Below are 135,675 nucleotides of genomic sequence, written 5' to 3'. Positions count from 1 at the left end.
CCCAGGCCAGAATATGAAATAGCCTGGACAATTCACACTTGCAATAAGCATCAGGAAGCATTATTAATGTTCGGGAGGGACCCTGCGCCTAAAGCGGGCAGGAAGCTGGAAACGGGGCAGCCCAGAAGCAGGGGGCTGGCCGCGATGACCCGAGGGCAGGCGCACCGGAAGCAGCTGGACCCACGGGGCCTCCACGTCGGGCCGGAGGGACGCGCACGCGCAGAAGGGCGACGGGCGAGGGGAGCGGGGTCCCGCGGCCCGGTCGTCCCGCGCACACGCGCACAGGCGCCGCTCCCCGCGCCCACCCGAGGCGCGCGCGAGCCTGGCCCGGCTGCGCCCTCGCTCCCCCGGCGGCCGGCGCCCCCAGCGTCCGAGACCCCAGTGGCCGCCCCCGCTCGCCTTCCGCGGGACCCTGGACTGCGAGAGCCCGAGACCCCGTGGCCCCGCGCTTACCTGAGGAGACGGGCGCGAGCGTTGCGCTTCACCAAGTCTTAGCAACCGGCCGCCCGCCCCCCTCCGCCTGGCGCCGCGGGGCACGACGGGAGCGTAGTTCCAGGGGCGGGGTCGGCGCGCGGCGGAGCGGGGCCCGGACTACAATCCCCACAAGGCCGCGCGCGCGGCCGCCTCGTTCCGCCCCTCTCCAGAGAGCCGCTCCCGTGACCGGGAGTTGAGCCTTGAGTTAAGGGTTCGAGACCCGTCGGGGCGGCCGAGAAAAGTCGGACGCTGCGGTCCCTTTGGGAAATCAGCAGAGTAGGGAGACTGAGGCAGAGAGGCACACGACACCCGCTGCAGTCACTCCGCGAGCCCAGTTTGCTGCTGCCCTGTGGTTCCGGAAGGGCTGTTCTTGGAGACCTGGATGGAGTAGGGTTCCAATTCTGGTCTGGGGCTCAGGCTGACTCCAGGCCTCAGTTTTCCCATCTGTACTTGACTCTCCTGGGCAAAACATGCTAATTTTATGAGCTAATCCAGTTATTCATTCTAGTCAAGCAAAGTTAACCCAGTGATTCTCCACGAGCAATTTGTCCCCCCACCCCCAGGGGACACTGGGCAATGTCTGGGGACATTTGTGGTTGTTACGACTGAGGAGTGCACTTGGCATCAAATGGCATCGAAACCTGGAGGCTGGGGATGCTGCCCAACACCCGACAGTGCAGAGGACGCCCCCAAAACAGAAGCGGCCCCAAACGTCCACAGTGCAGAGGTTGGAAGATCCCGGTTTAACCCCATTGCTAAGTCAGGAAAAAAATTCAGGTCTAAAAGGGTCCTGAAGGGGAAAAAAAATGCGATTTTTCCATTTTCTCCTTGCTCCCCTCCTGCAAAAACAAGGAATTCTCCACCAAGATCCGTCAAATGTCTACCTGGGAGGGGGTGGCTGGAGAGGAGACCCCACTTCCTGGGGTCCCCACCGCCGCCCAGCTCCTCAACCCTGCAGGACCCTGAGAGTCCATCCCTGTGCGTTTCTCCTCTTAGTTTGCACAGCATCATCTGGTGCCCGATCTATTCCTGCAGCTGGTCACTTAACGTGTGCTTTAGTTTTTCTTTTTTTACACACTTCTCCATCCCTGGATGTGCTACTGAAGCTAGCCAAGAGCCCCTGCTTCGCTGATTATTACAAAAAAAAATTGGTAGCCTTTCACTGGGATGTCATTAAAAGCAATGTGTAAATTTTCTGCATGTAAAACAATGAATCTCTTCACTGTATTTTTCTGCCTATTTTTAATTTCTAAAAATACAAAAAGACACAGAGGTAGGGATGTAAAATGATGCAGTGGCTGGGGAAAACAGTTTGTTCTGCAAAAAGCAGAACATAGAATTACCCTGTAACCCAGCAACAATTCCACTTCTGGGTATAGACTCAAGAGAATTGAAAGTGGGGACTTGAACGGATACTTGTACACCGTGCTTATAACACCGTCATCCACAAGAGACAAAAGCCCCGCCAGTCAGAGCAGTTCCCTCCCCCTGGTCACAGTGATTGGTTCAGGAATGGACACGTGATGCAGTGCTACCAATGAGAGTCAGCCCTGGGACTTTGTCTGAAACATAAGCAAAAAAGTGGCTCTCATTATGATCAACTTAAGCCTGGAATTGCCAGGAGTCATTTTTGCCACCCAGCTGTGGAGCTTTGCTGAGAAGGAAGCCAAAACAGAAAAGAGCAGATCCCAGAGAGAAAGAGAAGTCCATGCCTTGAAAACATTGTTTAAGCACCTGGATCCAGCCCTATGCCTGAATCAGGAAGCCTTTGGGCTTTCCTGTGTTTTTTGGTTTTGTTTTGTTTTTTACTTAAGCTAATTTGAGTCATGATTTCAGTCCTTTATAAATCGAGGGCTTCGACTGATAGGGTCCCTTTTGTTTTGACATTGTTCACCATCCAGCACGTTTCACAAGTAACATGACCCTCAAAACTCACAGTGACAGGTTGGTGTCCAGCACCAAAAGGTTGGAAAAACTGTGAAATCGGTTTCTCAACTGTAAGCTTAATGGCAGCGGAAAGCACATTCCTTTTGGCTAGCTGGTTAGCTGCTGATGGGCCGGGTGGCCATAAACTCTTCCATGTCTGCAAGGCAGTCAATAAATGAGTTGGGAGGAGGAGAGGGGCTTCCCTACTAGCCTCCTCTATCTCCGTGGGGCTGGAGCCAAGGTCAACGTTCCTTGCGCCAAGCTGTGGCTTGTGTTTATCTGGCTCATCATCCTGTTGACTTTCCGAGGTTGCTCCGGGCAGCTATATGGGCCCCAGGTGTTTCCTGCTTTTGCAGCAACCCTCAGACAAGGCTTTTCCTGGAAATGTGTTGGGGGGACTTCCTTCAACTGCCCAGGGAAGGCAGGTTCAAGCCTGCTAGAGCCTGACAAGGAGGGGAAAGTTGCTGTCTCCTGTTTCCCAGACATTAGAGGGCACTTTACTGCCCCCAGCAGGTCTCTCAATAAATTAATCCCTGCCTACCTATCCAGACTCTAAGAGGGCTCTGTGACCCTATCTCTCTCTCTCACACACACACACACACACACACACACACACACACACACACACACAGAGTTGATCAGCCGCCAACGATCTGTCATCTATCAATTCCTTCAGGCTGGAAAACATTAGTTTCCGAAAAGCAAAGTCAAGTGTCTCCAAATTCTAAAACCCAACCTGTCTGCTCACAGCCCTTTAACCCTTAGTTTGCACACAATTATAACCCCCTAGGGTGCTCTGCTTTCCCAGGTCCCAGAGGCTGAGACAAATTATAATAATTAATAACGGGTACCATTTACTGGAACCAGACCATTCCAAATTATGTCATCTCATTGAGTCCTTACAACAACTCTACAGGCTGGGACTGCTGGTACCCCCGTGTCAAAGATGCAGTGTCCTAACTGCCCAGCTCTCCCTCACTGCCTCACCGTCTTTTTGATGATGTTACATTTATGCTTAGGTTTAAGCATGTACCTCCCCCACTAGCACCCCAAGGCAGGGTTTGCATCTGTCCAGGTGTCCACTGTGGCTCCAGCATAACCAAAAACAGGGCCTGGTCCAGCTAGCGGGGCATAAACATTTGTCCACGAGGGCTGCAACCTTGGAATGACCTCTTCATGCATCTCGGGGCAAAATGCACCCCACAGGGCACCCAGTTCCAATTCATTCCCCCTAAAACCATGGCCACGAGGGACTGGGGTGTCAGAAGGGGCCCCATCTCAAATAGTCCCTAGTGTCTCCTGGCCTCCCCTTTTATTTTGTCTTCTCAGCACTTACTATCACCTGGTGACATCTTATTTCTCTAGAATGTCCGCTTCACGAGGGCTGGAAATTTTGTTCACTGCAGTATCCGCATTGCCTGCCTCAGAGTGAGCGCCCAATATACGGGAACAGACGGTGTTATTATTATTATGAAATTGGCAAGACAAACGGGCTTGCCCACGCATCCCCCAGGAGCCCTGCAACCCCCTCCCCGACCCTCCAAGGATCAAGCAGGCACTGTCGCCACCTAGCGACCAAAGGCAGCATGACCCCGATCGCTGGCTTCAAGCAGGATAAGCAGCTGGTTTATTCGAGCGCTTCCCCAGACATGGGCACTCACAGCCCCCTGGCTCCTCACCCTAGAGAGAGGCAGCGCCTGGCTCCAGATCGCTCAGCGAGGCAGGGGCGGCGCGTCAGCAGTGGGTCTCCAAGCGGGATCCCCCCATTAGCAGCACCTGGGGCCCTTTAGAAATGCAGATTCTTGGGCCCCACCGCAGACCTGCTGATCAGAAAGTCGGGGGCCGGCCCGGCCATCTGTGCTTCAACGGCACTCCCCCAGGGGATTCCGGGGCACGCTCAAAGTTTGAGAAGCAGCCCTGAGCAGCAGTTCTCAACCATAGTGGCTCTGTCCCCCTCTGCCACCACCATATTTGCAATGCCTGGGGACATCTGTAGTTGTCACACTGGGGGTGCTCCTGGCGTCGAGTGGGTGGGGCCAGGGATGCTGCTCAATACCCTACAGTGCTCAGGACGGCCCCACAGAGAATGACCCGGCCCCTATATCAATAGTGCCAAGTGAGAGAGACCCTACATCAATTACAAGGAAAAAAGCTGATTCCGATCCCTGCTCACAATAGACACCAGAATAAATCCCCGATGATCAGATGGTACAAACCAGGGTGACCCCCAGCGTCCGTGAGTCACTTCCTCTCTCCCTCCCACTCAGTGTGTGTATTTGAATGTGGGCAGCTTCCTGGGACCTCAGTGGTCAGATGGTTATGGAATAGAGTCTCCTGAGAGTCAGTGGAGTCCCCTAACCCAGGGGGGCTCAGCCCCCCAGGGGACACTGGGCGATGTCTGGGGACAGCTGTGGTCGTCACGACTGGGGGCGCTCCTGGCATCGAGTGGGTGGGGGCCAGGGATGCTGCTCCACACTCCGCAGTGACCAGGACGGCCCCCACAACCACGAATCATTCACCTAAAATGTCAGCAGGGCAGAGGCTAAGTCCTGCCCTAGAGCCGAGGAGATACACTAATCATAGTGGGAGACCTTGGGCACGGGTCTTCGGGCTCCGAACCGCAGTTTCCCCACCTGTAAGCTGGGAACGACGACAGGACATAGGCACCTAATGTTGTTGCAAAGACCGGGACGAGCGTGGCCAAGGAAAGACCCAGTCCCCGGATCTGGGGGAATCTATGGGGCGGCAGACCCCTCCTCTTAAAACGGAGGCCCCTCCCGGACTTGGGGAGACCTACTTAGGGAAATGGGGGCCCTTCTGCAGGAGAAGGCTGTGTCCCTACGTCAGGGGCTGCAGGAGCTCCCTTGTCCTCCTGGCCCTTCCTGGTCGGTCCTCCAGGTCCCAACGCCCGGCCTGGTCTGCCCCACGAGCTGCGGAGAGTGACGCCCAACATCCCGCCCCCGCCCGGGAAGAGCGCTTTCTATTGGTCCAGGGCATGGAGGCGAGGTCCTATTGGCCGAGAGACCTGCCGTGGAGATTGATGGACGGGCCAGGGGCGGGGCCTCCGGTGCCCTGGGCGCTTTCAGCGCCAGCAGCGGACTCGCTCTGGTCCACGCCGTCCGGAGTGGAGGAGAGGTGGAGGGCGGAATCCCCCTGCCCGCAATTCTGGGTGAGACCGCAGCGGCCTCCTCCTACCCCTCTCTTCTCCTTTGTCAGATGGGGAAACTGAGTCTCAGCCTTCTGTGTTTATTCAACATGTTATTTCCTCCTGCGTGGATTTTTTTTTTTGCATTAATTTTGACTTTTAACTATATGGCAATAAAATAGTATTTACCTCCACGACTATTTTTGGCGGCCTCTTGAATTGGGGGCCCAAGGTGAGTGCCTCACTCTCCTGACCCAACTCCCAGTTCTGCAGAGAAGGACCTAGGTAAGGGAGCCCAGAGGGTCTGCAGTGGCTGCTGGGGTCAAGTCCTTACTCCAGATCTGACCTCCGGGAGACGGGTGGGGGGCCCTGGCTCCTCCTTTGGCCTGACATTTAAAAATGGATTCATTAATTAGGCACAATCATTAAATTTTGTAATATCTGTATTGAGATGTAATTCACATAGCATACAATTCACCCATTTACAGTGTACAGTTCAATGGTTTTTAGTACATTCATTGAGTTGTGCAACCATCACCACTATTTTAAAACATTCTCATCACCCTAAAAAGAAACCCCATACCCATCAGCAGTCACTCCCCACCCCCCTCCCCAGCCCCTGACAACCATGAACCCACTCTCTGTCTGTGGATGTGCCTGTTCTGGACATTTCACGTCAATGGAATCACACACCATGTATTCTTGCACGTCTGGTTCTCTCACTGAGCATCGTGTGTTCGAGGTCCAACGATGGTGTAGCGTGTGCCAGGGCTTCACTCCTTTTCATGGCTGAATAATATTTCAGGATGTGGATGGACCACGTTTGTTTATTCATTCACCCGTTGATGGACATTTGACTTTTCCACTTCTTGGCGATTATGAATAATGCTGCTGTGAACACGTGTGCACAAGTTTTTATGTGGGCGCATGTTTTCATTTCTTCTGCCTGTACGCCTGGCAGCAGAATTGCTGGACCATCTGGTAACCTTCTGAGAACCACCAGACCGTTTTCCACAGTGGCTGCACCATTTTACACTCCCACTCGCTGAGTGTGAGTGGTCTGGTTCTCCACACCCCTGCCCACACTTGTTATTATCAACCTTTTTGAATACAGCTGCCCTAGTGAGTGTGACGCGCCATCTCACTGTGGCTTTTATTTGCATTTCTCTGATGGCTCATGATGGTGTGTAGACGATAATTATTGAATGCCTACTGTCTGCTAGGCCTTCTCCTGGGCCCTGGACACAGAGCTGGACAGCAGACTTCGTCCCTGCTCCGGCAGAGCTCATGAGCAGTGGAAGGAGACTGATAATAACCCAGTAAGATAAAACAAGGCTGAGATCTTTCCAACAGAGTAAGTGTTCCATGGAGAGTCGAACTCAGGTGTTGCCATCATAGTGACCAAGTGGCTGTGGTCACTGGAGTGGTCAGGAAAGACATCTCCAGAGACATGATACTTCCCCTGAGCTGTGATCCATGAGACGTTTTCTGTGGGAAGAGCATTCCGGAAAGAGGGAACAGCCCGTGCAAAGGCCCTGCGGCAGGAGCTGGCTCTGCATGTTCAAGCCAGGAAGATCCCACGGGCTGAAGTTTGGTGAACACAGGGGCGCGTGGAGATGAGGCCATGAGAGCCGGAGAGCTCAGCCACTTTGGAAAACCATTTGGCAGTTTTGACCAAAGCTAAACTCATGCATAGTCTATGACCCAGCAAATGGATAGGTGTCTGTTAAGGGCTGGATTGTGTCCCCCAAAATTCATACATTGAAGCTGTAACTGCTAGGACCTCAGGATGTGACTGTTTTTGGAAATAGGGCCTCCAAAGAGGTAATTAAGGTAAAATGAGGTCGTGTGGATGAGCCCTACTCCAATCTGACCAGTGTCCTTATAAGAAGAGGAGAAGAGGACACAGACACGCACAGAGGGACGATCACGTGAGGACACAGGGAGAAGATGGCCGTCTACTCGCCAAGGAGAGAGGCCTCAGAAGGAACCAGCCCTGCCCACACCTTGATCTCAAACTTCCAGCCTCCAGCACTGGGAGACAATAAATGTCTCTCGTTTAAGCCCTCAGTTTGTGGTACTGTGTTATGGTGGCCTGAGCAAATTTATACAGGGCCCAATAAAATGAGTGTACATATCCAGTAAAGACTTGTATGAATGTTCATAGCAACTTTGTTCATAATAACCACAAACTGGAAACAACCCAAGAGTCCATCTGCAAGCAAATAGGTCAAGAAGCTGTGGTATGTTTATACAATGGAATACTATGCAGCAATAAAAAGGTGAATGACTGCTCCACCCAACCCCCCGCTGCACCTCTTGGACGCGATATGGAGTGGAAGTAGCCAGCACAAAGGGAACACACCACAGGAGTCTGTTTAGAGAAAGCACAAAGTCAGGCAAAAGGATAGTGATGGAAGTCAGCTAGTGGTGACCTCTGGGAGGGGAGGGACTTGGATAGGGCAGGAAGGAGCCTCTGGGGCAGAAGGTTAGAAGGAGGCGATGGTACTCAGGCTTGTGTATATATGTATGCAATTGTTTTTAAAGACTTTATTTTGGGGCCGGCCCGGTGGCGCAAGCGGTTAAGTGCGCGTGCTCCGCTGCGGCGGCCTGGGGTTCACTGGTTCGGATCCCAGGCGCGCACCGACCTACTGCTTGGCAAACCATGCTGTGGCGGCGCCCCATATAAAGTGGAGGAAGATGGGCACAGATGTTAGCCCAGGGCCGTCTTCCTCAGCAAAAAAAAGAGGAGGATTGGCGGATGTTAGCACAGGGCTGATCTCCTCACAAAAAAATAAAAATAAAGTGTAGCTTTTAAAAAAATAAATAAATAAATAAATACTTTATTTTTTTTGAGCAGTTTTAGGTTCACCCAGCAAAATTGAGCAGAAGGTACAGGAATTTCCCATTTACCTCCTGCCCCAAAGCACACACAGCCTCCCCCATTATCAACATCTCCCACCAGAGTGGGACATTTGTTGCAAGGATGACCCTACGTGGACACGTCATTATCACCCAGAGTCGACAGTTGACATCAGGGTTCACTCTTGGTGTTGTGGGTTTGGACAAATGCGAAATGTTATGTATCCACATCATAGTATGCTACAGAGTATTTTCACTGCCCTAAAAACCTCTGTGCTCCGCCCCCTGCTCCTCCCCCCAACCCTTGGGGACCACAGATCTTTTTACCGTCTCCACAGTTTAGCCCGCACGTGTGTACTTCGATTAATCTGTGCAGTTAAGACTCGTGCACATTACGGTCTGTAAGTTACGTCTTCATCTTTTAAACGTTATTCTGGTGTATCTGTGAGGGTGGTTCCAGATGAGATGAGCATCTGAGCTGGTGGTCTCCGTAAAGCAGATGGCCCTCCCCAAAGTGGGTGGGCATCATCCTATCCATTGTGCACATGAATAGAAAAAAAGGTGAAGGAAGGGAGAATTTGTCCCTTCTACCTGACTGCTAGAGCCGGGCCGTCCATCGTCTCCTGTCCTTGGGCGGGGTCTTACACCCTCTGCCCTCCTGGATCTCCAGTTTGCAGGCAGCAGATCGTGGGACTTCTCAGGCTCCATAATTGTGTGAGCCAATTGCTCATAATAAATCTCTTTCTTGGGGCCGGCCTGGTGGCGTAGTGGTTGAGTTCGCGCGGTCCGCTTCAGCAGCCCAGGTTTGCAGGTTCAAATCCTGGGCACGGACCGATGCACCACTCAGCAAGCCACACTGTGGCGGTGTCCCACATACAAAATAGAGGAAGATTGTCAACAGATGTTAGCTCAGGGCCAATCTTCCTCAGCAAAAAAAAAAAAAAAAATCTCTTTCTATCTATCTATATTTATACCCTTATACAGGCTGTAGGTTCTGTTTCTCTGAAGAATTCTGACTAATACAAGCTCCCAGGGGGTCTTCCTAGCCCCACCTCCTTTGCTTCGAAACCCGACTGATTCCTGGGGTGGGGTGGGTGGGGCACTGGGCCCTGGGTCTGGCTGTGTAGCGGAAGGAGGGGCTGGGTTCCGGGGAGGGGGTTCCTCAGGAAAGTCCCCATGTCTCCTGGCTCACTCATCTGGTCTCCCCTCCCCGCCCCCCACCCAATCAGCTGGGCGGGTGGCGCTATTTTAAGATGCCCCCCCCCCACTTCCTTCCTTGCTGTGTCAGAAGCCCACTTCCTGACTGGGTCTCACTCTCCCCCCTTGGGTGGGGCAAAGACAGGCTTGCCTGTTGGGGTGTTTCTCCACCACCCTAGGGTCTCAGACCCCGAACTTGGGCCTCCCTGTCCCTTCCTCAAACCGGGACTGGCCACATTATGTGTAGATCCCCATTCAAGATGAAAATACAGGGTGCCTTGTTCAAAAATTGTTAGGAATTTCAAGACGGTGGCCATGGAGCAGTAAGTCATGCGTGGGGCCCTTCTGAGCTGAGGCCCTGGGAGCCGGAGCAGGTCTCAGCCCGTGGAGCTCGTGCTGCCCCAACCCTGGGCACCCCCACCTCATGGTTTCATACACGTTTGTTTATTTATTTTATTGTTACTCCCAGTTCAGTGGCATGAAGCACATTCACAGTGTCATGCAACCATCCCCACCATCCGTCTCCAGAACCTTCTCATCTCCCCAGACTGAGACTCTGTCCCCATGAAACACTGACCCCCATCTCCTCCCCCAGCCCCTGGCCCCACTGTCCACTTTCTGTCTCTGTGGATGTGACTCCTCTAGGCGCCTCCTGTGAGGGGATCACACAGTGTCTGTCCTTCTGTGTCTGCCTCATGTCACTGAGCATCATGTCCTCCAGGTCCATCCACGCTGGAGCAGGTATCAGAATCTCCTTCCTTTTCATGGCTGAGTAATATTCAAGTGCGTGGATGGACCACATCGTGTTGATCTGTTCATTTGTCGATGGACACACCTTTCGACTATTGTGAATCGCGTGGCTGTGAACATTCACATACAAGTGCCTGTTTGAGCCCCGGCTTTCAATTCTTTTGGATCTATACAGAGATACAGAGAAGCATAAGCATTAATTTTTAATAGCCAGCCTTCTTTTAGCCATCTAGTTTTATTTCAGCTTCTGGCTGATCATAACAGTGAAACGTATCCTTTGCCAAGCAAAACCAACAAAACTCAGAAGACACATCAAAGCACGAAGAGGAAAAAATCACCTATAATGTCATCCCCTGTGTCACCTCCGATTCCTGTTCTGGCCTGTTTTCTCAGAGAGGGGACGAATGATTGCTTTGCTTCCCGGACACAGCTGCGTGGACCTTCCCGTTAGAATTCTCTGCTACCAGGAATCTTCCCCGCAGGTCCCTGTCTGTGAGTGCGAAATGCCCCACGTGTGTTGCTGTGGCCGGAACCAACCTACGTGTCCATCAAGAGGGGATTGAATATACACGTGGTGGGCCAGCCCTGGGGGTTGCATGAGAGGATCGTAAGGCAGGCCGAGGTACAAGTGACCATCTGTGCAGTGTTGCTGAAAGCTACTATGTTTGTTAAAAAAAAACAAAAAACAAAAAAACCAAAAAAACAAAACAACAATTAAAAAGTGGGGATGATCTTTTTCACCTGCTCACCGGTGCACACGGATGCAAAGATTTCCCAGCACTAAATCAGGAGCAGCTGGGAAGACTGGCTGTCTTGGGATGGGGTCGCCTGTTTCCTGGGAAGAGAATTGGGAGACAGACATTTCATGCACAGCCTTTTACACGCTTGGAATTTTGAACCATGCAAATATATCTCCCGCGAAAATGTAAACAAAAGTAAAACTATTAACAAAATAAAACCAATAGGCTTCTATTGGTCTCCATACCCCAGGCTGCATTTTTTTTTCACGAAGGGTTGACCATAATCTTTTTATCCATTCTCCTTTTGCTGTACTTTGAGGACGTTTTTCTGTTGTCACTGTTATAAATAAGGCAGAGATGAGCCTCCATGGACAGAACTTGCTGTCTTCATTTCACATTATTTACTTAGATCCTTAGAAGGAGAATTTTTCCCTCCTTATCCCCTTCCCTCCTTCCCTTCCTTCCATCAACATTTCTTGAGCACTTGCTGAATGCTAGGCCCTGAGCTGCGCACTGGGGACACATGGGGGACAAAGCAGACACAGATCGCTTTCCTGGTGGAGCTCACCCTCTCAACCGGTGCTGTCTAGATCTTTCCAGGTGATGGACACGTTCTGCATCTGTGTTGTCCAGTATGGGAGCCATCAGCCATGCGTGGCTCTTGAGCACTTGAAATAGGGCCGCTGCAACTGAAGACGTGAAATTTAAATGTTATTGACTTTCGGGCCGGCCTGCTGGCGCAAGTGGTTAAGCGTGCGCTCCGCTTCGCCGGCCCGGGGTTCGCAGGTTCGGATCCCGGACGCGCACCGATGCACCGCTTGTCAAGCCATGCTGTGGTGGTGTCCCATATAAAGTGGAGGAAGATGGGCACGGATGTTAGCCCAGGGCCAGTCTTCCTCGGCAAAAAGAGGAGGATTGGCATGGGATGTTAGCTCAGGGCCGAACTTCCTCACAAAAAAAATATAAATAAATAAATGTTATTGACTTTTAATCAATTCATTTAAATTTAAATAGCCACGTGCAGCTAATGGCTTCCATATTGGACAGCGAGGGGCTGGAATCCATGGCACCAGGGCGGGAGCATTTTTAAGACTGTGGATTCCTGTGGCTAAGTGATTTTCCGGACAGGCTGAGCCTCTTGGGTCGGGAGAGGAGAAACACAGTGTCCAGATGGCCTGCGGTCTTCATGGAGCCTCCCTCCACCCTACAAAGGCCAGGCCATGGATTGGGGAATCACCCTCACTCCGTGTGTTATGCATCCACAGATTAATCAGGCAGCACAGGGGCAGGCAGGAATATGGTGGACGAGAGCCTGAGTCCCTGCCCTGAGGAGCTCATGGAATATGGGGAAGACAGATGATAAACCGTGAAACCACACAATAAATTGACGGCAGGTGGTAAGTTCTGTGATGGAAAGAAAGGGGGTGATGGCACAGGGGTGTGTGTGGTAGAGACTTTGGTTGGGAGTAGTCAGGGAAGGCTCTCTGAGGAGGTGACGTCTGAGTGGATGCCTGAAGATGAGGAGGTGCCGGCCATGTGTCTTTGGGGGCAGGGTACTCCAGGGAGGAGGCACAGCTCGTGCAAAGGCCCTGAGGTAGGAACAAACTCAGCAAGGCTGGTGTGATTGGGGCAGAGAGAGCAAGGGGAAAAGGGGTGAGAGGTCACCCAGGGCCTTTGGGAGGGGAGGAGAAAGGAGTGGCTGACCTTCTGAGACACTGGGAGGTCTACAGCTGTGACTTTATCCTTCGCAATGTGACGTTTGGCTAGGAATTGAGCCTCACCTCCACCTCCTAGGCCCACTTCCCCTTCACCATGTCTGCAATGTTCCCCTCGGGGCACATAGGTTAGGTGGAGCTGGCCTTTCTGGTGCCTTTCCACCCCAGGGGGAGAGGGGCTGGAGGGCAAGACGGGGCTGGAGGAAGGAGGCTGCAGACAGGCCTCTTCCTGCTCCCAAAGAAGTCACAAGGAAATTGGCAGGAGCCTGGCCTGGCTATGACTTTTGGACTCCAGGAGAACTTGAGCTGACCCTGGGAGCCTTGAGGGGAACAGCCAAGGCAGGGGGACTCTGGGGCACCCCTCGGCAGCCCCCTGGCACACAGTTGGGGGAGGTGGTGGCTGAGCCCTGGGCAGGGGACCAGAGGAAACCGGCTGGAAACCACCCCTGGGCAGTCTCCTCTCCTGAGCTTGAGTCCTGTTCTGGCAGCTGACCCAAGGAATGGGGCCTGGGGGGAGGGCTGGCCAAGGAGCCCAGAGCGCAGGCTTGTTTCTGTAAATGAAGCTAAAATTAGAGTCCCTGGGGAGGACAGGGGGCTGGGGATGCCTGCAGGGGGTGGGAGGATTTTGAGCTGGAAAAGGCATGCAAACAGGAGGAAACTTACAAGCCTGGAAGGGCAAGGCTGGCCATCTAATTTACAATCCTGCCTCCAGGCTGGGCACTACTGGACTCTGCAGTCTTCTTGGCTGTGTCCCTGTCACCTCCTCAGAAAGGCCTGCCCTGACCACCCTCTCGAAGAGGTTCCCGGGTCCCTGCAGGCTGAGCTGAGCCTGCAGGACTAGGGTGAGGAGGGTGAGGTGCTTCCCTCAGGCACAGGAAAGGGATGCCGAAAATCTCAGCTACCGGGATTCATAATACGTAACGCAATATTTAAAAAGCCGAAACGAGTGCGAAAGAATCGACGCTGAACAGAATATCAAGATTTTAAATAAAGGCAAGATCCGACCCTGCACTTCCTTGCACGATCTTGCCTCTTGTCAGGGTCCCGGTTCCAATAAGACTTTTTTTTAATATGTATTAAAATACTTCTTATCTTGATCACTGAATTTCTTGGTGCCTCTGTAAATTTGGTTTCCGGGGCAAGTGCCTCACTCGCCTCACCCTAATCCCGGTCCTGGAATGAGCGAAAGAATAAATGAATGATCGTGAGTCTCCGCTCCTGAAAACCGATGCTGGAAATCCCGAACTCGGGCCCCGCCCACCGCGCCAGGACCCGCCCACCCACACTAGCCCCGCCCCACACCCAGCCTGGCCTCGCCCCACCAGCTGGCCAGCCACGCCCCCAACCCCGGCCCTGCCAACCACAGCTTGGCCCCGCTCCCACGCTCGGCCACGCCCCCAAACCCAGCCCCGCCCTCCGGCCGCCCCGGCCCCTACGCGCGCCTGAGCGTCACTTCCGGGGCGGTGGCGGGAGCGAGGCTCACTTCCGCCCGCGGGGGAGCGGCGGCGGCGGCGGCGCAGGAGGCCGGGCTCGGGCGCAGAGGGACGGACGGACGCACGGGCGGGCGGCCGGGAGCCATGGAGCGCGGCCCCGGGGCCGAGGGGCGCGGGCCGCGGCGGTGAGTGCTGGGCAGGGGCGGGCGCGGCGGCGCGGCGCGGCCTCGGTGCCACCCCCGGCGGTTTGAGGAGCCGGGCCGGGCCTCGAGGCCGGGGCAGCCGGGTCGGACGCCCCCGGGACCCCGCACTCCCGGTCGGAGGGCCCCGGGCGCGGGGCCGGGAGCGCGGGCCAGCGTCTCCGACTCCGGCAGAGGCCTGTCCCCGTCCATGCAGCCCTCCGACGTGGGGTGGGCGCCCATTCTCCCGGGGACGCGCCCCCGGCCCCGCGAGTGCGCCGTCCGACCGCGGACTCCATCCCCGCCCGACACCCGGGCCCGCCGCAGCCGTCCGTAGCCGAGCCCGGCTTTCTAAACGTCTCCCAGACGCCTCTGCCCCTTCGCAGCCGCCCTCCGGTCGGCTGGGACACCGGGGCAGGCTTCCCGGCCTCCGCTGCAGCCCGATCTCCAGGCTGCAGCCAGGGAACATCCCACTGCCCCTAACCCATGGTGTCCATCCCTGGCCTGAGACTCCCCGTGTCCCCCAGGATGAAGTCCAAACTCAACGGGCGCGGCCTGACCCGGCCTGGCTCCCTCTGGGATCCCTCTGCTCACTTCTTCCTCCCAGTGTCCGGTTTAGCTGGGGACCCGCAGTTCGTGGACCGCGCTGTCACCTCTGGGGTTTTGCCCATGCTCTCTCCTCTGCCGTGTTCCCTGTCCCCCGGCCACTGTCCCTGCACCTCTCAGACTGCACCGTCTTCCAGGCGGCTTCCCACCCTGACTGCCTGGGTGAGGTGCCGTCACAGTCTGTATTTAGGTCGTCTTAGAGCATTGCAGTTGCCTGGTTCCTTGTTCACTTTTGTAACACCGCCAGCCCGCACGGGGCCTGGCAGCAGAGTGCCCAGTGTGTGCTTGTGGACGGAACCGCCGGGGCTCGGGGTGCCAGTGGTGTGTCCCCAGTGAGCGAGGCATCTGGGGTGTGCACTGCCTGGCCCAAGGCCCGGCTCTAGGGGCTCACTCAGTGACACCCATAAATGACAGCGGGAGGTCCCAGGTGTATGTGGCCCGAGAAGAGACTGTCCCCCTTCCCTGTCAAACCTGGGGGGCTGTAGCTTCCGTTGTTCTTCTTTGCCACTTGTCTTTTGCCCGTGTGTTCAGCCAGTGTTTGTTGAGCAAGAACAGATAGGGTCCTGTCCTCATGGAGTTTCTCTTTGGTTGGGGGGAAGGTGTGATTAAACACGTACATACAAGCTGTGGTGAGTGCTGCGGAGATGGACCTGGAACCATGAGAGTGTGTATAGGGGAACCTGACCTGCTCTGGAAGGCCTCTCCAAGGATGCTGGAAGGGAGATCTGAAGGGTGGACAGGACACAGGGCAAGGACCACCTAGTGAGATGGGAGGTCCCCGGCAGGGGAACTGCACGGGCTCCGGCTCTGAGGCAGGAGGGCGCAGTGTGGTGGTTCGTCTGGGGAGAGCGAGGGGGCGTGGGGTACAGGATGAGTGAGGCTGGAGAGGTTGGCTCTGGGTGGGGCGGCTGTGGCGAGGGATTTGATCTCTATCCTGAAAATAGTGGGCCACCAGAAGGGAGCTGGGCGATCAGATTTGTGTTGTGACAAGATCCTTCGGCTGCTGGGGGGAGAACGTCCTGGAGTGGGGTGATGGTGGCCAAGCAGGGACCAGCAAGGAAGGAGACTGCCACATCGGTCTAGGTGAAAGGTGACAGAGGTGCGGCCCAGGTGTTGGCGGGAGGGAGAGGTAGAGCCAGCAGGCCCTCGTGATGGGCGGGTCTGAGGGTGGAGGAAGGAGTCAAGGATGACTTCCCGGTTTCTGGCTTGGTCAGTGGCGCCAGTCCACCTTGGTGTGCTTCTCATCCTCCAGGTTCCTGGGGGCCTCCTACCTGCCCGCTCTCAGCCAGGCCTTCTTCTTAAAACTACTTTCACTGTGCTGCCCGAACTCCAGACCCCCACCCCGCCTAGCGCCATGGAGTGTCACCTCTTGGGGCCAGGACCGCTTTGAGAATCTGTTGGAGCAACTTCAGTTTGGTTGGCATTTGGGGACAGATAATTCTTTCTTCGGCGTCCTCCCAGGCGTCCTCGGTGTTGTGGGGGGGTTGAGCAGCATCCCTGGCCTCTACCCTCTCGATGCCAGTAGCTCCCTTCCCCAGTTGTCACAACCAGCAGTGTCCCCAGACATCGGCAAGTGTCCAGGGGGCAAACCCACTTGCGTCTCAGAACCAGTATGATGGACTCTCCCCTCTGCACAGAAAGTGCACACCCAGCCTGGGAGCTGGGGGACTCCTGGGAGCTGGCCACGCCCCACTTGGGCTTTCACCGCTTTCTCCTGCTACCCTCTGTGTGGCCCGAATCTGGTGCCTGCGGGATGTGGCTCTCTCCAGCCCTCGGTCTCACATCACAGGTCCGGAGGGAGCAGGTGTGTTTCTGGGCCTCGGACTGCTCTGAATCCACGTGTCCCTGGCCCAGTGGCTTTCAAACACTGTGGCCCCAAAACTGAGCAAGGTGCCCTGCTACTCAGGCGGAGGTGTGTGTCTGTGTGTCTCCTGCGCTCGTTCCAGTCTGTGGGGAGAACGCACTAAGCGCACAGGTTCTTCTCAAACCTTTGAATTTCCTTCTAGACTCTCCGTTGGCAGCTCTGTAGATGATTGTAGTTGCTTTAGCAAGTTAGCTGCAGTCTATTTAACACAACATTTCATGATGTTCTGAAAAAAGAACGTTTGAGTTCCACTCTGCACCGTGCCCCCCTCCGCCCATCACTAAGCCCCTCATCTCGTTTACTCCCCCGTGAGGTGTGTGGTGTCTGCACTGGGAGATGAGGCAGCTGAGCCCTGCAGGGTAAGCCACTCGCCCAAGGTCACAGACCCCCAGGCTGGCAGAGCTGGAGAAGGAGCCGTGGCTCCCGGGACCCCCCGGGCCTGGCCCCAAGCACAGGGGCGCGCCATTGTCCACACTCAGTAGGCCTTCCGAGCCCTGAGATGTATCCTGCTTTTGTTACCCGAGCCTTTGTTTGTTGTATTTCCTCTGTCTGGCTCCTCTGTCTCCGGACATCGCAGTCCTGCCCGTCCGCGGGGCTGGCCCCTGTGAGCGCCCTCTTGGATCCCTCCCATCAGGCAGCAGCCTGTCCTTGCCTCCGCTGTTCCGTGTCACCCGCAGGTGGCAGACGAATCCTTGAAGGATAGCACGGAGATGGGCCAGCCGTGTGCACAGAGGCATGGGGGGTGACAGAGTTTTCCTGGGCCGGGAGCAGGGGCTGTCGGGGGAGAGCTGGGTGGGCTGGGGGTCTGATCGCCCCGCACAGCCTGCAGGCCGAGGCAGGGCTGACAAATGGGCTTAAATGGCAAGAGATGGTGACTGCAGGCTGAAGCAGGGTGGCGGCAGGGGGGCCTGGTCACCTTTGGGTCCCATTAAGGTCCCCCTGGAGGTGTGTGGTCCCCGCGGAGGGTGGGCTGGGCCCCCAAGTCCATGGGGCGGCGGAGGGGAGCAGTCTGGGCAGGAGAGGGTGGACTGGGCCGTTGGGAAGGCCACAAGGCTCGGGATGGACAAGGTGGGGTCCCCTGCCTCCCGGTGGTGCCCCGAGGGACCCCGTATCTGCTGTTCCCCACAGGGTTTTCCTTTGCACGACGTGGAGACGCGAGGCTGCGAGGCTCCCAAGAGCTCGGCTTGGACCGCGATGGGGCTGGGCTGCCGCCTCCTAACGGGGCTCTCGTCTGGGGCGCTGGCCGGGGGTGGCCCTCCCCCCCGCCCACGTCTCGGAGCACCCCCACCCCTCCCCTGCCGGGTGCGGCCCGCCCCGGGGCCTCGCGCCCGCCATGAACGGCCTGTCCGTGACCGAGCTCTGCTGCCTCTTCTGCTGCCCGCCTTGCCCTGGCCGCATTGCCGCCAAGCTCGCCTTCCTGCCGCCCGAGCCCACCTACTCGCTGGTGCCCGAGCCCGAGCCGGGGCCCGGCGGGGCGGGGGCGGCCCCGTCGGGGACCCTGCGGGCGTCCGCTGGCACCCCGGGGCGCTGGAAGCTCCACCTGATGGAGCGCGCTGACTTCCAGTACAGCCAGCGCGAGCTGGACACCATCGAGGTCTTCCTGACCAAGAGCAGCCGGGGCAACCGCATCTCCTGCATGTACGTGCGCTGCGTGCCCGGCGCCAGGTGAGCCTCGCAGATGCCAGCCAGAGCGGGGAGGGGCTGAGTGGGGGACGGTGGACCCGGGAGGCTCCCCACCCGGGATTCGCTCTGTCCTCAGGGCTCCCGTTTGGCCGGTGGTGGCCCCTGGAGGGGGTGGTGCAGGTGCCCTATGGATTCTTCTCGTTCATGGCTGCCGTGGAACTGCCCTGGGCCCTTGATGCTGGGCGCCTTTCCACCTGCAGCCCCGTCGTGCAGATGAGCACCCCAGGGCTCAGGGAGGTGGCTCCCAGTGGCCGCGTCGTGCCTCCTGCTCGTCCGGGAGCCGCCTGCCTCAGGGTCTCGGTGTTCCCCTGCCCAGGGACGGTCTCTGGGTTCTTGGGGCCTGGTATCTGAGGCCTGGCCAGGGCTCAGGCCGAGTCTGACTCTCTGAATGGGGCACCCTTGGGGCCTGGAGGCAGACAGCTCTTCCCTGAGCCCATGGTGGGGCCTTCCAGATGCTTCTGCCTTCGGACCAGGCAGAGTTCTGACTCCAGATCTGAGTCCAAAGGGCAAGCTGTACCTTTCTGCTGGGCGGGGCTGGAGAAAGAGACGCCGGCGGCCAGTGGCCAGGGTCCAGCCACGTCGCCTGCTCTTGGTGTGACCTGGGGCAGCTCCTGTTGCGCTGGCGGCCTTCAGGGCCGCCACAGTGCATGAGGCGAGTGCTGTGGCCGTCTTCTGTAGGGGCAGGAAGGGCCGCATCGCTGTGAACAGGGATTGGCTTTATTTGCTTGTGGAGGCGGGGGTGGGGCCCGCTGTCAAGAGTAGAGGGGACAGCCCTGCCTATGAAGAAGCCGCCGTCTCATCCTGGAAGGTTCCAGGAAGCAGGCATATGCCCCTGCCATCCTCAGGGGCTGTCAAGAGTCCCTCTAAAAGGAATGATTCCAGAAGAAAGGCAGCCGCTGCCCAGAGCGGACACGTGGTGGTCACTGCAGCTTGCCCAGGTCATGCTGTGGGTCCACCCTGTGCTGAGAATGTGACCAATGGTCCCTGTAGCCCCCTTTCACAGGGGGGAAGCCTGAGGCTCCGCTGGCCGTCCCCTGCCCAAGATCACACAGCTGGGAGGAGCTGGGCCACTGCGCACAGGCGGCCGGTGCCCCTCGTCAGTACTCCGGCCCCGTCCTGGGGGGTGTGAACCGCCCCTCCTCCCTCGCCCCCTGACCTGTGCCCCGCCCCCAGGTACACGGTCCTCTTCTCGCACGGCAACGCGGTGGACCTGGGCCAGATGAGCAGCTTCTACATCGGCCTGGGCACGCGCATCAACTGCAACGTCTTTTCCTACGACTACTCGGGCTACGGCGCCAGCTCGGGCCGGCCCTCCGAGAAGAACCTCTACGCCGACATCGACGCCGCCTGGCAGGCCCTGCGCACCAGGTGAGCGTCCTGCTGGGGGAGGGTCAGCTGGGGTGACCAGACCCTGGGAAACTGGGTGGACTGGAAAGCGCCCACCCAGGGACTCCCTGGGGCAGGAGGAAGTGCGGGCCGAGTCCTGGTGGGTGGCCCTGAAGGAGAGGGAGGCGGTCAGCGGCCACACTGGGCCAGAGGGTGAGGCCTGACCCGTGTCCCCTCCGTGTGGTGACTGGCACGCTTGGTGTGCAGGGGGCGGGGCGGGCAGCCCTCAAACCTCCCTGGGCGTGGGCCCATCCTCCCTCCTGGGAGCCCCGAGCCTGGGCAGAGGTGGGGACAGGGACTGGGGCTGTCCCCAGGGGAGTGGAGGCTCTGCCTGGAGGGAGGGTGGGCAGAGGACACGGGCCCAGGACGTGGTGTGTGAGGGCCGTGGGAAAGGACTCTGGGAGCCCTGAGGCCGAGGGAGCACTTGGGGTGCGGGGGGGGCTGGGCTGCTGCATCAGGGTTCTAGGGGCTGGCCTGGGAGGCACGTGTGGCTGTGGAGCTTGGCCTTATCCTGGGGGTGGAGGGTGGGTGTGGGGCTCCTCTGGGCAGGGAGGGTTCTGGAGGGTTCTGTAGGGCAGCTTGGTGCACAGCACGGCCCTGGTGATCAGTGGAGGTCAGCAAGCAGAGGCTAGGTCCTCCTGGGTGTGGGCCCCCAGCACACACCTGCGAGCTTGACTCAGACAGGGCCACCACGCCTCTCTCTCTGGTCCCCACCGTGGTGGCGATCCAGATCCTGGGCGGCCCCCTCCCTCAGTGCTCACTCACTGAAGCACATTCGCTCCATCTGAGCCAGCGTTTGCCAACCGTGGCCCTGTGCCCAGCACTGCTCTAGAAGGAGGCCCACCTGGTGCTGCCCGCTGCCTGCTGGGGGCTGCCCATATCAGCCCTGCCTGGCCAGCCGGCTCCACCCACTCCTGCAGGGACCAAAGTCAGCCTGCCCTGGGGAGGCGGGGCCCAGGTTGCCGGGGTGACGCACCAGGCAGTCCTGCTGTGGGTCCCGGGAGTGGGTGCCCTGGCACCGCCCTGGCTCCAGGGACCTGTCCTGGTGCAAGTATGTGCCCGCCCTCGGCTGTCTCAGCCCTTCCTGCCCGCCTGGTGGCGGGGGTGGGGGGTGGTCACTGGCAGAAGCACACCCAGCTGTGGGCTGAGGGCTCCGAGCTCTGTCCATTTGTCCATCTGTCCAGCATCGTCCTCCAGAGCCCTGGTCCCTCAGCCCAGCAGCTGGGGGAGTTGGTGGGAGTGGGGGAAGCTTGGGCCCAAGTGGTGACTGGGGGCTGGGAGCCTGGGGAAGGAGAGCAGCTCCATTCGGCACCTGTCTCGTTGGTCCAGGTGCAGACGTCCAGGTGATAGGGCTGGGCTGGCACTCAGCACAGCCGTGGCCATGGCAGCCCATGGAGCGGGGGGGTGGGGTGGGGGGGGGGGTGGGGGGGAGTGCTAGGTTGGCACAAGGCCCGGTGGCATCCCCAAGGGCCTGGGAGCTGGCAGTGGTTAACCTGGAGTGCCAGGTGTGGATGGCCCCTGGGTGGCCAGGGAGGTGGAGTCTGGCTGCCCTGGTGGGTTGCCCAGGTGAGCCGCAGACCTGCCCTGGCCCCTGTCCACCAGGAGAGGGGCATCTTCTTGGGATGGGGGTTGTAGATATGTGGGAGGAGAGCCTTGGAGGCCTCTTGCATGGGGAGGGTGGCAAGTGGGTTCCTGTGCCGTCAGGAACAGGCATGTGGGGGCCGTGGAGCTGGCTTGGGGCAGGATCAGCCATGCTGGGGGTGGGGGTGCTAGCGGAGGTGTATGCGGGATGGCAGTGTGGGAAGGGGCTGGGACTGGGGCCCAAAGGTGGGAGTTGGTGCCCAGGAGGCCCAGGACCTGGCCACTGTGTAGGGAAGGTGCCCGGGGAAGAAGTGGTGCCCACCCACCTCACCACAGCAGCCCCTCTTCCTGCTCACCTGTGTGGTACTCAGCACCTAATTGGCTGAGACATCAGGGGACACAGGTGCCACGAGTCCGCACAGCGAAGGGGGTGGGTGGGTGGGTGGGGGTGCAGCAAGGAAGACAGGCCCTCCTCCCAGTGTGACCAGAAAGGCCTTTCTAGTCTGGACACAGAGACAGGAAGGCCCCAAACAGGTTCTGGGTGTGACCCTGGTCAAGTGTGTGTAGGGCTGGGGGCGCGGGGTGAGCAGGAGAGGCTCCAGGGTCTACTCTGCCCCAAGGAGCCACAGGGCGGCCCTGAAGCCCTCAGCAGGTGCACTCCACACGAGCCAAGTGGGTACTGTTGGAGAAACTGAGCGTAGGGCCAGCTCTCCTCCCACCTGCCCGGGCCCTGCCTCCCTACTGAGCGGACTGCCTCGTTGTTGGGCGGCAGGGGAGCCCCTGGGTGCGATCCGACTGCCTGGAGGCTGTGCGCGGAGAAGGGGGTCGTGCCCCGAGCAGGGTGGGCGGTGGGCGGGGTGTGCGCGCGGGCTGCCCCGCTGAGCCCGCCCCCGCCCCCAGGTATGGCATCAGCCCGGACAGCATCGTCCTGTACGGGCAGAGCATCGGCACGGTGCCCACCGTGGACCTGGCCTCGCGCTACGAGTGCGCCGCGGTGGTGCTGCACTCCCCGCTCACCTCGGGCATGCGCGTCGCCTTCCCTGACACCAAGAAGACTTACTGCTTCGACGCGTTCCCCAAGTGAGCGTGGGCGGGCCCGGGGGCGGGGCGGGGGGCGGGGCCTCGGCGGGGGCGGGGCGCGGAGGCCTGACGCGCCCCGCCCCGCAGCATCGAGAAGGTGTCCAAGATCACGTCGCCGGTGCTTATCATCCACGGCACGGAGGACGAGGTGATCGACTTCTCGCACGGGCTGGCGCTCTACGAGCGCTGCCCCAAGGCCGTGGAGCCGCTGTGGGTGGAGGGCGCCGGGCACAACGACATCGAGCTGTACAGCCAGTACCTGGAGCGCCTTCGCCGCTTCATCTCCCAGGAGCTGCCCAGCCAGCGCGCCTAGCCGAGCGGCCGCGCCGCGCCGGACCTCAGCAATAAGGCGGCGCCCGGACCTCGCCCCGCCCCGGCCCCGGGGGCTGCATGTGAACCCCCGGGCGCCCCAGGACCCCCAGGCAGCCGGCGCGCAGGGGCTGGGACCTGCCCCGACCCCGGCCCCGGCCCAGGGGCCGTGGACAATGTACAGGCGACGGAGCTACGCTCTCCTTTCCTTTTGGAAGCAAAACGAAGGAAAAACGTGGAAACAGAAATTAAAGATTTAAAATTTTAGGATTCCTCTCCTCCCTCTCATGGCTCGTGCGTGCTCTCCTGCGGAAGAGAGGGGTTGCGGTTCGCCCCGAGGTTGCTGGTAGCTTGGGTGGTGATGGACGTGCGGGCAGCATTCGAACCCAGGACCCTGCCTGCCTTCATCGGGCGCGCCTCCCGGGAGGGTGGTGGCTCCCTGTCCAAGACAACCCTGGGGTTCTGGCCGAGCGCGTCTGGGCTCGGCCTGCCCTCGGGCGAGCCCAGGAGGCCCAGCGAGGCCCCCTTTCGCTCCACGATAGATAAGGAGGGCTGCCCTTCCCGTCCCGCTAGTCCTCGGCCTCCCTGCAGAGAGGGTCCTGACGGGCCGTGGCAGGTCCGAGGGCCCCGTGGGGTCTCCTTAGGAAAAGGGGTTAACCCTGGGGCTGGGGTCAAGGGAGCGCACCCGCAACACCCCTCGGGGCCTTTGAGTTGTGTTCTCTGCCCAGGGTGCCCTTGAAGGCGGGACTGGGATCAGGCCGCCTCTATCAGCCCCCGGCGTGCCCCCTGCGACCTCCAGGGACAGAGCTCTAGGGCAGGGAAGGTCGCGAGGTCCGGTGGCCTGTCGTGCACCTCCGGGTCAGGCGGCGGCTCGGCGTGTGTCGCGGCACCAGGCGGTGGCGGGGCGAGGGCCGGGAGCTGCCTTCGCCTTGCCCTAGTCCGAGACCTCATGGGCGTCCGCGGCCCCTTTAAGAGGGGGCGGTGCTTCGGCCTGAGGGCGGGGTCGACGCCGAGGGGGCGCGGCCGCCGGGAGCTGGCGTCACGTGCGCGGCGGCGGCCAGGGCGGAAGCGGAAGTGACGTGCAGCGCCGGGAAGCGCGGGCGGTGGAGCGTGGAGGAGGCCGCGGCTCGGCGGTAAGTGGCGGCAGCTCGCGCCCCGCCGGGCCGGCCCCTGGCCCCGCGCCGCTCCTGACGGTCCCCGCTTCCCGCGCGCCGCGGCCTCCGCGTGTGCGCAGTGGGCCGCCCGGGGTCGGGGCGCGCGCAGCTCCCCGCGCCCGCCGCAGCGTGGGTCTCGGTGTGGACGCCGGTCAGCGGGCCGCGGCAGTCCGGCCGGGCTCGGCCCCGGGGCCTGTGCCCGGAGCTTTCTGTTGTTCGCAGCTGGGAACTGGCACTCGGGTGCTCGGAGAGCTCCTGGAGGGCGGGCCACATGGCTGTGCTGCTGCTGTCGCCGTGTCACACGGGAGGTGACCACCCGGGGCCCCCCCGCCGCCGTGCACAGGCCGGCCTCTGGGCTGACCCACGCTTCTGTAACACAGGGGAGTGCCCTGGCCTGGGAGTGGGCGCTGAAGCTGCTGGTGTCTTCGTCCCTCCCCGGTTCCACGGGCCCCTCTTGCTGGGAGTCTAGGGACAGTTTTGAAAATTCAGGACGTTTCGAAGCAGAGCTGGACGTGAGTGCATACTCACTGGAGCAGAGGACGCCTGTGGTTCTAGCTCTCATCTGCCCCTCCCACCACAGGGCCTTTGCACAGGCCGGTCGTTGTGACTGACACGCCCTCATTCCATCCCGGTCTTGTGCCGACGCCCCCCCCAGCGTGGCTAACGTTCCTAAACACGTCTGAATTCCTCGCTGTCTCTTGCTACGGTGTTTCTGCCCTGAAGCCGCCCCCTTCTGACCCCGCTGCTTTGTGCTCCCACTGATCCCCTGCCCTGTGCTTCTCACAGATCAGGTTGTATTTTCACCCCATCAGAATATAAGTTCCGTGAGAACCGGGGCTCCGCAGTCCAGCAACTTCAAAGCAACTGCTCAGAACTGAACAAAAATGTTTTCAGATACACCTGTTAAGAAATTCAGAGTGTGTGGGGCCGGCCCCGTGGCTTAGCGGTTAAGTGCGCGCGCTCCGCTACTGGCGGCCCGGGTTCCCGGCTTCGCATCCCCGGCGCGCACCCACCCACGCACTGCTTCTCCGGCCATGCTGAGGCCGCGTCCCACATACAGCAACTAGAAGGATGTGCAGCTATGACACGCAACTATCTACTGGGGGTTTGGGGGGGGGGATCAGAGTGTGAAAAGGTATTGGCTGAAAACTCAGTGTCCTTCCCACCCGTGACCTCCAAGGCCTGGTTCCCCTCCCCGGGGCAGAGATAAACCAGTTTCTCACGTGTGGGCAAAGAATATCTATGTGTGTACATCTCACGTGTTTATACATGAGCCTAATTTAGCGTGGAGAGCGTTCTCCACCTTCCTAAATACAGATTGGGCTCATTCGTTTGAATGACTGCACCATATTTTATTAGTACTATAATTTATTTATCCCACTTCCCGTTCGTAGAAATTTAGGTTCTTTCCAGTCTTTTGAAACAAGCAGTGCTGGATTGACTATCCCCGTACAAATGTCTCTGTACCCAAGTAGGAAAATGTCTGTAGGCTAAATTCCTTAGTGCAGAAGTGCTGGGTCAGAGGGCTTTCTGTAGATCTCTGAATGGGTAAGTGATCTCTGAGCAGGTCGTAGCAAGCTGCCTGTCCCCTACAAAGGAGGGGACTGGTTTCCCCTGCTGCCAATCAATGCTTGATCTTGCGGACCTGGTAGGCGTTAAATTGTATTTCATTGTAACTTTATGTTTCCTAGAAGTATAATGGAACATCTCAATGCTTTTGTCAGATTTATTTTTATGTTGATCAATCTACCACTAATATAATCATTTTGAAACTGGAAAAATTTATTATAAACCTGTATATTTAAAAGCCAGTTGTATTTCGTATTTTTCGCCCATTTTTCTATTGGCTCGTCAGTGTTATTGTTTTCCTGGAGCACTTTACGTATTAAGGAAACTAGCCCATTGTTAAAGATGTTTTTTTCCAATCTGTCCTTTGTCTTTAACTTAGATTGTGGGGTTTTTTTTTTGTTTGTTTGTATTTATTCATTTTTGCCAGGCATTTAAAATCGCTGTCATTATTTTTTCATTTATGGCTTCTGTATCTTGTGTCGTGCTTGGAAATACCTTCTCGGCTCCAAGATTATAAAACATTTGATATTTTCTTCTGGAAATGTAATGGTTTCTTTTTTTTTTAAGCATATATTTAAATTTCTGGTCTAATTCTAGAAAGTACTTCTGGTAAGGAGTGAGGCAGAAACCAAAACTGCTGTTTGCCAGTCGTTTGCCCCAACTCCATCTCCCGAAAAAGCCGTTCTTTCATGACAGAAGTGCCGTCTTTATCGCGTGCTGAGCCCTCATGTGCATCTGGGTCTGTTTCTAGACTCTGCGTGGTCCCCGTTAGCCCGAACCCTGCTGTCTTCTTTACTGAGTGAGTGTCCAGAGGCCCCGTCTCCCCTCATTAAAGTCAAGAGAAAATTGTCATCTTGTAATGAGTAGTTGATGACTTGAACTAGTTCACGAGACACTCGGTGATAAATGTTCTGAAAACTGAAGTAGGTGGCCCCCCCTCGGATATTCACACTTTGAGGTGTAGACCGTGGTTGAGGCAGCGGCTTTTCTCAAGCTGACATGACTCACACCCCTGCCTTTCTCAACCCTGTGCCTGCCTGCCCATTGCACATGAGGATAAACTAAGGCAGGCCCCTGTGGACCACTGGCGCCCTGGCTCCCCTGGCCCGTGGGCTCTGCCCATCTGCAGGGACTCCCCTCTCTCCATACCCCGTGCCTCTGAGGCCCACACTCTGCCTCTGGACTGAGGGAGCCGGGCAGGGGCTGTGATGGGGAACCCAGTGGTACATTCCAGGATGCACCCCCCCCTACCCTTCTGCTTGGTACGGCCCGTGGGAGAAGGGCCAACTTTCGGTTCTCCATTTTGTGAATTTTCCAGGACACATATGTTCACACCCGGCAGCGCTCTCCTGCTGCCTAGTGGGGGCCTGAGCATGCGCCTCCTGGGCAGGGCCCCCCATGGCTTGCCAGAACCTTCCATCCTCCCCAGGACACCTGACCCGGTGCACCTCAGACGTGGCCCCGGGGTCCCAGGAGCAGATGCTGGGCTCTGTTCTGTGGCCTGGGCACGCCCTGGCACCCAGAGACCCCAGGGGACAGCCTGCCCGGGGTGTGGCTTCAGCAGGGACAGCATGGGCTGTGGGGACGCGCCTGCCTCTGCCGGGCACGGCGCCCTCCCCAGGGTCGGGTCTGGGGCTGTGCAGATGCCGCTCACCCCAGGGCTTCTCCCCTGGGACCCTGATGACCATCGAGCCCAGACTGGACTTCACGTGGGGTCCCGGGGCCCGAGAACAGTCTGTCCATCCTCCCTCCCTTCCTCTGCGACCCTGTTTCACGGATCATCCCATTAAACTGAGCTCGTACAACCCACCCTGCTGGCTCTGCCCGTCTCTGCGTGGACTGGGGGCCCCCTGAGGTTCCAGAAGAGGGTGGGGGTTCTGTCCCCTCTTCTGCCCCCCGTGGCTGTGTGAGGAGCGATTGTCCTGAGGGCCCAGATCTGAGATGGGGTCTCCAGTGGTGCCACCCCTTAGGGTCCCGAGCCCCCCGCTTTAAGGCATTCGCGACCCCCCAGGGCAGGCGCTTGTCTGTCTGGTTCATGGTCAGGGTGCAGGTCCAGCCTGTTAGCTGTGGGGTTCCATCAGACGCGGGCACCAACCCAGCATCGGGGGTCCCCGTTCCTCACATTTTGGAGCTCCCGCCATGTGCCAGGTGGATCTTCATGACAACTCTGGGCTGCTGGGGTCGCTATCCCCAGTGTCCCCACCTACAGGGGACATGGCTTAGGCCAAGCTGCCCCCAGAGAAAAAGCCTTGGGATCCAGCTGGGCTCCCGTGGTGCTCAGTTAGTCTCGGGACACAGGTGCGCCCCCGCTGGACAGCCAGACCCCAGCGCCACCTGTGTATCCATAGCACGTGCAGGTGGGCCTGGAGGGGTCAGGGTCTGGCTGCGGTCATTCACTCGGCTGGGAGGAGCTGAGCCGGGGTGCTGTCTGTGAAGCCCACCGCACCTAGCAGAGTGCCACCTCACTGTTAGGGGAGGAGACGGTCCTGAAGAGGGCTTTTCCTGTCCTTCAGCAGATCAGGTGGAGACCAGAGCAGCACGGCCTGCGAGAGGTGGCCTGGAGGCCTGGCAGATAAAACCCCACTTGCAAGTGGCCATCTCAAGCGTGCCTCCCAGGGGTCCTGGGCAGCCGAGGAGCAGAGGATGCGAAGGAGCGGGGGGAGGGAATTCCCACGTGAAAGGAGTTGAGGGAACACCCATCAGGGCCAGATCCTGCCCCTCCCGCCTCCCAGAGAAGCAGCTCTGAGCAGGGCCTCGTGCTTCCTGTGTGGCGTGTGTGCCAGCACTGGCCTCGTTGTCTGCCAAGCAGAGGAAGTCAGCCAGGTGCCCACCGTCTGGCGAGGCCTGGACTGGGGCTGGCTGCACCCCGGCCTGGCCAGTGTGCGTCGTCCCACCTCGAGCTCTGGGCTGCTCACCCTCCTGTGCATGACGGACCAGCCGGGTCGCCCGGCCACGGTAAGTACATCAGAGATAAACACAGATGCATTACAGAGGAGAACACGAAATGTGCATCAATTTTTAAAAACGCTCTGCTGGACCACAGGCTCCAGAGGGGCGGGTGTTTGTATCTTGGTTGAGAGCAGCGAGCAGGACCGTCACGGAGAGGTCAGGGGTCACACCCCTGAATGCCCGATGCCAGGCAGGTGGCAGACACGGGCGCGTGCTGCCTGGCGTGACCCTGAGGGGCCGGTCCACCTCCTCCTCACCCCCCACATCTCCTCTCGCTCCTCCTCTGTCCCCAGGTCCCCGCAGGCCCCTCCAGAGGTAAGCCCCGTGGCCAGGCTGGCCGAACTGGCTGCAAACACGGGTGACAACACAGAGGATTCACAGCCCGAATCCTGGGAGCTGGAGCTCGCTTCTCCCACTGACCCTGTAGCCTGTGTCTGGGCTCCCATGGCCACGTCCTCCTTCCTCAGTGACCGACATGTAGTGTCGGTAGAAGTGCCTTCTAGTTCCCCGTCACAAACATCGCAACAATATGCGGACTTCCTTCCTTCCTTCCGGATGTTTCCTGGGCACCTTTTTAGGAGTGGAATTGCGGGTCCCAGGGTACAGCATTACAGTTTCGATCAGCAACGTACAAAGTAAGGAGAATGTAAACTCGTGCGGTGCCCCCAACCAGAGGGAGCCGCTGCTCTCTTAACTCGGTCATTATTATTCAATGACTCCCACCTTCCCTCTTCACGTTTTAAAATTTTCATCCTGGGATAACTTGGGGTTTACAGAAAAGTTGCAAAGACAGTACAGAGTCCTGACTGCCCTTCACCCAGTGGCCCTTGTGTTAACATCTTGTCAAAACCCAGAAATGAACTTGTGTCCATTCCTATAAGCCACACTCTACGTGTCTCCCATCACGTTTTTCCAGTAACGCCCTTTTCTGTTCCAGATCCCACCCAGGGTCCCCCCCTGGCCTTCAGTCATCCTGTCTCCTTAGTCTCTTCAAATCTCCAACACTTCTGTCTTGTTTTTCGTGACCTTGACGGTTTGGGGGACGGTCGGGTATTTTGTAAAACATCCCTGGATCTGGCTTGTCTGTTTTCTTGTGATCAGACCAGGGTTGTGGGTTTGGGGAAGAACGTGCCGAGGTGAGGTGCCCTTCTTTTTTTTTTTTTTTTATGTTTGTGCTTTATTTCTTTATTTGTGAGGAAGATCAGCCCTGTACTAACATCTGCCAATCGTCCTCTTTTTGCTGAGGAAGACTGGCCCTGGGCTAACATCCGTGCCCATCTTCCTCCACTTTATATGGGATGCTGCCACAGCATGGCTTGACAAGCGGTGCGTCGGTGCGCGCCCAGGATCCGAACTGGCAAACCCCGGGCCGCCGCAGCGGAGCGCGCACACTTAACCGCTTGCGCCACCGGGCCGGCCCCCGTGAGGTGCCCTTCTGGTCACGCCCCATCAGGGGTCCCCAACATGCACACGACATCACCCCGAGGTTGACTGGCCGCCTGGCTCAGGTGGGGCCCTCTGGCTTCCCCACCGCAGGCTGCCGGCCTCCCCTTTCCCTGCTCTGCGCTTGGGAAGAGAGTCCCTGAGTCCAGCCCACGCCAAAGGGGGCGCTTTCAGAAAATGACTTTTCATACAGAAAAGTGTAAAAAAGAAAGAAGGATGCATGGCCCATATTGCACTCCTTAGATAAGCTGTTGACATTTAAAGAAAATAAAAGTAATAAATACACATAGGTTGAAAAAAAAGTTGAGGGCCGGCCCCGTGGTGCAAGCGGTTGAGTGCGCACGCTTCGCTGCCTCGGCCCGGGGTTTGCCGGTTCGGATCCCGGGCGCACACTGACGCACTGCTTGTCAGGCCATGCTGTGGCAGCATCCCATATAAAGTGGAGGAAAATGGGCATGGATGTTAGCCCAGGGCCAGTCTTCTTCAGAAAAAAAGAGAAGGATTGGCAGATGTTAGTACAGGGATGATCTCATAAAAAAAAAAAAAAAAAGTTGAATTGTCTAGAAAGTACATTAACAAAAAGTAAAGGCTTCACTGTCTTTCAAGAAGATCTGACCATTCTAGCACGTCTAAACACATAGCCACCTCCAGACACAAGTAGACACTGGGGCCTGGACTCTGACCTGACCTACGTGGGCACCTTCCCTGTGTGTGCACAGCCCGTGGGATCCACGCTATGGAGGCACCCCACTTTATGTAGCCTCCCCCAGTGCACCCGGGGAGACTGACCGTGCGCTCCCGCCCCTCTGAGCCCCCTCCCCCTCCACACCTGGCTGTGTCTGCCGTGCCCCCCCAGCTCTGCTCTTTGGGCCCTGTGGCTCAGCAAGAGCCCCTCCGAACCCCTGGTGCCGTCAGGGAAGGGGAGAGATGGAACCCTGTTTCCCAAGTTTGGACAAAGGGGGCACTGACCGCCCTGTGAGTCCTGGCCTTGACTCAGCTCAGGCCGCCTCTGTGGGTATTTTCGCCAAAACCCTGGCTGCCTCTTGGCTCTGTGCGCCGGCAGGCTGCTTCTCCGCCCTCTCCCAGCCTTGATTTCTTCATCTCTGGAATGGGAACAACTCCTGAAGGTTCGTAGTGAGGCCGGAGTGACAAAGCACGAAGCCAAGCTGACTGCGGGGTCAGAGAGGACCGAGAGGATCGTCCTTGGGCTCCGAGATTTATGTATATGCTGGGGGTCAGGATGTGAACGTGTCCCACAGATGAAGGCCACGGGTCCTGAGACCCTGATGACTGCCGGGAGGGGCGCACACTTGAGGCTCCGACAGCAGTCCTGTCCCAGGCCAGCAGCCTGGCGGCCACAGTCAGGACAGTGGTCCAGATCCCTGCTTTGCCACCGATCCCCGCTCCTGCCTGTGGGAAGAAGGCCCCTTCCTCAGCCATCGCTGGTGTCCCTGGGGCTGCCTTTTGCTGCCCCCTACCACACCAGCTGGGGGTTCCTCCACTTCAGGCCCGGCTACAGCCCCAGGTCAGGGCCGTGCCTGCCCACCTGTGCCGTTATGGGACTCCCAGCTGCCCTGCTTAGACTGTGAGCCTCTCCGGAGCAGGCCATTGTTGGGGGGCCACTCGACCCAATAAACATCAGTAGAAGCAACCAAGGGTCTTGATCTCGTTCTCATCCTGCTGGTCGTGAGCACCTAGTGTGAGCTTGATGGGAGAAGCTGCAAGGCGCTTCCTTCTTTGTCTGGATTTGGAGAGGCTGGGCCATGGGCACTGGGCAGCACCAGTGGGTGTGGGGGCTGGGGGTCCGAGGCCCCCAGGGCTGCTGAGATGAGGGGCTGGGAGCCTGCCCAGGCTGTCCACTTTTTTGATCTTCAAAGGCACAGGCTGGCAGGAATACTGGTGGCAAGCACCCACAAAGTGCCCCTCTGGATAGTGCTTGCCCAGAGGGGGCCCTCAGAGCCCACAGCCTGGGTCAGTGGGCCTATTTGTCAAAGGGAACCTGCCCTAGCCCACACTTCATCTCTGTAGCCTGCAGTTAATCCTCCATGCCCCCTTCCTTCTCGCCTGTTCAGCCACGGGCATACAGAGCATCGCTGGGGCCCCAGAGGGGGCTGGCACAAGCTGGCACCACCAAGGACGGTGGGGTCTAGGGGATTGGGGGGGACCTAGGGGACAATGCTTGGGGCAGAGCAGCCGAGCCGGGTCAGGTCAGTTAGCCGGGTGCCAGGTGAGGAGAGTGAGGATAGAGTCCCGGGATGGGGCTGGAGCCAGGGTCACGGCCGCTGCCCACAGCCAGTCCAGGGCGGGTCACCCAGCAAACATAAGTGACTGGCACTCGTAAAGGCCCAAGCAGCCCCGCCCCCTGGAGGCCGCTCTAGTCACTGCACAGCCCCCACGGCCGGTTTAGGAAGGGGCGGGGGCGTGGTCGCAACGGAGGGGGCCTCCTCGTCGCCCCACTTCCGCGCGCCCGCCGCCTTGGGCCTGTGGGTTTAGCGGACCCTGGCTATCTGTGTCCCCAACGTTCTCGCCGCTATTAAACAACTTGGCCTGAACGTCCTCGGGCGCTTGGAAAGGCCCCACTTTCTCCGTCCGAGCCCTAAGGATCCCTGCCCGGCGCCGGAGAGGAATGTCCCCGACCCTCCTCTCCCGGCACGGCCTGGATGCTCTGCCTCGCCGACGCGCCCCGAGTCCAGCCCTTTGCGAACCCACCCAGCACGGCACCTCTTCCCGACCCCGCTACCCCGGCCCTCCCCACCCCTACCGAGGCGCGCAGGAGTGGCTCCTGAATGGGGTTCAAAAAGAGGAACGAGCGCAGGCTCGCTCGACCCTGCGGGGCAGGGCGCCCCACCCTTCCCGTGCCAGCCTCGGGGCGACCGGTGTCTAGGCCGGGGAGGCCGCGCGGGGCTCCGAAAGCGGCCAGGAGGCCTCTCAGAGAAGGGGGCAAGGGGACGCAGGGGCGCGCGGTCAAGCAGAGCCCCAGGCAGAGGAAGAGGAGAGGGGGAAGGGTCACGCACGTGGCCGGGGGGCGGGGCTGGCCGCTTCCGCACCCCCACCCGGCCACGTGGGGAGCGGAGCCCTTCCCCATCGCGAACGGGGGCGCGCCCGGGGACGGGGTGGAAGCGGCCGGGGAAGGCGCGGGCTCTCGCCGGCCGCGCGCCCCGGCGTGGGGTGGGCGCGCCCGTGAGGAGGCGGGGCGCGCGCCGACAAGGGAGGGGTGCGCCAGGAGGGGGCGGAGCCGCTCCAGGGAGAGAGGGAGGGGCGTGCCGGGATGGGGCGGAGCGCGCTCTGGAGGGTGGGTCGTACCGGGGACGGGGCGGAGCTTCCTGGCTTGGGGAGGGGGCGCTCCGGGAGGCCGACAGGCGGCCGCGCCGCAGAGGGAGGGGCGCGCGAGGAGGAAGAAGGCTTCCCTGCCTGACGCCCCGCGTGGGGAAGGCGCGCTCGGGGCGGGTGGCGGGTCGCGGGGTCGCGCTCCGAGGCCGGAGTGGGCGCGCCGGGGGGGGCGGTTCCTCCGGCCCGGGCCCCGCCCCTGGCGGCAGCTCGCGGCTCACAGGGCAGTGGAAGGCGCGCCGGGCGGGGGGCGTGGCCGCGCGCCCCGAGGGGGCGTCCTCCGGGCGGGGCGGGCCGCGGCCGCCCCCGCGGGCTCCGGTGCGTCAGGGCGCGTCAGGCGGGGCGGGGCAGCTGAGCGCGGGCGGCGGCGGCGGCGGCGCGCGCCGGCCTCCTCCTCCTCCGCCTCCCGCACTCGAGCAGTCGCCGCCGGCCGGACGGGCGCCGCTCCCGCCGCCTCTGCTCCGCCCGCTCGGCCCGCGCCGCGCGCCCTTGCCCGGCATGTCGGCGGCCGTGGCGTGCGTGGATTACTTCGCCGCCGACGTGCTCATGGCCATCTCCTCGGGCGCCGTGGTGCACCGCGGGCGGCCGGGCCCCGAGGGCGCGGGCCCCACGGCTGGCCTGGATGTGCGCGCGCCGCGCCGCGAGGCCGCCCCGCCCGGGCCCTCGGGGCCGCCGCCGCCGACCCCCGGCGCCCCCAGCCCGGGCCCAGGCGCCGCCGCCGCGCCCCACCTGCTGGCCGCCAGCATCCTGGCCGACCTGCGCGGCGGGCCCGGCGCCGCCCCGGGGGGCGCCTCGCCCGCCTCCTCGTCCTCGGCCGCCTCGTCCCCGTCCTCCGGCCGCGCCCCCGGTGCCGCGCCCGCCGCCGCCAAGAGCCACCGCTGTCCCTTCCTGGGCTGCGCCAAGGCGTATTACAAGTCCTCGCACCTCAAGTCGCACCTGCGGACGCACACAGGTGAGCCCGGCCAGCGTGGGGGCGGCCTCCTGCGCCCCCTCCCCCGCTGGGACCCCGAAACTGCGTGGCGCGTGGGGGGCGGGGAGGGGGGCGCGCCCGGCCCGCCGCCGCGCCGGCCGGGAGGGCGGGGCCTCGGTGGGTGGGGCGCGCGCAGGGGGCGTGGCGGCCACGCGGTCGGGCGGCGCGCGGATGGCGGGCGCAGCGGCAAGGGCTCGCGGGGCGCGCGGCGCGGCGGGTCCGCGGGCGGGATCGGGGGGTCCCGGGCGGTCCCTCTCCCCTGCCTCGTTTCTCTTTTGTGTTGCGTTTGGATTTGGGTGGTGGGCACCGTGGTCGAAGCATCGGACTGTTAGATTTGAGTTTCTTCCCTTTCGTTGCCTCAGTTTCTTATTTATGGAGAGGGAGGAGGAGCCGCATCGCCGCCTCCGAGGTGGCCGTGAGGATTCACCACGGAGGGCGGCCGAGCGCCTGGCGCGGGGCCAGGGTGAGGGTGCCCGGCACGTTTTGTTTCTTTCTTTCCTGTGTTTTAATAAGGCGGAGGGCGGGGCTGGGCGTGCGGCTTGGGGCCTGAGTTTGGGGAGGAGGGGACCACTGATGGAGTCAGGTCCTCACCATGCTTCCCCTGGTGTTGGTTTCCTTCACCTGTTGCGGGAGCTGCTGGGGAAGATGCGTAGAGTCAGTTGGTGAGAGTTTGGTGCCACTGTCACCTCTCACAGCCTAGCGTGGCGTGGGGGGGCGGCTAGGGGAGCCGGGAGGCAGGGGGCACTGGTCACCTTTTCCTTGTGTCGCTTTCTACTTGTTTCCCTGTGAGTTTTCTCCTCCTTCTGGGTTCTCACTGTCAACTCTTGAGAATGCTCTCCAAGCTGGGAGTTTGGGCTGGGGGCAGGGGAAGGTGGGCAGCCTGGGTTTGAACGTTGGCGGTCTTCTGACCTGGGAAGGGCAGGGGAGCAGGTGGGCGCCTGGGGGCAGACTGTGAGGGTGTACGTGGATTTGGTGTCATGGCTCTGGCACTTTCTAGCACACGGTCTATTTGTTCTAGTTCTAGTGTTCTCATCTATGTAAAGGGAACACAAACCCTGCCTCTCTCTGAGGGTCATCCTGGGGTTTTCGGACAACAGGGTGTTTCAGCATGGGTCAGGTGATGTGTTCCCTTCACGGGAGCATATGGAGAGGGCGCAGGAAAGCAAAGTTGGCCCTAGTGGTGTGGCAGAGACACAGGGCGGGCGGCCCCTGGCTGATGGCAGGGCCTCGAATGCCGGACAGATGCTGGCACCCTCCCCCTGGGCAGTCATCCCTCTCCTCGCTCATTCTCGGGACGTGGAGGCTCTGCCCACTGGTGCACACAGCCAGGACAGGACTTGGCGGGGCGTCTACGTTTCCTTCCAGAAGCCACCATTCTCCCTTTAGTGATCGCTGGGTGTTATCTCGTTTTCAAGGTAGCGGGGTCCAAGTGTCTCTGTGGGAGGGACATCGGTGGGTTTGTGAAGACGGAGAGGCACTTTTACATGGGGGTCAGAGGGCAGGTGCCTCTCTGGGCGGTGGGCTGGGGTCCAGGGGAGCGGGCCCTTCTGAACAGCGCAAGGCTGACGTGGGACCTTGTCTTTGTCACTCCTCCCTGGGCTCCATCTCCAGCCTGAGGTGCTTGCTTGGGCATGGCCTCCGTGAGCCTTTCGGACCCCCTGGTGCAGTGGTTTGGTTTGGTGTCCCCAGACCCTGTCCGACTTCCCCGGTCGAGTGAAGGGGGTGGTCAGGCCACCTCCCACCATAGTTCCCAAGAGACGCCTCCCCAGGGTGTCCTGGGGTCCTTCAGAGCTTCCACAGGCCCCCAGGCAGTGGGGGAGAAAGAATTCCTCGCCAGGACCAGGATGTCAGTGTTGCCATCTCTGTTTTTTAACGAGAAACTGGGGCCTGTGAGGCTGAGTTGGGGTGCCCAGTGGTGGGTGCAGATGGTGGGGAGGGCACGGCGCCACTTCTGGTGGATCCCCCACCCCAGTGGGAACTGTGGCTCTGGATGTCCTGTCCCGAAGCCCCCTTTATAATGACGGCGTGGGGACTGGGGGGCGCAGCTCCTGGACCTCCTGGCTGCTCCCGAGAGTGGAAGTCCCCAACCCAGGCACCCTTGGTTCCCTTCCCTGAGGGTTTTGGACATCTGTGTGTTTAATGCTGCTTGTCCGGTGTCTCTGCGACCCCAGGATTCCCAAGCCCTGCCAGGGTCTGTGTAAAGGCGTTTTGGTTTTTCTGGTCACTGTGGGAGGGGGCAGCTGCTATCGTGTCTGTTTTGGGGGTGGGGAAGCCATGCTTGTCCTTGGTGTCCTAAGGCTTGCTGGGTGTTGCCCATTGCCTGGGACAGGCTTGGGGACAGATCTGATGAGGAGCAGTAATTAGACTCAGCTGTCCCTTGAGCTGTCACCCGAGGGCCCTCGTGAGAGAGTCCTGCTCCGCCCAACCCTGCTCAAGGACTGTTCTCATTTGTAAAGGAAACCCCAGTCTTGGCTTAGCCCCCTTTTACAGATGAGCAAACCGAGCGAGATCCAGAGCAGGAGCCACACAGGAGTCAGGTGTGGTACCCACATCATCCCTGCTCCATTTGGTGCAGGGGCGTGGCGCGGTGGGGAGGGACCATGGGGTCTTTTCACAGGGCCCCCCAGCCCCAAGAGCCAGCAGGGAGGGCTGTCCTGTCGTCCCCTGTGTGTGGCCTGCAGCCCCTGGCGCTCTCCTGCGTGGGGCGTGGAAGGACTTTGGAAGCTGCAGGAGATGTTGACACGGTTGCCGTGGATACGGAGAGGGAGAGAGCAGGGAGATGGGGCGGGGGCGGGAGAAGAGGCTGGCTGTCTACTCCTTGCTCTCCCAACCTCCCTCATCTCCGGACTGCTCCCCCGCCCCAGAGCCCCCAGTGCCGAGCACGCGGTCCGCCGTGTGCCTTCTGGGGGACTCGGGCTCCCTCTCTCCTAGAAAGAGCTCAGGTCTGGAAGTGAAGCTTCTAGGCCAGGGTCTGCCCCTCTGGGCATTGTGGACGCTGGGGCCAAGTCATTCTCTGGGGTGGCCGTCTGGGGCACTGTGGGGTGTTAAGCAGCATCCCCACTCACTTGATGCCAGGAACGTCCTCTAGCTGTGACAATGACAAATGTCCCCGGGCATCACGTAGTGTCCCCTGGGGGTTGCAGGATCACCCCAGTTGAAGACTTGTTTTACTTTAAATTCTTGTCTATTTAAGTGTCAGGAATATTAGCTGAGCATCCCCTAGGTGCAAGGTGCTGTGGGGACCACCCAGTTCCTGTTCCCTGCGACTGTGGAACCTTGGGGGGCCGTGACAGCAGCGGTGATGGAGGAAAGGCTTCCTGGAGGGAGAGGCCTCTCAGGGGATAGCGTGGAGTAGGTGGGGAGGGGAGGGCTGTGTCCCTGGAGAGGGGGCTGCACTCTGGCTGCAGAGGCTGTGGGGCGTGGGTACTGAGAACAAAGTGGTGGTGTGAAGCGAGGAGGGGGCAGAGCAGGTGAAGGGTTCTACTTAATCCCAAGGGCAGGGTGGGGGTGGGCAGGGAGGCAGGCCCGGCTTTGCAGAGGAAAATCCTGCCGAGGAAAATCCGTTTATGGAGAAAGGATTAGGACCGGGGAGAGGGGTTGAGGAGGGCGGCCCTACGTGGGAGGGAGAGAGGTGGACCATGGGTGAATTGGGTGGGAGAGAAAAGCCCGAGGACGTGGGGTGCAGGAGGAGGCCTGGGTGACCCCCAGGTTTCTGACCGAGCAGCCTGAGGGGTTGGGGGAATGGTGGTGATATTCTTTGCTGAAGAGGGCACCAGGAGTAGAGGCAGATGGGGAAACTGAGGCCTGCAGGGGAAGTAGCCACCCCCCCGCCCCCCAGGGCTGTATGAGTGATTGGCAGACCCCAGCCCCACCCCCAGGCAGAGCTGTGATCTCCCTTAGGGTCAGGTGGGGCTCAGGAAAGTGGTGGCTTATCTGGGGGGGGGGGTGCTGGGTGGGGTAGTGCCAGGCCTGAGAGGGTGGGGGTAGCCTGTGAGCCTCCAGCGGCTACCCAGAGTGACTGCCTCCCCATCTAGCCCCCCCACTCCAGCAGGCAGGGTGCAGAGAGCAGCTAGAACTGGCTGCAGGTGCCCATGCCCCGGCTGGGGGGGTGGGGGACGGCCCCCAACATTGCAGGGGGCGATAACCACCCCCCACCCAGGCTCCTGATAAAGGTGGCCCAGATGGCCCGGGAGTTGGTAAATGATACCAGCCCCGGGAGCCCGCCTCCTGGGGAAGGAGGGAGGGCTGGGTGGGCTGCCCTGGCCCAGTGCTGTTGCCAGAACAGCAGTCTCCAGAACACACGTGCTTGGGGGGCCCGTGGGAGCTGTGCCCCTACACCCCCAGACACCAAGAGCCCTCTTGCCGAAGATACCAATGTGGGTGGGGAAGTGAGCCAGGGTCCTTGGGGAGGGAGGAGGAACAAGGGGTTGCAGGTGGCAGGGCTTTTAAATAAAAGGGGGTAGTGACAGCTCCTACTTGGGTGAGGGAACACAACGAGATGACGAACCAGCACATTAACTGCTGCAGCAGCTGAAAGTCTGAGCTTGGCGCTCCAGGCCCGTGGGCTCTTTCCACAGATGTATTAAGCATCCACGGCATGCCAGGCCTCTGTCCTGGGCTTTACAGTTTGGTAGGTGGGCAGATATCACACCCAGGAGATGCTGAGCACAAGGATAGAAAAGCCGAGAGAGGGGACGGTGGGGGGTAAGGAGAGATCACTCCGAGGGGTGATGCTGAGTAGAGAAGGGACAGAAGTGACCGGAGAGAGGGTCCAGGCAGTGGGAAAGGGTGTGTGAGGAGCCGAGGGAGGGTGGGAAGGTCAGAGGGCGCGGGGCCACGGTAAAGCTTGGGGCTTTGACTTACTGAGGGGGCAGCCCTGGGCGGCCCAGGCACGAGCTGATGGGCTAGTGCATCAGTCCAGGCGTAACCTGGGGGCTGGAGCCAGGAGAGGCAGGGTGGAGTCTGGAGAGATTCTGAAGGGGGCGCCAACTGGATTTGCTGCCAGGTACCATGTGAGGAGGTGAGGAATTGAGATGGCCAGGGAGACACCTGCCTAAGCTTTTGGTGGCAACAGCAGAATCATTGAAAGGGGAATCCTACAAGAGTAGTGGGGCTGGGGAGGGTGGTAAGCCTGGGGTTGGGGGGCAGCCAGGGCCCAGGAGATACTTGAGACCATGAGGCATATGATCCTCCCACAGGCTGGTCTTTAGACCATTAGAACGGCCAGCCTCGGGGGGACCCACTGCCCTCCAGGCCTCACCATCGATTTTCCATCCTATTTGTTACATCTCTAAAACTGTGCTTTGGGAAGCCCCCTGCTGCTCCCCCCATCTACTGCAGCCCCAGCCTTCCCTTTCTTTCCGGGGTTGCCCCCTTGTGCCCCTCCCCCGGGCAATCCACCTAGTAGGTGACCATTTGTGCAAGGGCCAGCTGCCGGCCACACTTCCATCTCCACCCCTAGGGATGACCTCAGGAGGTCACGGTGCAGCTTAGCTGTCAGCCACACGGCCCTTGGCCCCTGGCCCTGCCCAGGGAGGTGGGGCGCTTCCCCTGAAGGCGGAGAGGCTGACCCGGGCCTGGCACACGGTACCACCTCCAGGCTCGCCTCCACTCCATTTTTCTGAGTCTGTAAGGCAGCACGGCAGCCTGCTGTCCCGAACTCACCCGGGCCCAGCCCAAGTCAGAGGGTCAAGTCCACCGCGGCCCCGCCCACAGCGTCCTCCAGCGCCCGGCCCAGCCAGGTAACCTGGAGCAGCCGGGTGGCTGCGCCGGCTTTGAGCCCCCGACTGTTACCCCCTTCCCGGCCAGTGGACTCAGGGTGGCAGAGCCTGGCATTCTGCAGGCATTCGTCCAGCGTTGTGGGGGCGGGAAGCCTCGCAGCGCGGTACCAGCCACCCACGTGTGCACGTGCGCTCCCCGGCAACGGCGCGTGGGGCGGGGCCGGCAGGCGGCCAGACCCGCCAGGCGACCCCTGCCCGGCCCCCCGGCCCCCGGCGGGAGCGGGACCACGTGAGCGGGGCCGGCTGGGGCTGCGGATGTCCCCGCCGCCGCCGCCGAGCTACGTGCGGCAGCTGTGTTCCCGGCGGCTGCCTGCGTCCTGCCCCGGCGGGCGCTGGCACCACTCTTGCAAGCTCGTTGCAAAGTGGAACTGCGGGGCGGACTGGAGGGGGGGGCCAGCCCCGCCGCCCTAAATGGGGAAGTGAGCCGACTGCGGGGCGCCACAGCAGTGGGCTGGCCCCCCCTTCCCTTCTGCTTCTCCCCGTCTGCGCCCTCCAAGATGGCGACAGGACCGCATGCCCCTCGGAGGGGCGTCGCTCCCCCAGGCCCCGGGTCTGGTCTAAAGCCGGCAGCCCCGCCCCCGTAACCGGACTCCCCTCCCCCAGACTGCGGCCCTGGGGAGCTGTCAGATCTGAGTGGTCGCAGTCGGAGTGGGGTGGTGGGTCCCATCCAGGGCTGTTTTGAGCTCCCTAATCCTTGTTGGGAGTTCTCCCTGAGCTTTTGCTGGTCCTGCCTTCTGGATTGTTCTGGGGGATGCATGGGGTGTGGAGGGGGCAGCCCCAGGGATTTGGGGTCGCCTGTGGTCTTGGGGACAGCTGCTCTCCCCTAGTTGTGGCCTGTGACCGGCCCCCCCCACCCCCCGGGGGAGGTGGCACCAGCCCACTTGGGTTCACAGCCTCCTGGGACCTGCCCTCCCCCAGCTGTGAGCATGATTGACAGGTATCTCACAAGAAAGCTTGGAGGGGCCTGCTAGGGTCTGATCCCCCTCTTCTGTCGTGCTGGGTGTGGCCGGGTGTGGCCAGGAGGAAGGGATGGGGGAGGGAAGGTTTTAGTCTAGCCCTTTCCTGGGCATCTGGTGATGGCAGGAACTCCTCCAAAGTTCACTGGTGCCCCCCCCCCCCCGTCCCCCGTCCCCAGGGCAAGCCGTGAGCTTTCAGAGCACAGAGGTCACTCACTGGGTCCCCCTGGGAAGCCAGGCCCTGCTCCCCCCACGGCTGCGAGTCTCGCCTTTGGTCCCTCTCGCTGGTTCCTGGTCACCTCTGCATCACCTCCCCGCCCCCCCGCCGGTCCGGCGTTGGGGGGCGCTTCTCCGATCCATGGCCGAGGACCCCTTTCTGTCTCCCCCTACTCCCCACTGGTGGGTGTGTTCCCTGAGTCACTGCAGCCCCCGGTGCCCGGCGAGGGCCCCCAAGCCTGTAACCCATGGGGTGACCACCCTGACCCGGCTATGGCCCCCCGGCCCGGTCCGGCCGGCTCCCTTCCTACGCGGGGCTCCATCAGTGCCACGAGGGGTGTAGCCCAGGCTCCCCGGCCCGCGTGTCCATTCTATCCACACATTCTTCGAAACTCCTGGACATCGGGCGAGACAACGCCAGAGGGTTCCAGGGTCCCAGGTACCCGGCGCAGGGCCCGGAAGGGCGCAAGCTCCGGCATGCGCGCGGCCCCTTTGCCTGGGGCGTCGTGGGGGTCCAGGGTGGGCCGAGAGTAAGGGTGGGGCTCTTGGTGCCCCGGGTTGGCCGGGGAGACGCTGACAACACAAGCTGGGGCGCTCGGCCCGGTTAGATGGGGGGGGTGGGGCGGCACCGATCTGGTGCACAGACCCAGACGGGCTGGGGGGGTGGGGCCAGGCGGGCCGGGATGGCGGCGGCCGGCGGGGGCAGGATGGGCGAGGCCGGCCTAGCGGTGGGAGGGGTCTGCGGAGGAAGTCGCAGGGTGGCGGCCCGCTCCTCCCCAGTGCCGTCCGTGCCGCGGGGGCGGGGCGAGTCCAGCAGCTCCGGCCTTCGGGCCCCGCCCCTTCCCGGCGGCAGCGCGCCCCAGCCTCCGAGCGCGCCGTGACCGGCCTGTGGGGCCGCTGCGCCTGATTCTGCGGGGCTGCAGGTGGCCGGGGGAGCTCTCCACATGTTCCTCTGCCCATTGGAGGGCCACGAGGGTCAGCAAAGCAGTCGGCCACGGGAAGCTGCCCAGACCGCGCCCCTCACTGTGCGCCCCGGGTGGTCATTCCCAAAAGGACGGGGTTAACTGGGGTCACCAACCCCTGGGAGGCTCTAGAATGCCCCACAGGAGGGGTACAAAGGAGCTCTGCGGGGGTGGGGACAGCACGGCCCGTTAACATAACGAGAAGCCCATCCAAAAAACCTAGCGTGTGCTCGGAGCATGCACGTGTGTGTGACAAATACACTAGGAGACCCTCATCACCGAGGTGGGGCCATGGGGAGGGGTTGCTGGTAGAACTCAGCGTCTGTAGGTTCTGCTAACCAACGGAAATGCTCACAGTGATTACTACAAGACCCTAGGTAATACGGGACGAGAATATTCATTAGGGGTTCGTGAAATGAGGGGGGGGGTCGCTTTCTTTGCGCATTTACACGTTTTAAATTCACACCCAGAATTCAGCCTCTAGGGCGAGGTGGGGCGTGAGACAAATGACTTTTGGGATCTGATGGGATGTCACCCTCTTTCTGTCTCCCCCCACCCCCTCCCCACTGACCGCTGTCCGTCTGTCCTCTGCCTCCTCCATCCAGGTGAGCGCCCCTTTGCCTGCGACTGGCCGGGCTGCGACAAGAAGTTCGCGCGCTCCGACGAGCTGGCCCGCCACCACCGGACGCACACTGGCGAGAAGCGCTTCCCCTGCCCGCTCTGCTCCAAGCGCTTCACCCGCAGCGACCACCTGACCAAACACGCGCGCCGCCACCCCGGCTTCCGCCCGGAACTGCTCCGGCGCCCGGGCGCCCGCAGCTCCTCGCCCAGCGACTCTCTGCCCTGCAGCCTGGCGGGCAGCCCAGCGCCCAGCCCGGCGCCCAGCCCGGCCCCCGCCGGTCTGTAGGGCCCCGGTCCAGCCCACCCTGAGCGCGCCCCCGCTGGGCCCTGGCTTGGAACACCAGCAACACGCCTCTAGGGCCCGGGGCCGGGCTGGGAGCCATGGCCAGCCCCGGCCCCTTCCAGCGTTCCCCCGAGGGCCCCGAAGATGCCCCTGTCTCCCTCCAGAAACCAAGGAGGGGCCCTGAGACTGGACTGGGGTCAGCCGGGCCTCGGAGGGGTGGCTGGAGCCCGCATCTGTAAATAGCCATGATCGATAACTCTCTTCCCATCTGTTAAACAGAGACCCCAGGCGGGTGGCTGACGGGCGCTCCCCTTCCCCCTTCCCCACCTCCCTGCTTTGGGGGGATGGGTATGGGTCTTGGGAAGGGGACACAAAAGGCGCCCCTTAACCAGCGCTCAGACCCGGCCCCCAAGCCCCTCCCCTCAGGTTGGGATGAAGTGTGCAAATAGCCATAGATGAACCGGGGCTTGTCGAGGCCCCTGCCTGGCCCCACCCCCAACCCCGCGGGGGCCCCTCACCCCACCCAAAGCCATTGGAGACGTTCAGGGAAATGGGGTGCGGCCCGGCCGCCCCCTCTCGGGTACTCAATCTCAGGTGTCCACAGGTTCTACCCCACTGCCCGCGGGAGGGGCCGCCCAGCTCCCCAGCGGGGGGGGGGGGGCGGGGGGGGGGCGGGTTTCCATAGGGGTCCACGTTTTGCTTCTGAGACTTGGGGGAGGGAGAGAGAGCAGGGTTCTTCCAAAGAGCGTTTGACTCACTTTGGGAAGTGGCGGCTGTCGCGGGATGGGAGCGGTATGCCGGCTTATTTATTTTCTGCTGTCTCTGCTGGCCTGGGGGGCCGCGCCGCCCCCCTGGGTGGGTGTGTGAGTGTGAGAGTGGGAAAGACTTCGGGGAGCTGGCGCCACGCCCGGCTCCCTGCTCCTGCCGGGGTAGGGTCCCTGCTTTTCGCTTTCCACAGCATCATGTGACAATCAGTCCCTCCGGTTGGGGACCACGACAGCCATTGGGAGAAATGCGCCCCCTCTCCGCCCTGCATGTGGGTGACCGAAGCCCCTGGACCAGCGGTTGAGGTCCGGCCCGCCGGGAGGCGAGGCGGAAGGGCTGAATCCCGGACCCTCTGGGAGAGCTCGTTTTTTTGGACCGGGTAGAATATTTTTTCAGGCGCTAATCTCTTTCTTGATCCGGACCCCCGTGGGTGGTCCGTCGTCCTCAGGGGGTGTGGGGGGGCGGGGTCTCCGTGAGTTGGTCTTGGGTGGGGAGGGGTCGACGCCACGTTCTCTCCTCGTGTCTTCCGGCTGTGGCTTCCGTTGGACTTCATTTTGGACTGAGGACCCCCCGCCCTGGAAGGGGAAGGGACCCTGTCTTGAGACCCTGAAGGGGCCTGTCCCTCATCGTTGGCTGCAGAAAGTTGGTGGCTCCTTCACCTGTTCCCAGATCCTTTCTGTCTCCCCACTGAGGACTGGGGGGCTTGGATGGCGATGGCGTGGAGCTGGACTTGGCCTGGCAGGATCCAGGGATGTCCGGGGTCCTAGGGAGGGGGGCATGGGGTGACGGGATCCCTGTGGTAGCTGGGCTGGGGAGGGTCTTCTGGCTCTGCCTCCGGGCGCGTCCTGCGGGGCTGGTCCACCTGACGGCAAATCCTCTCCAGCAGCGTTGGTCAGATGCCTTAGTCCTGGGGGGGCGCGGGGGGGGGGCCGCAGGCTGGGGCCACGCTTTCTTTGTGTCTGCCTGGATGTCTCCTTGGTTGTCCCAGCCCTGGCCGGCTCTTGTCCGCAGGCATAGGACGGTGGGTCCCCAGGGGGGCCCAGGAAGCTGAGAACTCGCCCCCCCCCCCCCCCGTGCCTCTCCAGCGTCCAGGAGCCTGGAGAGCCCGGCGCCCCGCCTCCCCCAAGGGGCCAGTGGTCACTGGCACCTGGTTTCAGCCATTTAGCTGTGGCCTCTCAAGGGTGTGTGTGTGGGGGGGAGGGGGCCCCAAGGGACTTGTGCTTTCGGGTGGCGCCCCTCCCCCTGCCCTGCCTGGCCTCATCCTTGTATTTAATTAATTAAAACAAGCCCTTTTTTAAACCTGATTCCAGTGCCCGCGTGGTTTTTTCCATCGCCGGTCCCCAGCCGGTGCGCCCTCTGAGCCCTTCTGCCCCACTTGCCAATGTGGACCCCAGGGCACCAGCCTCCTCCTGGGAAAACTCAGGCAGTGGGCTAGTGAATCTGGGGACCTCGTGGGGGTCTTGGCAAGGCCCCACTGGCCGGGACACAAAATAATACCCACGCCCCCAACCCTAAGGCAGGAGGGGGGGCCGGCCGCAGCGGCGCGCGCTGCCGCCCAGTGTCACCCACGCCTCGCGCAGCTGCGCCCCCCGCCCGCCTTCCCGCCCCGTCACCCGGCAACCAGGCGCGGTGACACCGCACCCGGGGGCGTCCGCCGCCCGCCTCCTTCCGGCGCGGGGGTGGGGCGGGGGCAGGAGGTGCCTGCGCCCCTCGGGGCCTCTCGCGGGCGCGACAGGGTTCCTCTTTGGAGGGTCCTCTGGACCCTCGGCCGTTCCCCACCCCGCTGTCCGTGTCCCGCCAGGCTCCTGTGCTCAGTGGTCCGGCCGGTCATGTATAGGACGCCTACTGTATGCCAGCTCCCGATTGGGAGGAGGCTGGTGCGGGGGAGGCGAGGGGCCCCTTGGAGCATTGAGAAGCTGGTGAGAGTTTTGAACCCCTTCCTAGGAAAAATGCACCCCAGATTCCAGCCGTCTCCAGAGCCCCGAAGGCCGGTGGGGCTGCGGTGCGGGGAGCGTAGACCCTCCCCCGGGGCTGCCCTGCCTCCCGCCCCAGGGAAGGCGGAGGCCTCGCCATCTGGTGGCCGCCCCTGGTGTTGCACCGCCCGCGCCAGCTCCCGCCGACCCGTCCCCAGGGTCCTGCGCTTGCGGCCACCAAGGTAGCCCCCAACCTGGGAAGGCGGCCCTCGCCTCTGCTCCTGGACGGCCTCCCTGTTGCATCCCCCTCGCTCCTGCTTCGCCTTTTCTACTGGATTCTGCCCCGCAAGCCCACAGATATCGCTGCCTGGACCCCTGTCCACTACAGCTCTGGCCGGCTTCACTGCCCCTTTGCCGCAGACTTTCTGGAACTTGGGGTCCACGCGCACAGCCCCTCTCCTTTCTCTTGGAAACACTCCCGCAGCTGGAAGATGTCCCGTCCTGCCTGCTGGACGCAACGCATGCGGCCTGGGGACCCCTGACCCTCCCGGATTCATCCCCCTCTCCCCAGGCTCAGGTCCCCATATCTCCGTGCTGCTGGCACACTCACCTCCTCGTGTGCCTGTGATACCCCGAGTCCATCACCAGCTGGACCTCGCCGTCAACTCCAGATCCGGGATGTTCCCACTCCTGCCCCAACCCCTCCCTGCCCTCACCTCCTCCCTCTCTCCCCCTCCCTCATTCTGCTCCAGCCTCCTCGATGTTCCTCTAACAGCACAAGTCTGGCCTGCCCCAGGGCCTTTGTATGGGCTGTGCCCTCCACCTGGAATGCTTTTCCCCTATATGCCTGCTTGGCTCCCTCTGTACCTTCCTCAGAACTGCTCGGATCCCACCTTCCCCTATGACTACATGGACCACCCCTTCTCCCAGCCCCCTACCCTGTTCTGTTCCCCGACCCCCAGCACTTTCTGCCTTGCATCGTGCTGTCTCATTTACTTATTTGCTGTGGCTTGTCTGTCTCCCCCATCTAGAGCGCCACTCCACCAGGGTGGGGATCTTGGCTTTCTTCACCTATGTTTCTAGCACTTTGGCACATATTTGGTAAATATTTGTCGAGTGAATAACCAAGGCCAGCGAGCATGGATGGAGCACTTACGATGTGCAAACTCGGAGATGACCCCACTTCGTCTTACTAGCATCCTCAGGAGCCCACCCTCCTGCTTGGTGGAGAGGCACTGAGAGACCCCTGAGCGAGGGGTCTCAGGCCCCAATGCTGACCGGGCCAGGAGGCTCGGGTAAGGAGAGAGGTGGGCTGGGAGAGGGGTCGGTGATCTGCACAGGTCCCCCCGCCCCCCCACATGGGGCTCCTTGGCACTTGCCAGCCGGGGGACCCAGGGTGGCCAACTGTTCACCGAGAGAGGTTGGGAATTGCAAACAAATCGACATTTTAAAAACTAGGACTGAAACAAAGCTGGTACTCAGATACACATACGTGCATGTTCACAGCAGCACAATTCACAGTAGACAAAAGGCGCAAACAACCCAAATGGCCGTCATCTGATGAACGATAAACGCAGTACGGTTCAGCTTAGCATGGAGGGCAGGGCCTGGTATACAGGAGGCGCTCAATATTGGGTGAACAAATAAGTGATCGAGAATAGGACGCCTCCTGTGGACCTGAGGAGTCGGCTGCTGACAAGAGTTCAGGTGGGAGAAATGAAGCACTTATTGAGAGCCAACTGTATACCAGGGCGGAGCTGAGTTTTAGAGCGTGAACCGGGTAATTGAGGCGCGTTCCTCGATACAGGTACGACGCGCCCGCGGGACTCGCCTAGTCCAGCAGAGGGCGCTCTAGGGCGACATGCTAATAAAACGCAAATTAAATGCAAATGAGCCGTAGCCGGGCCCTGAGGGGTTTTTTTTTTTGGTCAGGCGCGCCGTGGACAGCCCAGGTGCCTCAGGGGCCTGGGGCCCAAGATGTCCGGGCTGCCGCCGGGGAGGGCTGGGCGGCGGCGCCGGTGCGGCTCCCGGAGGCCGCAAGCACGGAAGCCCGCGCCCTCCACTCCTCCTCTCGCGGCCACCTGTCGCGGTCCACTGGCCCGCGACCCGCCTCGGTCCCGCGGGAGCAGGCGTTTCTGATCAGGCGCGCTGCGGGCAGCCTCTCCCGGGGTCCCTTGCGGCGGCGTCCCGGGGGCCTCCGGGGGCCTCGGAGCAAGATGGCGGCGGTGGGGTCCGTGAGGCGCGGGCGGCGGCGACCGCGGCGCCAGTGAGGGGCCCTGGGGCCCGGGCGGCTCCGGGCCGGGGCCCCGCCGCGGGACGGACCATGCTACGCTCCACCGGCTTCTTCCGGGCCATCGACTGCCCCTATTGGGCTGGGGCGCCCGGGGGACCCTGCCGGCGGCCCTACTGCCACTTCCGGCACCGCGGGGCCCGGGGCCCGGGCGCGCCCGGCGGCGGCGGCGGAGCGGCGCCCCCCGCAGCAGGTAATGCCTGCCCCCCCGCCCGGTTCTCGGCTCCCCGGCCCGGGCCTAGACTCCCCCGCCGGGGCTCCCCAACCCCCTGTTCCCGGCCTAGCGCCGCCCCGCACGCTCGCGGGCGACGTCCCTGCAGCTGGGACCGGGACCCCCCCCCCCGGGGGCCCGGTGCGAGTCGCAGGGCCTCTGTGAGCCTCCGTTTCCGCGGGCGTAGAATGTAAACAACGGGAGGACATGTCCTCCTAGAGCTGTCGCGAGGGTGGAGCGTTGAACGCAGGCCGAGCGCGCTGACACTGGCGGGCAGGCCCGGGACTCCTGTCATTTGCGCCCCAGCTCCTGGGGGCACCATTCTCGCCGCCCCCCGACCCCCAGTGCTGTCGCCGCCCCTGTTTATTTCCTCGCCGCTTCCCCCGGCCGCGCCTCTGGTCCTGGCCACGACTGTTTCCCATAGTGGAGTGAGGAGGGTCTTACTTAGGAGCCCCCACTGTGTGTCCAGGCGAGGGTCACACGCGGCTGGAGGGGGGAGTACGTCAAACCCACTTGACTGCGACGGGGGGCGGGGATAGGCTTCCCAGGAACGCCCTGCTCTAGTGGACTGCTCATCCATCATAGTGGTGACTGTCAGTGTCATGGTAGTTTCGTGAGAGCTGCGAGGCATCAGGCAGCGCTTCTTGTCTGGCGTGTGGGATTTGAGCTGAGATGTGGAGAGTCGGGGAAAAAGGGGCATCACAAGGAAAGGCTTGGAGGGAGATGTAAGTGTGGTGTCATTCCTCCCGAGGGGAATTCAGGCTCCCACTGGTGACCTCTGTCCTTCAGGGCTGGCTCTCCCTTTCTGTCAGACCCAGATTTCCTCATTTGGGCTCAGTTTCAAACGTCCTCTCTTGCTTTGCCAGTAAAACAGCGATTCTTATCTCAGAACCTTCTTACTTCACAAGAGGAGCGCTCCCGCTAGGATTAAATAACAGGTTTGTTTTCCCATTTTGCTAGAAAAAGAAATTAAGGTAGAATTTTCTCACATTTCCCCCAGAAATTTGCTTAGACCACTGGCACCTGCAGTCGACTGTTTGCAGCGGGCCAGGCGCGAGCATTCATTGTCCGGCTCCACACCTGTGCCAGGCACGGAGGGTTCAGAGCCGCGTAAGGTGCGAGCCTGGCTCTCAGGAACCCACCGTTGAGGAGGGAAAACAGAGATGCCCACGGGTGCTTAGTGTCAGGTTGGACCTTGCCCCCACCCCTGGTGGAGGCCGGGAGTTGGCAGGAAGGGCCTGTGTGTGGGAGGCTTTTCGGAGGCAGGACACCAGCTTCTGTGGTCGGTTTTCTCCTCTTAAAGCGCAGTTTCTGGACTGCATTTGCTTACTTATCGGCATCGTGTGTGGTGTTCTGCAGAGAGCTCCCTGACTTCCAGGTTCCTCACCGTTGGCACAAACAGGCCAGGACCACTCCTTTGTACCGCTGACTTTCTGACTTGTCTTCGAGTGCCAGCGTTGCCGTCTTCCTTCCCAACTCTGGAGCGCTGATTTCTCTTCTCACCTGTTCCTTTCACGCCAGGTCATTCTTTCAATTTTTTTCTACATCACAAATGGCTAGTTAGTCTCCCAAAGGATTGTTTCTGGGAGCCCATTCTGGTAGTCCTGTCTGCCGCACTTTCCTGTGGGAAGCCTGCAGCTGCCTGCCCCTTACCCCAGTACATCTGTGTTTTCATTTTGCAGGTGAGAGTTAAGTGGTCTTCTTTCTGTCTCTGGGGGGAAGGTCTCTGGGTACCTTCTGGTAGAAGGCCGCCTATCCCTGCAGAAAGCAGGGTCAGATCCAGCTCAGCCTCTTTCTTGCTCTGGGGCCTCTCTGACCCTCAGTTTCCTCCTTTGTGGTGAATGTGTGCCCAGACCTCCTCCTCCATTTCAGCCCCCCACCCCCAGATTTTGACAGCCTGGTTTCCTGTTGGGCTTGTAGAGGCTGCAGCAGTCCAGGCTTTGTCCAGGTCCACTTGTGACAGGATGTGCATGGTCTGAGCAGTGGTGCTCTGGCAAGGGTGGGCTGGGCCAGGTCTGCCTGGGCTCGTTTGTAAGCAGCTGGCAGGAGTGTTAAGGTGCTGGGTGGGAGCAGCCTGCCGGTGGGACTCGGGGGCTCCTCTGTGGCCCAGTCCCTCCAGGCGTGGGCCGATGGCCTCCTGGGCCTTCCAGCAAAGCCTGAGGCCCCTGTGGGAACCAGGCAGAGATGTTGTTCCATCCAGCCTCCTTTGAGTGCTCCAGGATGTCCACCTCCAAACTGGGTCGTGGTGGTGCCCAGTTACCGCCACACAACCTCGGGCAGGCTCTCCGTCTGTGACCCTCAAACAGTGGTAGGGATGATTGCCTCCATTTTACAGATGAGGAAACTGAGGCCCAGAGATGGGAAGTCTCTTGCCTGTGTATGCATGGCTGGTGAGTGGGGGACACGCGTGACTTGGGTGGTCAGGCCCTTACCTGGCTTACCACCTCCTGCTGACTCCTGCTGCCCAGCACCTGGGGGTCCCACACACCTGGGCGCAGGTGCCCATTGGGCTCACGCTCTGCCCTGGGGCAGCAGGTACCAGTGAGGCCCGGGAAAGACAGAGCTGCGGGACTTGAGCACTGGAACCTGAGGACAGGCCGACGGGAAGGCCTGGCTCCTGATGGAAGGCAGGAGTGGCCCCAGCTGTGTGGCAGTGGCCGTGGCAGCAGTGGCTCCCTGGGCACCCTGCCCTCCTGGGCCTCAGAGGAGGCCCTCGCTGCCCTTTGGGGTCTGGAATCCTGAGAGCAAGCCTTGCTTCTCCAGGGGAGCTCTGAGCCGGGAACGTCAGGCGGGGAAGGGAGGAAAGAGCCAGAGAAACGAGCGCTTCCCACAAAGGGAGGGTTTTCCTTTATTGCCTCTGTGAGCTGAGTTGGAGCGGGAGAGGAGCAGCCACAGTGATAGGCAGCCCCGACGTGTGGCTGCACTGAGCAGGCCTCAGCTCTTTGTCCGTGGGCTGGGTGCCAGTGGGTTTCACAGGGGGGTGAGGTCCCACTGCCCCATGATGGTTCCTTCAGAGATGGAACAGAAGCGTGCTTGCCTCGGCCGACACCTTCTCGGCAACAGTGCACTGCTGCTTGTTTCCCTTGCTTTCCAGGGCAAGAACTGGCAGTGGGAGGAAGCCCCAGCAGAGAGCACTGTTGGCTTCTGCGTCTGCAGGCCTGGCAGGGCGTGCAAGCACCCAGCAGTGTTTCTGCTAGTTGGTGGTCAGTGTGGCCTTCGGTGGGGCCAGGCGGGGCCTCCCACTTCGTCTGGGTGGGAGCTTCTGAAGGTGGATGGAGAAATAGTGGAAACTGTGGACATTGGGGCCGGCCTGGGCGCTGTGGGGGGTTGAGCAGCATCCCTGGCCCCACCCACTTGATGCCAGGAGCACCCCCAGTGAGACAACCACAGACGTCCCCAGACATGGCCCAGTGTCCCCTGGAGGCAGGACCGCCCTGGTTGAAACCCCTGGTGCTAGGCTGTTGCTTGCTGGGGCCACTCTACTGTCTTTTTTAGCATCCCCTCCCCGCCCCTCCCAGAGAGCTGTGCATCCCGGTGTGGCTCCCGCCCCCCAGGAGCCAGGGCCACCCGGCTCGGGATTGAAGCTTGAGGAGCCTTCACCACGACGGGTGGGTGGTTCTTTTGTTCTATTGTTCTCAGTGTTTCTGTGAGGCTGGGATGGGGGGAAGGTGGGGTGGATTTTCAAAGCGGTCCTCTCTTTGTAAATGTCACTGGCACTGACTTCACCTCTTACACGACCGCGCGCACGGTGTGAAAAGAGCCCAGGTTTCTGTTTGTGGTTCCGCCCGGCGCAGAAGCAGCCCTGCTCTCCGGGGGCAGCGTCACAGCTGGCGGAAGCCTGCACACGTTGCCTCTGTTCAAAACACTTTCTTCTGGGACTCAGAGTAGCGTTTATTTTAAAACGTTGGAGAATACCAAAAACTCGAAAGGAAAATGTTTTGTGAATCGCCCCGCGTCCCGCATCTGCCGGCTTGCCATGCCTCCGCCAGCCTTCACAATAAAAGGCTTTGTGTCTTTTTACTGTGGTTGTGGTCCTGCCATACCGATTAAGTTGGATTCTGTTTTCTGAGGCTCCACAGTCCCCAGTGAGGCGCCAGGCTGTCCCCAGGTCTCTGTCCCCACATCTGGCGGCCCCTCCGGATGGCCTGGACAGCTTTAAAAACCTGCCTTCTTGCCCGATTCGGGCTGGGGCCACTGAAATAGGGGTGTGTTTGCGCATAAAGCTATTTTGACATTTTAGGATTCTGTGCCTAGTGCCCATCAGTAGAGCAGTGGGTCTCCATGGGGGTGATCCTGCCCCCCAGGGGATATTGGGCGATGTCTGGGGACATCTGTGCTTGTCACACTGGGGGTGCTCCTGACATGAAGTGGCTGGGGGCCGGGGATGCTGCTCCACACCCCACAGTGCCCAGGACGGCCCCTTTCCTCTAGACACACAGATTTATGCGGCCCCGAATGTCAGTGGTCCCAGCGAGACTGAGGAACGTGGTCACTGTCCCAGCAGCTGGCCTGTGTGTGTCCTCCGGATGGGATGGGAAAGCTGGCCGAGGCCGTCAGGGAAGAGAGACAAACCCTGAATAGCACCGCCTGCTCCCAGCGCCTCGGGGCCCAGAGACAAGGGGGGGCCAGCGGGGACAGCCGTCTGGGAGGAGCTCAGGGGACCCGTGTGGGGTGCTTGAGTGGGCCTCCCACCTCCCGAGTCCTCCAGGGGCTCCCGAGAAGAGGTGCAGGCGCCACGGCTGGCTCTCAGCCCCTGCGGGTGGAGTGGAATCCCAGATGAAGGCACGTGGGCTTCGCTTTCTGTTATGCAGAGAGCCCGGCCGGGGACGGGGGCGGCCTGGCCTCCAGCCGGTCAGTGTTACCCCGCCTCGGCCTCAGTTATCGTGTCTGCAAGACAGGGTGGTCATGGGGGCCCTCAACAAACGGTGCGGCCTCCTCTGTCTCATGCGGCTGTGCTGCAGAAACGTTCTCTCTGTTCTGCCGTCCTCCCCCACCCGCCCCCTCAGAATCGCCTTCACAGCATCACCTCTAGTGATGAGCAGAGCGGTGGGTGCACAGAAGTTCGGGCTGCTGTTCCGTGAGCCGTCCGTGCGTGTGGGTAGATTGGTTGGTAGGATCTGATTCACAGCAGAGAGGGGAACACTGAAGAGATGGAAGGTGCGGGAGGAGGTGCCACTCACGGGAGCTGCTCAAGGCAGACTCGGGGGCCCGGGTGTCAGTGGGGTGTCCTGGCCACCCATCGTCCTCCTTCATGATGGCTGGGTCCTGGGACGTTGCCACAGGGTCGGCCTGAGCCCTTTGAGGAAGCAGGCACGTGTGCTGGTGGTTGTAGGGTGATGGGGCCAGCGGCTTCCTCTGGGTGCTGAGGTTTTCTGGAAGCGGCTGTGTAGGGTGCCCGTCCGCAGCAGGCTGCGTGGGTGGCCGGCAGGACTGAAAGCCCAGAGCATTTCTGGGGGATCTGCCCCCTGCTTGTTGCTTTGGTTTGGTGGAGGAGAACAGGACAGGAAGCTGATGGGGGTGTCCAGCACCTGGGTGCTCTGGGGGGTGGAATGTGGCCGTTCATAAGCCGTGGCCTCGGCCTGGACACGCAGACACCCGGGCCTCAGTGTTGTCTGTCAAGTCAGGAGCTGGCCTGGGGGCCTCCAGGCCTCTTCCGGCTCTGAATCCAGTACGTGTCTGTGGGCCACGCAGGGGGCTCTGGAAGTGAAGAAGGGCTGTCGGGCAGCATAGATAGGGGCCAGAGTCCAGAGAGAGAGCAGTTGGCACCTGTGTTTGCAGGGGAGTCAGGCGAGGGTCCCCAAGCAAGTGGTTACTGAGCTGGGCTTTGAAGGATGAGTAGGAGTTTGCCCGGTGGCTGGAAGTGGGATGGGATGGGGGGCGGCAATGCAGGATTTTGGGCAGGGAGACAGCACAGTGAAAGGCCTGGAATGTTCTCATGCTCTGTGGCTTGGAGGGGCATAAGAGGGGGAAGGAGAGGCTGCCCCCCCAGCGTTGCTGCCACCCCCCAGTGGGCCCACCAGGGGTCCTTGTTGTCACACTGACTTGTCACTGGTCTTTCCCTAGCACAGCCCTGGGAGAGCCGCCGTGCTCTGGCTGGTCCACCAAAGCCGGGAGATGGGGGACTCGGAGCCAGTTAACCTGCCCCTGTGGCTGCTGGGAGCTGTCTGCCCTGCAGGGCCTGTCTTCTGAACACCACAGAGGCCTGCGTCCGTGAGGCATCGAGGGGCCGGGGCTCTCGGTCGGTATTTCATTTATTCATTCACTCATTTGTTCCACAGACCTGTGCAGGCGTCTGTGCTGGCCAGCTCGGTCTAGGCTGGCGTGCAGAGGAGAGCCAGGGATCAGCGTGTTGAGCTGCTGGACCGCAGGGGACAGGAGGAGGCAGGGTGGAAGGTGATGGGGAGGGCGTGTCCCAGGGGCACTGGGACTGTGTTCACTCCAGGCACACTCTGGTGCTGCTTGTCCCTGTGTGTCCAAGAGGCAGCATCATCCCTGCCCAGCAGACGGTCACGCATCACAATCGCTTGTCCGGGAAGACCCGTGCCTCCTCCGCTGGCAGAGTGGCCGGAGGGCCCTCAAAGACCAGGAGTGGACACCATTTCAGGAGACGGGAGCGGAAACCCCGGGGCCCAGCCAGCTGCCCCATCCCCGTGCGCCCGTGTCCCAGCACTGTACCGCCCGAGCACTTCATTCCCCTGGTTCCGAGGGGAGGATCTGGGAGGGCTGCCTGGAGGAGTCACTGAGATGGAGGCCTCCTGGCCCCTTCTCCTGCTCTGGGTGGGAAGCTAGCACAGATGCGAATGTGGGATAGGACTGGTCCACCTGGAAAGCCAGCCCTCCGTCACCCCCTCCGCAGCACCTCTCTGCAGGGTCAAGTAATAAAAGCCACTGATGCTCACGTGTGACCCAGTGTGAGGGCTCTTTCTTAGGGGACGCAGCTGGCTCTCCGCTCGCCTCGGCCCCACGTCCGGGAATGGCTGTGAGGGGCGCAGCATTCGTCTCACTGGCTGGGCCTGCGCCCCCCCCCCTCCCCGCCCCGCCGGCTTCACTCAGAACTTCCCCAAGGTGCTGCTCCACGTGGGGAGGCCTCTGTGCTGGGGGCCTCCCAGGAAGGCTGTTTTGTGGAGGAAGGGGACCCCAGAAACGCCCGCTGGAAGACGTATTTGGGGAATTGGAAACACCCTGGGCCAGAAAGGGGGAGAGAACTCTCTTTTGAAAATGTCTTTGTTCAGACTGGGACAGCGACTCCCGCCGCCACGGACAGTCTGCGAGGCTGGCGGAGTGCGAGGAGAGAGGCCTTCTCCCCTGCACCCCCGGGTGCCTGTTGTTGCCGCCGCAGCCGGTCCCTCTGGTCCACACCCTTCGAGTGTTTGCTCTGGGCTGTGTGTTCCCGTGTTTTCCTTTGCAGTTTCGTCCTCGCTCCACGCGTCCCTGTATTTGGGAAGCATGGCGGAGCTCCCGTCGCAGTCCCGATCCTGCTGCTCAGTGTCAGGCTGTGGGTGTTTCCAGGGCAGTGTCGGCCTGGTCCTCCTGAGATTGGGCTTCGGAGGGAGGGCGCCCGGCGGCTGTGTGCCGGAGGATGCCCAAGGCGGCTACCGGGGTGTGGAGGGGGTCTGCCTGGGGCCCTCTCTCCTTTCTCTCCCGGAGCCAGCTGTGTGGTGCCCCTGTCCCGCAGCCCTGGCCTTGCGCTGGGCCCTTTAGAGCTGAGAGGAAGCTTGAGGTGGGGGTGGGGGGTTGTGAGGGGAGGCCGGGGTCTGAGCCTCCTGCCAGGGTCCCGGGTCCTCCAGCCTTGTCATCCTGTCCTGGAGATGGAGGAGGACCCACAAGGTGGGGAGGAGGCCCCCAGCCACAGCAGCGGGCACGTCTCGGACGCCCCTCCACGTGTGCCCTTGAGTACCCCTCCCGGTAGCCACCCCGGTTCTCTTTCCAGCTGTCTGGGGTGCCCCAGGCAGCAGCAGGGCTCTCCCCTCTGGTCCAGAATGAGTGTATGGCCAGGTGCCTTCACCCCTGGGCTTTGGGCTCCTGGGCTGTCCAGTGGGGTACCCAGATGTTGAGGACCAGGGCTTGAGGCCGTCCCGCCTCGGGGTTGGAGGGGAGGCCCGCAGGAGCGGAGACTCTGGGCCTGGAGGGAAGGAGTGAAGGCGGGCCCCCCGAGGGCCTTGGGTACTGCTCTGCCCTCCTCGGCAGGAGGCCTTCAGGAGCACTGCCCACCCAAGCCCATTTCCATGAAAGCCCGAAGTCGGGGGTGCTCTGACCCGGTGAGCCCAGGTGGCCTCCCGCCCTGCGTTCGGCCGAGCTGGGAGAGGCCGTTAGCCGGCGTCTGTTCCAGCACCACGCCCATGGGAATGTCGTCTCCTTCTCCACTGTCAAGGCGTCTGCCACCCAGGCGGCCCCCAGGCCCAGGGGTGGGTCTAGTCGCCCCACCGTGACTGGCCCCAGTGTCCTGCTTATCTCGTGCGGCAGGGACTGTCTGTTTCCCTCCCATGTCCCCACCGCCCCCGCGCAGGGTCGCAGGCCTTGACCGCCACCTGGGTTGGAGGAGTGAGTCTTATCAGGGGAGGGGGACCGCTGTGTAGTTGGGTGCTTATCACCTTTGGGCCTTGGGCAGCGGAGGAGGAGGAGGAGAGCTGGGAGCGATGGCCAGTCCCTCGGGAGCAGTGCTGGGGCTCCCGTGGGCGGGAGAGGACCCAGGGTTTGGGGTTGGACAGACTTTCACCGGCCGTGTGGGGCTTGGGAAGCTGCTGGACCTGGCCAAGACGCGGTCTCCTCGTCTGTGAAGGGGGCTGACACGGAAGGCCTCCGAGTGCCTCGTCCAGCTCATGTGGGGGTCCCGGGAGAGGGAGTGAGGAAGGTCACAGTGGGGTTGCGCACCTCCCCTGCCCAGTGGTCTTGTTGTCGTCGCTCGTCGTGAATTCCACGTGTAGCTGGAGCATCTGAGCGGTTCCTGAGGGTGCGAGGGGAGCGGAGAGGAGCCGGGTGCGGGTGGGGGCGTTTCTGGGCAGAGGGAAGGTTCCGAGGGATTGGAGATGGCTGCCCAGGACTCGGGAGGGACCACCGCCCTGTGTTGTTTGTCGTTCTGCCCTTCGTGGGCCCCCTACGGGTTCTCAAACTCAGCGTCCCCCAGCCCTGGACCTGGGGGTTTGGCCTCCCCTGGTGGAGGCGGGGAAGCAGGCTTGGTCTCCGCTGTGCTGAACGCCTGCTCCAGAAGCTGGTGGGCAGAGGGTGTGAGGACGGGGTCCCTGGGAGAGCCGCCCCTGTGGCCGGGGCCGGGAGAGGGAGCTGGCTCCCTCCTTCAGCCGAGCGGGTCCTGGTGGGTGTGCGGCCGCTGCCTGCACGGAACCCAGCACGGGCCGGTCAGGGGAAGGCTGGGCCCGGGTGGGCCGTGGGGACAGGGAAGGGTCTTCCTAAGGGGCATCGCTCAAGTGACCGCCAGGCAGGCCCTTCGCCTTGTGGGTGTCCCTGGAGCTGGGCAGGAGCTGGGCAGCACCCAGCCCTTCCTCGCCCTGGAAGGGGTGCAGGAAGGAGGCCCAGGGGTCTCACTTCTCCTAAAAGTGTAGCTCCCACAGCCGGGCCTCGAGGGGCTTTTACAGTCATCCCTTTTCCCAGAAACAACCCAATTAATCTTGTTTACCAAACGCATGTGTACCTGGTGCCAGCCCCCAGAGAGCACCCGTTCGCCTCCATCCACATTAACTCCCCGGGAATCGGAGGACATCTTCCAGGGCGATGGCCTTTTCCCGACCTCTTGAGGGTCACCTGCCCCACCCGCCTGCCGACGCGCCCCCACAGTTGAGCGGACAGGGCTCCCAGGGCACCGGGCAGCTTGTACACATTTTCTGGAGGATCTTCTCCAGTTTCCACAGGGCCCCAGGAACCCGGCGCTCCGAGGCAGGGTGGGGCAGGGGCTCGGTGGTGTGAACAGGGACCTTCTGCATTGGTCTCTTCCCCCCTAGAAGCCTCAGGGAACCTTGACGGGGCTCAGGGGGCCCGCCTCCCCCCCCCCCCCCCCCCCGCCGTGCGCTCACTTCTAAGCTGTGGGGCTACAGCCGAGCTCCTGGCCTCTGTGCTCATAGCTTCTAGAACAGTCCAGAGTCCTCCAGGCTGGTAACCTAGCCTTATAGTACCTTACGGTACTGTGGGGGGCTGAGGCCCCAGAGGAACAGGCTCTGGACCCTGACCTCTTCAAACCGACCACATAGGGCGGTTTCTTTTGCTTTTTGGTGTAGTGGGGTGGGGTCTGGGAGGAACTGCCGCCTGGGACTGAAAATGTCCCACGTTGACAGGCTTCTGGATGCTCAGGTCAAGGGGCTCGGTGCTCGGGCTGGGCACCCCCTTGAGGGTCCGAGTGGCTTGGCCCCCGAGTGCACCCACCCTTTCTACCTGACAAACGGGGTGGTGGGGCTCCTGGGCTGCCTGGGGGCCGGAGCGGGTGGGCAGGTGTAATGGCCCTGAGAAAACAAACAGCGGCCAGGATGGCTCCAAGTTAGGAAACGGGGCCACCTCCCTCCCACCTGGACACTTGGTCGGCCCCTCCTCCCCTCCGCCTGTGGTCCCCGAGCCTTTGCAGCCTGCTCCCTCCCTCCCTGCCTTGGGGTCTGGGCCCCAGGGCTTGGGGTGGAGGGGAGGGAAGGGGAGGGCATCGGTTTCCCTCTCTTCACTAGCGGGTGGCGGGTCAGGGTGGGTCTGCCATTGGTGCCCTTGGACCTGTCATGCGTCAGGTGGGCTGGGAGGCTGGCCTTCAATCCTGTTGCTGGGATTTCCAGCCTCACCTGGGGTGGCCATGTGTCCTGACCCCAGGTTTCCCCCCAACTGCGCCCTGGCATCCTCGGCAGTGAGATGGGGGGCCGTGAAATGACTGCTCCCCAGCACTGCTTTGGCACTGGCCTGGTGCTGTGTAAATGCCCCACAAGGAGAGCCCCCGGCACCCCGACACCCCACCTACACCCACAGCCCTGGCATGTCCTCGGTGCTCCCAGGCGCAGACATGCGCTTCCTTTCTCCTTTCTAAGTATGATCTAGAAATAGGTTCCAAGTTAAAAGCCAGACAGCATGCCTACGATGAACCCTGCCTCCATCCCTTGCCCCCGGCAACCCAGGCCGAGCACTGTCCCCTGCGCAACTCCTTGTCGCCTGAAGGCGGCAGCCTCGTGGTTTTCCGCTGTGTGGCCTCGCTGAATGATGCGGCATGCATCATTGCCTGGGGCTGCTATAGCCAGTCCCCACACACTGGGTGCCTTACGACACACGGATCTGCCCTCTGACGGTCCTGAGCTCAGAGATCCACAGTGGCCCCCCGGGCTAGACCCACGTGGTGGGCAGGGCTGGTCCTTCCCGAGGCTCCGGGGAGACTCGGGTCTTACTCTGCCGACCACAGGGTGTCCAGTCTATCGCCTGTTTCTGTAGCGGTGTCACAGAATCACGTCTGATGGATGTTCTAGTGAGGAGCTCTTTAAACTCTGGGATATTTGAATGTGGCGGATTACGCCTTGCTGGGGACGCTGGGCCTGATTTGCTTGCATTTTATTTAGAATTTCTTCACCTCTGTCCGTAAGCGAGAGTCTTCTGTGGGTTTTGGGCCGACATTGGTAGTATTGGGGTTATTGGGGTTGTGCTGGTCTCGCAGAACATGCCCTAGAACCAGGTAAATGACATGAGTGACCTGTCCCCTGCTGCCCTCGGGGGGAAACCCTTCAGATGGGTAGAGACACTAAAAGAACACACACTTTGCCCTCCACCCACTTGGTGGGGTTTTCGGGCTGTTGCACGTTCTTTGAACGTACGACGGCTTTTGTTTTCTACGCCCATGGACTGCTACCATGGTTGGGGTTCTCTCGTTTTCCCTTCCAAGTGTCTTGTGGGTGTCCTTCGTCCACCCGGTGCTCCTTAGCAGTGGGCACTTCCGTGGTTTCTGCTCTCTCGCTGGCACATGCACGACCGGGTGGACTCGCCTACGGACGAGAAAGTGGGTGGGACGGAGTCCTGAAGGCGCCTTCGCCGGCAGAGCCCTGCATGCAGCAGACCGAGCTGGGTGGGGTGTGTCGGGCCCCGCTCTCTGCTCCCCTCCCACCCCCGTGCCCCGAACTGGGGAGCTCCACGCACACCCCCATCCCCTGTCGAGTGTCTCTGTGCCCTCTGCCCTGCCTGCGTGTCAGGCCCTCTGCAGGCATCCTCCCAGCTCCCCCCGACTGGAGGAAGCAGCTTGGCGTGGCTTCTGTCTGGGCCTGGCCCAGTGGGAGGCCCACTGCCATCTCGCCCCAGCCCCCAGGATCTCAGGGTCCTGTCTGTAGTCTCCACCCCCTCTGGTTGTCATGCAAATTCCACCAGCCACCCTGGGAAGTCCCTGGAGGGCTGGCAAGTCCCCGGCTAAGTGGCCTTCTCTGGGGCCCAGGTGCTGCGCCCCTCACCCCACCTGTCAGCGTCTGCGGGGCAGGGCCTGTGTGGAGGGCCGCTCTGGAAACCTTGACATGCTGCAGAGCCCCGATGGGGGTCGGTGGAGGCCTGGCCCCTAGTAGGTTCTGGAAGGCTGGTCCTCCGCTCTTGCCCGCAGCCCCAGGGGTCGCAGCCCGGGATGAGGCTGTGGCCGTGGCCTCTGCAGGCCTGCTTACGGCTGTTTCCCCCTCTTCCTGTTGCAGGGCTTGGCTATGACCCCTACAACCCTGAGCTGCCCAAGCCCCCGGTGCAGAGGGAGAATGGCGCCCTGGGCGGAGGGGACGAGCCCCGCTCGGACATCCTGGAGCTGGAGCTGGTCAACCAAGCCATCGAGGCCGTGCGCTCCGAGGTGGAGCTGGAGCAGCGGCGGTACCAGGAGCTGCTGGAGACGGCCCGCGAGCATGGCTCCGCCGAGGCCCCTGCCCTGGCGCCCCGCGGGCCCGCCGCCTGCAGCGCCGGCCTGGACGAGGACGCCTTCCCGCTGTCCTTCGACTACAATCCTGGCGGCCGCAGCCTGTTGAGCCCCGATGCCGGCTACCAGCCCACCCCTCTGGCTGCTCCTGCTGAGCCGGGCAGCAAGTACTCGCTGGCGTCTCTGGACCGGGCTCCGGGCCACGGCGGAGGGGGCGGCGGCGCCCTGGAGTACGTCCCCAAGGCCGTGAGCCAGCCCCGGCGCTACAGCCGCCCCGTCCCCAGCGGCAAGTACGTGGTGGACGACTCCAGGCCGTCCACGGACCTGGAGTACGACCCGCTGTCCAACTTCTCTGCCCGGCTGCTCGGCCGGGCCAGCTCCCGGGACGACAGGGCCCCCAAGCGGCCCCGGGGCCCCCGGGCCCGTGAGCCCCACACTCCCGCGCTCAAGAAGCCCTGCCACCCCCTCGGCGGCTGCGAGGCCAGGTTCTCCGACTCCGACGATGACGCCACGGTGGCTCCGGGTGACGGGCCCGCCACCTGCAGCCCCCCGAGAGCCCAGGTGGGCGCCGAGAGCAAGGCCCCTGGGAAGCCGGGCTCCAGGGGGGGCCAGGAGCCCGAAGAGGGCGGCCTGCGGGAGACCAAGGAGATGGCTGTGCAGTATGACGTGGGGGACCTCGGGCAGCCTCCCAAGGGCCCGGGCGAGCCGCCCCCGGCCAAGCCCAGCTCCCCGGCCAGGGCCTCCCAGGACCGCAGCGACCCCAAGGAGGGAAGACCCAAGAAGAAGACAAGGGGGCCGCCGCCGGCCCCCGGCCACAAGGACGGTGTCCGGAAGACAAATGGGGGTAAGGAGGGAGAGCGCGCGAGGCTGGCCCAGAAGCCCTGTGCGGACAAGAGGGGCCCGCAGGCCGGCAGCCCCCGGCACAGGGCGGAGCGGCCCCAAGGGACCAAGAAGAAGCCATCTCTGGCCACCTCGGTGGCCAGCTCAGGGAAAGACCGGCCGCGGCCCAGTCCCACGCCAGGGGGCGCCCCCCAGCTGCCGGACAGGACGGGCGGGAAGAGCCCAGCGGGCAAGCTAGGGGAGCGCAAGGCTCGCTCGCTGGACGAGGGCGCCTCCCGGGACGCCCCCAAGCCGCCGAGGCGGGCCTTGAGCCACGTCGACCTCTTCGGGGACGAGAGCGAGGATGAGGAGCCGGGGCCCACGGAGCCCGGACTCCGGCCCCCCGCGCCCCCCAGCCTCAGCTCCACCTCCGACTCGGACTCCGACTCGGACTCCAGCCTGGGCCTCTCCGCTGCGGGGGGGCCGCCCAAGCGCCTCAAGGCCTCCCCACCCCCCTCGCCGGCCTTGTCCTCCTCCTCCTCGTCCTCGGGGGCGGGCTCGGACGTGGACTACGCCGCCCTGGAGAAGGAGATCGACTTCGACTCCGACCCCATGGAGGAGTGCCTGCGCATCTTCAACGAGTCCACCAGCGTGAAGACGGAGGACAAGGGCCGGCTGGCCCGGCAGGTGAGGCTCCGGGCTCTGTCCCCGGAGGGTCCCTGTGACTGGAGCTCAGCGCTGGCCGGCAATGGAGACAGCGCGCTCAGTGTCAGCCTCTTGACTCGTCCAAAATTCAGGGACCCTCGGTGGCTGCCTGCTGCCCCCCTGCACCCTGTCCAGAAAGAGGACCCTGGCTTCCGGCCCACCCGGCGGGGTTCCTGCGGCAGTGATCAGAGAGCCTTCTGGCACAGGGGTATCAGGACCCCGCTGTCCTGCCCCCCCCCCAGCTGCCCTCTGCCCCTTGTCTCCCCCTCTTCTTCTCCTCCCCGCCCCGGCTTCTCTCCCCTCCCCTCCCTCCTTCGTCCTCCCTCCCAAACCTTGGCCAGCCCCAACCTGTCTGGGTCTCTCTGTCCAGTGTCCCCACATCGGCCACCAGAGGGAGCTCGCTTTAAACAAAGGATGTGTGGAGACTGGCATGAAACCTGCAGCTTCTCTTGGGGGCAGGTCACAGGGTTGGACCGTGGGCTCCTGGGTCCCTCAGCACCCCGCCCTTCACGGCCCTGAGGTGTTGCCTCCATCCCCTCCCTCCCCACCTTTCTGAGCCCCTGCCCTGCGTGAGGGAGGGGAGCAGGAGGCAGGTGGTCCTGGCGTGGCGAGTGCAGGGCTGGGGCACATCTGCAGAACTGGCCATCAGGGAGGCCTGGGAGGTGGGCTCAGGACTCTCAGCGTTGGGGAGCCTCGGCTGGGGGGGCCGGGAGCCCCGCCCTCGAGCCACCCTACTGCCTGCCCCCCATGCCCTCTCGGGCCTGGGAGTTACACAGCTTCCCCATGCCCAGACCAGGGGGAGAGGAGCCCACAGATAGGTGTGGGATGGCGAGGTCAGGGGAGGAGCCTTGTTGAGGGACAGATGTGTGTTTCAGCCCCCCAAGGAAGAGAAGATCGAGGACAAGGGTCATTCGGGTCTGACCACTCTGTTCCCTGGGCAGAAGAGGAGAATTTCTCATCTTTCCAAGCAAGGCAAGGAGGTAAGGGTCTGCTCTGGGTCCTGGGTAGAGGCTGGCAGGAGGCAGACGGGCCCCCAAGTGCAGAAATGAGGTCCCCGTGGTCCTTCGCTGATGAATTCCTTTGGCAGATGTGTCCCCGGCACTCCCTGTGTCCTGGTAGAGAAGTGGCTGGGGCCTGAGTCAGGTCTTCGTGGTATGCTCAGTGAGGGGGGCGGGGCACGGAGCAGGGGGAGTGAGAGGAGGGGCGGCCTGAGTGACAGAGCCCTCCAGCAGGGTCACACTGCCCTGTCCCAATTCCAGCTCGACGTGCACTGTGTGATTTTGGGCAAGTGGCCCGACCTCTCTGAGTCCTGGTTTTCTCCCCTGTGGCCTGGAGACACACAGTCATCAGGTCACTGTGGGGGTGGTCAGAGAGCTAGCACAGGGGAGGCTGGGCCAGAGGACCGGGCTCCAGGCTGAGCAGCCGGGAGCTGCATTTGATCCAGTCACCGACCTCTCCCCGGAGGAGGGCTGGGATTCCGGAATCTGGAGTCCACAGGAGATGGGATCAAGCAGGATTGGATTGGTGGGCCAATCTAATCAGAGGGCCCTGGGATTCCTGCCTGCCCTGTGCCTGTATCGAGGCTGAGGGCATGGTCTGGGCGCTCAGAAGCCAGGCGCAGGCTCCCCAGGACAGCGAGGCAGCATGAGTTTGAGGACCAACACGCTGAGCTGGTTCCCACGGGGTCACCCGCGAGCTCAGAAGAAGGCACGGGGGGGTGGCCTGCCCAACCCCAACGTTGGAGGACCTGTCGTCCCGCCCATCACCCTACTGTCAGCCTGCCGCCCCGAGTGGCCTGCTCTGGGTGCCCCCGACATACAGCCAGGTCCCGAAATTTGTCATCGTCCAGGCGGAGCCTGTGAGGAGAGGCCTGGCACCCCCCGCCCGGCCCCCGACCGCCCAGGAGGTGTGCTACCGGCGGGCCCAGCAGGCGCAGAGGGAGTCGGCCAGCTGGCTCCAGGCTGCCCAGCGGCCAGCTGAGAAGGCGTCCTCCGTCCACATCTCGGCCCCTGGCGAGAAGAAGAGGATTGCCCACGTCCCCAACCCCCGCCTGGCTGCAGGTGAGTCCCAGGGCAGGCGAGGGGACCCGGCTGGGTCTCGGTGTGCTCGTCTGTAAACTGGGCGTGAGAGTCTCCCCAGTCAGCGGGAGGCTGAGGCAGGCCTGGCACGGCGCCCGGCGGCTCTGGGCCTCTCCTGGCTTTGGTGTTGGCCGGGGAGAGACTGAGGGGTGTCTTATTCTGGCCCCCGTGTGTCCCAGACCTGGAGCCTCTTCTTGGCTGGCCTCCTGCCTGCCCGAGGCCCTGACGCAGAGTCTCCCTGGGGCTGCCCCGCTCTGTCCTTGCCGCCCTGGGCTCTGTGTGCCTGCCTCCCCCGGGCTGCTGGGCTACGGGGGCCGGCAGCCTGTGGCCACTGGGCTGGAGGCGGTGGGGACGGGGCCGGGGACAGGGATGGGAGCTGGCCTTGGGAGGGGCTGGGCGCCAGGCCCCGCCCAGGTGTGCCGGGCATCTGGGCTGGGGGCTGGGTACTTCCTCCTGGTCCCGCTCCCGGGGACACTTTTCCCCACTTGCCCTTGTCTGGAAGTTGGGCACTCCGCAGCAGTGCCGTGGGCGGGACACCCAGTGGCGGTGTCTGTGCGTCGGTGCGTCTGGAGCTGAGGAGGTGTGACAGAGGCCAGGGCTGCCAGCGGCTCCGGGGGGACGTGTTCAGAAGCATGTTCGGCTTCCCTTGGGCTGGGGGGCCATCTGACCAGCTCCCGGGGCATCCTTGCTCCCGTGCTTGAGTGGTCAGTTGTTTGGGCCCCCAGGGCCCCAGAGGGCGCCCCACACGGTGGTCTTGCAAGTACAGGCATCTGCAGCTCTCCCCGGGTTTTCCCTGGCCCAGAACCTTCTTCAGGAGAAGCTCTCCGGTCCTGATCCCTCCCTCTCGGGCGCCTGAGTGAGACCCCGGCAGGAGAGGCGTGGGCTGTGGGTGTCAGCAGCGGTTCAGCCTCAGGGAGGGGGATGACCCTGAGCCACACGCACTCTCGCGAGCCTGCCCCTTTGGCACTTGAGGTGTCCAGTTCATGGCCAGTGGCTTGGGACCGCCCCTGCCATGGTCATCTCTGACCTGCTCAGGACGAGGTGGCCTGTGGGAAGTCCAGCATTCTTAGATGGGTGGCGCTCCCGAGCCGCAGGGGACTCGCCTCGAATATTAGGAGTCCTGTCCGTTCCTTCGTGCTTGCTTTCCATTCACTGTGTGTCCAAATGGGCCTAGAACCTGTCCTTCCATTCCTGCAAAGGCCGCATTCTGCCCAGTGGGTGGCTCCCTTTCTTCCTGCGTGGCCACGAGGCCGATCCTGGCATAGGACAGGCCGCAGGTGGCCTGTGGGCACCATGGTCCCCGCCCCCTGTGCTCTGTGGGGAGACTGTCTGGTTTGTGATGTCATCAAAGGGGGAGGCAGAACACAGGGGCAGCTGCGGGCAGGTGGCTGGTCACAGTGCCCAGGCCGGGCTGTCCCGTGCCCTCCGGTCCTCAGCCCGGGAGCCAGGGCCTTTCCTCCCTCAGACGTCAATGCCTCGGCGTCGGGGGCTGGAACATGCGGCAGAGGCTGCCCACGTCCCCCGTCACTCGCCGGATCCTCCCTGCGGCGGCCTTGCCTGAGCCGGCCTCTGGAGCCCCGTCTTTGTGTCCCCCCCCCTCGATGGACTTGCCCGAAAGCAGATAGAGCCTAATGTCATTCCACAGCCCGCGTCCCCGACCCCGGCCCTTCCCCCTGTGCTCCGAGATGCGCGTCCTGCTGACGCTGAATGACCGCGGCTGCCTGGTGCTCTGCAGCTCGGTGATGGGCGTGCTCTCCTCCTGCGCTCACGCCCCCGCTGCCCCGCCAGCCCCCACAGGTGCCAAGAGGACCCTCGAGGCCAGCAGCAGCCAGCCCCTCAATGGCCCCGAGCCGGGCAGCCAGCCCCTGAAGACCCGCACGTTGTCGGGCATGGCGTCCAAGACCACCACCACCGTCACCCCCAAGCGCGTGGCGCACAGCCCCTCCTTACAGGTAACTGCGCCCCCAGCCCACCCACACACCCAGCAGCACAAGCTTTCTTTTCCCTCTTCCCACTCCCACAGTTGTTTTTTTTTAATTAATAGATTTTTACTTTTTTATTTTTTTTTGCTGAGGAAGATTGGCCCTAGGCTAACACCCGTGCCCATCTTCCTCTGCTTTATATGGGAGGCTGCCACAGCATGGCTTGACGAGCAGTGCGTTTGTCTGCACCTGGGATCCAAACCTACGAACCCTGGGCTGCTGAAGCAGAGCACGAACTTAACCACTGCGCCACCAGACTGGCCCCTAGATTTTTATTTTTTAGAGCAGCTTTAGTTTACAGAAGCACTGGGCAGAGAGCAGAGTTCCATGTGCCCCTCCCCCTGCCCTCAGTTTCCTCTCTTGTCAACACCGATGTGGTCACCCGTTGGCACCAACAAGCCAGTGGCGAGCTCTCATAGTCACTAAAGCCCCGAGTTTCTGGCAGGGTCCACCCTGTGCGTGGTACGTCCCGTGGGCTCTGAGAAACACATCAGAGGACCAGGCGGGGCGTGCCACCCTCTGTGATTCTGTGTCCCCTCTAGAGTTTAAAGAAGCCCATTATCCCAAAAGAGTTCGGGGGCAAGGTCCCCACTGTCATCCGCCAGCGGTATCTCAACCTGTTTATCGAGGAGTGTCTCAAATTCTGCTCTTCGAACCAGGAAGCCATAGAGAAGGTGCGTGCCCCCGGGAGGTGGCGGCGGGGGGCGGGGGCCAGGCTGAGGGGCTGCACCGTGTCCTGGGATATCTCCCCGCTCCGCCGCCCCCGGGCTGCTGTGACAGACACGGGTGGGCTCCTGGGCCCCGGGCCACCGGCTGAGCAGCGTCTGTCCCCAGGCACTGAACGAGGAGAAGGTGGCCTACGACCGCAGCCCCAGCAAGAACATCTACCTGAGCGTGGCTGTGAACACCCTCAAGAAGCTACGGGGCCTGGGCCCCAGCGCTGCGCCTGCTCTCCACAGTGAGTCGGGCAGGGGCGGCCTGGGGGCTGCCTCTAGAAGATTCTGGCCTGGGCCTCCAGCAGAGGGCCAGAGGGTGCTCTGACACCCTTAGGCGGGGCCGCCCCCGGGCTGCAGGAGCGGGGCGGCGTGTTTGCCGTTCTGAGCCCTGAGAGCCTCAGACAAAAGGCCCCGCGCGTGCTGGCCCGGCCGTCAGCTGCCGTGGGAGACGGCGTCGGCCCCCGCCCTCGGAACAGCCTCTCCTCGCTATTAACCACCCTCCTCTGTGAGCCGGGCTCTCGAGAGCCGGGGCGCCCGCTAATGGGGCGGCCTCTTCAAAGTGTGAGGCGCGGCTGGGGCTGCTCAGCGCATTAAGCTTGGGATGCGCCGGGCGAGGACGCTTCACGACTGCTCTTGAGGGTGCATTAGGCGGCGGCGGCGGCTTTTCCCCTTCTCGCCTCGGGCACCCCCCCCCCCACCCTCCAGGCGGGCTTCTCGCAGAGCCCAAGGAGGCCGTTAGAGCTCGACTTAAATTCTTCCCCTTCCCCTACGAGGGGTGAGAACGCCTTCGGGGGGACATCCGGGGGTTCCAGGCAGCCGAAGGCCTGCTGGTCCTGAGAGTTAAGGTGGGGGCGAGTTGGCTGCGAAGGTCGCATGAGGTCAGGCTTCTAGTTGACTCTCCCCGCCCTCCCTTCCAGAAAGCGGTGGCCGGAGGGTCGTGTCCCACGAGGCGGTGCTGGGGGGCAAATTGGCTGCCAAGACCAGCTTCTCGCTCAGCCGCCCAAGCAGCCCTCGGGTGGAGGATCTGAAAGGTGAGGCTGGTTCCTCCGTGGTCTGGCCCTGCCGTCCATGCCCCCCAACCCCTGGCTCCCTCCACCCGCTGCTCCCCTAGAGGAGGAGAGGCGTCCCCACACCCAGCAGCATCGGGCCAGGCCTGCCCTCGGCCTGGCCCAGCCTCTGTGGGCTGACCGCCTCTCCCGGTGTCCCCAGGGGCTGCCCTGTACAGCCGCCTCAGGGAGTACCTGCTCACCGAGGACCAGCTGAAGGAGAACGGCTACCCCTTCCCGCACCCCGAGCGCCCGGGGGGCGCTGTCCTCTTCACGGCCGACGAGAAGAAGCCCAAGGACTGTGAGTTGCTTCCCACGAGGAAGGCCGTCTGGGCAGAGGGAACAGCACGGGTGAGCGGGTGCAGATGCAGAGAGAGGTTTGTGGCTTGGCGGCCGGCCTGACGCCTCACCCCTCCTCCTGTCCACCTGTCCCCACAGCCTCCTGCAGAATCTGCTGCCGCTGTGGCACCGAGTACCTTGTGGCCTCCTCAGGCCGCTGTGTGCGCGATGAGGAGTGTTACTACCACTGGGGGCGGCTCCGCCGGAACCGAGGTGAGGCGCGGCCACCCCCTTCCTCCTGAGTCCTGGGCGATGGACTGGGCTGGCGCTGCTCTCTCCATCTGAACCACTTAATTTTCTTTCCTTCGTGGTTCTCTATGACAAAAGGAGTACAAAGCCTTCCTGTAACAGTGTGCAAGTGCAGATAAAGGGAGGCCCCCCGGCCCCGTCGCCCCCACGCGCCTTTCCTCTGCGTCTGGGCGCTTGCAGAAAGACGTGGGCGTTTGCACAGCGGGAGCCCGGGGCTCGTCCTGGCCTGTAGCTGGTGCTGTCATTTAGTTACCGTGTTCCCACTCCCGGGAGCGCATGGGCCTCCTCGGGCTGCCCGCCGGCTGGGCAGCCTGAGGGTCTCCCCTTGGCTCAGCGCTCCTGTGGGCGGGCCTCCCTGGGGTCCACGTCTGGTGTGTCCTCACGGCCGACCCGGGGAGGGGCCTGCACAGGGTTGGGATCTGCTGCTGCCCTGCATCCTTGCCCCCTCGTGGGGCCCGGTGCCCCTCCGGGAAAGGCAAACCCGGTGTCGGTCACTTCCTGTGGGAGGCGTGGGGCCGGCCGGGCGTGGGGCAGGACTGCCGCTGACCCCCTCTCCCTTTCAGTGGCTGGTGGCTGGGAGACTCAGTACACGTGCTGCTCGGCTGCCATCGGCTCCACCGGGTGTCAGGTCGCCAAGGTAGGTCTCCTGGGCCCTGCTTGCTGCTGCCTCGTCCCGTCGGGAGCTGAGGTGTGGCTGGGCTCCCCTGAGCTGCCCTCTTCCCGTCCTTTATCTGCCTTGTCTGGTGGCCTTGGAAAGAGCAGGACCGTCTGTGAACACCTCAAGCAGCTGCCTGGCCCCTGAGCCTGGCCTTGTGGCTTTTCCTGAGGTCCCGTCCCCCCACCCCCAGACCCTGCCGAGCTTGCTGCCCTTACCTCCCTTTCCCTCCCCACCCTCAGCAACATGTGCAGGACGGCCGGAAGGAAAACCTCGAAGGGTTTGTGAAGACCTTTGATAAAGAACTTTCGGAAGATGGTCACCCGGGAATCTACGCCCTCGACTGTGAAATGGTGAGTCGGCCCGGCTCTGACTCCAGTGCTCAGTGAGTACTTGTTGCCCCTGGAGGGGTGTTGCTGCTTGCTGGGGCTGTCCCGGCTCCTCCACCAAAAGCTTTGGGCCAGTGGAGGTTTTAGGAGAAAGAGCAGATGAAGAGCCGTGAACAACAGCCAGGTCCTAGTCTCCCTTGGGGGTCAACTTATGTCTGTAGCCCTGAGGCACATTTCACAGCCTGCAGGCATCTGCTCAGAAAGAGCTTCTCTTCTCTCACCAAGTAGATGCTCGCTCTTCACCCCTTGACACACACCATGCATGCTGTACCATGTGGCCTGAACACACACCACGCACACTGTACCACGCGGCCTGAACACACACCACGCACACTGTACCACGCGGCCTGAACACACACCACGCACACTGTACCACGCGGCCTGAACACACACCACGCACGCTGTACCACGCGGCCTGAACACGCACCACGCACGCTGTACCACGCGGCCTGAACACGCACCACGCACGCTGTACCACGCGGCCTGAACACGCACCACGCACGCTGTACCACGCGGCCTGAACACGCACCACGCACGCTGTACCACGCGGCCTGAACACGCACCACGCACGCTGTACCACGCGGCCTGAACACGCACCACGCACGCTGTACCACGCGGCCTGAACACGCACCACGCACGCTGTACCACGCGGCCTGAACACGCACCACGCACGCTGTACCACGCGGCCTGAACACGCACCACGCACGCTGTACCACGCGGCCTGAACACGCACCACGCACGCTGTACCACGCGGCGTGAACACGCACCACGCACGCTGTACCATGCGGCCTGACACACACCATGCACACTGTACCACGCAGCCTGAACACACACCACGCACGCTGTACCACGCAGCCTGACACACACACTGTACCACGTGGCCTGACACGCACACTGTACCACGCAGCCTGACACCCACCACGCATGCTGTACCATGCAGCCTGACACCCACCATGCATACTGTACCACATGGCCTGACATACCACGCACGCTGTACCATGTGGCCTGACGCCATGCATGCTGTACCACGTGGCCTGACACATGCGACACACACTGTACCATGTGGCCTGACACGTTGTGCATGCTGTATCATGCGGCCTGACACTGTACCATGTGGCCTGACAGGCCGTGCATGCTGCACGACACAGCCAAGTTGACTCAGGACTTGCCTGCAAGCCAGGGCCCCCTTGGCACTTGGGGCCGTGTGGGCGTAGCAGGCGTAGTGCCAGCTTTAGGAGAGGGTGCCCTGGGTTCACACTCGCTCTGCCCCCCAGAGCATGGGGCCAGCACCTCTGCCCACAGGGACTGGGGACCAGAGTGGCCTTGTCATGAGCATTGGGCTTGCAGTGTCAGGTCTGTGGTGCGCGTGGAGGGAGAGGGAGGGCCGCCGTGTCTGAGGCGTGTCCTCCCGGCCCCACAGTCCTACACCACGTACGGCCTGGAGCTGACGCGCGTCACCGTGGTGGACACAGACATGCAGGTCGTTTACGACACTTTTGTCAAGCCAGACAACGAGATCGTTGACTATAACACCAGGTGCGGCCCGGCCCCCAGTCAGACCCCACCCCTACCGGTCCCCTGCCCAGCTCCTGGGTTGGGGACCCCTGGTGTCCTCTGCTGCCACGCTAAGGCCCCCGTTCCTCCCGCCCAGGTTTTCGGGGGTGACCGAGGCTGACCTCACTGACACGAGCATCTCGCTGCGGGATGTCCAGGCCGTCCTGCTGAGCATGTTCAGCGCCGACACCATCCTCATCGGACACAGCCTAGAGAGCGACCTGCTGGCCCTGAAGGTGCCCCACCCGCCCCACGCTCACCTTGCTAAGGGTCCTCAGAGGGCGGAGGTGGCTGTCGTGGCCCTGGTGCCCTCAGCTGGGGAGGGAGCTCTGGGGTCAGTGACTGGGCGCTCCTCATCTCCCTCCTGGGCCATGCCACTCAGGGACTCCCTGGGCACCTGTGCATCCCAGCCGCCCTAGGCCCTGGGTCCAGGGCCCTGACGGCCGTCCGCCCCCAGGTCATCCACAGCACCGTGGTGGACACGTCTGTGCTCTTCCCGCACCGCCTGGGCCTCCCCTACAAGCGCTCCCTGCGGAATCTCATGGCCGACTACCTCAGACAGATCATCCAGGACAACGGTGAGGCCCGGGGGACTGTGGGGGCAGTGGGCGTGGGACCGTGGGCTCGCCCACCCTCACACGTCGCCTGCTCCGCAGTGGACGGGCACAGCTCCAGCGAGGACGCCAGCGCCTGCATGCATCTGGTGATCTGGAAGATCCGAGAAGACGCCAAGACCAAGCGGTGACCGCCGCCCCGCCCGCCGCCCACCCACCGCCTCTCCCGCAGCCCTGCCCGTCCTTAGCCCCAGGCCTCTTCCAAAACAGTGCAATAAATCTCGAGAGCTAACCCTATCCACGGCGCCCCCCGAGAGCCGGGAGGAGAGCGCCCGACGCCGAGCCTGGAGCCCCGAGCCCCCGCCGCCCCCACGCCCTGCCCGCGCCCTGCTCCAGACCTCTGTCCCCGTAGACTGCTGCTGCCCGAGGCTGAGGCCGGCCCGTTCAAGCACCCGGCAGGGAGGCCACCTGCCCCTGCCCCTTCTCAGCGGCGGGGGCGGGGGCGGGGGCGGGCCGGGCAGGCTTGTCACGGGCGGTTTGAGACAGGGGTTGTCTTTTTTTATTTTGTATTATTATTTTTATTATTTTTAATTTAAACCTGATGACTCGCACAGTTGTCTTCCCGCACCCGGAGGAGCAGTTACCCTGGTGCTGCCTGCCCTCCTAGGGGCTGGGGTGCAGCCGGGAGCGGTCAGCCGGCGCCTTGGCAGCCACCAGGACCCAAGAGTCCAGCCCGGCTTGGGCCTGCACAGGTGGGAGGGCCGCCCCCAACCCGCCTTGGCTCTGAGACCTCTGGAAACCAAGCCAGCCCCCCCGCCAGCCCCCAGGCCGCAGGTCTTCCCGCCAGGGCCCGCCCTCGGAGGGGCTGTCTGTAAAGGCCGCAGCCCCACAGGGCCCTGAGCCCTCTCCCCCAGCCCCGGGCAGGGACAGAATAAATGTTTGTATGGATTTTAGATCTCCTGGCGTCTGGTGGTGTTCTTGGTGCCAGGTTAGGACACACTCTGTCCCTGTAACCGGGGGAGCAGGAATGGGACTTAGTTCACTGTCGGGAAAACCAGCTTCGGCGCCTGGGCTGCCCCGGGGCCCTGCCATCTGCCCTGGGGACGCAGTGTTCCCAGCAGACCCACAGCCCCGGGGGCCTCAATTTGGGTCACCCTTCCGGCCCCCTTGGGGTGCTGTGAGTGGAGCTGGCTTTGCTCACTGCCGTGCCCACCCGACGAGGGTCCGGGAGTGAGGAGCCCTGGACAGCCACTGCGCCGCGGGTCTGAGGAGCTACTGCGGAAGGGAAGGGCAGCCGCTGGCCCATTGCGCACACCCAGTGTTGTTCTGGCTCGTGGGGGCGCGACGGCCAGGGCTGTTCAGGTCCCCACTTTTAATTTATTTAAAGTAAAAAGTGAAGCCACAAAGAGGTTCGTGGAGTGGGAGATGCTGGGGGGCCCCAGGTCCAGATGCCTGAGCACAAAGGCTGGAGGAGGCCCACGCCACCCTGTCACTGGGGATTCTGCTAAAGGCTGAGAGGGCAGGGTGCCGGGCTGAGGACATGGCAGCCCCTCTCGGGGTCCTGGGGGGCCCCTGCCGTTGCGCCCCTCTAGGGGCTGTTCTTGTGACCAGTTGACTTGCCCCCGCCTCTTCTGTAAACAAGGAGTTGTTTTGTAAATAAATGGTGCAGGCAGCTTCACAGAAGCCCTGTTTCTGAGTGGTGTCTGCTCTCTGTCCCCCAGAGCACAAGAGTGCCCCAAGGAGGCTGTGGGCGGTTGGGGACAGACCTCCCCAGCTCTGGAGGTGTACACGCTCTCAGCTTGCCAACCCAATGGGCCTTTGCAAACCCATTTCTTGCTGCTCAGGAAGCTGCTCTGCCCACTGATACCATCCCAGGGAGGAAATTGGGTCCCCTGACTGCCACCTCACGACTGCACCCAGTGAGGTGTCCCCTAAAGGCTGTTGGAACAATTTGTTCCAGCCCTGCTCCCCAGGGGCTTGCTCATTAATCTCTGGGTGGGGCTGGATGAAACGTTTGTTGAGTGAATGAGTGAAAGGAGAGGTTTACCTGGTGCCCCCCAGAAGCCAAGCAAGGTGTGCAGACCCGGGCTCCAAAGAAATGTGAGTGAGAGGTTGCTGCTCTGATGGGGGGTTGGGTCAGACCTTCCGTGCCGTCCTCAGGACCCGCATCCATTCATTCTTTTATTCATTCACCCAACATTTGTTCATAGGTGAGGCTAGAGAGGGGCCCTAGCCCCAGGCGGGGAGGGGAGGCTAGGGCACAGAGTGAGACACAGGCAACGGTCTGTTGGGTCGGGGCTGGGCCAGAGGGAGGGACCCCAAGGTTAGGGGGAAGGGTGGTGACGGTGGGGAAAGCGCCCAGAGCCCACCCTACTCAGGACCCGATTTACAAGGTCCCGCCCTTAGATGACGGGCCCCTTAATGCCCTTCCCTTATTGAGGTCCCTTCATCCTGCCCTGCTGTGTAAAGACCTGACCTCCGATCCATCCCAGCCCCAGCCTCAGCCCCAGCCCCCGCTGCAAGGCTAACCGCAGATCTTGGCCCCAGGCTCTGCTTCTGCCCTGGCCCCGCCCCTACCCTGGCCTTCTCTGTAAGACCCCGCCCAGCCCCGGCCCGTCTTGACTTCTTAGTCCCGCCCCCTGAGGCCCCACCTTCGCCCTGCCGCTATCCTTGCCCTCTCCAAGGCCCCGCTCGGCCCCGCCTTCTGCCCCGGGGCCGCCCTCAGCCTCATGCCGCCCTTCGGGCCCAGCCTTCTGCCCCGGCCCCATCCTTTGGCCCGGCCCCATCCCGCCCCTCGGGCCGCCTCCCGCTATGACCCCGCCCCTAGACCCTGCCTCCTGTTCTGACCCCGCCCCTTGCCCACGCCTTCTGACTCGGCCCCGTGCCGCCCCTGGGCCCTGCCTCCTGCTCTGACCCCGCCCCTAGGCCCCGCCTTCTGACCTGGCCCCGCCCTGCCCCTAGGCCCCGCCTCCTGCTCTGACCCTGCCCCTCGGCGCTACCTCCTGCTCCGGCCCAGTCCCTTGTCCTGGACCCGCCCTCGACCCGGCCTCCCGCGCTGACCCCGCCCTTCAGCCCCGCCTCCCGCTCTGATCCCGTCCCTCGGACCCGCTTTCTGCCCTGGCCACGCCCATAGGCTCCGCCTCCTGCTCAGACCCCGCCCCTTGGCCTCACCCTCTGCCCTGGCCCCGCCTCCCGGTCTGGCCCCGCCCCTCCTGGCCCCGCCCCAGGCTCCGCCTCCGGATCTGACCCCGCCCCAGCCGGCCTTCCGCCTCGCCCCCGCGCCACCCCGCGCCCGCGCCGCCCTTTCCAGGCCCGTTGGCCCCGGGCTAACAGCTCCACCACGTCCACCGCCCTGGACGCCCGCGGACCGCCCCCGGCAGCCCGGCCCCGCCCGCCCCGGCCCGCGCAGGTGAGCGGCGGCGCTCCGAGGCTGTGCGTCCCGGGCGGCCGCACACCCTCTCTGGACCCCGCCCGGCCCGAGGGCGGGAGGTCGCCGCGGCGACGGAGGGGACGCCCCCTAGAGGATCGCGCGGGGCAGGGTCCCCAGGAGTGTCCTGTGGACGCGGATCTCCCGGTCGGGGCTGGGCCTCGAACCCCGCGCAGCCGCAGCCGCGGGAATGCTGGGGCTCCCCGGGGGTTAATGGGGCGTTCCGGTGAGCCGAGTGAGAGTGAGGAGGAGGCAGCACTGGGGGCGGGTCCCTGTCCCAGAAAAACGGGGGGTGGGTGGATTCTGGCCGTCTCAGCGTCCCCTCCAGCCCCACCTGTCCCTGCTGGGTCTCCCCGGCTCTAGGTCCCACTGGCTGAGCCTCACTTTCCCTCATCTGGAGAATGGGCACCAGCCAGCTCAGGTCCCCGGGAGTGTCAGAGCTGGCCCTGAATCAGGCCCTGCCCCACTGGGGTCACCGGTGACTCAGACGCCATCGTCCCTGCCCCGGGCGGTTCTGAATTCAGCCGGCGGCCCAGACAGGGAAAGAAGCAGGGGAGAGAGGGCGCTCAGAACCGGGATGGGGGACACCCCAGGCAGAGGAGGAGCCCAGAGGCGGCGTCCGCACAATCCTGGACGGTCTGAGAAGTATGAGCTGAGGCCAGAAGGGTGAGGAGGCCTGCAGGAAGAGTGCTCCTGGCAGAGGGAACAGCCGGGGCTTGGAGAGGAGGGAGCTGCTGAGTGCTGGGGGTGGGGGTCATGGGGAGGGCCTCATGGTAAGGCTCAAATTCCTGGCACCGAAGGACCAGGAGTGACCATGAACTAGCTGGTGGGAATGTTCCAGGCTCTGTGGAAGGTGTGTCTGCTCCGTCTCCCCCACCACGCTCAGATCTCCAGGTTGGCCTTCGAGATATAAAGTATAATCCTGGGGTTCCATTTAGTCAGTCAACAAACATTGATTGGGCACCTAACCGGGCTGGGCGTTGTGTGCCACTTGGAGATTGGGGCAGGAGGGGGCAGCAGGGAGACCCGGGAAGCAATGGGAGCCTAGATTGAGGATGGCCGGCGGGGTGGGGTGGGGTGGGGGGCAATGGACAGAGGTAGAATCCTTCATCCTAAGGGACCAGCTGTAATGGGGGGAGGTGAGGCAACCTCAGATTGCTCACTGGGGGGGACAGGGGGACATGGGGCTGTTGCGGGTTTGGGGGTCAGCCCGGGCCCCATTGGGCCTGAGGATGTTCAGGAAGGACACACAGCCAGTGGCTGAACCTTCTGAGCTCAGGGAGGGGGCAGCAGATGGACGTGGGAGGTGACGCTTTAGACAGCGCCTCCTCTCTGGCCGGGAGCTCCTGGAGGCAGAGTAATGGACAACACCCGGCGAGGGCTGGGCCACTAGTGTGACCTTGGGCCCCTCTCCCCAACAGGCCCACCGGCATGGGCAGCCTCGCCTACCGAGAAGACCTTGAGGAGGAAGAGAAGAACTCAGGTGCGTGTCCTGGGGCCGAGGGCGGGGTGCGGGGCGAGACCCCCCCAAAACCCGTTTGACTGGCCCAGCGTGGGTTCTCGTTGGGTTAGGAATAGTCCCAAACCTTGTGCCTGAAAGGTAGACTCAGGACTTGGGGGCTGCGAGCCCAGAACTGTCTGGGCTGCCCAGGCCGGGAGCGTGCCTCAGTTTACCCGCTCTGTAGAAGGAGTGGGCGTGAATGGGCCTCCCAGGGCCTGTTCGCTGAGCCTAGGGATTGGCCCGGGGGTGGGTTGGGGTGGGGGCCTTTCTGTTTGTTTACCGGCTCCCGCACCCCACCCCGGGCGGCGAGCGTCCCCCTGGCCTCGTCCCCCGGGGCCCATTAGCCCTCCTCTGGGGTGTCGTTAGCGTGTTTGTCCGCCACCCCACGTGACGCCCGCTCTCTCCGCCTCCAGGGTTCACCTGGGAGGTGAAGGCCAACAGCCGGGCCTACAACAACCAGTTCAAGGAGAAGGGCTTCCTGTGCTGGCAGAGGCGCAAGTACAAGGTGGGCAGGCCCCCTGCCCTGCCCCCACAGCCCTGCTGGGGTCCGCCTGCAGGGGTTTGCTTGGGGGGCACACGAGCTCCGCCTGTGCTGTATCCGCTCGATATTTCGATTCAATCACGGGAACTGGAGCGCCCGTTCTAGCCGAATCCCCAGTTCGTACTGGCGTTTCCAGCGTCTCCTTCGCCACGCCCTAGTTTCCAAAAATAAGTTAATAAGAAACCTTTAAGGTACAGCTTGTCCATCGGGCTCTGCCTAAAATCTCCTGGCATGTGTCTCATTTGGGGAAATTCCGGGGTCACAGCTCAGCTCAAGGAGTCTTTGCACCCAGCAGGTGCTCAATTAATGCTGACTCAAGGCTTTGCATTCAGCAGGCGCTGGGTAAACGCTGGCCTGCTTCGTAAATGCTGGCCTGAGGCCTTGCATTCAGCTGGCACTCATTAAAGCTGGCTCAAGACCTTGCATTCAGTCAATAATTGATGCTGGCTCGAGGTTTTGCATTCAGTGGGCGCTCAGTAAATGCTGGATCAAAGCCTCGAATTCAGTAGATGCTCAGTTAAGGCTGGGGTGGCCGGGGGCGGGGCGAGGCGGGGGCGGGGCGAGGCGGGGGCGGGGCGAGGCGGGGGCGGGGCGAGGCCGGGGCGGGGCAGGGTGGGCACACGCATGTTGGCTCTCGTTCCAGACCAATGTCATCCACACGGCCAAGTACAATGTCTTCTCCTTCGTGCCCTTGAACCTGTACGAGCAGTTTCGCCAAGTGTCCAACCTCTACTTCCTTCTTATCATCGTCCTCCAGGTGGGGCAGGGTGGGGCAGCCCCGGGGGTCAGCGCCCAGGCTCACACCATCCTGTCGCCTGCTCCCGTCGCCTCCTCCAGGAAGCCCTCTCAGACCCCCCTCGCCACCTGGCTCTGTAGACCCAGGGTGGTTTCACCGTGTGTTGGTCTTTGTGGTTACGGGGCCAATGTCCGGCTCCCCGCACACTGGGAGCACCTTCATGGCCGGGTCCCCACTGCCCAGCCCGGGGCCTGGCACACAGGAGGTGCTTAATATATGCTGAGTAGTGAAGGAGTGTGAATGGCTCCTCCGGGTCCGAGGAGGGCGCAGCCCTTCTCCAGGATGGACGGCCCCCTTGACCCCAGCTGGCCGAGGTGACCCCAGAGGGTGAGGAGAAAGGAGGGGTCAAGCGCAGGTTCTTGGGACCTGCTGGGCGGTCCAGGCCAGGGGCCAGGCGTCTGGCCTGGGCACCTCCCTCTCTCAGCGAGTGGGCAGTTTCCAGAACCCCCTCGCCCCCGCCCAGTATCTCCTTTTTGCTCTGAGTAAAGTCAGATGCTCTGCTTTTTTCCATCAGTCCAGTGGACACTTAGTGAGCACCTACTGTGTGCAGGTCCTGTCTGGGCACTGGGGACCTGGCGGTGGCCCTGACACCCCTGTTCAGGTGGCTCAGGGGCTGGTGGGGGTGACTGTCATTAAACCACACGGGGGACCAGGCTGGTCTAGGGGGCCCCTGGAGGAGGAGACGATGGAGCTCGGACCTGAAGGGTGACTGGGAGGGACAGGGCTACAGGGAAGGGGAACAGAGAGAGCCAAGGCCCTGGGGTTAGGAGGGCTTCCTGGAGGAGGTGACACGGGAGCTGGGCACAGGAGGGAGACGAGGCGTGGGGGAGAAGTTCCGGGCGGGGAGAGGGACCGAGGGCAGTTGTCCTGAGGCTTGTGCAGGGAGACGGCTGGCCCCGGGCCCGGGTGGTCAGCAGGAGGGACACAGCCTGCCAGGCTGAGGGGCCAGGCGTGCCGGGTGGGAGGGCAGGAGGAGGCAGCCCGGGGGCAGGTGGACAGGGGCCAGCGTGACCCCTCTCCGTGTCAGAGCATCCCCGAGATCTCCACGCTGCCCTGGTTTACGCTCTTTGTCCCGCTTGTGTGCCTCCTGGTCATCCGGGCCACCCGAGAACTGGTGGACGACATCGTAAGTGGGGTGGGGGTGGCCGGGGTGGGGACTGGGGTCAGGGTGGTCCCCCCAGGTGCCGGGAGAGGGCTGGGCTGTAGGGGGTCAGCGTGGGCGGCCCTGGTGGGCTGTGTCATCCACACTCTCTTGCGGCCACAAGGGGCAGATGCCTGCGGGCCCCCCGGCAGGGTGGTCTTGGCGGCCACACGGGTGGCAGGCGGAATCTGCCCTCTGCTCCTGCCGACAGTGGTTGGCCTGGCGGCCCTCCTGCCGGGGGTCCCTGGACAGATGCGGCTGGTGGGGCTCGCGCTGCGCCATTACCGGGCGGCGTGGGGGGCCGTGCCCTCTCTCTGACGCACCCTGTCGGCCCAGGGGCGACACAGGAGCGATAGGATCATCAACAACAGGCCCTGCCAGATCCTGGTGGGGAGGAGGTGAGGCCACAGCGGCCGGGGGGCGGGGGCTCCATCCTGGAGCGGTGGGGGGGCTCCAGCATGGCCGGGGCTGGACACGGCGGGGAGGGGTGTCCAGCAGAGTGTCCAGCACCTTCCGTGCTCCCGGACATCCTGGTTGGGTCTGACAGGGACCCAGGCCAGCATTGATGGGGCGCCTGCTGTCTACCAGGCCTGCAGTGGGCGCTGTGATGGGGGCAGAGGCTGAGGCCCCCATTGTTAACCCTCGCAGGGCTGCGAGCTCAGCTGAAGGGGAGGGGAGGGAAGGCCGAGTCCCGGCAGAGACCTGCAGGTGGGAACATTCCAGAAGCAAAGCCCCAGCTCTTCCAGCTTGGGGGGGGGGGGCGGCGAGGGGGCAGGGGTCCCACGGCTGGGCCTGGGAGGGCCCCCTCTCACGCCTGCGCCCTGCTCCCCGCAGCTTCCAGTGGAGGAAATGGAAGCATCTGTGCGTGGGGGACGTGGTCTGTCTGCGGAGAGACAGCATCGTCCCGGTCAGCGCCCCGAACGCCCGCTCCCGGGGGAGGGCCGCCCGCCTGCTGTCTTCCTCCCTGTGCCCCCTGCAATGCTGTCTCCTCCCTCCCGACCCCCTCCCCACCGCAGGCCGACCTGCTCTTGCTGGCCAGCACGGAGCCCAGCAGCCTGTGCTACGTGGAGACGGCCGACATCGACGGGTGAGGCGCGGGGCGTCACTAGGAGTTTGGGGGCCGGGTGCGAGCTTTCCCCAACAGCCGAGCCCACTCAGATGTTATGGTCATTCGCCCCAGGAGCATTCACGGGGCACCTACAGGCTAGCAGGGGCAGTAAGGCTAAACCAGAGGAAGGGACCGGCTTTCTTTGCACCAACATTTCTAGAGGCCCTACTGTGTGCCAGGCCCCACCACCCGGAAAGCAGGAAGGCCTAGGGTCTGGCCTCAGCCCTTTTGCAAATGCCCTGTGTGACCTTGGGCAAGGCCCTCTCCCTCTCTGGGCCTCAGCCTCCTGATTGGCAGTTGCGCATAGTAGGTGCTCGGGGAAAATGTTTGAGTGACTCTGGAAGAGGGCTGGAGGCGCCTTGCCTGGGCGCCGTCTGTCCCCACCTTACCCCTCACTCCCCTTCTCGTCACCAGGGAAACCAACTTGAAGTTCAGGCAGGCGCCGATGATCACCCACCGTGAGCTGACCAGTGTAAGGAACATGGCGTCCTTCCAAGGTGAGAGGCGGAGAGCAGGAGGCAGCTGTCCCGTCCACCCATCTGGGCTTCCATACACCCTGCTATGCAGTGGGCACGAAAGTCACCCGCCTCGCTGGGTTTGGGGTTGGTAATGGGGTGTGGTGGGGGGTGTTCAGTGACGTCTACCCAGACGGGCACGGTCAGTTCTCACTGACTGTTCTTTTTTTTTTGTGAGGAAGATCAGCCCTGAGCTAACATCTGTCGACAGTCTTCCTCTTTTTTTTTTTTTTTTTGCTGAGGAAGACTGGCCCTGAGCTAACATCTGTGCCCATCTTCCTCCACTTTATATGGGACGCCGCCACAGCATCGCTTGACAAGCGGTGCGTCGGTGCACACCCAGGATCCGAACCCTGGGCCACCGCAGCAGAGCGCGCGCACTTAACTGCTGCGCCACCGGGCCGGCCCCTCACTGATTGTTCTTTGTCTCATTCATTCTCGGACCTTCGGGGTCAGGATAGCTTTTAACTGGCTGGCTTATCCCAGGCCCATTTCATGTCCCCTGAATCTGTGTTAGTCGGGGTATTTTCTGTTATTGTTGTTACAAAACCTGCTGCGGGTTTTATCAGGAGCTACATTTTATTTTTAAAACACGACCACATTGAAGCAAACACTTCTGGTGGCTTAACTGAAAAGGCAGCCTGTGTACACGGGCCAACAATTTGCAGGCATGGCAGGAAAAGACCTGGGGCCAAGGAGCCATCCCACCCCTCTCAGTTTCTTATTTTCTGCCTGGAGATGTCTCACCCCTGTGGCTACAGTTACCGTTTGCCGTGGCCCAGTAAGGGGATCCTTTACTGTTATTATTTTTCCTGTCTTGTTGCAAAGGCAAGTTATTCTACTCAGCTCTGCAGCAGAATCTTTCTCTCGGAATAGAGCCCCTTGGCTCCCGACATCCACATGCTAGTTGCATGACTGTTCAACTAGCTGGGGAAAGGCCTCGCTTGCCTGGACGGCGGCCACACCTGTCCGACGGCCCTCTCTGACCCCTGACCTGACCCAGCTGCCTCAGCATTCCTGCAAGGCGTGGCCCCACTTTTTAGAGGAGGAGACTGAGGTTCAGAGAGGTGGCGAGCAGCATGAGTTTCCCCCAGGGCTCCTCTGCCCCCCATCCATCCCATTTCCACATTCAGGACAAACTCAGTCCCTGAGAAGGAATGGCGCGGAGCAGGCGAGGGTCGTTCAAGAACCCTGGGGCCCCCCAGCTCTCTCCCTTCCGGGGTCCCAGCTGCACCCTGTTGTCATTTTAGCCCTTGCTGGGCACTGCCCTGGGCAGACCTTTGCACCCCGAGCCCATTTTCTCAAACGGAAGCAGGGCCCCCGCTATCCTGCTGGTGAGCAATGGTGGACGGGCCCCAGGGCCCAGTAGGAACGGCCCCACCCCTGCTGTCTTCTGGAAAACCCTACACTGTGCCCTGCATTTGTCCCCTGTGGTTTCGGGGTGCTGGATGAGTCTCCTGCCTGCAGGCATCCCTTCCTTCTTTCCCTCCTCACACATGTATAGAGCACCTACTGTGTGCTCCCTGGGGTCCCAGTGCAACTGAGACGAGGCAGGCACCTGCTCTCATGGCAGAACAGATGTCTAGTGACATCCCTGGATTGTAACCATGAGGAAGGGGCTGGATGGGGGGCAAACTGATCTGGTGGAGGATCAGGGAGGGCTTTCCTGAGGAGGTGTGAGTCCTGGCACAGGGAACAGCATACACAAAGGCCCTGATGCCAGGAGAGGCCAGCGCTGGAGCATCCAGGAGGCTGTGTGGTGGGGGTGGAGGTGCCAGCAGGGAAGTTTGGGGCTGTGTGGGGCCATGAGGGTGGCTGGAGCCAGAGGGTGACAGGAATGTTCCCTGAGCCCACCCCCCACCACATTGGAGCAGGGCGGCCTGAGCCCAGCCACGCCCTCGGCTCCCTGACCGCCCGGTTGCCCACAGGCAAGGTGGTGTGTGAGGAACCCAACAGCCGGATGCACCACTTCGTGGGGTGCCTGGAATGGACCGGCAAGAAATATCCCCTGGACAGCGGCAACATCCTCCTGCGTGGCTGCAAGATCCGAAACACAGACACCTGCTACGGACTGGTCATCTATGCCGGTACAGCCCCTCCAGGGTCCCTGGAGTATGAGCTGTCCCAGTCAGAGGGTGGGGGTGGGTGAGAACCCTGAAGTCATTGGCAAGAAGTCACAAAACCAGGCCTGGCTGCTGCATGCGTCTGCCATAAGCATCTGTCGCATGGTGTGGCTTCTCTGGACCCTGGGTTCTCAAACTGTAGAAATGGACGTGTTGAGCCAGCATCCTTGTTTTGGCTGGAAAAAGTGGGGTGCTTGTATGTAGATGGAAGGAGGGGTGGCTGGGCAGGTAGATGAATGGGTGAGGGTGTGGGTGGGGTATGGGGTGATGGGGGATGAAGGATGGGGTGGATGGGTGGGTGGGTGGATGGATGGGTGGATGGGTGGATGGAAGGGTGGATGGGTGGATGGATGGGTGGCTGGCTGGCTGGCTGGCTGGCTGGCTGGATGGATGGGTGGATGGGTGGATGACTGGAAGGATGGGTGGATGGATGGATGGATGGATGGAGGGATGAGTGGATGGATAGGTGGGTAGATGGATGGATGGATGGATACATGGATGGATGGGCGGGTGGAAGGATGGGTAGATGAATGGAAGGATGGGTGGATGGATGGAAGGATGGGTGGATGAATGGATGGATGTGTTGGTGGATGGATGGGTAGGTGGATGGGTGGGTGGGTGGATGGGTGGATGGATGGATGGATGGATACATGGATGGATGGGCGGGTGGAAGGATGGGTAGATGAATGGAAGGATGGGTGGATGGATGGAAGGATGGGTGGATGAATGGATGGATGTGTTGGTGGATGGATGGGTAGGTGGATGGGTGGGTGGGTGGATGGGTGGATGGATGGATGGATGGATACATGGATGGATGGGTGGGTGGATGGATGGGTAGGTGGATGGGTGGGTGGATGGAAGGATATAAACCCTGCAGGTTTTGACACAAAGATCATGAAGAACTGTGGCACGACCCATCTGAAGAGAACCAAGATAGACCACATGATGAACAGGCTGGTGGTCCTGGTAAGCTGTCCAGAGTCCCTGTTCTGGGGCAGAACACCCACAGACAGAAGCCTCGCTGTCGTCCTGCAGGCCTCAGTTTCCTTCCTCTGCAAAATGTGCAGCCTGATTCCACAGACAGGTCTTTGGGCCAGAGAATCTTCTCTTAAAATAACGATTAAAAAAAAAGTTTTTATAGGATAAATTTTGATCCTGACATTTTCCAGAACCCCAGGAGATAATAAAATACTCACCTACTCTACTGACTTTTAACAATCCTTACCTTTTTGCTCAACCGACTTTATCTCTTTTAAAGTTATTGTAATAGTAATTTTGAAAAAGAGCAGCCACAAGACCTGGCACAGCCCCGTGAGTTCCCCTCCCCCTGGGACAGTTGGCTTGCTCCCCCGGCCCCCCGTCCTGAAGCCAGAGCTGGGGGGCGGTCCCATCTCCGTGTTTGTCCTTTCATGCTGAGCATGTCCCCCGCTCGCCCCCCCATCTCCCGTCTGCCCCGCAGATCTTCCTGTCCCTGATAGTGATCTCGGCGGGGTTGACCTTAGGCTTCTGGTACAAGGCAAAGGAGTTGAAGGGCAAGCACCACTACCTGCCCACCAACGATATGCCCAGCGTGGCGGCCGAGTCCTTCCTCATCTTCTGGGGCTTCCTCATCCTGCTCAGCGTCATAGTGCCCATGGCCATGTTCATCATGTGGGTGCCCGCGCCTCCTCCCCCGCCCGCCCCTCCGCGGGCGGCGGGCCAGGGCGTGACCCGGCCGCCTTTGCAGAGCCGAGTTCATCTACCTGGGGAACAGCATCTTCATCAACTGGGACGTGCAGATGTACTACGAGCCGCACGACACGCCAGCCAAGGCCCGCAGCACCAGCCTCAACGACCAGCTGGGCCAGGTGGAGTACATCTTCTCCGACAAGACGGGCACGCTCACCCAGAACATCATGACCTTCAAGAAATGCTGCATCAACGGCGTCATCTACGGTGGGGACCGCCCCCCCCGCGCCCCTCCCCCAGGGCCCCGCCCGGCCCCCCAGCCCTCCCCACCACAGCCAGGACAGGCCCCGGGGTGCAGGAGGAGCCCCGGGGGGCTTCTGGGTCTCCTGGATGCCCCCCCCCGCCCCCCACCCAGCACTGCCGCTCACATCAGAGCCCCAGCACCGCAGCCGTGTGACTCGTCTCCCTTGGGGGTCAGCAGACTTTTCCTGTGAAGGGCCAGCCAGTCAGTACGTCTGGCTTCTTGGGCGGCATCGTCTCGCGTGGAGGCTGAATTTCGAATTTTGTAGCGTTTTCACGTGTCACGAGACAGCACTCTTCCTATAGTTTACCCCCAGCCATTTGGAAACGTGAAAACCATTCTGAGCTCGCAGGCCACACAAAAACGGGCATCGGGGCGGGTGTAGGTCTCCATCCCCCCGTGTAGTTTGTGACTAGGGGCCACGGTTCAGAGCACGAGGTGACAGAGGAGCCAGCTGGGTCGTAATCAGGTGTGGTGGGCGATCACCAGCACGAGAGGCGGACATGGACCCACGACCTCAGCCAGGGACTGGGGGGGCGATAGGGAGCACTGGGGTCTGTGGCGAGCAGCACCCACCCCGGGCCCCGTCCTTTGATGTTTGTAGAAGTGCTACGGACTCAGATTTTTCTGTGAAATCACCCAATTTTTCGAAGTAGGTGGCCACATCCCGGTTTTAAAAAGACACCACGAGGAGATCAGACAAAACGTGTTCGGTGGGGCCAAGTCCCGCTCAGGGCTGCCCTCCTGGGCCCCCTGGGAGGCGTGGCTGCCTCGTTCTCTCCTTTGTGCAGAAGGCAAAGCTGAGGCCGGGGTCCTTGGTTGCTGGGGGCGTCGGGCCCGGAGCCCCAGGTCCCGCTTGTCTGGCTGCATCTGGCAGCTCCAGGAGGCCTGAGATCAGGGGGCGGGGGCTGCGGGACCCCGAGTGGGTCCCGGGAGCTGAGGCCTGAAGTGGAGTCTTTCCTCAGGCCCCGATGAGGAGAGGAAGACCCCACATAAGGTGAGCCCAGCCGCCTTGCGGCACCGGATGGGGGGATGGGCAGCGGCCCACCCAGAGCGGCCTGTCACCTCACCGGCCCGCAGGAGAACCCCTACCTCTGGAACACGTTTGCCAACGGGAAGTCGTTCTTCCACAATGCGGGGCTCCTGCAGGCCGTGCGCGGCAACCAGGACGCGATGGTGCGGGAGTTCTGGCGCCTGCTGGCTGTCTGCCACACGGTCATGGTGCAAGACAAGAACAGTGAGCGCCCGCGGGCCCCCGCCCGCCGGAGAGGCCACGCGCGCCCCGGGCTCCTGGGACGGTCTCCTGGCCTTAGAGATGACCCAGCCCAACCCTGAGACGCTTAGAGGCTGCTTGGGCCCGTGTCCCAACCCCACCTCTTCCGGACCTAGAGGGTGTCCAGGCCCGGGGCTCAAGATCCGACATGGAGCTGGGAGGGGAGGTCATCCAGGCTGGGACCCAAGCGCCCACCTTCTGTATGGGGCTGAGAGGTTGCTCAGGCCCCAGAGACCGTCATGCCATAGGTACCTGGCGGGGCCTCCCGTGCCGTTTCCTGCACTGTGCTAAGGGATGGAGGCGGGACCACCAGGTGGGCGGTGGGGCCTGACTGGCCGGAGCCCTCAGCGAGCGCGCCCCGCCCCGCTGCCCCCTCCCCCCGCCAGACCAGCTTGTGTACCAGGCGGCGTCCCCCGACGAGGAGGCGCTGGTCACGGCGGCCCGGAACTTCGGCTACGTGTTCCTGGCGCGCACGCAGGACAGCATCACGGTGTTGGAGCTGGGCGAGGAGCGGAAGTACCAGGTCCTGGCCATGATGGACTTCAACAGCGTCCGCAAGCGGATGTCGGTGCTGGGTGAGTGGGGGCGCCGGCTGCCTGTGCCCAGACGCCTCACCCTGAGGCGGAGGCAGGCGGGGAGGGGCGCCTGTGTGGTCAGCTGGACCTCTCCCTCTGCAGTCCGGAACCCCGAGGGCTCCATCTACCTCTACACCAAAGGCGCCGACACGGTCATCTTTGAGCGCTTGCACGTGACAGGCGAAGTGGAGTGGACCACGGAGGAAGCCTTGGCCGTGAGTCCTTGTGGGAAGGGAGGGCAGAGGGGCAGGGGTCGAGGGCAAAAGAGAGGAGGACAGGGCGGAGGAGGAGAGTGTGCAGAGAAGGGGCCTCCGGTACCCAGCGTGGCCACGTACAGTTGGCCAGGTTGCGCACTGCACAACCCCACACACATGGGCTGGGAGGGGGCTGAACTTCAAGCTGCACCCGCCCAGAGGGGGTGTCTTTTTCTAAGTCACACAAGGATCCCTTGTGGTTGGGCTTCGGCCCTGGACGCTGCCCCCTTCCCAAGCCAGGCCTGGGTTCCAGGACACGCTCAGCCCTCCCTGCCTCAAATCTTTCCTCTCCGTGGGTAGAGCCCTAACCCCTCAGCCCAGGGTTTGAGGATGTGTCTTTCTGCTTCTGTAGCTGGGTCTCTCCTTGCCCCCCAGGGGGTTCCCCGGGACCCCCATTTCTGGCTTGCAGTTTCCCCATGCTTAGGTGATGCCTCAGGACCTTTGCACGCACTCGTCCCTCTGCTTGGAATGCCTTCCTCTGCTCTGTCACTCAGGATCTTTTGGGCCTCAGGGCTCAGCCACGAGGTCCCCACCTCCAGGGAGCCTTTCCTGCCCCGACCCTAACATGGAGCTGTTGTGTCATGCCAGCCCCCTCTCTCTGGCCCAGCCTTGACCCTATGGGGATCCCCATGGGCTTTGCTGGGTCCCCAGCATCACCCAACACAGGAGCCTTGGGGCCGGGATGTTTGTGGAAAGAATGTCCTGTGTCCCTCCACCTGGGGCCTCCCAGAGTGCCCTGCTCTGCTGGGAGTGGGGAGTGGGGTGTGGGGGAGCCAGGCGTCAGGTCTCTGACTCAGAACTGGGGAAGTGCAGTCAGATAAAGACCCAGAGCCCAAGAGCTCGGCAAAATGGCTTGGCTCAGCTGCCCCATGGAACAGATGGGTAAACTGAGGCATGGGAGAAACAAAGGCCTGTCTGGAGCTCCTGACACCCAGGGACCCACCGCCAGTCAAGAACAAAAGCGAGAGAGACCTGGGGCCGCCCGTTGGGGCAGAAAGCCTGGGCAGGGTGGGGGCGCAGGACGGAAGTAGGAGCCATGGGCATCCCTGGGGTGAGCGAGAGTCCCACAGGATCCTTCCTGTTCCCTCCCCACCCCCAGAGGCCTCCGCCCCTTGAAAAATGAGGCAGACCTTCCTAAGCTGAGGGGTCCGAGGGAAGGATCCGGGGCCAGGGAAGCCCTGCCTGGGGAGGGGTCCACAGGGCTCCTCCAAGGGTCTTGCGGGATAGTTAAAAATTGCCATGCGAAGCCTAGGGAGGGTGTTCCTGGGGGGGAATGGCAGGTGCAAAGGTCTGGAGGCAGAACAGAACTCGACACCGGGCTGGGACAGGGCAGGTTCGGAGCCGGGGCAGCGCACAATCCCAGCCTCTCGGGGAGGCCAGACCATGGGTGGGGACAAGGGCCGGGAGCCCAGGCGGAGAGAGAGGGCTGAGAGGTGCGGTGACTGGCGGAGAGCCCGGGAGGCAGGGTGGTGACGTCGTGGTGCCCGCCCACCGGCCCCTAGTCCTTTGCTGAGCAGACCTTGCGGACGCTGTGCCTGGCCTACAAGGAGGTGGACGAGGACGCGTACCAGGAGTGGCGCCAGCGCCACCAGGAGGCCAGCATCCTGCTGCAGAACCGGGCCCACGCCCTGCACCAGGTGTACGAGGAGATGGAGCAGAACCTCCAGGTGGGCAGAGGCGGGGGAAGGGCGCCAGCGCCCCGCCCAGCCCCAGGGGGCCGCGATCCCCCCACCCCTGCCGGGGAGCCGGGTCCTCGCTCAGTCCATTCCCTGCCCCCCCCCGCGCCCCCTCAGCTGCTGGGAGCCACAGCCATCGAGGACAGACTCCAGGATGGCGTCCCCGAGACCATCCAGTGTCTGAAGCAGGGAAACATCAAAGTGTGGGTACTCACAGGGGACAAGCAAGGTGGGTCCTGGGCGGCCGCTGCAGCACGGAGACAGGGAGGCGGGTGGGAGAGAGCTCATAACCCGCCCAGAGCACCACCCTCCGCCCCTCCCACATGTGTGGCTTCAGCATTGTCCTCCACCTTGTCCCTGGGAAGGGAGAAACTGGAACAATGAAAAATGCTGGGGTGCCCCGGTCACCTCCCTCGGGCGGGCCTGCGCTTCCTGTGAGGTGGGGCCCTTGGTACTCCTGCGTGATAGGTGGCCCAGCGGGGCTCAGAGAACTCGGGGCACTTGCCAGAGGTTGCCCAGTGACTTAGGGGCAAAGCTGGCATGGAGGGGCCAGCCCAGTGGCATAGTGGTTAAGTTTGCGCACTCTGGGGTTTGCAGGTTCCAATCCTGTGTGTGGCCCTACACACCGCTCATCAAGCCATGCTGTGGCAGCAGCCTGCATACAAAATAGAGGAAGATTGGCACAGATGTTAGCTCAGGGCCAATCTTCCTCACCAAAAGAAAAAAAAACTAGCATGGAACCTCAGGTCCTGTGGGCCAGGAGCTCTGACTCACCCCCACCCCTGCAGGTTCTCCAGGACCTCACTGGGCATGGGTACCAGCAGGGCCACATTAAGACTTCCGTGGGCACGAGGCACACACACAAAATATTTAAAATGACATTTTACAGCTGCAGTGGTATAAAGACAAGTATGCGTGGTGGGTTATAGTCACTTTTTTTTTCTTCTTCTGATTTGGAAAGACACTAAATCATTTTTGTGGGTTCCTAAAACTGCCCATGGACCCTTGGCATGGTAGATCTTATGGCCCCTTGGTCATGGCCCCAGACTAACCTCCCTCCAGCAGCCCAGCCCCAGCCAGTCCGAAGGGACACCCCTTCACTCAGAACTGCAGCCAAAGTCTCAGGGCTGGCTCTGATTGGCTGGCCTGGGTCACATACCCTCCTCTGAGCCAATCGCCTGGGCCAGGGGGAGGGGCATGCTGCTGTGATTGGCGGGGCCTGGGTCTCTGCGGCAGAGTGGGCGTGGCCCTGGGCAGGTTGCTGCCACGTGCTGAGCCCGGCTGGTTTGCAGAGACGGCGGTGAACATCGGCTTTGCCTGCCGGCTGCTCTCAGAGGACATGCTCATTCTGGAGGAGAAGGAGATAATGTAAGAGGCAGCGTGGGGGTGGATGAGCCAGTGCCGGGGCGGGCGCCCGTGGCCCTGGGGGTCTGCAGAGTGCGCTCACCTCCACCTGGCTGGACTCCCGGGGGAAACCGAGGCACAGCTGGGGAGGGGGTGGGAGGGAGTCCGTGCCCACCGCCGTGGCTGAGCCCCCGCTGGGTCCCCGCAGTCGGATCCTGGAGGCCTACTGGGAGAGCAACAACAACCTGCTGGGAGGCGAGCAGTGTCTGAAGAACGCGTTCCTGCCACAGGTCAAGATGGCCATGGTCATTAACGGCGAGTTCCTGGTCAGTGACCGATGGGGGCGCACGGGGCCCCCCTGGCACCTGGGAGGGGCTGGGAGGAGCCGCAAGAGCCCTTAACGCCACGCCAGGAGATGGTTCTCAGAGCGGCCAGACCCAGGGAGGGCCAAGTCCAGCCTGGGGGTGGGGGCGGCCTGGGAGGAGCGGCCAGGTGGGGGCGCGTCAACGGAGGGGAGGGGCGCAGGCAGAGTGGTCCCCCCCGCCCCTCCCGCCGGCCAGGACCAGCTGCTGCTGTCGCTGCGCAAGGAGCCCCGGGCGCTGGTCCACAGCGTGAACACGGACGTGGAGGAGCCCTGGCAGGAGCCCGGCGAGCAGAGGACCGACTTCCTGCAGGCCCGGCGGCTGTCGCTGATGTGGCGGACCCTCGGGATGCCGCTGAGGAGCACGGGGCTGGCGCCGCAGGCCAAGACCGCGCGCGCCCGCGAGAGCCCCGAGGTGCGGCGGGAGCGCGCCTTCGTGGACCTGGCCTCGCGGTGCCAGGCGGTCATCTGCTGCCGGGCGACGCCCAAGCAGAAGGCCTTGATCGTGGCGCTGGTCAAGAAATACCAGCACGTGGTGACCCTGGCCATCGGGGACGGCGCCAACGACGTCAACATGATCAAGAGTGGGTGGTGGGCAGCAGGGCTGGGGGAGGCCTGCGGCGGGGGCCGGGCGGAGGGCGGGCCGGAGCCGACGGGCTGCGTGTGCCCCTGCAGCCGCGGACATCGGCGTGGGGCTGGCCGGTAAGGAGGGCATGCAGGCGGTGCAGAACAGCGACTTCGTGCTGGCCCAGTTCTGCTTCCTGCAGCGGCTGCTGCTGGTGCACGGACGCTGGTCCTACCTGCGTGTCTGCAAGTTCCTGCGCTACTTCATCTACAAGACGCTGGCCAGCATGATGGTCCAGGTCTGGTTCGCCTTCTACAGCGGCTTCAGCGCCCAGGTGCGTGGGAGGGCACGGCCCTCGGGGGGTGCCGTGTCTCTGCGGTAGCCTCCAGGAGGGCTGCAGGCATGCGCACACTCTGGGGTCCTCAGGGGGCGGGGCTTGCCTGAGGTCGCAGAGCAAGGCAGCCTGTTACATGGCTGCGTTCACAGGTACGGAGTTCAGAGAAAGGGAGGGGATGGTTTCTGCCCAGCTCTGTACCCAGTATTTTCAGGGCTATTTGGCAAATTGGAGCTTTGAAGCCAGGGCAGGGCAGATGGCCCAAATGTACGTCCTTCTAGAGGAGAAGAGAGCTTGAACCCCAGAGAGTGCAAGACTGTGAGAGCTGGTCCCTGGCCTCAAGTCTCTGGACGGTATCATGGTGAAGACTGGATGTCCTCTGTGGAGTCTTAGAAGAGTCCTAGGGCAATGATTTCCCCTGTGTGTAAGGGAATCGCCTGAAAATGGCAGCTGTGCAAGGGAGTGAGCGCCCCGTCACTAATGCCCAGGCATCTGAGAGGGAGCTCCACAGAGGCACCCTTGATAAGTATATATTGTTCGTTTAACTTTTTTATTTCCAGACATTTTATTCTTTTAGATGCTACTATAGATGGAATTGTTTTCTTAATTCTCTTTTGGGACTGTTCATTGCCGCTGTACAGAGACACAGGTGGTTCTGTGGGTGTTGATCTGTGCCCTGAAAGTTTGCCGGATTCCTTGATTGGCTGTAGTAGCTTTCTTGTGGATCCTTGGGATTTCTTGCATACAAGATCAGGTCCTCTGCAAATACAGACAGTTTCACTCCTTCCTTTCCGATTTCAATGCCTTTTATTTCCTTTTCTTAGCTAATTGCTTTGGCTAGGACTTCCAATAGCGATGGGAATAGCCATGGGAAAGGTGGGTTTCCCCATCTTGTTCCTGATCCTGGGGTCCTCTGCATCCAGTCTTTCTACATTCGTTAACTGGAATTCTCTTGTAGGAAGAATGGCTCCTTCTCCCCCATTTACTTATTCAATTATTTATTCCTATCAGTGTGAACTCATGGGTGTCTATTTTAGTCTATATTCTGTTGTTCAGATTGTCCTCAATTTGTCCTCTTGACACGGGCCTGCTCTTCTCCGAGCACATCCTCACTTTCTGGTGCTACAAAAAGTTCTCTGCCCAAACCCAGCCGTCAGCCACTCCCGTAAGGAGCTGTGGTTCTTTTCACTAGAGAATGGTGGTCAGACAGCACGCTCTCAGTGCTTGGTGTGCTCGCTGCTGCTGGGTGCCATTCCCCTCTCAGTAGGCAGAGGTGGGAAACGTACACACAGTAACATGTGTAGACACCCATCTATGCCTGTATCTACCCATCCCTCTATCTTTGTGTATATTAAAACCTATGAGTTCCCACCGACACCCCTGATGCCAGTCCCGCGGAACAAGGCTCAGCTTAGCCCTTTCCACGTACTCATTTGTAACTCTTTTCTCCAACAGCAAGAAACTCGATTCTTGCAAAATTCTTGATAGTTACCTATTTGCTCAGCCCCAGGATGCACATAAAGTCGTTTTCGGAACCAAAACCCAGATTCTCTTAACTGCACTGGATTCACGCATCGGGAAGGGAGTTGGGTGACTTGTCCATGGGGTCTCTTCCAACTCTTTAACCCGTCAGTGATTCCCTAAATCTAAAACAATCTAAAAACGCATTCTTGAGCCATTTCTCCTCCCTGGCTCTTTAGTGAAGCCACCCAGTGAAGACAGATTCAAAGGTGCTGTTTTAATAGGATTAGACCATGCTTTTTCTCTCTGCCTCGCTTAACCCAACCCTGGGCTCAGCCCCAACCTTGATTAGAATGTGACTTTCCAACTCGCCTGGAATCCTCCCCAGGGGCCCAGCTAGTGTGGGTGGGTCTCCTCAGGTAAAGATGCCATGTGTTTCTGTTTCTGGTCATCTGACTCCCAAAGGCTGACCACATTCTCCTGCCCTGCCCTGCCCTCCAGCCTCTATATGAAGGCTGGTTCCTGGCGCTCTTCAATCTGCTCTACACCACCCTCCCGGTTCTCTACATTGGCCTTTTCGAGCAGGTGAGCAGCTCAAGGCCTGGGCTCCCCCTTCGCTGTAGATGCTCCTGTGTCTGTCCCTCTTCCTCCTGCTGGGGGCCTGGGGTGGGGCCATCTCCCACCCCTGACCCCACCCCAAGAGCCTGCAACTCCCCCCACCCTCCCTAGGACGTGAGCGCCGAGCGGAGTCTGGAGTTGCCGGAGCTGTACATCGCGGGCCAGAAGGACGAGTTCTTCAACTATGGAGTCATTCTCCAAGCCATCGCCCACGGCATGGCCACCTCCCTAGTCAACTTCTTCATGACCCTGTGGATCTGCCAAGACTCAGGCGGGCCTGTCATCTCCGGCGACTATCAGTCGTTCGCTGTGGTTGTGGCCCTGTCGAGCCTGCTGTCCATCACTGTGGAGGTAAGGGGGCCTCGGCCACCGGCCACTGAGGTCTCGCCACCTGGCACCCCTCCTCGGGGGCCTCAGCAGCTGCCCTTCATGAATCCCAAGGGCCCAGCCCTCACGCTCCTCCACGGAGCCCTGCCCTGGGGTTCCCGCCCCCCCACCTACCCCTCCCTCCTCGCTCAGGTCATCCTCATCATCAAATACTGGACGGTCCTGTTCGTGCTGGCCATTGTCCTCAGCTTCTGTTTCTACGTGGTCATGACTGCACTCACCCAGAACTTCTGGTCCTTTCAAATGTCCCCCAAGACCTTCTCGTTTCTGTGTGAGCCCCCAGCAGGGGATGGGCTGGCGGGCCCTGGAGACGGGCGTGCCCACGGCGGAGAGCCCGCCCTGCCCTCCCTGAGCCCTGCTCTCCTCGGTGGTGCAGGGAGGGCGGGCGTGCAGAGGGGGTGGTGCCTTTGGGGAATTGCATCAGGGTGTCCCAGGGGTAAAGGGAGGGGAAGGAGGTGGGGCATCGGGAGGTGGGGGCACTGAGCAGGCTCTGGGGGGACTCCACCCCGGGCTGGGCCGTGACACTGCCCTGTCGCCAGACGCTGACCGCAACGTGCTGTCCCAGCCCCCCATCCTGCTGGTGATCCTGCTGAACGTGTCGTTGAACACGCTGCCTGTGCTGGCCTTCCGTCTCATTCACCGAGCCCTCAAGAAGCCACGCCCCAAGGTGAGGGAGCCTGGGGTCCCGGGACCCCATCCGCCAGAGCCTGTGCTGGGAGCTGGGACTCCAAGGGGACATGGGGCTGGGGGGAGGGGGGCGGAGACCCAGACGCACACCCAGTGCCCTCAGGAGCCAAAGGACAGGCCCCAGGGCCCCAGGGGGGAAACTGCACTTCCCAGGAGAGAGACAGCAGGGGGCACTCAGAAGGCCAACCTGGTTCCAGTCCTGACCCCATGGCATCTCCACCAGGAAGCATCTAGGGCTTGGGGGTCGAGATGACAGAAATGACCTGGAGAGGGGGAGCTGAGAAACAACACCAGTGTGCGTGGAGGGGTAATGGATACACACAATGTGTCCATCCACACACGGGAATATTACACAGCCTTAAAGAGGAAGGAAAAATTCTGACCCCTGCTCCAACATGAATGGACCTTGAGGACATGATGCTCAGTGACGTGAGGCAGACACAGAAGGACAGACACTGTGTGGTCCCCTCACAGGAGGCCCCTAGAGGAGTCACATCCACAGAGACAGAAAGTAGATGGTGGGGCCAGGGGCTGGGGGAGGCGCTGGGGAGTCAGTGTTTCTTGGGAACAGAGTTTCAGTTTTGTAAGATGAGAAAGTTCTGGAGATGGATTGGGGGGATGGGTGCACAACAATGTGAATGTGCTTCATGCCATTGAGCTGTGCACTTAAAAATGGTTAAAATGGTAATTCTTATGTGATGTCTATTTTACACCACTGAAAAAGGTTGGGGGCGGGGACTTACTGGCTTACATAACCAAAACCTAGAAGGATGGGTTGCAGCTGGGTTGGGCTCCAGAATTGACTGGAATGGTGGACCAAGACGTGGCCACAAACCTGCCACCTTCTGCCACACAGGCTGGACACACAGCTGCTCCAGGCTCACCTCCCCTGGCTTTGCAACCAGAGGGTGCCCAAGGCACTTGGTGGCTGGTCCAGAGTTAAGTCCCAGGGAAGGACTCTGGTTGGCTGGTCCAGCGTTTGTCCCAGGGAAGGACTCTGATTGGCTGGCCCAGAGTTTGTCCCAGTTTGGAAGGAGTCTTATTGACTGGCCTAGAGTTTGTCCCAGGGAAGGACGACTCTGATTGGCTGGTCTAGAGTTAAGTCCCAGGGAAGGACTCTAGTTGGGTCAACTTGGGTAGGGAAGAGCCTAGCCAGTCAATGGTGGCCAAGGGCTCTGAATGGCCCCCACTGGGGGCAGGCGACCTGAGAGCAATCAACACAGTGTGGGAGCCTGCTGACCCTTGCCATCCCCGCTGCTGTGCAGGAGGAGGTGGAGGCCCCAAGTGAGGAGATCATCACCGTGGAACCGATGCCCTACCTACGCCGGGAGTCACGCACCCGGCGCTCTAGCTATGCCTTCTCCCACCGCGAGGGCTACGCGGACCTAATCACGCAGGGCACAAGTCTGCGGAAGACACCAGGGGTCAACAGTGACATGCTGGCTGATCAAAAGATCCCATCCGATGAAGAACTCTCCTTGAGCATCAAGGAGTCACCCTGGTTCTCCAGGAAGATGTCATTCCTGGGGAGGAAGAGGCGCCAGCACCGGGGGAAGGTGTCCTCCGAGGACACGCAGCCCGCCACCACGATGAGCTCCTCCTTCACTGCGGATGTGCAATCCTCTTCTTATCTGGATAACCAAGTGTCTCTCACCAGAAATGTGGCTCCCAGCACTAACTGGAAACCCAGATCTTTCCAGGAGAATTTGCCCATAAAGCAGGAAAGGTCACTCTCGTATGGGCAGTGGCCATATTCTCATCCCAAGAGTCTGACACTGACCAGGAAGAGGCCACTCTCTCTTCAGGAGATGCCACCATCACCCAGAGAAAGCCAGCTGTCACTTTCTGAGAGTCAGCCAACGCCTTTGGGCCAGCTGTCTTTGGAGAGCCAGCCAGCACCCCTGGAAGAGAAGAAGGCCTTTTGGAGTGTCTCACGGTCATCCTGGAAGATCTGGCCTTTCTGGCAAAAGGAGCTCAAGTCCCCCAAGGAGGGGACAGCGCCACTTCCCAATGAGACCCATCCTACCCTGGTGGAAACTACGCCACCCTCTACGGGAGAATCATCCACAGATGAGCAGCCCATGGAGGTGGCGCCCTTGCCCTTGGAGGGGCAGCTGGTGCCCAGTGAGAGCCAAGTTCCACCTGACCTCGGGGGGCAGCTGCCCTTGCCTCACAAGGAGCAGTGACTGCCCAGGCTTAGTCATCATCAACCAGTGAGCATGAGACCTGCCCCCAAAGACAAGGGCTCCATGTCCTTTTCTTTCTCTAATAAACCGGGGTTCCTCTGACCCAGAGCACTCAGAGGCTCACTCATTTCCTGTACTTCCTTTTCCGGTGCCTCACGGAACTGTCTTTCCTGGTTTTAAAAATCAAAGCACTGACCTCTAGTGGCCCGGTGGGGGATTTGCAGGGGAAGTGCCTATTGTGTTTTCGTTTTCCTGGGGTAGAGAACGTCGATAAAGCTCTGTTGCTCTCCAAACAGTGGGAGGTGCTGAGCAGATTCTGCTGACCAGCCCTGGCCCCCCGGCCGACAGCTGCCTGCTGGTCCCTCCCAGGGCAGCAGATGAGGGCCACTTCCGGCACCACCCGGCCTCTTCCCCCACCAGGCTGCCTTCATTTCTGCCCCTCCACTAAACCGCCTTACACTTCAGGCTCCAGAGAGCAATGGGCAGTGACGCCTCCAACAAGAGGCGCACTTAGAGCTTGCTGGGCTCAAGGGCCTGGAGCTCTTCTCTCTGATTCTTAACTGTTCCTGTGGAAGGTGGAGCCCCTCAGGCTGGGGGCTCAGGGAGGGCCGCGGCCAAGGAAGAGGGCAGAGGAGTGGGCTGGGAGAGGCAGCCTCCCCTTTCCCTTGACCCCGTCCTCCCTCCCCATCTTCATGGTGGGCGAGCCCCATTCCTCCCCCTCCTCCCCCCACCCCATTGGCAACACACAAGCTCAAGTGAATGACTCAAAAATAATTTATTGGAGAAAAACAAAACAACAGATCCAGCACAGCAATGGTTAACAATGACGATTTTTTTTTTTTATTGTTTAAACCTGTCACCTGAGGGTGGGGCGGAGAGGGCTTCCGTTCCCTCTAGCACTGGGGGGCTTTGGATGACCCACGTAATGTCTCCCCTGGAAGCAGCCCTGGTGTCCAGGTGGCCTCTTGGCCCTCCCTCACCCTGGCTGAGAGAATCCCCCCAAAGACCAGCCCTTGGGGGGGTCTGCGGGGCTACCAGGAGAAGCCCCGGGATCTGAAGGGCAGAGAATGTGACATGGCCCAAGTTCCAGCTGGTACAGGGGCTGGATGGGAGGGGCCCCGGAGCATGACCCCCGCCCCCGCCCTCATTTTGGGTGGGTTGAGCCTGCGGCCCCAGGCCCACCCTCCACACTGGTGCCTCTGTGCTCCAACGTTTAAGGGACCCCCTCTGGCTACCACAATCCCCCTACCTGGGGCCCGGCATGGAAAGTGGGCTCTCCCCTCGGGGGAGCGTGGGGCCTCGTGGAAGAAGTGGAGTCTCAGGCAAGGAGACTGTCTCGGAGCCCCCTTTCATGATTCTGGGGGGCCCCTCTGTTCTCTAGGGTCCCAGCGTGGGCAGGGAGAGAGGGCTCCACGGGTGTGCATCGCCCCACCTCCCAGGCCAGACAGACAGGTGGATTCATGCCCAGCCCGGGGGTTGGTGGAACTCAGCTGGGTGCCTGCCCAGAGAGGGGGGCCTCAGGAGGGCCCTTGGGATCTCAGGAAGTTGGGGTACGCCCCAGCCCCCCACTGCCCTGGGCGACAAGACTCGAATTGGCTGATTGTCTGTCTCCTCTGAACAAGACACTTGGGAGTTCATGCTACTGTGAAACCAACCGGGTCGGGCTGGGGGAAGGGTGGCGTCCAAGATGGCAGTGATACCCACTGGTGCCCAAAAACCTGGGGCAGGAGGCCCGGGACCCCACCCGGCAGCACAGGGAGGTGGCATGTGGGCACCAGGAGGTGGAGACCCGGGTTGGGTGCTAAGGCCCTGTAGCCTATCCCTCCTTCCCCTCTCTCCGCCTCCCTCCGGCCAGAGGGACACAGATCCTCGCAAAGCGGGAAATGAACACACAGCAGCGCATGAAGCAGGGACACAGGCCCGGGCATGAAACACAAGGATGCGACATGGAATTCTGGGGCTCCGACCCCACGGACCCCCCACCCCCCACCCCATCCACAGAGTACATTATCGTCAAGAAAGAGTACATTAGTCATGCAGCAACTCAAATCCCATTGTGTCTTTTTTTTTCATTTTTCTTCCTTTTTTTTTCTTAAATTACATCTGAACACAGAACACATAGAATAATAAATACTCTTATAAGACATGACTCCAAAAAATGAGAAACAGAACACGCCAGAGTACAGAAAGGTACACTTCTCTCTCTCTCTCTCTCTCCCTCTCTCCTAAAAGATTCATTTCCACAAGAAATCTGTAAACCGCCGTCCTTCGAGCTCCCGCCCAGTCTCGCTCGCTCTCTCGCTCGCGCCCCCTCTGCCTTTTGCCTCTGACTCCCCAGCCTGGGCCGCCCGACATTCAGTACGTCTCCCACGGAACTCGCCAAAGAAACGACATACCATCGTCTGCAAAATTATAATTTAACGGTATAAAGCTTCAAGTCACGTATTCCAAAAACTAGCTAAGGATTTTTTTTTTTATCACATAAACTATACATTAAATATTTTGAGGTATTTCAGAGAAAATTGTCAAAGGCTCAAAGGAGCTGTGCTGGAGGCGTCATTCCCCGCGTGGAGAAGGGTCTTTGGTGTGTGGCGACGGGCTGCATGTTGGGGACTGGTGGGGCGGGGCAGGGGGGCAGGGGTCGGGGGAGGGCCCCCCGGGGGGGGGGAGCTGGTGTGTGTGAGTATGTGTGCACATGAAATGAAATGTGTGTGAAAGGGACCCAGGAATCTGGGGACTCTTCTGTGACCTGTGTCCACGGGGCTTGACCCAATCTGACCACAGTTCACCATAACTAGAATGTTCTACAACCAGAAGGATCCCAAGCTAATTTCTGACTTTCCAACAGGGGATGAACCGGAGGCCTTGCTTTCTGTCCCCTGGGGCTTGAATGCTGGAAACGGCAAGTGACCCACCCAGTTGGAGAAGCCTGGTCCCCTGCAAGCAGGTGCTCTGGCCAGCGGGAGGCCGAAGGAAGGGGCCACCTCCCCAGACCCCAGCTCCCAGCGCCCGGGGGCACCACAGAAAGGACGGCAGCCGGTGTGCGTGCGTGCGCATGTGTGTGCACACATGCGTGTGTATGTGTGAGTTTGGCGGGGAAGGGTTGGTTGCTGGGCGGGAATGGGGACTCTTAGGATTCGGCCCCAACATCCAAAGATTCTAGAAGCATCACTCAAATCCGGTTGCTTAAAAAGCCGGGAGAATAGCAAGTCGATAAGAACACGAGAACATTCCATACACATCTTTGGTTCAAGAAAAAGGCACTCATCGACCTCACTAATCTCTTTCCCTCTCTCCTCTCTCTCTCTCTCTCTCATTCTCTCTCTGGTGGGGGACGGTTGCACAGGGACTCAGACCTGGAGGGCAGGGCCGGAAGCCGGCCTTTGCACCACCCCGGCCCGAGGCAAGGGAACTGGAACCTCCAGCACAAGTCCTTGGGGAAATCTTTGGTATCAAGTGTGATTTTTCCAATCACAGACACGAACGCTTCAGTGAGGTAGCCTTTACCTGGGGGAGGGGGAGGGGCATTTCCCTAGAAACGTCTTTTGCATTCTCAAGGGGGGGGCGCCACCTCCCTGGGAGGCAGTGGAAGGGATGGGAGGTTTTGGGGTGGGGGGAAAAGTTCCTTCTAGTCTCCAGGTCTTGAATCCCGGGGAGGCGGGCTCTTGGGATCCAGCTGCCGGCCAGTCTTGGAGGGCACCCGGCGGGACGAGATGAGACGAGCAGGGGAGGTGGGGCCGGGAGGTGCTCATCTTCATTTCTGACCCTTTCTTTCCCCGGTCAATTTTTTTGGCAAAAAAAAACGGAGCAAGCAGATTCCACCTTCTCCAGCATCTTCTTCTCTCTATGGAGAGAGAGGGGCAAGCCTGTCACCCCTTCAGGCCCAGTGCGGCACCCCCTGAGCGATGGGAGGTGGTGGGTGAGTTCCAGAGGGTTCCAAGCAGAAAGCCACACCGTGACCCCAGCACACGGGGACTCCGGGGTAGCGCCTCCGTGGAATCGGGATCTTTTCTTCTGTTTCCTGGGGTCTGTCTCTCCCTGCGTGTTCATCAAGGTGCCTAAAGGTGAAGAAAACTGACAAGAGGTGTGCTGGGGGAGGGGAGGCGTCTGGAATTTACCCGCATGTTTGAGCCGCCCCCTCCGGTCGGTCCGGGACGGGGTGGGAGAGGGTGCTCGCCTGTGGGTGCTGGGCGGTCGCGCTGCAGGCCCCCTCCCCAGACGTTAAGGCAGGCAATTCTTGGCACAAGGAATCCTGGCCGCCGGAGGGGCAGCTGGGTTCTTGGCTGTGGGGGCAGTTCTGCCGGGGGTTCCTGGTTGGTGTCGGTGTGGGTGGGGACACTGGGAGGATCCAGCTCGACGTGGGCTTTGGCGACTTTGGAAGGGGCTGAGTTCTCGGGGAAGGGTCCCTGGGAGGACCGACGGGGAGGAAGGCTCCCTCCACGGGGGCTGGCAAAGAAGGGGTTATTCTTAAAATTCCTTTTTTTTTTAATACCCGGATTATTTTTCTAGTATGTGCTTCTTGACCCGCTTTCGGGGACGACACGGTGAGCCCTGGATTTCCTCGAGGCCCCCTGGGCGTCCTGAATTGAGAGGGAGCTGGGGAGCCCCTGTCTGTGACCCCCCCCAGCTGGGGAGGGTGGAGGGCTTCCTGTGGCCTGGAGGGGGTTGGGGTGGAGGAAGGAGGGGACCCTTTTTGTGCACTTGGGCAGGGGGGTGTGCTGCGTCCCCGCCCTGGGTGTAGGGGGCCCGGACTGCACCCCCTCCAGGCGCCCCCTGGGGCGGGCCTCCGGGCCGGCAGGGTGGGGTGGGAGACGTGGGAGGGAGGGCAGCGCCCAGGCCGTGGAGGCAGGGAGGGCGCGGGCCCGGGCGCCTCAGGCCTTGGAGAAGGCGGCGGTGGCGCCGGCGGGGCCTCCGGGGGCCGCCCCGGGCTCCTCGGCCCAGCGGTTCATGCAGCGGCGCCGCGCGTTCATGAAGAAGTTGCTGACGGTGTTGAGCTCCAGGCCGAGCTGCTGCGAGATGGTGACCTGCATCTCCTTCGACGGCCGCTTGTTCTCCTTGAAGATGGCGATCAGCGTGCGCCGCTGCAGGTCGGTGAACACCAGGCGCTGCTTCTTCGGCTGCAGCGCGCGCTCCTTCTGCTGCTCCTGCTCCTTCCGCTTGCAGGCTGCGGGCGAGTGGCAGTGCGCAGGCGCGCGGGCGAGCGGGACACAGCGCCACCGCGTGGCCGGACGGGAGGAGACAGGCCACGCGGGAGAGAGACACAGCCCAAAGCAGAGAGAGGAGGGAGACACCAGGAAACACAGAAATACCGGGAAATGCGGCGAGATGGGGAGAGACAGCAGGAGGAGAGGGCCAGGAGAGACAGGGAGACACAGAAATGTCAACAGGAAGGGCGACGTGAAAGAGACCAGAAGGCAGCAAGCAGGGGGTAGAGAGGAAGGAGAGGGAGGGCAGACAGTGGGTGGGGAGACAGAGATGGGGTTGGGGGGACAAAGAAGGGGACACAGTGTGAGCACATCTCCACAGGCATGGGGCACCACCCCTTCCCAACCTCCTGCAGGCAAGCGCCCCTCCCCAGCCTCATATCCCCAAACCCCTGGCCCCCGTAAAGGCCTCCACCCCGCAGAGTACAACAATTGGTGCTGGTGGCTTCCCCCTCCCTCTGCAGCCCACACCTGGGGGATCTGGAGGGAAATGACGTGGAAACTCTGCATGCGAGTTGTGTGACTCAGCGTGGACCCGGGTGAGAAGCACTTAAATAACGGGCCCCTGGAGTGCGTCACAAACCCCAGTAACCTCCCCCTGAAATGATGGGGCAACTGGGTTCTCAGATGGGCGGGACGGTCCGTGCCTCCTTCCCAGGGCTGTCCTCTGAGGCCTGACCACCGTAGAGACCCTGCATCAGGCCGACATTGGCGTCCACAGCCTGATTCTGATATCTGAGCTGCTACCCAAGCCTGCCCCACATCAGCAGGCTGAGACCCAGACATGGCCTCCCACGGGTGCCCTCAGGAGCTGGGAGGATCTAAGGAGGAGGGGGTGCGGTGAGGGACCACCCCTCCCTGTCCCAGGGCCACCTGGCTCAGGAGGGAGAAACAGAGGCAGCTCCAGGTGGTGGAACAGGGCTGGACGCCCTCCCTCAATGCAGTGGGGGCCGGTGGGCAGAAAAGATGGGCTTCATCAGCTCGGGGTGGCTGCCTCCACCCAGGGGCTGGGGGAGGCTGGTGGCATCAGCCAAATTCTAGCAGAGTCTCGATTTCTTGGCCACACACCAGTCAGGGGCTATGGGTAGTGAGAGCCTGCCCATCCCACCTCCCCGTGAACCCCAAACCTCAGTTACTTCCCCAGCATGGTCAGTGGTGCAGGCTGTGCCAGCAGATCCCGCTGCCAGCCCTGGTGGCCTGCTGGGACCACACAACAAGCTGGCTTTTTTCGGTTCCGGAACAGTCCGAACCAGATGGCATGCCAGATCAATGTCCACACGTTGGCAAAAATAAATGAATGTTCCCTGGGCTGTGGCTCATTTCTCGGGAACAACAGGTTCTCACACGTGAACCGATGCACCACTTCACTCGCTGTCTCCCTCTGACCTGGAACTCACGCACTTCTAATTGGCTGCCTCAAGTTTTATGATTAAATAAGGGTGATGGCTGGAGGTTACTGGACATTTTATAAAAGCCATTAATGAGAGAGAGAGAACAAATGAGAAAAATGGTAGGAGGAGAGGGGGAAGATGAACCCAGAAGAAACAGACAAGGCTATAATTAACATTCTCAGAGGGGTAAGAGAGAAATACTGTATCCACGAAACAAGAACTGGATGCTAGTCAGTAAAAAAGACAATTAATGAGCAAGACAATGCTCTTAGAATTTACATATATCATAGCTGGAGTAAAATCAATGTACGGATTAGAACACAAAGTTAAGCAAATATCCCTGGAAATGGAACAAAGTAGATGCAGAGACGGCAAATGAGAGAAAGATGATAAAGTGAGAGGATGAATTGAGCAGGTTTGTCATCTGATCAAGAAACAATCCGAACTAGAGGAAGAGGGCCGGCCCCCTGGCTTAGCGGTTGAGTGCGTGCGCCCCCCTACTGGCGGCCTGGGTTCGGATCCCGGGCGTGCACCGACGCACCGCTTCTCCGGCCATGCTGAGGCCATGTCCCACATACAGCAACTAGAAGGATGTGCAACTATGACATACAACTATCTACTGGGGCTTTGGGGAAGAAAAAAAAGGAGGAGGATTGGCAATAGATGTTAGCTCAGAGCCGGTCTTCCTCAGCAAAAAGAGGAGGATTAGCGTGGATGTTAGCTCAGGGCTGATCTTCCTCACCAAAAAAAGAAGGAAAGAAAGAAAAAAAAAGACTTTGTGAATACAAACTAGAGGAAGAGATGATCAAATAAACAATGAAAAAAAGAAATCCAGGGTTGAAGGACACAAGTGTCCAGTTTAAAAGAGCCCGTGAGAGAGTCAGCTCAGTGAATGAAAGAACATGCTCCCCAAGGCTCATCCTTGTGAAATTTCAGACTCAGAATAAAGAGAAGATCGTAAAAGCTCCCAGAGAGGAAACCCAGATGTCCCACGAAGGACTAAGAATCAGAGTGGCTTTGGGCTTCTCAAAAACCAGAAGACAGCAGAGCAATGCCTTCAAAATTCCGAGGAGGAACATGCTCAGCTAGAACTGTACGCCCAGCCAAACATCAGGCAGGAAGGTGGAACAAAGGTATAGTCAGACATTCCAGGTCTCCAAAAGTTGACTTCCATGCACCCTCTCTCAGAAAGCTACTAGAGGATGTGTTCCATCAAAACAAGGAAGTAAATCAAAAAAGGAAGGTGTGGCATCCAGGAAATGTGATTCAACTTGGCAGAGGGGAAAAAGGGTCCCCCAAGTGATGAGGAGGGGAGGGCATGGAAGACAGGGAGACAAAGGCAGCAAGGACATGGAGGGCAGCCCATCCAGATCGGAGCAGGAAAACCAAGGGAAGAGGAGATGACCTAACGTGTGGAAAATCGTATTGAGTTGCCTTTGCATTTTGTGGCGGAGTGTGGGAAGAATTTGCGATTGGCAACTATTAACTCCTGGAAAACCAAAGAGCCATACAGGAAAGAAAATGGAATCCTAGTACTCTCTGCGGCTCAGCTGTGGATGATATTTACTGAAATCATAATAATGTTAAGACGGAATATTATCGAGGCAAAAGACTGTATTTGTAACTACATTGAGAAGCTGACAGAGGAAGAGGGTGTGGTGTGGATGTGGAAAGCCGGTGAGGCAAAACCTAGGGGACGAACAGGGTACCAGGCAGCCTTTTGTGTACAAAATGGGGGAGCAAGACTACGTGTTCGTATTTCATCTGCATAAGGAAATGTTGGAAGGAAGTACGAGAACTGACTTGACCTCCCAGCTCCTTGGAACTTGGCCACCCTGTGAGGTCCCAGCAGGGGGCCAGGTCCCCCATTCTTTCAAAGGGAAAGCTGGGTCTCAGGCATGAGTCCAGGGGGAGAGTCAAAACTCAGCCCCAGGCCTTTACATTCCAAAGGAGGCCCTTCGTGCCCACCTGTTGTAATCTTCGATTTATTCATTCACTCATTCATTCATTCATTCCCTTAGCAATTTACTCACGAATTCAGCACACATTTATAGCACAGAGATATAAATCCTCCTCAGGAAGCTCGAAAGAGCTTCGCATGTATCTTATCTTTTAATCCTTAGAATAATTCCAAAAGGCTGGGATTTTTCTCTTTATTGACTCAGAGAAGGTAAGCCACTTGCCCAAGGGTGCCCAGCGAGTCCCGGCAGGGCAGGATAGGACAGGAGCCGGGGTTGACTCGGAGAGTCAGAGGGGGAGGGAGCGAGGATGTGGGGTCACCTCTTTCCCACTCGCCTCCCCTTCTCCAGTCAAGTGCCCAGTGGGGGCCCCGAGGCAGAGGCAGGGGAGGGGCCAAGCAAGGCAGAGTCGTGAAGAAACTTCGCATTTTGTCGATCGCAGCAAAAAGAGGCTCCGCGGGCCCCCCTTCCTGGCGTTCAATCTAATTACAGCTTCTCGCAGCCCGAATCGATCCGGGCTCCATTCGGAGCTGGTTACCGCGGGCAGCTTTGTCATCCGTCCATCCCCCACAGCCCTGGAGGCCCTGCCCGCGGCGGCGGTGGGAGCGCCAGTGGGGCGGGCAGGCAAAGCCCCCCCATCAGCGCACCCGTGACCATCCACCCTCCCCCCATCAGCATCCCTCCCGGGGCCCAGGACCAACCCCGCCAGCCCTGGAGGCCACTGCGGTCCCTGTGAGGCTCCGGCAGCCCCAGGCGGGGAGAGGCCCTGGGTATGAGCCCTTTGTCCAGAAGTGAAAACTGACAGGAGAGAGGGACTGACCGGGACGGGCTGGGGAGGGTGGCCGGCGCGAGCCCTGGACTTACCCGCACCAAGCACCAGCCTCACACTGCGCCGCCACCACTATGGCACCTCTTCCACGAGGATCCACGGGGGACGCCACTGTGGCTTCCACCTGCATCGCCGCCTCCACCAGCACCTCCTCCACCATCACCTCCTCCACCTGCACCCCTTCTACTCCATCACCTCCTCCACCATCACCTCCTCCACCTGCACCCCTTCTACTCCATCACCTCCTCCACCATCACCTCCTCCACCTGCACCCCTTCTACTCCATCACCTCCTCCACCATCACCTCCTCCACCTGCACCCCTTCTACTCCATCACCTCCTCCACCATCACCTCCTCCACCTGCACCCCTTCTACTCCATCACCTCCTCCACCATCACCTCCTCCACCTGCACCCCTTCTACTCCATCACCTCCTCCACCATCACCTCCTCCACCTGCACCCCTTCTACTCCATCACCTCCTCCACCATCACCTCCTCCACCTGCACCCCTTCTACTCCATCACCTCCTCCATCATCACCTCCTCCACCATCACCTCCACCTCCATCACCTCCTCCACCATCACCTCCTCCATCGTCACCTCCTCCACTCTCACCTGCTCCACCATCACCTCCTCCACCATCACCTCCTCCACCATCACCTCCTCCATCGTCACCTCCTCCACTCTCACCTGCTCCACCATCACCTCCTTCACCATCAGTGTCGCTTCTACCTCATCATACCCTCCACCATCACCTCAGCCTCCGTCACCTCCTCCACCATCACCTCCTCCACCTGCATCCCTTCTACTCCATCACCTTCTTCACCCTCACCTCCACCTCCATCGCCTCCTCCATCACCACTTTCTCCACGGTTAGTATCCCTTCTACCACCATCACCTCCATTACTCCCACCTCCACCACCTATATCGATTCTACTGCCATCATCTCCACCTCCATCACCTCCTGCACCCTCAGCGTCCCTACTACCCCATCATGCTCACCTCGCATGTGCTCAGCACGGGGGCCTCAGCCCCGGTTCCCTCCCCAGGGCTCCCACGCTGTGGTCGGGGGACCAGGAGTGGCCACCAACCTCACCACCAGCCACAGTGGGCAGCACAGCGGAAGGAGGAGCCAGGGCTTGTGGATCGTTGGGGGTGGGCCACCAGACATGCTCTGGGGCCCCAGAGGAGTCCCCTTGCAGGGCCTCATCCCCTCATTTGCAAAACTGGGACACTGCCTCCTGCAAACATTCTTCAGTGCCCGGCAGCTGCCCAAGCCCCCGTCTCACCCAGCCCCTCCTACCTCCCACGCGGCCACCTCTCTGCTCTCACCTTCCACCGCCCCACCGCCCCTCACTCAGCTCGCTCCACCACCACCACACTGGTCCAACCTCAGGGCGTTTGCACTGGCTGTCACCTCCACCTGCATTGCTCTCTGCACATGTCTTCATGGCTCCCTCCCCTCCGTTTGGTCTTTGCTCAAATATCTCCTCTGTGAGGCCTACCTTGACCCCCCAATTTAAGACTGAACCTCTCTCTTCCCCCACCCCCTCTCCCCTTTCTTTTTTCCATAGCACTTATTTATCCCCCCCCCCCAAAGCCCCAGTAGATAGTTGTATGTCATAGCTGCACATCCTTCTAGTTGCTGTATGTGGGACGCGGCCTCAGCATGGCCCGAGAAACAGTGTGTCGGTGCGCGCCCGGGATCCGAACCCGGGCCGCCGGCAGCGGAGCGCGCGCACTTAACCACCAAGCCACGGGGCCAGCCCCTCCACAGCACTTATGATGATTCAACTACTCTACCCAGGGTCCCTGCTGGGTAATGGTTTGGGCCTCAAATTTCTCTCCCGTCCGCCCTCCATGACCCCAGGGACTGAGACTCTGATATAAGAACTGCTGATTCCTAGATGTTCTGATCTTAGAACATCCGGGTGTGCCCCCCAACCCCAGCCCGTCTCCCCCATGGCTCAGTCGTTGGACTCCAGGGATGAGGAGGGTCTGGGGCTGGCTCCTGGAGGGTCCCAGAGGCCCCGGGAGGAGACCACGGGGGACCCAGAAGAGACTGAGACCGGTTCCCAAGTCAGCCCCCTCTCAGGGCGCTCAGCAAGCGCCCTAGCGGGCCTCTGTGCGGGGTCCGGCCCGCGGTTCCCGCTGTGACCAGCAGAGGGCAGCCGTCCCCCCAGCTCAGGCCCGGGCTCCAGGTAGGGGGGCGGGGCCGCTGGTCCACGTCAAGGTGGGGGCAAAGGGAGGTGACCCAGGGGACTCTCAAGTTCCATATTAAAACCCTTCCGTTTCAGACCCCCTGCTCCTCTCTCCTCCTGCTTCCTGCCTTTCTAGAAAGTTGCTGGGGTCAGCAGACCACCCCCTGCCACCAGGACCCCTTCCGGGGGCCCAAGAGGGTAGTTAGACCTCACTGTCCTGTTCATTATGGCGTGGCGTTGGCCCTCTGAGCCTCACTCTCCTCAACTGGAACATGGGCTTAATCATGGTCTCTGCCTTGCAGGCTGTGGAAAGGGGTTTAGCCAGGAAAGTCCTGAATACGATGGTGGGGCTGGGATGAGGTCCGAGCTGGGGTCCCTGGGGGGAGCTTGGCTCTGAACCCACTTGCTGCGTGACTGTGAGGTTTCTCCCTCTCTCAAGGCAGGCCTCAAGCCTCCATATCTCTCCTGGAATCTTCCTGGAGAGGGGAGGGATGGAGAAACTGAGGTCAGGAGTACGGAGTTGGGTTGCCCCTGCCAAAGAACTCCTACACATCCCTCAAGGCCCAGCAGCAGTGGCCCTTCCCCTAGGAAGCTCTTCCCTTCACCCCCAGCAGAGCCCCAGCTCCCTCCTGTGTGACCCTCAGCCCTAATCTCGTGGTGCCAGGCCTGGCCTGAGACCCCTCTGTTGTGGGTCCACAGGAGGCTGCTGGCTGGGTGTATCTATCCAATGACTGACGCCCCTGGTGACCCCCTGTGTGGGTGATGGGGCAGCGACGGGACTCAGCCCAGACTAGAAGACCCTGCTGGGGGACACCCAGCCGGCCACTGCCCTGGGAGGCTAGGCAGGGCAGTGGGTCCCCCGGGGAGCGCCCTTAGCAGGGAGCACCCTGTCTGAGTCAGCCAGGGAGCCATCACCCCTCAGTGGATCCAAGAGAATCGGGTCTACACGGGAGGGAGGACACTGGGATCGCACCTGTTCACGCCCCCCCAGTCATCTTCTGATAGACATCCGGCTCCTTCCCCCTCCTCCCCCACTCCCTCTTCTCCTTCCCCTCCCCCTCCCCCATCCCCCTCTCCCTCTCCTCTCCACCCTCTCCCTCCTTCCCCCCCTCTGTCTCCCCCTCCCCCCTCCTGTTCCTCTTCATCCTCTCCCCCTCCTCCCTCCCCCACCCCCAGAGGCCCGCTGTGGTTGGGCACGTAAGGGGGGCGCCAGTAGGTGGTGGCATCTGTCTCCCCCCGGGTCCAAGAGCTGGTCAGTGGCTGTGCGGGTGCCCTTGGGTGCCGGGGGCAGGGGTGACGAGTGCCGATGTTGCGCCCGTCCTGGAGCATCCCTGGCCTCAAGCGGGATGACCACACAGGCGTCCGTCTGTCCCCCTCCGCTGGGTGTGCCCGAGTGGGGCTGCAGCAGCGCCTGGCTGGTGGAGGGTAGTGTGCGGGCATGTGGTGTGCGCGGTGCGCCTGGCTACAATGGGGGGGGGGCGTCCACATACGATCAAACCACACACGTGTAACAGGGACAACCTGCGACGGCAGCAAGAGCCACCCGTGTGACAGGCGGGGGGCCTGGAGGGCAGAGGAGGAGAGGCCCAGAGGATGTGATGGGTGGTGGGGGGCCCAGGGGCCAGCAGACCTCCGCTAACATCTGCTTGCAGCTGGCTGCGGGCGTGCAGGGGACATGAGTGTGGACGCAAGACAGGAGGATGCAGAGTGAAGAACCGAGGACGTCAATGGCTGGCTGGGTGTGACAGCGAGTGTGGCTGGCGCCCCACAGAAGCCAGCGTGTCCATCCAGACCCCAGGACGGCTCCCGTCTGCCTACCTGACCCCGGGCTGGCCGCCCACCCGACCCCCGCCATTCCCGTCAGCGGGAACGCTGGGCCTGGGCTCCACAGTGGCCTTGAGCACACACTCTGTGGACATCGGTTTCCTGGTTTATCAAGTGGACACAGTGACCCGTGATCCTGATGTCCTTGTCTGTGAGTGGAGGTGACAGTCTGTGAAGCAAGCTCTGAATGAACGCCAAAGGGGACCCTGCCACCCATACGTCCCTCCCTCCCTTCATATGTTTATCTAGCACCTGTGTGCGCAGTGCGGCTGCGGACAGCTGGGCACAAGACAGACGCAGCCCCCACCTCCCGGAGCCACATCTGGCTCGGAAGACACGTTCCTCTGACCATCACACAGATCGTGGACGGTGACGCCTGACTGTTCCAAAACAGGGCTGCTGGTTGGAGGTGGGGGATGGAGGTGCATATGGGTGGGGTGTTTGTCAGGGGAAGATGTGAGCCCTGCTGGGGTCCATGAGGCCTCCATGTGGGGACAGACCTGGGCATGGAGGGCGGACTGGAGACCGAGCCCGGGTGTCGGGGACAGTGAAAGAGGACAGAAGAGGCCCGAGCCAGAGCGGCACCAGGAAGGCGAACCCCCATCCCAAGAAGGCTGGGTGTGACAGGGAAGGACAACAGCTGGACGACGGCCCCAGAATTCAGCGATGGGGGCAGCTCAGTGATTGCCCTCGTCCCTCTGTGTCTCACTGTCTGTGCCACCAAGCCACTCTTGTCTGCATCCCCCCACCCATGCGCCTGTACCTACCCCCCCACAGTGTCTGTCCACCTGGGCGTGGGGTGCGCGTGTGGGAACCAGAGCGGCAGCCGGCTGTCCCCTCCCCTCCCCTCCGGCCACCTCCTGCACTTGGCTCCGGCTTCGATGAGCAGACAATTGATATGGAGCCTGGTCTCCGGCTGGGATGATGACCCGTTTCCTTGGCGACGCGTCCCACCCCGGCCACCACCTGCCCAGCCCCGGATGTGGGGAACATAAACGCCCCCGGCCTGGTGGCTCGTCCCCACTGGGCTGAGCTGTCCTGAGCATCACCCGATGGCCTCCCCAGCCCATAGATGGTGGGGGACTTGCCCAAGGTCACACAGCGAGTCACTCTGAGGGGGACCTGGAGAACGCACGTGGACCCTCTTTATCCACACCCTGCACCACTGAGAGAGCTGGGACGGGGGTCCCATGGGTGGGGGGGCACAGAGCCGTCTCCAGGGAGGACTCCCGGAGGCCTCAGCAGTCCTCCATCTGTCGTCACTTGTTCCTGATGCCCCTCCACTCGGCCCCCTCCCCCCCCAGCCCCCTCCTCCCCTCCCAGCCCGCCCGGCCTGCACCTCCGCTCCCCGCCCCCGTACCACCTTGGCCTGTGCCCAGCCTTCTAGAGAGGCCCCTGCCTCCTCCCTCCCCGCTTCCCCTGATGGGATTTTAATGGCCGCATTTTCAAATTAGTTCCGAGCCTTTCAAAGTCTTATCAGGGAAACGTGCTTTCCACAGGGACTCCAGCCGCCCCTCCTGGGGGCCCATCTGAAAGGCGCAGCGCCTGTGGCGGGGAACCGGGGTCCAGGGGCAGCTTCAGCCACGAAGAGGCCCCCCACTTCAGGCACCTTCTCACGGGGGCAAACCGCCCCAGCACAGGCGCGCGCGCACACACGTGCAAGCACAGGACTTTTATTTTTTAAAAAAATGTTAAGAAGTCACAGAAGCTGACAATTGGAAATGGATTTGAAAAAGATGACAGGAAAGGAACCAGCGATAAGAAAAAGAGCAGAGGCCAGTGCAGAAAAGGGGGAGTGACCCAGGACCTCAATGATCGGGAAATTAATCCACAGATAAACTCACACGCAACATGGTCCGCCCCTGACGTATTCCCTGCGGCTGCGGAGGGTGACCACAAACCGTCTGAAACAGCCTAAATGTCCGCCGGGCGGGGAGGTGGTTGAAGAGAGAAGGAAACGACCAAAGGGATGAATACTACACAGCCGGCAAAAATGACCCAGCAGGCTCTCTCATTCCTGATGTGGAATGTTCTCACGGGTTCCACTGGGATCTCTCCATTGCGTGTTTTTTTTTTCACAAAAACAACGTGCACTTCTAGCTGCTGGATTAAGTGGAACCTCTCTCTAGAAGGAGAAATATAAAGTGTGGTTTGCATGGGGCCAACCGGTGGCTGAGCGGTTAAGTGCGTGCGCTCTGCTGCTGGCGACCAGGGTTCGGATCCTGGGCGCGCACCAATGCACCGCTTATGGCCGTGTCCCACATACAGCAACTAGAAGGATGTGCAACTATGACATACAACTATCCACTGGGGCTTTGGGGAAGAAAAAAAGGAGGAGGATTGGCAACAGATGTTAGCTCAGAGCCAGTCTTCCTCAGCAAAAAGAGGAGGATTAGCACGGATGTTAGCTCAGGGCTGATCTTCCTCACACACACACACAAAGTGTGGTTTGCAGAAAGGAGGAGAATGGAGGACGCCCTCTTGTTCCACTTAAATTTGGAACCTGGCAAAAGTGTCAACCATTTTAAAAATAATGCAGTGTTTTTTAAGAAAGGGGAACAAAGGGAGGGGGAGGGAGAGAGCACTCGAGGCTGCCGAGTGTCGTCGCTCCGCTCCAACTGCGCGCTGGAGCCTTTCTCTTTATCCACTTTGCGCTCGCTGGGCTGGAGATTCTTGTCTCCATTTGGGGAAGCGGAGGTGCGCGGGGGGAAAGCGACTTGTCCATGGTCACCGGCCTGAGCGGCCACCCCGCTCATCCTTCCCTGAGCGCCCCCGTCCCCCGCAGTCCGTCCCGAGGACCCCGCGCTCCGCCGACTGCGCTCCTGGCCATGCGACCCCCGCCGCTCCGAGCGCACCAAGCCCGCCGGCGCCCCGGGGCGTTCAGCCAGGAGGGAGGGGCCCAAAGGCGGATGTGACTTCCCCCAGGTGGGATGCGGGAGCCTGTTGGGGGCTGCGCTCTCCCGTCGAGGGCGCGCTGGTACCCGGAGGCTCGAAGGCCGCGGGTGTGCAGTGCTGGGGTCCGGATCTCCCTACACCGGCTGCGTGCGCGCACGGCCCGCCAGGCTGCGGATGGCGGGCGCGCGCTGGATACGTTCGGGTTCAGAGCACCACCACCCCACCCCATCCCCCCAAGGACAGACGAGGCACTGAGGGGCGGCGTCCGCCTAGTGGGAGAAACTGAGGCACTCACATCTCCCGCAGCGCGCGCGGATGCGCAAGGGCGCTTGGAGACGCTCGGACCCTGCTGTCCCCGCACTATGACCCCTATTCACCCACCCTCGTCTCAGTGGGCGGATGCGACCCTCTCTCAATCCCCCAGAGCTAGGAAGTAGGGGCGGACAGCATCCGCCCGGATGCGGAGAGGTGGTCGGCGGGTCCAGCTGGGAGCGCACGGATGACCCCCAGCCCCTAAGCAGAGGAGACGGATGTTCTTCCTGATGCGCCCGCGCCCGGTGCGCCTCGAATACGCCAGACCCGGGCCGAAGGCGGATGCGGGTCCTGAGGCGGAGTCTGCACGCTTGTCCTAGGTGAATGTGGGTGTCAACTGTACGTCCCTGTGCTGGTCTACACCTGCGTCCCGTGCACATCTCTCCACAGCCTGGGCCGGTCGTGGACGCCTCTCCTTGTCCCTGTCTCCATCTGCTGTGAATCCGTGGCTTTGTGCCTGTGACTTGGCAGGACTGAGCCACCCCCCTATCTGCCCATGGGGTGAGACTCAGTGGCAGGTGGGCCCCCAGTTCCTAGCCCTACTCATGTCTACACCCGTTTGGCAGAGGGGAAACTGAGGCCGCAAGTGCCCTGGCACTGCCTGAGGTCATGTGGGTCTCCCAGGCCATCCCTGGCTCCTGCCCAGCCTCTTCCCTCCTCCACTAGCACTGCCTTCCTTATTGATCAAGGGCCATATTTAATTAAAAACTTGATTCAGGGCCGGCCCGGTGGCTTAGCGGTTAAGTGCGTGCGCTCCGCTGCTGGCGGCCGGGGTTCGGATCCCGGGCGCGCACCGACGCACCGCTTCTCCGGCCATGCTGAGGCCGCGTCCCACATACAGCAACTAGAAGGATGTGCAGCTATGACATACAACTATCTGCTGGGGCTTTGGGGGAAAAAATAAATAAATAAAATCTTTAAAAAAAAATCTTTAAAAAAAAAAAAAAAACGGCTTGTGCTCCCCTGGTTAAGCCGGCTCTTGGCTACACACAAAGATGCCGGCAGCAGGGGCCAGGACGTGCTCTTTACAGTGGCTCTGGGCTTCCCCACCTCCCAGCCTTTGTCCTCGGGTTTCCACCCAGAGCCAAGGGGCCCCCTTCCCCATCCCCACAGGACAGAAAGTCAGGGCATCCTGGGCGCTTCCTCTATGTCTTAAGGGCTCTGGGGAGTCACACGGCAGGACACTAACCAGAGGAGGGATGGGCTCCAAGGTGACCCTCAAAAGCCCCCTCCAGCTTCTGGAGGGAGGACACCAGGGGTGGGCGGGGAGCCTGGAGACCAGCAAGGAGGAAGAGGCGGCCAGACTAGAGGAAGTGGGTCGCTCAGACTAGAGTGGTGATGGTTGATAGGGGTGAAGCAGAGAACGGGAGAGAGATTAGGGAGGAGAATGGTCAGGTCTTGGTTAGTTCCAGGGTTTTAGGCCAAGGAGACTTCAGAATAAAGGAGCAGGGCTGGCCCCGTGGCTTAGCGGTTAAGTGCGCGCGCTCCGCTGCTGGCGGCCCGGGGTTCGGATCCCGGGTGCGCACCGATGCACCGCTTCTCCGGCCATGCTGAGGCCGCGTCCCACATACAGCAGCTAGAATGATGTGCAACTATGACATGCAACTATCTGTTGGGGCTTTGGGGGAAAAAAATAAATAAAATAAAATTATATATAAAAAAAAAAGAATAAAGGAGCAAAGGCCAGCAACTGTGTGCTCATCTGTGAAGTGGGGGTGACCATCCTGTCACTCAGGCCAGGAGGGATTATGGGCCCAGGCTCACCCTGAGAGCCGGCGTCCAGGAGGGGGCTGTTCGCCAGGAAAAGCAGGGAAGCGGGGGTCCTGGTGGCTTGGAGTCGGACGGAGGAAGCTGGGACCTGGTCCCCACACGCCCTCCCTGAGGGTCTCTGGTGGTCCCCGGGGGGTTCACAAAGGGGCCATAATCCTGTCGCCCCTGGAGGAGCCAGAAGAGAAGCGCAGGCCTCTCCAGCCCCACCGTCCACTCGCCCCAGGGTCCCCCAGGCTGCATGAGGGCTGGGGCGTGCCGTGACCTTGAGAGCCACTCGGCTGTCCCTCATCTCAATCCACTGAGCTCCGCGCTCCCAGCCTTTGTACTCTCTGGGCCACCTGCTTGGAACAGCCCCCATTTCTGCAGGAGGTGGGAGCCTGAACATCTTAAGCCGGGTCAGGGGGCTGCACCCCGGCCCCCATTTCCTGCCGGGGAACCCGGGCCACTTCACTCTGGGCTTGTGGCTTTGGCGAGCGCCTGCCTTCCTTCTTCTCAGCCTCAGCTTGGGGTTCCGTAAAGTGGGTGCCACGCCAGCTTACAAGGCCATTCTGGATGATTCCATCTCTCATTCCTAGGGGTTGAACCAGGAGGGGGGTGGCTTCGGGCACCCCAGCTGGCCCCTCCTATCTCAGAGCCTGCCCCTCCTCTCCCTCCCCCTGTGCATGGGGGCAACCAGAATCATTGACCCTGGGCAGGGTGCTGGGGCTGCCCCGACCTGGGTCCTGTGGTCTGGAAGGAGGCAGCTGCTCACCCTGGACCCCGTGCACAGCCCGGCGTGGCTCTGGCACACACAGCCCCAGACACTTTCCCCCCACTCCGTGCATCCCTGTGGGGGCCTACAGCGTCTCCTCCAGACCCTAGATCCCTCCCAGACCACCTCCGTGGGTCCCACGGAACACAGGCTGCCTCGGGGTGACCCCAGGTCTCCTCCCTAAGATGAGAAGCGGGTGCCTGGAGGCGATTAAGCAATGTGGCCTCAGGTGCAGGTCTGTGATTGCACTGAGGGTCTCTGTGGGGGGAGCAGGGTTGATAATAAACCCAGCCAGCGCCTGCCAGGTGGCACCTGATTCTGCCCCTTTCTCAGATGAGGAAACTGAGGCTCAGACCTCACCGAGGGTCGTCAGCGACGGAGCCCAGGTGAGGCCCGCATCTTCTAGTTCTCTGCTGGGATGTGGGGAGTGGTCTGTAAGAGGCATGGACCTCTTGTGGTTCTAGGTGAGGTTCCTCCAGAAGGTGCAGAGGTTTTGGTCCAGGGGGGTGTCCTGAGTGCTTGTGGGGGGATGGACAGCCATCCCTCCAAGTTGGACCCCCGGATTGGACCTTGTGGGCTGGGTCCCTTCAGCCTCAGGACCGCCCCCCCCCATGCACCTCCTGTCTGGCATGGTGGCTGCAGAGTGGGAGGAGAGGTGGGGAGCAGGCACCCTGGAGTCTGTCTTCAAGGTGGGGGGAGCTGGCTTGCGTTTTCCCTTTCCATCAGCACCCCCAGCCCCTGGCCACTGCTGCCCACCCACCGCCAACCCTGCAGTCCGCCAGCACCGCTGCCTGCATCACCAACTTGGTTCCAGAAAAGACTCCCTCCCTGCCTCAGTTTCCCCGTACTCTGGTTACCCTCATCCCTCAGGGATGCCGGGCTCAGGGCTCCCCAGTGGGTGAGGAGGGGGAGAGGGCCCTTCCTTCCATCGCCTCCCCCTGATATTTTATTTTATATATATTTTTTCCGATCAGTTACAAAAAACACTTTTCCTCCGGAGTTGCAATTTAAACAATATTTGAGGACGGCCAAAGCCATCGACCGGGCGTCGCTGATGAATTAGAGACGGTAATTCGAATTCATCGACCGCCCCGCCCCCGCCGAGGAGCCCGCCGGCCCCTCCCCCCGGCCCTCTCCCGTAATTACTGTTGGAGACGCGGCCGGGGAGGGCTTCAAAGAGGAGGCGGCTGGGCAGCTGCGGGGCCTGGGGTGGCGTGGGGTGGGGTGGGGCGAGGTCCCGCCGGCAGTGGGGTTGGGGGGCTGTAGGACGGGCCTTACCAGAACCTCAGAATGTCAGACCCAGAACCGGGATCCCCCAGTGCACACACATTTTACAGATGGGTAAACCGAGGCACGCAGAGCAGGCGGGTGTGCGGCGACGGAGTGGGGAACCCTGAGGTCTACCTGGACAGATTTCTCAGGTGGTTGGAAGAAACAAAGATCCGGGAAGGGGAGGAGGGGAGAGCTGGAGGGATGGGTGCCAGAGAGACCCGGGCGGAGTGGCCCCAGGCACGGTGAGGGAGCTCTCCCCGCCCCTGTCAGTCTCCCCCTTTTCTCTTATTGTCTGTCTTTCTCTGTTTCTGTTTGTCTGTCTGTCTCTCCACTTCGGTCTCTCCATTTTCTTTCTCTCTCTGTTTTCGTCGGTCTCTCCCTGCCTGTCTCTGTGTCTCTCCCCGTCTCTGCGTGTGAGTCTTTCTCCCTCTCGTCGCTTTCTCTCCCCTGACCCCAGCGCCCGGGCGGACACTCGGACGGGACCGAGCGGGGAGCTCGTGGCGCGCGGGCCGGACTGGGGCGCAGAGCCGGCGGCTTCGCTGGGCCCGGGACGGAGCCGGGGGAGGAGGGAGGGCGGCGAGTTCTCCCGCCGGGCTTGCATCATGCGGACGGGAGGCGGGTCGGGCACCTGGAGGCGCCTCGGGCGGTCGCGTGCTCGGCGCGTTCGGGAGGGAGACGCGCCCCGCCGCCCCCTAAGCGCCGCGATTTGCCGCCACTTAACCGCTTTTCATTTGCGCAGCGACCGGAACTAAAGGCCTCTCGGCCGGCGCCTAATTACCCCGCTGCCCTCGGCCCGGCGGCCTCTAACATCCCAGGCCGAGCCCGCGGTGTAGACGCGCCCCGAGCGCGCCCCAGGTGCAGCGGGGGCCCAGGGCCCGGCGCGCGGACCAGGTGGGTTGGCAGGGTCACGGCGTGGGCAGCGGCGGGGAGGATGGGGACAGGCCAGAGGTCCCTGGTCATTGTTCCCAGGACCCCAGCTCGTGCCAGGCCCTGGGGCCACTGAAGCGGCCACTATTCTGACTCCCATTTCCCAAAAGGGGAAACCGAGGCTCGGAGACCTGAGGCTGCTCGCTAGAGCCACAGAAGCCAGGGAAGCCGGGCTGGGATGCAAACTTGGCCTCAGTTTCCCCACCTGTAATTATACTAGCATCCCGAAGGGAAGCCCCGACTATGCAAGCCCCCACATCCTGCCCGGCTGGGCTGGACGACTCACCACGGGGACCTCTCCACTTTGCTTTGTCCTTCTGTGACACTCTGACCCATCTTTCGGGTGGCCAAGAAATTTGTAATTCAAATACCACTAACAGGCCATCTTAGTTACGTAAGGTGACAGAGAAATGGAAAGTGGTGCGTGTTCTTTGGGGTATACCCATGCTGGACACAAAGTCCCCCCAAATATATGCACGGGGTAGGAGGTGGAAGTGGCCGCTATGGCGATAGGTCAAAGGCCATGTGTCTCCAAGTCTGACGAATGCCACTCAGTGTCAAAGGCCTCAGCGCCCCGCTGTTGGCCAGAGCGTGTGGGGTGTGCTCCCTACCTGAGGTCCCCCATGTTGCACACGGCCGGCCATGGCCGTGTGTTATGACTGTGTCCCCTGCGAGCACACCCGTGTCCCTGCATGTGTCTGGGGAGCAGGACAGAGCGGGGCCTGCCCTTACACAGAGCTGTCCAGGCTCCTAACGCCATTCCCAACATGTCACAACAACCTCTCTGTGTGCTTGGTCACCTGTCACATATGGAGGAGAATTTATTTCCCCGTTTCCCAAAGTGGAGAATCGAAGAAGACCACAGGAGCCTCAGCCAGGCACCTCACTCTGCAGAAGGGGAAACTGAGGCCCGTGTGTCACTGCAGCCTCCCCGGGTTGTCCAGTACGCCTGGGGGAGGAGGAGAGGAAAGAACACAGGACCCCTCTCCGTCCCCCAACCGGCACCCCCTCCTCTAAGCCCCCCACATCCCTCCCTGCTTCCTGCTCCAGGCACTAGTCTGAGCCCCAGCGCACTCCCTCCAGCCCCGCTCGTCCCTGTGCGCGGAGAAGCGATCGATCAGGCGCCCGCGGCAGCTATTGTCCCCGCGGCTGGGGCGGCTGCAGCCCCCTCCCCAGTGTGGCCAGGGAAAGACACCCCCACCCAAGCCAAGCCTGCTGAGGTGACAGTGGCGGGGGCTCTCCTGCGCCCCATACCCACCCAGAAGAAGGGGGCCTGGCCAGGCCACCTGGCTGGGGGCAGGTGTGGACCCAGCTGTTGTCAGCTGGGAGGGAGGCGGGAGGGAGGAGGGAGTGGGGTCCCCAGGGGGTGGGGGCCTGTGTCAGTGTGAGCCAGAGAGACAGAGACACAGAGGCAGAGAGAGACCGGAAAAGAGAGCCACAGAGAGGAGAAAGGATGAGGAAGAACAGGAGGAAAACGGAGAGCAAGCGAAAAATAAATAGATGCCAGTTTGCCCCGACAGAGAGAGGAGAGGTGGAACCGAGAGAGACGACGAAGCGAGGCCGCAGGGGTGCGCGCGCCCGAGCCAGGAGCAAACGCGCGGGGCCGGCCGGGGTGTGAAGGCCTCCGGGCCAGCGCGGTCCGAGGGTCCCCCGGGCCGCCCCTCCCCCGCCCGTTCTCGGGTGACCTTTGCCAGCGGCCGGAGAGGGGGAGGGGGCTATCGATCGCGGAGGCCGAGCTACAAAGAAGCGCGCGCTGGGGCCCGGGGGCTGAGCGCGGGCCCGGCCCTGGTCGCCACGGCGCCGGCGCCCGGTGCACGGTCTCGGCTCTCTGCCCCGGGGCTGGAGGCGCAGCGAGGGGCTGTTCGGGAGGGGGGAGTGGCACCCCGAGCTGACAGCAGCGGCGCGTCTGGGGCACAGCACCCCCACCGCCGCCCCCCATCACACACACAATGAGCGACCCTGCAGGCCGCTTCGGGGACCCTCCCAGCTGTCTAAAAGGACCCAGGGACTCCCTCTCCGTTCCAGAGGGGCCGGGGGGGGGGGCGGCCATGGGGGGAAGGCGGCACAATCCCTTTCCCCCTTTTCGCGACGGTACAGATGGACAGGGGCGCAGATCACGCTCTAGTCTCCTGCAAGGGAGTCCCCAGCCAGCTGGCGGGGCGCGCCGCCGCGGCATGGGGAGGGGGCCGGGTCGCCCCGCTACCGCCCTGCTTGGTGCTGGGGAGCCCCAGGCCGGCGCCCCAGGGCCAGGCGGTGTGCGCCGCGCTCCTACCTGCGAGGCGCAGCGCCGACATGCGCTGGAACTCGGGCTCCTGCAGCCACTTCCACATCCTGCGGAAGGTCTCGCGGCCCGACTTGAGCTTGCTCCACGGCTTCGGGTTGCGCAGCAGGTCGGAGAGCGTGCCCTGAGAGCGGCACAGGATGCGCTGCGCGAAGATCGCCTGCGGGATGCTGTAACGCTTCAGCTCCGCCGTGATGCGCTGCGCCACCTCCTTCGTGTTGATCTCCTCCGCCGCCGCGCCCGCCCCGGGGCCGCCGCCGCCTGCGCCCGGGCCGCCGCCGCCGCCCGCGTGTGGCCCGTGCGTCCCGGCCGCCGCCAGCCCGCCCAGCGGCGCCAGCAGCCCCGCGGTGCCCCCGCCGCCCGCGCCGCCGCCGCCGCCGCCTCCGGGCAGCCCGCGGGCCAGCGCGTCCTCGGCGCGCCCCAGCAGCGCGGCGTGCGGCTCGAAGGCTGCGGGCGGCAGCAGCTTGTCCCCGGCCAGGTGACTCGGTGTGCCGTAGGCGGCCAGCGGCGGGGGCGGCGGCGGCGGCGGGGGCTGCGGGGCGCCGTGCAGCGCGGGCGGCAGCGCGTTGGGCAGCGGCGACAGCGGCGATCCCATGGCGGGCAGCTCCTTGCCGTAGGGCCCGTAGAGGTGGCCCACGGAGGCGAGCGCTGCGCGCTCGTCGCGCATGAGGGTGAAGCTGCCGCTCACGCTGGCCGCCAGGCGCTGCGGAGGGGGCGGCGGGGGCGGCGCGGCCGCCGGGTGCGGGTGCGCGTGGGGGTGGCCGCTGTGCGCCCCGGCCACGGCCGCAGCCGCCGCGTGCTGGTGGAACTTGTCGGCCACGGCCGCGAGGGGCGGCAGGTGCTGCAGGGGCGTGAGCGTCGTGTAGGTGCCGCCCAGGCCAGGAGCCTCGCAGGCCATGCCCATGGCCGGGTGCAGCGGGCCCGCCAGCTCCCCGCGGAAGTCGGTGCCGCCGCCCGCGCCGCCTGCGCCGCCCGCGCCCCCGGCGCCCCCACCGCCGCCGCCGCCGTCCAGCAGGCTCGCCATGCCGGCCACCAGGCCCGGGCGCCCGGGCGCCACCAGGCCGCGGTGCTGCGCCGCCGCCGAGCGCGCGTGGCCCGGGCTCAGCAGCTCGCCCGCCTGCGCGTGGGCCACGCCGTGCAGACCCCCCAGGCTCTCCAGGCTCAGCTCCATGCTCGGCCGCCGCGCGCGGGCCCCTCGCCGGCTCGGCCGCCCGCCTGCCGCGCGCGCTCCTCGGCGCCGGCCCGGCGCGCTCAAAGCCGCCGCATGGCCCCCGCCCGCTCCCCGGTGGCTGCGCGCGAGGCTGCCCGGCTGCGCGGCGCACGGCCCGGCCCGGCTGAAAGCGCGGCCACCAGGATGTGGCGGGGGAGCGGCCGCCGGCGCCCGGGCCCGGGTCTGACGTCAGCGCCCCCGCCCACCCGCTCCCCTCGCCGCCGCCTCCCGTCGCCTTTCTCTCCGCCCTCCCCGGCCCCCTTGAGCGCCAGGCAGGCCGGAGTGGGCCAGACTCGAGGCTTCTGGGGTCCCCTGCCTCTGCGCCCTCCCGGGCCCCCCGGGGGCCGGCTGTACCCGGGGACGACGGACGGGAGTCCGAGGACAGATTCCGCCGAGGTGGAGCTGGGGGCATTGTCTCTGCACCTCCGATTCCGTGTCTCTCCCCGGAGGGTCCCAAGGTTACTTCCCTGCCTGGCGCCCCTGGGTCCATCTCCAGGGAGTGTGTGGGAGTGCGGCTGCCTGGGGGCCTGTGATCCACCTGTTCCCCCCAGGCGCACACACAGACCCCAGGACGTTGGCCCCTCTGCAGGCTCAGCTCCCTCTACCAAAGCGTGGGCAGGGAGTCCCAGCCCCCCACACGACCTCTCTGGGGGGAGTGGTGCAGAAAGGCGGGTCCCCAGGCTTGGTCAGGCCCGTCTGAGTCTGCTCCCATGTGTGGGCACCGGGGCCTCAGTTTCCCCAGCTGTACAATGAAGCACCTGGCCTCAGGGGTGCCAAACGCCCCTCCCAATCCCAGGTCCTTCTAGTTTCCTCCGTCTCCAGCTTGGGGGTGACCTTTAAAGAACCCGTGATCCCTCCAGAGCAGGCAGGCAGAGGACACATCCTCTCTGCTTCCCAAGGAGCCCCTGCTTCAAACCACCCCCCAGCCTGTTTCTCTTTTGGGTGGGGGGAGCGAAGGTGTTCCTTTTCCTCAACACCTGGAGACAGGTGAGGACCAGTGACCCCCAGGAACTGGGGGAAATGGGTGAGAGAGACTCCCATGGATCCCTCCAGTGGGGTAAGATGAAGGTCAGGGAGGGGGCTCCGGAGTGGCCAGCCCGGTCCCCATCGCAAGGCCAGAGTGTCTGTTTCGGAGGGAAGCCCCAAATCAGCCCGCCCCTTGCTTCTCCCCCATGACATCTGCCCCGGGGTAACCTTTGCCCATTTTCCAGAAGCGTAGAGGGAGGGTGGGGCTGTCCAGGCCTCTGCTGCAGCCCCTGGTCACCCCATCTCAGCGGAGAGGACCCAAAAGACCCTGTTGGGGAGCCACCCCCCTCCCTGCAAACAGTCTGGCAGCTCCCTCTCCACCCCCACCTGCCCGGCCCCTGCAGATGTGGCTGTGTATCGGGGAGATGACTCTCTGAACCGCAACTCTGCGCCAGGGCCTTCTGTGCCTCAGTCTCCCCTTCTGTGATGGGGAGGAGGGTGCCTTCCTGTCTGGCCAGCTGAGAGCAGAGACGCGTCCGTGCTGACCACCATCGCCGGAGAGGGAAGGCGGCCGTCTCTGAGGGCGAGGGACTTGGGGTGCCTGGAGGACCCAACCCCCAGCTTGGGGGATCTGACAGTAGAGTGGCCTGGGGTGGGATGGGGCTAAAGAGCGGCCCTGTTAGTGCTTTGTGCTTCAGACTCAGCATTTAGTAGCTGCCTACTGTTTCCCAGGCACACACACCCTCCTCACCCAGCCCTGAGGGGAGTTGAGTCACACCCCTCTTCTCCATCTGCCTCAGGCCCAAGGTAGAGGGGGGCGGCTGGCTGGGCGCCGCCTTGGGTCCTGTGTTCTGTCCACGTCCTCCCAGACGTCCAGGGTTTATGTGTAATTTCAGGTTGTTTGTCATTCCACGCATCTTCCAGGTGGGATAACGGAGCTGGGAGAGAGGGGCAGGTCCGGACACCTGAGTGTCCCCCTCCCCGTGCAGGTTCCGGGTCTGGAAAGCAGGTTCTGGCTGCGCTGAGCCCCCGCCTGGGCCCCCCAATCCCACCCACCAACAATCACAGATAATTAAAAATAATCGTGGGATCTAAAAATCAATTGATTGCATCGCAGGCCCAAGGAGCTCTGATCAGGCGGCAGCTGGGGGATCTTGTGGGTGGGAGAACAAGGGTGGAAGGGAGTCCCCCCCAAATGTTAACCGAGGGGTGCTCCGTGGGGGTCGGGGTCATGAATTCTGTATTTCCTCCTGCTTGATTGTTATTTTCATTTTTATAACAAGCATGTGTGGCTTTTCTGATGGGAAAGCATCCATTTTGAAGGAAGAGGCTGACCAGGGGCTGTGAGATGAAGAAGACCCCTCCCCGCGCTGCCCCAGGGCACGCCAAGCTCTGCAGACTAACTGGTAGGGGCCTTCTGGCCTGCTTCGGCCAAACGCGTCCAGGGGCACGCAGCCCCCACCCCCCTTAGTCCCGGGACTTGGACTTCTCCAGGGATGGGGACCTCGCTCCCACTGGGAGATTGAACAAACAAGTATCCAGAGAGGGAGGGTGGCCCCTTGGATCCCCGGAACCGGCTTCCCCCACCAGCAGCCTTTCAGTAATTAGTAAAATAGAATTGAGCCGGCCACGAGGAGGCGGGCTGGCGGCTCAGGCCCTGATCGATCTTGGGTCATTAGGCAAATTGCCGGTGGGGGAGGGGTGGGCTGGATGCGGGGCAGGGTGCCCCCCCTCCTCACCCCTGCAGGGACCTTGGCCAAGTCAGGGAAGATCTCCGGCCTCAGTATCCCCTCCAGGAAAATTGGAGTTTGACCTCTGGAGCCGGAGTCTGCGCCTCAGGATCCTTTGGCATGCGCTGGGCTGCCCCCAGGCCGACATCCACCCTCTCTGTGCTCAGTCCCGGCCTGGGAGAAGCCAAGAGGCACAGCCTCAGGGCCCGCTAACCCAGGGGCTGGAAGGGTCCAGAGAGCCTTGGGCAGGACAGGCTGGGATTCGGCCTCCTCCTCGCTGGCCCTGGGGGCCGGGTCATCTCTGCAGCTTCAAAGGCCATCACCTCCCCCGCCAAGCTCAAATCTCCCCTGTAAGCGGCCCCCTCCACCTCCCCTTTTCTGAGACAGGCAGCCTTCCCTGTTCTGGCTCCCGCATCGCAGCTAAAAATATTGGGGGAGGGGAGGAATATACCCAAAGTTTCCCCATTCTGGGCCTCCTCTAGGCCCCTCCACCGTCGGGGGCTGATTCTGTGATTCCATTTGTCCCCCATGGAAATGAAAATCACCCGCCGCTGGGCACCCCTCCTTTTATTAGAGCGAGGTTTTAATAAACAGTGGTGATTAATGTTCCCCTCCAGCCCCGCCGGAGTGAAGAGATCCCCACCGGCCCCACCTCCAGCCCCCAAACCTGCGGACGCCCCAAGTCCTGGCCGCGCGCACCTGGCGGGCCGGAGTCCTCCCGCCCGACTCCTGCGCCTTCGTTCCGGCGGGGTCCGAGGACTTTATTTAGAATTTGGGGGACGGGTGCTAGGCTTTTCCGGCCGGGCGAGGGCCCCCCGGCGGGGCTGCGCGCTCGGCGCCCGAAGTTGCCACTCTCCGACGTTGGGCGCGCGGACACTCCGAACCTGGGGCGCAGCGACGTTGGGGTTTCGCCCCTGGCGGGCCTGACGTGCCGAGCTTCCTGCCCGCGGTCGGGGGGCGCCCGGTCGCGTTGCCCCGCGGGGTGGATGCTCCCGCGGGCGTGTCGACGACAGCTGCGCCCGATCGATCCCCGCGCCCCGCCCGGGCTCCGTCGCCCCCCGCCGCCGCGCGCGGCTCCATCGAATACTCATCGGTCCCGGACCGCGCCGCCCGCCGCGCGCTCGGCAAACACGGCGAATGTTTGCGCCGGGCACGGGGGCTGGGGGTGTCCCTGGGGCCCCGCGTCCTCTCCCCCCCCGCCACCGCAGCTCGGCCTCCGCCAGCCTGGGATTTCGAGGGGTACAGTTAGCGGAGAGAATTCCCCACCCTCCCCAGCTTCTGCTACTCGGGGGAGGGTGGTCGCGGCCGGGCAGGGGCAGGCACCGGGGGCGCCCAGACTGCGAGGCTTCGGCCTGCTCAGCACGGCCTGCGCCTCAGTTTTCCCCATCTGGAGAGTGACACGCAGGGGCTGGGGGATCCTCCCGCCCCCTCGCCGGCTTTCGCTTCCTCCACGCGCCGCGGGTCCCGGAGCCGAGCTGCAGGCTGGAGCCTCGGACGCCGAGGTTGTAAATACGGTGAGGCCCAGATGGAGGCGCAGCCAGAAGGGGCTGGGGACTCAAATGCGCCCCTCTACCTCCAGCCCGGACCCCTTCTCTCTCGACTTCGTCGAGATCACCTCCCCCTCCCGCCACTACGGGTCTGTCCACCAGTTTGCAGTCGGGGAAACTGAGGCCAGGCCAGGCAGGGCGCGGGCTGCAGCCTCCCGGAGGATGGGGAGGGGACAGGACGGGCTGGGGAGCTCGAGGGCACCCCGCGACCCAACTCCGCTGGCCGCGCGGGGCCCGCACACGGCAGGCCGCGGACGTCCCCGGCGCAACGAAACCCGCGTCAGACGCCGCGTTCCGGAGGGGCCCACGCGTCACCCTCGCCGCGAAGCCCCGGCGCCCCAGCGGCCGAGCGAGACCCCCGCCCGCTCGCCCCCCCGAGCGCCCTCTGGCCCTTCCGGAAAGGGAGGCTCTTTCGACAATTAAGAATGTAAATATCTATATATTTAATCCACGAAGCTGTCTTCCTTGCAAAAAGGCGGCCTGCGGTCGGTGCACGGAGGCTACAGGCTGGGGGATCCGGGCGAGGCTGCCCTCGGGGCACCTCCAGGAGCCGCCTTGGCTGGGTCGCGGCCGCTGGCCCCGCACGCCGGCTGCGACACCCAGAGTGTCGGGCCCTGGGCCCCGAGAGCCCAGGACGCGGCGACAGGGGCGGGGAGGACAGGCCTGGGGGAGTGCCCACTCTCCAGACGCGGAGCTGGGAGCGAGGACCGGACCAACCCCCCCCCCCCCCCCCCCCCCCCCCGCTCCGGGAGGGTCCGACGTCTCCACTCCCCACCCCCCACCCCGCACCTCCGCCCCAGGTGGGTTCCCCGGGGCGGCATCCGGCTGGGGAGCCTCGCCCTGGCCTGGCGCCCCATTAACGCGCCATTTATCTGAACACACCCCGCGCCCTTTCCGCTTGGCCAGGAAGGAGGGAGGGGAGGCCGAGGCCGAGGAGGCTCGTCCCCACCATCCCGGCAAGGCTGACCCCCCACCCCCCTTGCTGCCCTCTACATCTGTCTCCCTGCCTGTACCTCCGGGGCGAGGGCGCCCAAGAGACCTCTTTGAGAGAAGCTGAGACTGGGGCAAGGGGTGAACGCCCCACCAGGCGGAATCTACAAGTCCAGGATTCAGGAAGGAGCTAGGCCATTCACTTGATATAACAAACCTCCTTGTGAGGCCTCCACCCCAGAGCTGAGGCCTCAGCCCCTGCCCTCCCGGTGTAGCCTCTGTGCTTGTGGAGGGGGAGACAGACTACACACTTGCTCACTCCCCTGTGTCAGGACTGAACTGGGGAGAGCAGACTTCCCCGAGCAAGGAGAGGACCTTGAGCCTGGGTTATGTGGGATGTGTAGGAGTTTGGGTCAGGTGGGTGAGTCAAGGCTTGAAAAGGCCCCTTATAATTTGGGGAAGAAGCAGGCAGAGCAGGGGCAGGAGGTTGCCTGAGCCCAGTCCTGGGGACCTCACAGGCCTTCAGTAAGGAAATATTTGTTGAATGAGTCAATGAGATAAAGCTGGGAATGGTCCAGAGTGTGTGTGTGCGGGGTGTCAGACTAGGCCTTGAATGCCAGGCCAAGGGGGGGTGGGGTTTTCTCTCCTCAGCTGGGAGGCCAGCAGGAGAGGGTCCCAGGCGGCCTTTAGAACAACTCCCTCCAGCGTGGGTCTGCACAAAGGGGGTTGTCTTAGATACGGTGGGGGGGAATGACTCAGCCCCTCCCCCAGTGCTGTGTGGGGGGAGGGAGGGCTATTTGTTCCTGAGCTCAGCAGGTGAGTCACTGTGAGGCTGGAAACTCTTTTCTCCATCCTTCAATCAACAGCCACCCACTTCCTCCCTTCCCAGGGGTGGGGGTCCCCGATTCCCTGCGGAGTGATGCACCCAGCAGAACCCCGGTTGTGCCTGCCCCCTGCTGTGAGCTTGGGGAGGTGAGACTGTGGGGGAGCGACTCTAATTATCCCCATTTTTCAGATGAGGAAATGAGGCATGAGGAGGTCCCAGAATTTGCCCGCGGCCCCAAGCTGGTGAGTTGACCCCAGGTCCGCAGGACTGGGTGCCTCGAGCTGAGTCCCAGCATGCATCCAATTTGCGAGTGTTCTGTGGATGCGTCAGCGTGTCCAGCCAGCGATAGGGTTGGTCTCTGGAAAACCCTGGCCAAATTTGTGGGGCGTGGGGTCCAGCCACGCAGAACGCCCCTGCCCAGGGCCCCTCCTTCCAACCAGCCCTTTGGACAATCCCGGGAACACAGGATGCCCCGACTCTGGCATTTGGGGGGGACAATGGCCAGGAGACGGGGAGGGACAGTCCACCTGCACTTGAGAGGGGTCCCCTACGCTGGCAGCCCGGAGTGGGGGATGAAGGTGTGGGGAGATCTGGGCGCAAGTCTCTGCATCTTCCTCCTGGGACTGCGACCCACCTGGCCAGTTAATCATTATAGGAATCCGGGAGGGGAAGGGTCAGCGGGCTCCTCCTAGAAAAGAGATGCTGCCCTCCATACCTTGAGCTCCCGAGCCTGACCCTCGGGGAACCCCCAGGCCGGCGGGGGATGCGCAGAGCCTAGCACAGACACCTGCACACTCTGGAGCCCGGGAGGCTGAGAGCGGCCTCAGTTTCTCCCACTGGGAAGGAGGGGTGGGTCTTGAAGCTCATCTCCTCCCTCCTCCCTCCCCTCTCCCCTCCCCGGCCCTCCCCTCCGCTGTGAACAGCTGTAACCGCTGGTTAGCCCCCCTCCCTAAAAAGCACCCAGGCGGGGAGCAGTCCCCACGGCCCCCTCTGTAATCGCCTCGTAATAAATCCCGCACTTTGTTGTGGGAATCGCTGGGCATCCCTCTCTCCCTCCTCCTCACTTAAAACAAACAAACAACACAACATTTCTGTTATTGCTGAACTCCCCGGGCATCGGCAGGTGAGAAGACAGGCCCCCATGGGCGGCAGCGTCTGCTGGGGAATTGAGGGGAGCGCCTGCTCCAGCCCCTCCTCACCGGCCCTCTGCCTGGAGGGGTGAGACGGGAGGGTGGGGGCCAGGAGGAGTGACAAACAGTGACGCGTCCTTCCATCACAGGCCCATCAGGAGGGTCCCCGGGGGGCTGCCAGCCCTGGGGGACCGGGGGCTCCCTGGGGTCGCAGCCCCCACAGTGACGGGGGGTGGGGAGGGCTGAGGGTCGTCTGTCCACCCCTTGCTTATTTTCTGGGTGGGGAACCTCCCAGAGCAGGTGCCTCTTAGCTGCCTGGGAAAATCAGCCTTTCAGATCCCAGAAGCAGAATCATGATGGGGTGCGGGTGGATGTGGGGCCCCGGCTCAGCGGCCGCGGCTGACTCAGCCCCTCCGACGGCGACTTCCTTCCCTCGCCCATGTCCCGGGTGGGAGACTGGGCCTCGTGCTGGCTGCTCTCTGGGGAGCTGGCCCCGGTGGGTGCCTTGTTGCCAAGGGATGAAGAGGAGCGTCCCCCGGGCGCCTCCTTGATGCCACGGACGTCACCCCTGCAAGATCAAGGGTGGGTTCTGGATTCGAACCCCGCTGCCCCCTACCCAGGTCACTGCCCCTTTCGGGAGCTCGTTTTGCTCATCTGTGCAATGGGCATAAAACACACACTGCAGACTGGAGGGCACCTGGCAGATGCTCAGAAAATGCTTGTGACAGGTGCAGCCACCAGGCCGTGTCCACACCCCGGACTGAGCGGGAAGGACCCAAGCCAGGGCCCAGAGGATTGATGCTGGGGAGCTGGAGCCCAGAGGAGGCCGGAGAGGAGGGCAGAGGAGGCTCCTCGCTTCCCCCCAGGGGAACCCTGTGAGCTGGACAGTGCAGACCCCCTCCCAGGAGGTTCTGGAGGAGGCGGCCCAGGGCCGTGGCGGACGGATTCAGGCGGCCTTGGGTTCGCCAGCCGGGGTCTTGTGGGTTTGCCTCTGTGCACCAAGCTTCTGATTTTATGTTCCTCGACCTTCCCAGGCCTGGGGCTTTTTCTGGTTCCTCTCCATGGGGCAGAGATGACTGGGGCTGGGATGGAGGCGCCTGGGTTCAGCATCCTGAGGCATCCTCAGAGTGGCGCCTCAGTTTACCTCCCTTCCCCAACCCGGCAGGTGGGTGAGGCCCCGGTGATCACTCCCATTTTCTGGGTGAGCGAACTGGGGCTCCAGCTCCCTGGCTACCTTGACGATCACAGAACTGGGGCGTGGACTCGGGCCCCTGGTGGATGGACTCTGGGTGACGCACCCAATTTGCCGTGCCTCAGTTGCCCCTTCTGTAAAATGGGGATCACGTGGAATTATTGTGAATGGATACAAGCCAGGGGCCTGGACTGGGCCCTGGTGCGTGGTTGTTCTGACGCAGGGTGGCCGGGTGCAAGCTCGGGTCTGTGTTCAGAACCCAGAGCTGAGCAAAGCCACGGAGAGGCAGGGACAGAAGGTGGCTGGATGGGGGATGGGGACTCCAAGGACGACACCCTCCAGGGTCCGACTGTGGTCCCACCATGTCCTGTAGGAACTTCTCTGCTCCCAGCACTGCGGGCTGCTCTGCCTGTGTCTGTCGCCTCTCTCCCCGCCCTAGGAGTCCCTGGAAGGCACAAACAGAGTTTGGGGGGCCCTGGTGTCCCCATCGCCCGGCTCAGGCCGGGAGACACACAGGATGGACCCGTGCCCGAGAGGTCTGTTCACTGCACGTGAAGCGTCGGGTCGGGCCTGGCCAGGTCATGATGACAGCTAAGCGGGTAGTGCGAGGGGGCAGCCACCTCGGCCCTGAGCCCCTCGTCTTCCCTCTGGGGGCCTCTTGGAGGGGTGTGGGGCTGAGCTGGGCCCTGGTCCGGTGGCTGGAGGGGGTCCCAGGCAGGTCTGGCGCGTGGACTTCACACTGCCCGAGTGACCGAGTTTCCTTGAAGCAGCACTGTCTGTCCTGCCGCAGATCCATGTACAGGTGGAGGCGCCTGTGTAGACGGTTATTTATGCCCTGGGCAGCCCCGCCTTCCAACTCTGGGTTCAAGATCAGGGGAGGAGGTCGCTACCGTGCTGGCGGATTCAGGCGCTCAGAGGCTGCCCCTGTGTGTGTGTTTTCATTTAAGGGTGCGTGTAGCCCCAGCTCTCACCCCTGACCACCTGGAATTGAGCCCAGCTTTAATCCAGATTCTCCAATCCGTTTCCTAGCTGGTGTTCTCAGGCCGGTTCTCACAACCTCCCTGTGCCACATTTCCCTCGTCAGCACGAGGAGGAGGTTTGCGAGGATGAAATGAGAGAATTCACGGAAAGCCCTTAGAATGGTGCCCAAACACTGACAGACGGGAGCTTCTGTCCTTATCAGCCTGTTTGGGGTCCAGAAGGTTGGGGTGGAGGGGGTTAGAGAGAGGCAAGGTGGCCAGAGAAGATAGAAGCGATGTCGAGAGAAGCTGCAGCTAGAAGGGAAGTTTTCTGCAAAACCCACGTCAGGTGGTTCTACACCCTCGCCACAGGTGCGCCACAGTTTTGGCTCTGAGCTCCCCAGCAGGCAATGCAAAAAGAGAAACACTTGCACGTATGTACCTATCTATGGCAACTTGCACTTTTGTGGCCATGAAGGGGGCCATATATTGAGAAACAGCTGGCATGCTCTAGTCACTGAGAGTGGCCCCTGGCGGACAGCCAGAAAGGAAACGGGGACTTCAGTCCTATAACCACAAGGACTTGACAACCGTGTAAGCTTGGAAGAGGACCTTGAACCTAGAAAGGAGCTCAGCCTGGCTCACCTTGACTGCAGCCTGGGGGGACCCGAGCAGAGGATCCCGTTAAGCCATGCCCGGACTCCTGCCCCATGGAAACCAAGAGATAATAGATGCGTGTTGTTCGAGGCTGGTGGATTGGGGATGATTTGTTATGTGGCGATAGCTGACTAATACATGGGTGACACGCACTTGCTTTCTGCATGTGGATCTGCTGACAACTCAGGAAAGGCCATCTGCTCTTCAGTCAATTGTGCACACAGCCATCATTGGTGCCGCATTTATTGAGCACCGACTGTGTGCCAAGCTCTGTGCTAAGCATTTGCCCTCAGTTGTCTTGTTGCATCCCAGTTGCAAGAAACTTGTCACGCCCATTCTCCTGATGGGGAAACCGAGGCCTGGAGGCTTAAGTGAGCTCTCCCAGAGTGCACAGAGGGTAAGTGGGGGCTCTGGGGTTGTCTGGCTCCAGCACCCCCCTTTGCCTGCCCCCAGGTTTGGCCCGTGTTTTTTTGTGTGTGTGTGTGAGAAAGATCAGCCCTGAGCTAACATCTGTGCTAATCCTCCTCTTTTTTTTTTGCTGAGGAAGACTGGCTCTGAGCTAACATCTATTGCCAATCCTCCTCCTTTTTTGTTTCTCCAAAGCCCCAGTAGATAGTTGTATGTCGTAGCTGCACATCCTTCTAGTTGCTGTATGTGGGACGCGGCCTCAGCACGGCTGGAGAAGCGGTGCGTCGGTGTGCGCCCGGGATCCGAACCCGGGCCTCCAGTAGCGGAGCGCGCACACTCAACCGCTAAGCCACGGGGCCGGCCCTGGCCTGTGTCTTCATCTCCCCAACTACTGGCTCTTTCCCTGGCACAGTGGCTCTCAGCATGCAGATGCCACCTGCTGAGTCAGTGCCCCCAGATGTGAGGGGCCTCCATATGTGGGGAGCCTCCAGAGGTGCGGGCTGACCATCTGGGCTTCAATGAGCCCTCCAGGGGATCCTGACAAACGCTTACGTTTGAGAACCACTGAGAGAGCAGATTCCGCTATTTTGTGCCCCTGGGCCTTTGCACGGGCTGCTCCCTCCAGAGGAAGGCCGAGCTCCTCACTGTCCCTCTTTGCAGAGGCCACTCCTCCTGGTCAGGTCTCAGCTGGTGTCACTGCCACAGGGAAATCCCCCGTCCCCCAGACTCCATCAGCCCCTCCCTGTTTCCCCACGTCACGCTCCGTGTCTCTCTTACAGGGGCTTTCTCATGACTCGTCGTGATATTTTTCCCTGGAATTTTTTGCTTAATACGCTTCCCTCCTGCCAGACTGTGAACTCCGAGGAGGCCGGGGCCAGGGTCAGCCCTGGTGGTCCTGTGGCTCCAGCACCCAGCCAGCAGGTACATAGTAACTGGGTGAGTGAATGAGTGAATGGATGGATGGATGGATGGATGGATGAATGAAGAAATGAACGACCTCCCTACCTTTCTGCTTCTTATCGCCAGGAGAGAAAGGAAGGCATATTTCAAACAACTCCAAGACTTAACTCAGCCTGGAGCAGCGGACACACCAGCTCCCCTGGCAGGGGGCATCGACCCACCACAGGGCGGGCGTATCTGGCTTTGTGGAGGCGGAGGTGGGGGGCTCGGGCTGCGCCAACCTGCTCTGCCGATCAAAACCCTCCCCGCCCGCTCCCGGCGTCTCTGCAGAGCCTGGTCTTGGCAGCCAGGCACGGGGCTGCCGATGGGGGGCTGCGGGGTGGGGGGGGCTGTACAGCCTCTGCAGCAACCAGGACGGAAGAGCCCTCTCGACACACAAAAGCAGCAAAGGCACTTTAAGCCCATTATCAATATTTTGCCTGGAAAAAATACAAAAAGCATTTTCTTCTCTGAAAAATTAATAACCTGGAAGAGGGGGAGGCTGGGTTTGATGTCTGGCAAGTGGGGGGCGGGGAGGCTTTGCTCTGCCCCCGGTGGGTCCCTCTGACAAGGGCCCCCACCCCAGCCCACCTCGGATTCGCCCCCACCTGCTCCCCGTCCTGGCCGAGCCCCCGGCAGGCCTCCAGCTGCAAGCCTGGCCCCCCAATCCACCTCCGTCCTCTCCTCTGGAAGGAGGCGTGCTCCCCAGCTGAGCCGCTCCTAGCTCCCCCAAATGGGCCTGTGCTTCTGCTGCTCCCTTGTTCCTCTGCTCTCCCTAGAAAACCCCTACTCTACCTGCAAAGCCCAGCTCCAATGCCCCCTCCTCTATACAACTTCCCCTCCCCTCTGAGACAGAACCCTCACTGCCCTTCCCACCCTCCAACCCCAGCACCCTCATTCCCCTCCCCCTGAGGGACTCCTCAGCCCTGGGCCCTCCCTCTGGCCCACCCAGTGTCCCCCCCATCTTCCCCCCAGCCTGGGGTCTTCCCGAGAGCCGAGCCAGAGCTGGCCCTCCGGGACCTCAGTCTTGCCCCACACAGCAGATCAGTATTTGGACAATGAACACAGCTCATTTTTTGTGGGCGAGACTCCCCCTCATGGAGGCCCTCTTCCCTCCTTGCCTCCTCTGCCCATTAGCCTCTTAGGCCTGGAGAGAAGATTCCGGAATCAGTCTGGGGAGGAGGGGCAAAGCCCTATTCATCTTAGGTCTGTTTCCTTTTTTGTAAGCAGAGCAAAATTTTAAATTTTGGAACCATTCATTTACTCATTCGTTCCCCTGACACTCACCCAGCCCCTTCTGTGTGAAGACCTGTGATATTCTAGATGCTGAAGTGCCCAGGAACTCGTAGCTTGCAAACAGCGGTGACCTCTGCAGCTCCCCCATCCTCCCCACCCCGGGGCGAGGCATTATTCTTTTATTGAGGACACTGAGGCCCTAGGAGGTCCCGGGAGGCCCCCACGGCCCCACCAGGAGGCAGTTGGGTCTATCTGGGGGCACCTGTCCTGGGGTCCCTGGCTAGGGATGCTCTGACTAGTGGGGACCCCTTGCCTTCCAGAGAGGAGCAGGGAGCTGTTCTTGGTGCTGAAGCCAGAACTGGAGCTTCTGGTCTGGGGAGGGGGCTTCAGTCCCAGCCGGGCGATTGGAGTCCCCTCCCATGCCACAAGGGTCAGACCCCATGTCCCCCCTCCCCAGGCAGGCTGGACGAGCCCCGTCCAGTCCCCTTGGGTCTGTCCGCCCTCATTGGCCACCATGGCATCCTGACGGGCCTCCCTCCAGCCCTGCACACTGTCTCGTCCCCCCCCCAACATCTCCTGTGCCCCCACCCCATCCTGCTCATGTTGGCCCCTCAGGGCTGTGAGTACCAGCACCCAGCTCTGCCTCCCCTTCTGTTGAACGAACGGACAGATGAGAGTCTCGATATCTGGACACGGCCGTGTGACCCCACATGAGCCAGTCCCTCCATGTACCCCAACCCCCCACCCCACAGCATGAGGCCATCAGGGCTGCAGGAACCCGGGGCCAGGGCTCGAGTGGTCTGGGAGGACTTCAAGGGGGTGGTGACCCCACCAGAACCTGGATAGGTGGGAGGTGGGCACAGCTCTCCTTCCACCCCCCCCAACCCTTGCATCTCAGCCGAGATGAGCTTGAAAGGCTGGGGGTGCAGCGTCTCACCCGCCGGGAGGGGAGAGACCCGGGCCCATTAGGGGAGGGCATCAGCCACGCGGCTCGGCGGGCGGGAGGCGCTGACAAGAGGGAATATTTTATCGAGGCGGCTGCGATGGTTCTCGATCGCTCTCTTCCAAGGCCAGCGGCCCCTCAGATATTGAGTACCCCTGTCGATGCCGCGAGCTGTAAGTGGAGGGGAAAAATCGCTTAATGGGCTACTTGAGCCTCACTCAGGTGGGTGGGTGCCTGGCGGGCAGAGAAAAGAAGGTGGCGTTGGACCCTTAAAGGGTCC

General features: G+C 61.9%; 7 protein-coding genes across 8 annotated transcripts in view; 4 read left to right on the top strand and 3 right to left on the bottom strand.

Moving 5' to 3' along the window:
* The window catches only part of ADAT3 (adenosine deaminase tRNA specific 3), a 4,944-nt gene extending 4,421 nt beyond the window's left edge, over positions 1 to 523 (bottom strand). The window contains exon 1 of the mRNA XM_058537632.1: positions 454 to 523. The gene's annotated coding sequence lies outside the window, so the exon portion shown is untranslated. The remainder of the gene's footprint in view (positions 1 to 453) is intronic.
* SCAMP4 (secretory carrier membrane protein 4) overlaps positions 1 to 531 on the bottom strand; it is a 230,835-nt gene extending 230,304 nt beyond the window's left edge. The window contains exon 1 of the mRNA XM_058537650.1: positions 454 to 531. The gene's annotated coding sequence lies outside the window, so the exon portion shown is untranslated. The remainder of the gene's footprint in view (positions 1 to 453) is intronic.
* Positions 532 to 14,330: 13,799 nt separating this feature from the next.
* On the top strand, positions 14,331 to 23,083 carry ABHD17A (abhydrolase domain containing 17A, depalmitoylase). The gene is made up of 5 exons (XM_058537638.1): positions 14,331 to 14,427; positions 18,020 to 18,556; positions 19,748 to 19,942; positions 22,442 to 22,621; positions 22,709 to 23,083. Exons 2-5 carry the CDS (start codon positions 18,225 to 18,227, stop codon positions 22,932 to 22,934), a joined length of 933 nt encoding a protein of 310 aa, XP_058393621.1. The 5' UTR covers positions 14,331 to 14,427; positions 18,020 to 18,224; the 3' UTR covers positions 22,935 to 23,083.
* Positions 23,084 to 33,870: 10,787 nt separating this feature from the next.
* KLF16 (KLF transcription factor 16) lies at positions 33,871 to 43,815 on the top strand. Of its 2 annotated transcripts, XM_058537642.1 has the most exons (3): positions 33,871 to 34,324; positions 34,705 to 34,805; positions 42,862 to 43,099. In XM_058537642.1, exons 1-3 carry the CDS (start codon positions 33,871 to 33,873, stop codon positions 43,009 to 43,011), a joined length of 705 nt encoding a protein of 234 aa, XP_058393625.1. In that variant the 3' UTR covers positions 43,012 to 43,099. The 2 variants fall into 2 exon arrangements, with proteins under 2 accessions (XP_058393625.1, XP_058393624.1); XM_058537641.1 differs by lacking the exon at positions 34,705 to 34,805 and having other exon boundaries at positions 42,862 to 43,815.
* A 4,279-nt stretch (positions 43,816 to 48,094) lies between these two features.
* REXO1 (RNA exonuclease 1 homolog) lies at positions 48,095 to 73,221 on the top strand. The gene is made up of 16 exons (XM_058537601.1): positions 48,095 to 48,321; positions 60,972 to 62,686; positions 63,580 to 63,684; positions 64,554 to 64,764; positions 66,571 to 66,734; positions 67,307 to 67,438; positions 67,599 to 67,722; positions 68,398 to 68,511; positions 68,690 to 68,827; positions 68,965 to 69,078; positions 69,678 to 69,751; positions 70,012 to 70,122; positions 71,579 to 71,694; positions 71,810 to 71,948; positions 72,170 to 72,290; positions 72,369 to 73,221. Exons 1-16 carry the CDS (start codon positions 48,162 to 48,164, stop codon positions 72,455 to 72,457), a joined length of 3,627 nt encoding a protein of 1,208 aa, XP_058393584.1. The 5' UTR covers positions 48,095 to 48,161; the 3' UTR covers positions 72,458 to 73,221.
* A 2,784-nt stretch (positions 73,222 to 76,005) lies between these two features.
* Positions 76,006 to 97,326, top strand: ATP8B3 (ATPase phospholipid transporting 8B3). The gene is made up of 28 exons (XM_058537690.1): positions 76,006 to 76,359; positions 77,115 to 77,176; positions 77,608 to 77,699; positions 78,379 to 78,492; positions 79,559 to 79,657; positions 80,009 to 80,070; positions 80,507 to 80,579; positions 80,689 to 80,759; positions 81,195 to 81,277; positions 83,224 to 83,382; positions 84,296 to 84,384; positions 84,878 to 85,068; positions 85,145 to 85,353; positions 86,353 to 86,384; positions 86,468 to 86,631; positions 87,042 to 87,235; positions 87,338 to 87,450; positions 88,992 to 89,156; positions 89,283 to 89,394; positions 90,458 to 90,533; positions 90,718 to 90,835; positions 91,070 to 91,454; positions 91,546 to 91,769; positions 93,732 to 93,815; positions 93,960 to 94,199; positions 94,368 to 94,506; positions 94,775 to 94,902; positions 96,188 to 97,326. The coding sequence occupies exons 1-28, from the start codon at positions 76,271 to 76,273 to the stop codon at positions 97,106 to 97,108; spliced, it is 4,488 nt and encodes a 1,495-aa protein (XP_058393673.1). The 5' UTR covers positions 76,006 to 76,270; the 3' UTR covers positions 97,109 to 97,326.
* Positions 97,327 to 99,618: 2,292 nt separating this feature from the next.
* ONECUT3 (one cut homeobox 3) lies at positions 99,619 to 121,937 on the bottom strand. The gene is made up of 2 exons (XM_058537689.1): positions 120,714 to 121,937; positions 99,619 to 102,272 (listed from the first exon to the last, which is right to left on the bottom strand). The coding sequence occupies exons 1-2, from the start codon at positions 121,891 to 121,893 to the stop codon at positions 101,980 to 101,982; spliced, it is 1,473 nt and encodes a 490-aa protein (XP_058393672.1). The 5' UTR covers positions 121,894 to 121,937; the 3' UTR covers positions 99,619 to 101,979.
* Positions 121,938 to 135,675: the final 13,738 nt, after the last annotated feature.

The sequence above is a fragment of the Diceros bicornis genome, unplaced genomic scaffold (genome assembly GCF_020826845.1).
Source record: "Diceros bicornis minor isolate mBicDic1 unplaced genomic scaffold, mDicBic1.mat.cur scaffold_67_ctg1, whole genome shotgun sequence".
NCBI classification, from domain to species: domain Eukaryota; kingdom Metazoa; phylum Chordata; class Mammalia; order Perissodactyla; family Rhinocerotidae; genus Diceros; species Diceros bicornis.
The sequence above is the reverse complement of the archived record's forward strand: the minus strand, read 5'-3'. Positions and strand labels throughout refer to the sequence as shown.

Coding starts and splice junctions, on each gene's coding strand:
- ABHD17A (XM_058537638.1), top strand. CDS start 18,225: ATGAACGGCCTGTCCGTGACCGAGCTCTGCTGCCTCTTCTGCTGCCCG. Junction 18,557..19,747: donor CGCTGCGTGCCCGGCGCCAG/GTGAGCCTCGCA, acceptor CCCCGCCCCCAG/GTACACGGTCCTCTTCTCGC. Junction 22,622..22,708: donor TGCTTCGACGCGTTCCCCAA/GTGAGCGTGGGC, acceptor CCCGCCCCGCAG/CATCGAGAAGGTGTCCAAGA.
- ATP8B3 (XM_058537690.1), top strand. CDS start 76,271: ATGGGGGACACCCCAGGCAGAGGAGGAGCCCAGAGGCGGCGTCCGCAC. Junction 81,278..83,223: donor GAACATGGCGTCCTTCCAAG/GTGAGAGGCGGA, acceptor GGTTGCCCACAG/GCAAGGTGGTGTGTGAGGAA. Junction 87,236..87,337: donor CAAGCGGATGTCGGTGCTGG/GTGAGTGGGGGC, acceptor CTCCCTCTGCAG/TCCGGAACCCCGAGGGCTCC.
- ONECUT3 (XM_058537689.1), bottom strand. CDS start 121,893: ATGGAGCTGAGCCTGGAGAGCCTGGGGGGTCTGCACGGCGTGGCCCAC. Junction 102,273..120,713: donor GTCGGCGCTGCGCCTCGCAG/GTAGGAGCGCGG, acceptor ACTCGCCCGCAG/CCTGCAAGCGGAAGGAGCAG.
- REXO1 (XM_058537601.1), top strand. CDS start 48,162: ATGCTACGCTCCACCGGCTTCTTCCGGGCCATCGACTGCCCCTATTGG. Junction 62,687..63,579: donor AGGGCCGGCTGGCCCGGCAG/GTGAGGCTCCGG, acceptor TGTGTGTTTCAG/CCCCCCAAGGAAGAGAAGAT. Junction 67,439..67,598: donor ACCAGGAAGCCATAGAGAAG/GTGCGTGCCCCC, acceptor GTCTGTCCCCAG/GCACTGAACGAGGAGAAGGT.
- KLF16 (XM_058537641.1), top strand. CDS start 33,871: ATGTCGGCGGCCGTGGCGTGCGTGGATTACTTCGCCGCCGACGTGCTC. Junction 34,325..42,861: donor GCACCTGCGGACGCACACAG/GTGAGCCCGGCC, acceptor TCCTCCATCCAG/GTGAGCGCCCCTTTGCCTGC.